Consider the following 144,179-nt stretch of genomic DNA (forward strand, 5'->3'; position numbering starts at 1 on the left):
CCTCTATTCCTATTCTCTTATCCAAATGTATTGATTTGTTGGATAGTATTTCAGGAGTAGAATGAAGGGGAGATTTCACTTAATGATCTCCAATAAATTCAGTAATCTTTCGAGAACAAAAACACAACAACACTATGTGCTTTTCTTTTTTTTGGTACTCAATATCCTACTGCCCCCCTCCTCTGTGGCCTGTCGGTCCAGCTTTAGGAAGAAGCCTATCCCCTGCGGGAGGGGCACGCAGCATCCGATGTGCTCCTCTGAGCATTAATAAAAGCCCTCCGTTTGCTTCATCTCATTACTCCACTACGAGTATTGACTTTGGCCTGCAGTCATGTATAGATGAAATGAAGATGGCTTGTCCTAAGTGATTACTCAGAATTACAAATCATTTCGTGAGTAACTCTACACCATAGCTAGGCACCCTACTCCTACAGAAGCCCCCCTCCTTTCTCCTCCCTACAGTCTTCTCTAGGAATAGATAAATAAATAAGGCTCATGATTACACCATAAGGTTCATCAGCGTCACTACTAAATTCCATTTCAATTCAGCAGGTGGAACTGTGTTTAAGAAATGAATCATTTTAGCTGTGAGTTTTGTGTGACGAAGGAAGGTAGTTGCATCCCTAGAAACAGGCGTTCTTTGTTACACATAAGGGAAGCTGTTTAAGAGAATGATCAAAATCACAGTGACATTGAATATATACTGTACATAAAGAATTTATAGATCATTGATAACAAATGGAAAACAATTATTCCATGAGAAGTGCCCAAGAAACTGTGCACTACATGAGTTGTGTTACCAGCACAGACAACAAATACAATAAAAAATACATGATGGGGTAGGTGCTTCCAAATAAGTGCTGAATGCTATATAGTTCAGTTCTTGGTTGGACTCCATCACCCACGACACACACTCCCCTAAAATATTTCTCTTTGTACTCAACAAAAATAGGGAACATTCATAATGGGACACATCCAAGGTTAAACGTATCTCATTCAGGGTCGGACTGAGCTGGTGGAACACGGGGAAAATACCCAGTGGGCCCAAGTGTTTGTGGGCCCTATTGACCCAGGCCCCCTCAACTGTTGGAACATCTTCTCCTGCGATTGCAGCCGCAGTTAATGGCGAAAGCAGTTAGCGACGTAGTGCACACTTGCAGGAGGGCAGCTAGTGTTACGAGTATGTGATGAGAGTCCTTAGGTTTGCAAGGAAGGCCCCTGAAGTTGGAGCCTGGGGGGCACCAACCCTGATCTTATTACTTGTCTGCTTTTTCTTTGTAATAATGACAGTTCCTTGTACTTAAAGTTAATAACGCTAGCATATTGCATTTTGATGTATATGAATAAACTAGGGCTCATTTACTATGGGCAGGGGGTAAGTACCAGAGCTATAAAAATAGTGGTACATAGATTCATTACACAAAACACTTGCCTCCCTACCCTCAGCAAGTGCACGCTGCTCTTGCATTTTGGAGGCACAAAGAGGGGGGGGCAAGGAGCTTTAGGGCAAAAAAATGACAAATTATACCTGTCTTTTACAATTTGCACCTTCTTCTCTCTTATAAATAAACCCTATTGTCATTTTACACTGTTCTTATTTTAATAAATAACTAAGTACACTTGTGGGCTTTATAACTGTTGTAAGTGGACACCTTGGTTTATTGCACTGCATGTCAGAGCTAGTCTACACTATCGTTCATCAGAGTGAAATTTCACAGCTTGTGTAGTCATTTTTGGGGGATTAATAATCATAGGGTGAAACTAGAGCTCTATTTGATGTACAGAGCTGCATTTATGCTCCGACTGGGTTGAAAAACTCGGTGGGTCCTTGGCCCTCCTCCCAGCGGTTGCTGCGCTCCCGGACCTCCTTCCTCCCTGACTGATAACAGCATTGGAGGGGGCAGAGGTGGTTTGTGGCCTGTGAGAAAAAGTTATCTCATGATTTATCAAGTGAAAACTCACGGACAAGATTCAATTAGAGGAGAAAAAAACTTCTCCGCATTCAGCTCCAGATTTTTTCCCATAGACAAGAGAGTTTTCACATGATAAAGAGTGAGATAAGTTTTTTTTCTGAATTGAATTGCGTCTCAAATTGAATCACGTCCATGGGGCAAATTCACTAAAGCGCGAAATGCGCAACGTTAGCGCCAGCGAAGTGGACCTACTCTAGAGCTACTTCACACCCTTAAGTCAGGCGAAGTTGCGCTATGGCGAAGGGTCAACATAACTACGCTAATTCACTAACTTGCAAATTTTACTGAACGTTACCTCTTGCGCCAGACTTGCCTTCACCAGCTCAGACCAGGCGAAGTGCAATAGAGTAGATAGGACTTGCTTCAAAAAAAGTTGAAATTGAAAAAACGCTGGCATCTTTTCCTTTTTTAAGGGTGATAGGCTGAAAAAGATCGTAAATTTTCTTGGGAGCAAAACAAAAAAACATTTCCTAATATATGGCACCTAAACTATACAGTGGGCACATGTATAGGGCAAAATAATAACTCTATTTTATTTTATGAAGCTTTCCCAGGCTTGTGTAGTGTAATGTATTTGCTGCTACATATACGTCCATTGTACTTTAACTTGTCGCCGTATGCAAATTAGACATCGCTAGCGTAACTTCGCTTTGCTTGACGAATTAATGCTAGCCAACTTCCCTACCGTTCGCCTCCCTGAGCGCAACTTCGGATTTTAGTGAATTAGTGGCGCCCTGGCGAAGGCGTCGCACATTTTCTGCCCCCAGTTCTCACGTGATAAACCCTTTTCTCACTGAATTGAATCTGACCCAGTGCTGCTCTCCAGGACATAATGTGCAACATAGGGCCAGATTCAATTCAGTTAAAAAAGTTCTCATGGTTTATCATGTGAAAACTCATGAACGAGAATCAATTCCTAATCCAGTTCCAGTTTCTTCCCATCAACTGCAATAGAGTTTTCACGTGATAAAACGTGAGATGTTTTTCTTAATTGAATTGCACCTCATATCGTGCACGAGTTTTCACGTGATAAAGCTTTTTCTCACTGAATTGAATCTGGCCCTTAATCTCTTAACATGCATTCAAATTCAAACTCACAACGGGTTTCCTCTAATCTTTTGGTACCTCCCAGATGAAAGGGACTCTCATAAAATCATAAATGATGGCCTGCCAATAACCGAGCTAAGCTTTCTAAGTACTTAGGGGGTGAATTCCATCAGGTCCAAGAACCTTCTTTACCTCAACTGTGCATAAATGTGTAAGAAATGTGTTCTTTATCAGCCACTGTTTGGGTGAAGCCTTCTGTACAACTACACCATGGGTCCTGTAACAGTGACACACCTGTTGTATATACTAAGAAAATAAATTATTAACCACATTTGCACTTTCCAAGGCTCCTGTAACCGAAATATTTATATATTTATTTTTTTAATGATGATAATTGACCCACACTATCATGACCTGGATAATTAAAAATCTTCATAGACATCTCAACCTTTGTCTTTTACTGCTATACTTAGCCTATACTGCTTTTAAACACTTGTTGAAATATATATATGTCCTAAAACATGTGTATGTTCCCTCTAACGTCTTCCTTACTGTTAACTTACATCTGCTTTAGGACCAGAACTTGTCCTTAACATTTTTATATTTTTTCCCAAGATATGAACAGAAATGGCTTAATATCAATTTAAAGAAGTAATTCACATATGGCAATTTTGCCTGCATTCGCACCCAGTTATGATTCATATGGGAAAGGTTTTTTTGTCTTTTACCTGTTAACATGCTATGAAAAAGGTTTGAACATTAATATATTAAATAAGCTAATATCTTAACATTATTTAGTGTAAAACAGTCATAAAGTAAGGATGCTGGCACAGTACTAACTCACTTCATTGTCTGAGAAGCTGAGAGATGATAGAGATACAGGTATTGATGTGGTGTTGAATGTGCTAGGGAGCAGGCCAAGTGATGGAGTGCTCAGATATTTCTCTATTGATCCTATAAAAGTGGTATTAACCAGGCCCAGAAATAGCTTTGGAAGTGATTTCCCTGATAAGAAGCCACTGATGGGCAGTGTGTGCAGCACAGGGGACTTGAGGGCAGGATACATGGCAGGACAGATAAGCATCTCTAGACCTCAGAGTGAGGGACTTGTAGACTGAATGAAAATATTCATAGTTAATTCATAAAGGAGACAGCCCAAGTGAACACAAGCAGTATGTATCCACCATCAGTTTAGATTCCCCTCACTTCACTTGGATATAAAGGGAAAATTGTAGAGGGATATACTTTATATTTTTCTAAAGGTTCAGTTAAACATAATCTCACATAATATTCTAAAAGGGGAAACTAATTTATATGAATAGTTGTGCTTACAGACTCATTGTAGAGGTATATCTTAAACAGACTCAAATGAATAGCACACCAGGGAATAGTTGAAATTATTACGAGCAATAACATTCAAATATCTAGTAACAGGGAACCCTTGTTTGTACTGGTTAGTATATATAAAGTTGACATTTAAAACATTTAACAAACCCTTAGTTGGCCTGGTAGCAACAAAGCAAATGAGACTGACCATAGCATTTCATCTTTTGGTCATGGAACCCATTAGGTCATGAAATAAGTACAAATATAGTAATATAGTAATGCAGATTCTGCCATGCCTAAAAGATGTCTAAATGATCCCCAATCAAGTATCAGTAAAGAAGGAGACAAGTGTCGTCCCATACATAGGCCCATGGCTGCCATTTCAATCAAGAGTGACTCAACTGGCTCCAAATATCTCCCCATATATAGGCACTTTTTAATAATGATAATTTGCACTCTTAATCCACAATAGATAATCTATCAAATGAAAACTATATTTAAACTCAGAGACACTGTGGAAGCCAGATATGCCTACAGCCTTGGAGTTACTCTATTAATCGGCAGTGTTACTGAGTGTCACTTAACATCGGCAAGATTGTGGCAGTGGTTAGACTTTTTGTGAGCCAGCAGCTGTGTTATTTCTTTTGAAACACTACACTCATGTCCAAGCTCTACTCATATTAGGTTAAATATTGTCCTATACCAAAAACCCTACATCCTATGACTCTATTTTCTGGTACCTCAAAATGATTTATTTACAATGGTGCTAAACAAACAAACTCAATTGCAACAATAAACAGACAATCACACAATAACATGTGGTACCAGAAGTTACAGCTTTACTAAACACCAATAGTCACCTATATCATTTAGTATACTGCAAAGAGGGCCAAAAAACCCTGCCCTTTCTAGCTTCTGTCCGGGTCCATACAACAGGTTTTTGCAAGCCTGACCATGAAATAATAGCCACCTGCTAGCCTGAAGAATAATCCCACCCTCTGGTACTTTCCTTGTCCTGACCATTTTTTCGAGTTCTGTTCAATAACTCCCAAGCTTTGGCTTCTTAATGGGGAAAGTAAACCTCGTATGAAAACTATATCTGGAGATTCGGGCCGTTTGATAAATAAATAACTCAAAGAAAAGACTGCCTCTTCCCTCCTGAACCCTGGATTTAAAGAGATCATTTCACTTTTACCCCAAAGCCAGGGTATGGGGGAGGAGCCAGCACCCTAGTAACTCCCATTCCAGCAAGAGCAATTGCCACAAGAACCTTCCCTTGAACATTGTAGCCTGCTGGTTTGCTCTATGCCAGCGATTCCCAACCAGACCAGTAACTCATGAGCAACATGTTGCTCACCAGCCCCTTGGATGTTACTCCCAGTGGCCTTAAAGCAGTGCTTAGTTTTGAATTCCTGACTTGGAGGTTGCATAAAGACTATTTGTACTGCCTAACGGAGCCTTCTGTAGTCTGTAAGTTCACATAGAGGCTACCAAATAGCCAATTGCAACCCTTATTGGGCACCCCAGGGACTTTTCATGATTGTGTTGCTCCTCAACTATTTTTACATTTGTCTTTCCCAATTATGTTGATCATTTTTAAGATAAACAGTATGACAAGCATTGTCAAAACAATAAAATTGCACCAAAGGTCTGCCAGCTTACATAATAAAAAGACAATTACATTGCAGTCCAGTGTAAAATAAAACTACAGAACAGATATCTGTAAGTGCTGATGAAATTTAAACACCAACAATGAACAATTATTCAAAAAAGAACAAGAGTTTCCTCTCTAACATTGACAAGAGCAGAAAAAACAAAAAATCAATTAATCAAGGAAAATCAAAGGGTATGAGAACAGGAGAGCTCCTCAGAATTGTACATATGATCACTTTTTACATTTGAATGTGGCTCATGGGTAAAAAAGGTTGGTTGGAGATCCCTGCTCTATGCAAACATTCCACCTCCATCTGCTTTAAATACGCTGCAAGCTTGACCTCGAAAGTGCTGTCACCACATGGCCTCAGAGATGGATAGGAACAAGGCCATTGCAAAGGACGTTTCTATTGCTTTAGGGCAGGATCAGATATCAGAAAAGTGAAATGCTGCCTTTTGATTTGATATGAGTTACTAAATATTTTGCAGACTTTGACACTTGAGGCTCTTCTGTGTTGGAAGTTGCATTTCTACTGGAGATGGAGGGTGACAGGTTGCCTGTCCCTGAATACATTACCTAAAATCAACTTTAGCCCCATAATCCAGCCAAAGTGCTACACCTCTGATATAACACACACAATAATATTCAGATCATAATCAGGGAAAGTTGTGTCATCACTTTTTTCCAAAGTCCTCATTGATATGAATGCATACCCCCCCATCTGAACCTGCATCTTCTTCTTTTTTCAGCGCCCCCTTCATTACAAAATGCCCCCACTACTTTAATTAAGCCCCCGTGGTTTGCAGAGATGTGCCTTGTCTGGTGTCATTATTCTCCCAGGGGAACTTTATAATTACCCACATCCATCGCTGGATGCCTGCAAGCTGCTGCATCCTTATTACCAGCCCGCTAATCGTTGCGCCTTCAGGAACAGCTGCTCTGCAAGCTCAGTGCATCAGTATGGGAGGGGGCTCGGAGCTGTCACATCTTCCTGTTTCAGTTCACTGATTTCCTTATTTTAATGGGGACATGGCCATTGTCCTTTGCATTGTCTATAGTTTATGCCAATGAACAGTCCAATGTCAACAACCAGATACTGAGGATGTGAAAACACACAAAGGATATCGCAATATATTGATTTCAGTAATACCAATGTTACCTGTTTTTAGCATTCCATAAATGTATTATCAGTTTTATTTTGCAGTGTATGAAATGCAAGGGGATGAAACAACACAAGTTTCTTATGTCTTGTGACCAGGGGCGTTTTTTGGCATTTTGTGCCCTGAGGCAACAGACCTGATGCTGCAGGGCATGATCACTAGTGTTCAGAGGGCAATTGCACTCTCCCACACTAAAAGAGCAGAATTCTTGGTGAAATAAATAGGAATGCTGTTCTTATAGTGGTAAAATGCTGCCTGAGGCAAGGTAGGAAACCATACTGGCCACATCCCTGCCTGTGAGACTCAAGCCAGTGCCATGAGATCATTGGTTTTCAGTGTTTTTGGGACCATGTCTACTTGTGTAAGCCGATGTTTGAGTCCCACAGGGGGACAGCTTCAAAGACAAAGCATTAAAAGCAGACCAATCCTGGTATCCACCATGATTCCACCAAGGTATTAGAATGGATCAGTTCAGCCCAGCTACTTTCCTTGTAGCAGCATGGTTGTCTCTTGTTTCCTAAGTTGCAGTAGTAGTTACAAAGCTGGGCATCGTATTGGAGAATAATGCTTTACTGAGCATTATCAACATGAGCAAAACAATTAGGGGTGTAGATTCTTGTACTAGTAAGGCATAACACTCTAGCTGTAACTAGGGTTGCCACCTGGCCGGTATTTGACGGTAAAAATAATGGTTCATCCCAATGTTATTAATAGGGAAAAAAAGATAAATATATAGGAAGGTCGGTATTATTTTCCACAAAAGGTGGCAAACCTAGCTGTAACCCAACTGACATCATTAAATAAAAGACATATTACATTTTAGGGTTTGGTTTTAGGTTAGAGAGGGGTATTACCCTGGGACCCATTTAGAACTAACAAGATTAGCATATGCTTCCTCACTTTATGTGACTAAAATATTGGATTTTCAATAAAATACTTTTGTTTTTATGGTGCTAAGACCTGTGAATTCAATATATTTTGTTAATTTGTTCACATTTTTAAACAAAAACCAATGTGCCACACACTACAAGAGGACACTTGGAGACTTTTATTATTGATGTTGAGTCTGAAAATCTTCAGCTGTTGTTAAACTACCAGGATACAGATCCACTGGGTGGATATCCTAAATGTCTGTGATTTTCTCCTCTTGAATGAAAGTCCCAATCCTCTTTAAATCCAGTAGTGGTCAGTACTTGGTATAGTGGTACCCATATTACCACATTATGAATACTCTATGTCAGGAGCACTCCTGTGCACTCCTCGTTGAACTGAAGAATCCAAGATTGTGGTGCCCATTCACATGACTTAACACCATGTCATAATGTGTTGCATGACATCAGCATGCCCGTGGTTTGGAGCGAAAATTTTAAATATAGACACCAGAGACTCAGGGTCAATTCCCTAGTATATGTTCTACTCCTATTAGTGTTACTATCTGTGCTATAATTCTTTATTGACTGAATACTGGTTCCTGACCTTCTTGCTGGATCCTGCCCTGATCTTTTGCCTGCATACTTTGGATACCGCAAATTGGACTTTTGATATACAGCTTCCTCCTTGATCCCAACTCCAACCTTACAAAAGTGCTAGGTTCTGACACTCTACTTCTCAAAGAGCTATGAAGACAGGGTAGGGAAACTGGCAGGAAAAAGTGGAAAAGAGTAGAATGAAAAATGGAGGCACAGAGAGAAAAATAATGAAATAAATTGGGAAGAGAAACATAAGAAGAGAAGAAAAGAGAATGCAGGCATAGGAAGTAGAGAGACACATGGAGAGGTGGTCACAAATATAATAGACATGGGAACAGGTGGCATGAGGGAATGCATGACTACATTTTGAGAAGAAGAGAAAAGACAGGAGAAAAGAAGAAGGGAGGGGAATAATAAGTGATTTATTCATTTGAGATTTCTTTGCAGTCGCTACCACACTAGTCATGTGCAAACATCATAGCAAAAAAAACACAACTCAAACCACTGGATTTCTTCTTTACTAATGTCATACAAATACCCCATTTATCCTTTATTCTTTCATTATACAGGCTTATTTTTCTTCCTAGAAATTCAGATTTTTGTTAGTGTAACCTCCATCCTGTCATAAACAAACTAAAATAGAGTGGGCCATTCCTTTAATGTAGACTTTAAGGACCTTACTAATGAACACGGCATATCATTTGGGAACATGGAAAAGGTACAAAGTACAAGAAGCCTACAGGCTAAGCAGTCAGTCCTATAGATGTTTAGGATCTCTGCAGAGATGCTGCCTTTGAAATGCAAGGATTTTAGCCAGTCGGCATTTTCTTCTTTAATGAGGTGCTGCTATTCACCATGTGCCAAGTAATTCACTGTAGGAATGTGGTTGCGCCATATTACAGCATATTCACAGTTACGCCACATTTCACAATGCACAACCAGGCACTCTGGTGGTGCAAGATATAGTTCAACACAGTGTTCTCAGGATCACCTTTAGAGCTAGACGGCTAAAGGTGGCCATAGACGCAAAGATCCTCTCGTTTGGCGACATCGCCAAATGAGCGGATCTTTCCCCGATATGCTGTTAACGAGCATGGCTATATCGGGGGTAATCTGAACGTTCGGCCGTACGGCCAACGCAATGGGCTCCGGCGGGATCGGTCGGGTCAAAATCAAACCTGTCCGATCAACCAAACGACCGATCTCCGCCGGACGAAAGATGTTGGCAGTCTCCACACACGATCCTAAAATCGTAGGAATCCTTGATTCGTACAATAGGATCTGTGCATCTATGGCCAGCTTAAGAGTGACTCCCTGGATAATGACACCATAGAGCCAAATGCAAGGTCCTTCCAAAGGGACAAGAGGCATCTGTAGGGTCAGGGTGGAGTGGTGGCTCAAACACTACTACTCCCCTATACAAAAATGGGGCTCAGTTTAAAAACAAGCTTCCTACAAGTTTAGACTGCATAACCACCACTGGAACATCTGTACTGTAGAAAAAACCGCTCTAGCACATCAGGCAGCTGGACAACAGTGCATGGGTGCCGTGCAGTTTCATGGGTGCCTGTTGTGGGACTGCTCATGGCTGCACACTGGAACGGGAGGCGGTTGAAAGGTAACCAGCTTGTGAACAATAAGTTAAGCAATAGGCAGAAGAGAACCAGAAATCAACAAATAGTTTGGGAAGCAAATGTATTTTCTCATGCAGTAAGAGAGAAGTATTACAAATCTGATTGCATAGATTTTTATTTCAGAAAATACTTTTTTACTTTTTCTCCTTACAGCAGAGACGGGAAATCAAGGGTGTTATTTATTAAAATCCAAATGTAACAATCTCGAAATATTCAAATTCTTTTCATTAGAAAACGGAATTTTTAGAGGGGGAAAAAAAACTAGAATTTTGCGAGATTTATTATACCCCGATGCTGCTAAAAGCCCAAATCTGAAAATCCGCCATCTCAGACTTGTTGAGGTCCTGTATAAGTCAATAGGAGAGGCACCTATCTCAATTTGAAGTTATCGTGGTCTGTGCTGGGTTTAGCCCGAAAACCCAACTTTTTCAGTGTTTTCTGTCAAAAACGCAAAAAAAAAAAAATCTGAGCAATTCAGGTTTCCGGACGTTTTTATTGAGTTTTTCCGCAATCCAATTAAATTTTGTTTTTATATTAATAAATAAGCTAAAATCGGGCATGGCAGTTTGTTTTTTCTTAAATAAAATATGAGATAGATTTGGATTTTAGTAAATAACCCCCCAAATGTTTTGCAGTGGCTGTCTGGGTACAGTTAATGCACAGCTGCAGCCAATCAGGTGTCCATCTACAGTGTCCCATCTTGGGGAGATTTCCCCGCAGCATCACTTCCGTGAAAAACAAGCAATTATTTGCCCAAACCTAACCTCAACTGGTCTTCCATACAGACATCCAGAAAGAGCTAGGACACAAAGGTGCAGATCACAGGCAGTAGTGCTCCCTGCATGCATTACTCTTATGCCTCTTAGTTCTCTTGCAGGTCTGCAGTGGGTGGTTAGTAAAAGACCCCTCATATGTGCTGCTGTACAGCGCTATGATCCTGAGTTCAGTTATGAACTGGTAACATCTGCAAGGTCTTTCTATGTTCATGGGTTTCCTCTGGGTACTACAGTTTCCCCCCTCACCTTGGTGGTCTAGTGGGCCGGCACCCTCTGCATGGTGCTGCCTCCTCTCTTGGTGCCGGGGTTCCTAAGGCGCTCGCGACACGCACTTCCACAATTTACGCGTTGGCGTGATGACGTCATCGTGCTTTGGTGTGAAATTCAAACTATTTAAAGGGGCTTCAGGTTTGAATTTGTTGTCCGTTGTTAGGTCTAACTTGTTATTATCCTGGGTGCTATATCTGTTTGTCTGATTCCGGATTTGATCATTGCCTGCCTGACTATTCTGAACTATGCCAATCCTGACCCTTGCCTGCCTGACAATTCTGAACTCTGCTGATATTGACCCTTGCCTGCCTGACAACTCCTTGAACTCTGCCTTTACTGATCACTGCCTGTCTGAACCGACCCTGTTTGAACCATGCCTGTACTGACCCCGGCCTGTACTGACTATGCTTTTCGTCTATTCCCTTAACTGTTGCCTTCCGTCCAAAACATTGTAAACGCACGTGCCCATTTGCTTGTTCAAAACATCTGCTTTGCTCCTCTCAAGTTAAGACCTTTCGGCATCTGAGTAGCTGAGGGCTCCTCCCAAGGCCAAAGGCAGCTGCTACAGGCAGAAGATTGAGCTGTGACCAGGGAGCTTAGCACTTCTGAATTTAGGGAGCCATACGTGACACCCCCATACTAGTTTGCAAGTTCAGCTAATGTTATAGGGAACAAAGATACATTACAGGCACCAATAAACATCTATGGCACAGTGCTAGAGTATATAATGCAATTGCAAGTGCTGGGAGACCCATGACACTTCCAGAAATATAGAAAGGCAGGTTCCACTGGAAGATCCAAGGCGCCTGCCAATGACGTGAAGGGGGTGCATTCCAGAGCAAGTAACTGTATTTTCATTGTTGCCACAAGTAGCGGCAATAAAATTTGCCCATAACCTTCATTATTAGAAATGTAAGTCCAAGCCTTCAATAAAGCATATTTAAAGCAAATAGTAAAATGTTTATTTCTCTATTTTAGCAAATGTTATAGGCCATGAACCTATTTAATAACCAATATAGTGAACCTCGTGGGAGAGGCAGTCCACAACAACTGAAGGGCAGAATGCCTGCCATTCCTTCTGCTGTACTTTAGGATAACCCCCTCATAATAAAGCAGATCCAAGCTGTTGAAGAGGCTGAGCATCGCTGCTTTATAACACAAATATCCAAAAGCAGCAACCTTGGATATAGTGCTATACCACCTGTTAATGCACCTGTTAATACCAATAGCTTGTTCCTGAGCTCTCCCAGCCTGGACTTCTGTATGCAGAGTACAGAGACTCTGCTGGATATTAAGGAACAGAACCCCCCCCCCCCCCCCCTTTGCCAATGGCTGTTTTTCAATTCCAGAAAGTGCATTTTTGACAACAGTAATATAAATATCCATAATTCTCGCACATAAGAATGAGTGAAGTTTACAGCTTCCTTTATAGAAGTATATTTTATTTATAGGTGCTCTGAGATCAGCTGGTACTGTAAAAATCAATGCGGCTTCTGCACACAGGAGATGTTGGAGTCATAAGAGGGAGCTAGGGGACCACAAAGGGGTCCAAAGCAGACCTGAAAGGGCAAGTAGGCCATTTACTGTTGGACAGCCTAGTGTGCAATTGTGCAGAACTAGTACGCTGCACAAAATAGGGCTCCCGGGGAATAGCCTTTAGTTAGGGTTGCCACACTGGTCAATTTGTTTCAATCCCAGGCAATATAAATTATACCTGATGCCAGTTTTATTAACAGTGTAGAAGGATAGCAATTGCATGAAATGTGCCCACCTTGTTACCTGTTGGGCTCTCCTATTTTGTTTTGTTATTGTGAGACCCCTGTTTGTTATACGAAATTGCAGGTGCTATATAAATAAATGATTATAATGATGATCTAGATTCATTTTTATTATTAAACCTTTCATCATCAAAACTGCAAAAAAAAGCTGAGAATTTATGTTTGGGGGGGGGGGAAGAACAGAAGCTATAACCTTTTAGGGCTAATGAGCATCCCATAAAGCTGGGAAACCTGTGCAGCAGATGGGAGTAGCTTTGTATACATAGTTATAGATCGCTTTTTTTTTCAATTTATAAAGGTAGAAAAAAAGAATAAAAAAGGGAATATTGTGCTTCTGTGATCCACACTGAGGCTACAGGGTGTTATTCCAAGTGGCTTCTCTCCTCCTCTCCGCTTTATTGTACGACCCAGGGATTTAGCTGCTAGCAACTCAAATGAAAATTTGCACCCTACTGGTTTGCATCAGACGATAACACAGTATGAAAATTATTGACTAATAATGCAGAATAAAAAGAATCTTATCCCTAATACTCTCTTTGCTTCAGCAGCACGTGCTGTTGAAAGAGAAAACAGGCGCCGCTTGAAAGCAGGGATATCAAATTGAGCCCTGCAGCAGTGGTGAAGTGCATCTCCCAGCATTCACAGCTGGATGACCATGTATTTATTAACAGATTGTTGTTTGTACAGTCCCAGATATTTTCCAGTAGTGCTGTAGTATTGTGGTAAAATACAAGCAAGAGACAAACAGGCTGGCAAAAATGGTATTAAATATCCTAGCACTGAGAGCTTGCAATCTAAATATTCCTGCTCTTCTGCCTAGTCTCTCTGGGTGATTGATGTGAGCTCACACTTCAGAGGTCAAAAACAATGAACTCAGTAAAATAACCAGTTATATAGTTTTGCAATTTATAACTGTTAACATGGTATAATAATGATGCTAGCATATTAGGCATTCACATCAGTCCCTGTAAAGCTTACAATCTAAGGCTCCTATCACATTAGAAGAAGTTTAACCAGGAACCAATACACCTGCCTCTATGCTGGCGGAGTGGATCTATCTAATCGGCTGCTGCTATATATATATATATATATATATATATATATATATATATATATATATATATATATATATATATATATATATATATATATACACACACACACACATTGGAAATGTTCCATTTTAATCGAGTCAAATTAAACTGGGGTATATTCCTTTTCTCTATCGACTGCTGCAGGGTGCTTTGAGGAATAACAATCAATTATTGGGGACTTATAGGAAACAGGAAATGTCTCAGACTACTAAATAATTGCCTTTGACTATTCCAGAAACAGAAATGATGCCTGTATCCGACTCCTTCCTGCACATACAATGTTGGGAGAACAGATCTGTAAGTCACATGGACACAAGAGAATCCAGGAAATCGCCAGGCTCTACCACTATAAAACTGGTGTGCCTTTTTATCCTCAATTTGTATTTGTAAGAGGGCTGAAAAATCTGAGTAAAAATGTAATTTGAACCGACTGCTCTTCTGAGCACTTTTTCACAGGACCAGTAAGAAAATTATGTTGCACGGGGTCCTTGGTGTAAATTATCTGCAAGGGGTTTTAGGTTCTCACTGAGCTTTCGTTAGTACCTATAGGAAGGTTAATTGGCTACTGATATGATTGACCATAGTATGTGTGAAGGTGATAGAAACCTTAGATTGTTAGTTTCAGTGGGACAGGGACTGATGTGAATGATGCATAATCTCTATAAAGTACCATGGAATATGTATATGATAATAAAGGATTGGAATATTAATATATAGTGAATAAAGTACCCCCTCTTGTAAAATGTAAGGATATTATAAGTTACCAAGGAGTTTCATGACCATATAAAAACACGAGGCCGAGTGTTTTTATACAGGTCATGGAACTCCGAGGTAACTTCTAATATCCTCATATTTTACAACTGGGGGTACTTTATTTATTATAATACACAAATTTTAGTGAGTCATGTGACAGAAATGACATCACTACTCACCGTTTATAACTGATGACATCACTACTCACCGTTTATAAGGATATAATTTACACGATATTCATGGCTTTTGTGTATTATATATATATATATATATATATATATAGGAGGTTTCTCAAGTTAGAAGCACCCATGCCTTCCTTCCCTCTGCTCTTTTGTGTTGTAGAGATGGAGCACCTGCCATTGATCCTGCAGACCGGATCCAGCAGAACAGGTGATACTTTAGCCCTGACCCAATTATATCTACATAAAGAGAGACCTGCTAATGCGAGATGAGCTAGAGACTGGGGCCACATGATGACAATTACACAACCTTTTTTCAGTACTTGCCATATCAATTAGCTTCAGCCATAGGCTAAAATTCAGGAACCAAAGAAAAAAAGCAGTTTGACGCTAACATCTGGATGATTTGGATGTTGCTCCCAGTCCCAGTGGCCTCAAAACAGGTGCTTATTATTGAATTCCAGGCTTAGAGACAAGTTTTGGTTGCAGAAAAAAACAGCTGTACCGCCAAACAGAGCCTCCTGTAGGCTGCCAGTCCATATGGGGGCTATCTAATGGCCAATCAAAGCACTTGTGTGTTGCTCTCCAAAGCTTTTCATATCTGAATGTGGCTCATGGGTAAAAAAGGTTGTCGACCCCTGCCTTAGAGTTTCGTCAATGGCAAAAATCCAAGCCCAAAGTTGTCAAGATTTTGCCCGGAATGTCAGACCCAAGTTTCCTCTCCCTTTCTGTTATTCTACGAAATGATCCAGTTTGACCATGGAAATTCTTGCCAGACAGGACAGACTACCGGCACCTTTCAATTTCCATATCAGAGAATATTTTAGTTTATAAAGAACGTATTTTGGGACAGGTCCTAGAACTGCAGTTTTCTGCCTGTTCTTCCAACCATTTTTCTAAAGCTGTATGCTGTATTTTGATCCCCTGGCAGAGCCTTGATAGGATTAACAACTCCATTACATACTGGTTAGATTTACATTGCAGCAATAAGCCTATTGATGTAGATACAATGGTACAAGCCAGAAGGGAATAGTCTAAAAAAATTTCCATATTCGCTCTGGTATATATTATGTTGAGATGTTTTATAGCTAAGAGTAGAATCTAACCAAAAAAAATATATATATAAGAGTATATCTAAATATATAACACCCAGAGCTAAGAAGCTGTTCCGTCTTCCAGCATCTGATATATTGTGATCCATGAATTCGAGGCCCCAGCAGCACGGCCATAAATTACTTTTGCAAATGAGGCCACCAGCTAAAATGTTGCTGAAGGCTAGAATCGTGTATTGCGAGAGTAATCAGGGAAAACATGAGAACAAACACTCGTGCCTGTGCCCAGACACACATGGGTTAGAGAGAAGCCTGTGTGATGTTTGTCTGTTTTACCATAGCATCTCTACATGACATCTATGCTGGGGACATAATTGTGGCGTCAAGAAGAAAGGGAATCCATGGCACTCGCTGCTGGCTGAATGTAAGGCTCCTAAATGAAAGAGACACAGACAAACAGCAGAAGAAAATGGATCAAACACTGTAAAATAGAGTTTATCTGCTCAAAAGGGAAGCCTGTGGTTGGACAAACCCTGGCTATACCCAGAGACACTTGACAACAGTGGTCTTGTAAAGAAGGTAGGCCATGTACACAGCCATGAATGATTTATGTGCAAACCAGACACTACAGAGCCCTGTGTCAACACAATAATCTGCCGAGTGTCAGCTCTTTGACACATTGTGCACATCATTTTAGTTAATTCAAGTACGATCAATTGGTAGTGAGTACTATAGGCAGTAGACACAGTTAGGGAAACAAGGGGCACTGTAGGGACTGTTAACTATTTGCAGACTTAAGGTGGCCATACATGGGCCCGAGAAAAGCTTCCAACAGACAAATTTACTAAAGGGCGAATCTTCACTTCGGAAAATCTTTGCCATACCTCATGCAACTTCGTCAGACATTATTTTGCAGCGAATTTTCAAAATGCAAAGTAGCAGGCTGCCAAAGTTTTACTGGTGAAACTTCATCAGAGCAAACATTTCTAGCGAAACTTCATTAACATACTTACGCTTATGTCAATTTAAATATGGCGGGTATGTCTTTATTAGTGATGTTGGTGAAATTGCTGGAAGTGGCCACTTATTGTTAAAAATGGCCTAGAAAGCAAAATAAATACAAAAGAGATCCTCTATTGTCCTAGGCCATTTTTACCTTTTAAATAATTGGAGACGAGCGATTCGTGTTGGTGTTCAGGAGTGCGCGGCCTACTAATCTTCTGCTTGATCCTAGGCCATGAGCCCATGCTAAACCAAATGTGGCATGAGCTTCAAATGGTTAAAAAAAACTTTAAAAACATATATTTAAAAGTTACAACTTTTAAACATAATCCCACATTAAAATATAAAAAAAAAAGTTTTGTCTTTTTTTATGGCTTTTTTGGCATATAGGATATGATGTCACTCACATAATAATGTTGAGGATGTAGCTTCACCTTACCAATTAACCAGGCAAATGGCGAAACAGACTCTGGAGAAAAGGATAACGAATTGGAATTTTCGCACTTTGATAAATTTGAAAATTCGCCTGGCAAAACAGCACCAGACTTTGATAGCGCTGATTTTTTTTTTGCTAGCGAATTTTCTGCTTTGCCTTTAAGTAAACTGGCGATGTCCCCGTGAATGGTGATTTTGGTAAATTTTTGCTAAAAAGTCCTCTTCACCCTTTAGAAAATATGCCCCAAAAGCTTATTGACCAGTATATGAGGCCCTCCAACGGGTTTCCGCAATTGATATCTTGTCAAAAGAAACGGGCAGCCATCAATCGGTCAGACTTAAAATTCCCTTTGCATCAAGGACCACATCGGTTCTTTAATTAGCTCCTCGGTCCCACCACCTGCATACCTGGCCTTGTGGTCCATTCATTGGGCCCAAGATTGGATCAGCCTGATATAGCCCACTCAATTTATGGCCACCTTTAGTAGATGTGTGGAAAATTGATAATCTGCCCAAACCTTTGGGCTAGGTTTTTTTTTTTTATTATGATACATAGATTGTAAGCTCTGTGAGCTATATTCCCTTTGGTAATGATGAACAGAGGTGATAAATGAGGCATTATATGGCCATGAGAACACTAGGTAGATTTGCATTGTGCATCCATCACGCTGTATTGATATTGTACAAGTGATTCTCAATTGCTTCAGGAAACCACATTAAAATGGAAGGCATGCGTATATTCATCTATGTATTAGGAACATTACTTCACTGATGCATTTATATACTTCATCTGAGCTAATTCATATCTAAAGATTTTTTTTTTCTGCCCAGGGCCATTTGAGTGAATCTGAGGCTTGATTATTCTGACTCAGCCATCAGTGCATCAGGGACATTTGCAAATTGAATCTAGCTGCCACCCATATTAGCAGGAATGTTTCTGGGCTGAAAACCACTGGTCACGAGCACTGTCCATTTATGTCAATGACAGGAGGGAGGGTTTGGGGCATTTATATGCTGGTTACACTTGCCATTAGTCTAGAGAAGGATTCTGAGTTGGGATGAACTCACTGGTTAAGTGGTGACACTTACCTCTAGGAGAAGATTAATGGGAACCAACTGATGAAGCCTAATGTGGATAGGTGATATAGCGATATGGATTTTTGCAGGGGTGACAGAGTTGGGAACACTGTGGGGCTCATTTACTAATACTGGGCACATTTGCACAAGTGCATCAACCCATAATAACCATTATTTAACACAGTGGAGGGTGATAAAAGTTAATTATTGATTGGTTACTATGGATTACTGCAAATTTGCCCAATATTAGTACAGGAGACATAGTAACAGTGCTACTCTTGCATTGAGACAAGGTGGAAACCCTTCTTCAGAGTAACAGTGCTAACATTGGGGGTGGGTAAGCCTGAATATCAGGCAACCTAGGGAAAATATAACCCGTGTAAACTAAGGCAGTGCCTGATGTAGAAAGCTATGGAACTTAAGCCTGGGGGAGAATGTTAAATAAACTGCTTTACATGCAAGGTGGCCTGGGAAAGACCTGCTTCTATTTCACCCCCAACTCACCTTACCTTGAGTCTCATATTTGGTTTATCATGATCTCAGATCTGAGCCCATTAGGTCATTGTCACATTAATTCCATGTATTTAAGGGAAACAGCAATGTGTTACACCATTACCAAATATATGACACAAAGGGAAGATCTGTCTTAATAGCAAACTTGAGTGCCTATCTCTATAAAGTTGCTCATGTATGCAGGATTTCATTACAGTATTTATAATATAAATTAGAGAGTCCTTGCTGTTTTGTTCCTGAGTAAAAACAGACAGAATGGTCACTTGTGCCATCTCGATTATCAAAAATAATCAAACTGTGATTTGTATGTTCACATATAATAATTTATATGTCCCACTATTGGACTGATTTTTGGAAGATACACATGCCCACATATATATATATATATATAAACCTATTTACAGCACTGCTTAAGCTAATTTTAGCTTCAGGTCTGTGTTAGACATATAGACATATGAGATAATAGCGCCTGTTTCAGACAGACAATGCCCAGGCAGAGTGAGTGGACTCATCGGATGATTGATGTTTTTCTTCCCTCAATTGTTCCAGATTCAATATATAAAACAAAAACAATGGCACAATGTAGCATTATACCCCGAACATATTTCCTTTTTTGAAATATAGGCTAGGCAGAGACAATAAAGTAGCATTTACATATCAGCACAGCACATGGTTTTTGACAATAAACTGCTGTTTTTAATGTGCAACTGGGAAGCACCAGTTCATTCTTAGTTTCTGGCTGTCTCTGTTATCTGTGTTGTTCTGGATACTTAATTGGTTAGAAAGCTGTGCAAGTAATGTTAATGTACTCTAATATCAGAAAGCCTTGTGCTCCATTTATTTATAAGTGACCTTCTTATAAAGCACTAGGTGCAAACTTATAGTACCAAGGGTAATGTAGAAGGATCAGCGCCGGATTTCAATGAGGGGCGCCCCTAGGCCGCGTGGTCCGACCAGGTGGCCGCGCGGCCCTAGCGCCCACCTCACCTCCCCTTCCCAGCGCACCGGCGAAAAAACGCCAGCGCAGCTGCTGTAATTGAATGGGGATGCACGCGTCCCCATAGTGCGGCTGGGCGGCATGCCGCCCCTATTTTTTTGCCGCCCTAGGCCCAGGCCTATGCGGCCTTGCCACAAATCCGGGCCTGAGAAGGAAAAAGGTTTGTTTGAAGGGTAAAGTTTGGGAAAGGGATTACATTTGCAGGTCAAGGCATGTCATGGGCATTACTTAGTGGCCAAGAGTGTCAGGGGTTCATCCTAGTGGTCCCTTGTCTTCAAAAGAGAATGAGCATTAGGCCCTTTGTTTTTGGAACCCACTTGCTGGAGGGTGGGATGTGAGGAGTAGAAAGTAGAGCTGCTAGACCAAGTTTGGGTATGTTCATAAACTGGATGTACTGTAAATTGCAGGTAATGTTCACATCATTTCCAGTGCTGGGGGTTAAAATGGCATTAGCATCAAATTTAAATACATGCATAATTCATCAGAAGGATTGGCACTATATGAAAATGGAACATATTGTGAAGCAAGAACCTTTAATAAATGGTGCAAAATGTGCAATATTTGCATCCATTTCAGAGAGACTGAACTCGCTCTGCATGGCGGTCATAAATGACCCTTTTAATGGTGCCTTAAGACAGACAGACAGTCTTTATATTATAACCCAGTCTCTCTACGCTCCTGTAACCCCACAGAGCTGCAGGATAAAAGATCTGGATCACTCCGGTGGTAGAGGAATGACTGTAGGTATATTGGCAGGAACATGTAGCATTTGTAAGTACCAAAAGCCGTCCCCGGCAATGCTAAAGTTTATCTATCCTAATGGAATTACACTGAATCGCTGCATGAACTGTCACTGGAAATCCAATTTCATTTTAAGCAGGGTTTTGATGATGATGCATGGCTCTGCCAGGGCTGACACATCTGCTTAAGTCCTGGGTGATTTTCCCTTCACTGGACAGGAGCACAATAAGAAGATGCAGAATCCGAATTATTTACCATCTGTGAGGCGGCAGCATCCGCAGAATGACGGCCAAGGAGAAAATAATGAATGCAGAGAAAAAAAGAAATAATGAAACAAAATACATAACAGGTTTTCTAAGGTTTCCTAGTTTTGGAGTGGAGAGAATGTTTGCATTCAGAGAGGAACATCTCAAGAGAGTACAACTAAAGGGGACTAAACACTTGCTTTGAGCATTTATTTTTTGCTTCCTATAAACACTATGAAAAAAGTGCTATCATAATTTGCATATATTAGGGCTCATTTACTAATGGTGGAGGTGTAAGCACTAAGGAGCAAAATTGCACCTCCTAGGGGCGATCCATAAATCACTTGCAGCAGATGTGACCCTTACATTTGCACATATTATATATGGTATAACTATAATACCCCTAAGTGAGTTCCATGATATGTGTTTAATACTGTAACCCCAGCTCATCACTCCTCTGTGCAGAATTTCAGCCATTACAAATCACCCATTCAACATGATAAAAAAATATTTTGACTCAGAAAGAAAGAACACTTCCAAATTCTGGGTTTTCCTTTCCAACAAAGTCCCAAATCCAGGCCAAACTATAATCAGCACTCACAAATAGGATTCAATGTTACATTTGATTACTTGTAGAGTTGTACACACATATTCTTGCACTAGCTCTATTCCTTAACTAACAATTCCTTTAATGGCTTATAGGCAAAACCACGTGAATGTCAAAAGCTTTGGCTTTGCACTCTTGCACACAAAATTCTAGCCATCATTCTATTTATCTGTCAACAAGTGAGTGATATGTCATACTGTATGTTCTCAAGCTGTCAGGCTGGTTGCACAATGTGGATACTGGGTTTGGCCTGGCTGAGGTCTGGTGGTAATATTTTGCTACTGCCCTTGATACTAATGGAGGTCTAGTAGTGTGACATTATTATTTATATTAATAAGTACAGGCTTTGAAAGCTCCAATGCTCAGAATTATGGAATGGCCATCTCCCACAGACTTCATTTTATCCAAATAATCATTTTTAAAAATTATTTCCTTTTTCTCTGTAATAATAAAACAGTACCTTGTACATGATCCAAACTAAGATATAATTAATCCTTATTAGAGGCAAAGCCATCCTATTGAGTTTATTTAATGTTTACATGATTTACTAAATGTCCCTGGGATGACAAATAAGTGCTGTGATTGGCTTATTAGCCCCTATGTGGACTGGCACACTACTGGAGGCTCTAGTTGACAGTTGTCACAGGTAAAGAGTGATTTGCCAAATACTTGAAGATAAGTTTAGAAACATAGGATGAGATGTGACTGATTTTAACAACAGGGTTGGTAGTTTGAATTCTAACTTGAGTGGTAACCAAAGCAATTGTGAGGATTGGCAAAGTGGCATGGTAGAAGAAGAGAAATTGGTGAGTTTTATAAGTAGCAGTATTTATTAAGGGGTAACATTCTCTGGAGGACAGAGATTTGTTGTGGTCAATATGTGACTTGATGAGAAAAGAATTTGGTGGAGTCATAGGTGAAAGTGACATGATTTAGTTATTGATTTGATATGAGACAACAGGCCTGGGGATAGTGATTAATTGGCTATGTTAGTGGAGTCATTAACTTTAGGGTGTTGAAAAGGGAAAGAGGAACATTTCTGCCATAGATGATTTTACTTTAAAGTATTGCCTGGTTACCAAAGTAGAAATGGATGACAAACATATTTTTCTTATTACTAACCAAATGTTGGGAGATCAGACTACTGGCACAATTCTTTTGATGGCCACTTGCCAGACATAGCAGGGGCATTAAAGCAATTAAAGCAGTTAGTGGCTGTGTACATGCCCAGTGTGCTCTGGGAATGTAAGCTTTGGGGTCATCAAATATTGTTTAATTAATTCAGAATACACTGGTTTCTGGGCTGAAATTTGAGAAGAATCTTGTTCAAATTCTGTGCAAGCAAAGAATCTTAGGAAATTTGAGTTTGAATGAATCAATATTTAGTCTATATGATGATTTTTGTATACTTTGTAGTGGGAGTGAGTCCCTAATCATGGGTAACTGACAGTAGCCCAGAGCATGTGCTGGGAATCAGAGGTAGGGTACTAGTGGGGGCATCTTCAGAGGCAACTGATCCTCGTTGGCTGGTACAGATGACTAAACTATATGGTGTAGTCACATTTCTAGCTGCATTCTTTGATGAGCTTTAGTCAGTGTCGGACTGGAATGCCAGGGGCCACCAAAACACTTTAGATGGTGAGCCCATTGGTAAACCGTGACCATGGGTTCACTTTGCAAACTATTATTCCTCGTCTCTGAAGTCAACCTCTTTATTCTCCTAGTCTTTTATATCTACTTACTATATTTCATTATTATTATTACTATACTATACTTTCATTAGTAAGCCTCTTTTTTACCATAAAGGAATGGGGAATGACCATGAAATAGGCCAAATGGTTAGAAGCAAGAAGGGCCCACTGACACCTGGGCCCACCGGGAGTTTTCCTGGTATCCCGGTGGGCCAATCCGACACTGGCTTTAGTTCTTGTTTAAGTAGCACAGCTACACATAACTTTTAATGATTATGGAGGATCTGCGCACCTCCCAACTGACGATGTGACTAGCCCCACTTGTTAAATCACCCATTAGGGAGAGTGAGGCTATATTGTATTCTAACTAAACTTTTCGAGCAGAAATAATTTCCTTTTTGATTCATTTCTTGATTACTGGAAGTTCCTTGCTGTAGAGAAGAATTTACAAAGTGACTGATGGGGAATGAATCCGACTGATCAGGTATCCCACAGGAGCCAACTCTTTCCCTGAAGCTCAATATCACCCAAGCCTGTAGTGTTGTCTCAATGAGAGCTATCACCTCTTCCACAATAACTTGGCAGCTTGCTAAGGCGCGCTGGTGTTTCTGCATAGCAAATTGGAACTGGCCTTCCATGTTTTTTGATTTGAGACCTTTGTGAATTTTACTTTCACTATTCATTTTGCATCCATTGTTGTGATTCCTCCGGACACATGCAGGTCTGCTTTCTCATTCATTCTCAACTTGGCTTCTTGCTTTAGGCCATATTGTTATAGTGAGAGAGGGATTGATTTTTTTTTCCTGTTAACTTCCATGTTAATAGGTAATACAGGGATGCAGTCTCATTTCCTTTTCATCTGAAAGGTATCTCAGGCCAACCTGTAGCCCTGTTGTGCTTGTTGCAATTCAGGCCTAAGGATCTACAATCATTCCATCATTCATATTGACTTTTTGGCCCCGTGAAGACATTGGCATACCTTTGTGAGAATACATCCACACCTCATTAATAGAGCTCTGCTGCTTGAATGCCTCAATGGAATGTACAAGGCAAGATCTCATTCTAGCCCATACCTCTCACTCTGAAATCAGCAGCAACTGGTTTATAGCCAATGCCAAGTCACATTGATTGGGCATCATTCTAACCAAAAGTACAATAAGGTCTTTTTGTTTAAAGAAAATGACCTAAAAACTCTGTGAACAAATAGCTGGAATTCTTCCGAAATTCTTCAACATACCAGTTAAAAGAACAAACAAACAAAAAACAAGAAAATGATTTCTAGTTGTTCATATCTGAGCATGAATAAATGATTTCTAAAACCATCCTTATATATAAGGTTCGATTGGTATGGGACCTGTTATCCAGAATGTTTGGGATATGGTGTTTTCTGGATAAGGGATAAGGGATCTTTCCATGATTTGGATCTCTATATCTTGTCTACTAAAAAAAATCATTTAAACATTGATTAAACCCAATAGGATATTTTTTCCACCCATAAGGATGAATTATATCTTAGTTTAGATCAAGTACAAGGTACTTTTTTATTAATTTAGAGAAAAAGTTTTAAAAAATATTTTTTAAAAAATTGAATAATTTGATTCAAATAGAGTCTATGGAAGATGCTGAACTTTCTGGATAACGGGTTTCCGGATAATGGATACCTGTATTTTAGGTGATACATATTTTTGACAAGATATAAATCCTTTACTTAATGGATACCTGTATTTTAGGTGATACATATTTTTGACAAGATATAAATCCTTTACTTAATCCATATACAAAGAGTTGCATATAATTGAAGCAGATATAAACATTTCTTCTAATTGCACAGTATGATAAAGGAATAGGTGATCCTGGATATAGGGATAGACCCTTGTCACAAAAGCTTACAATAAAAAAAGAGAGGGAGTGAGATGAGTGAGATATAAGGTGACCAGAGTGGTTGTAGACTATATTATCTATTGCAGGCATGGGATCCCTTATCTGGAACCTGTTATCCATGAAGCTCCATCAATTATGTATAAAACAACCTATTGGTTTTATGTAATATTCTAGCAGGCTTTTAGTATGGTGATTAAGATTACGGAAAGATCCCTTATCTGGAAAACCCAGGTTCCAAGGATTTCAAATAACAGATCTTATAACTGTTTAATTATTATTATCCTTTATTTCTAGGAAATGACATTGCTTTCTGGATATTCTTTGCCATTAACATTCATCCCTGCACCACAGAAGCTTACAACCTAAGGTCCCATATCACAAACGGTCAAGCTAGGTTAATTTTTAGCCAATCGCACTAAAACTCAAATTCAAATCTGAGTTTCCGAAATTTGACTGTTCGAGATTTATTAAGTGCACAAGTAAGTTTGAATGTAAAAATTTGGCATCTAAATGCTGGCATGCTCATGTAGAACTCAATGGGAATTATCCTTTTTTTCTTCAATTGATGTTTTTTAAATTTTTTGGAATGTTGGTAGACTCATTAAAAATTATGGAAGTTAACTTTTAGGGGTTATTTATTAAAGTTCGAGTTGTGTTTTCCACAAAAATTTGAGTTTTTGGTCAAGACTCACAATTTCAGGTTAAAAAAAACTATAATTAGTTTTATAATTAGTATAAAACTATAAGTTCTGTTGAAATTTTTATTCCCCGAGATTTATTATACACCTTGGCCCTGGAAATAGCTTGAATAAGAAAATATACTACAGGTATGGGACCTGTTATCCAGAATGCTCGGGACCTGGGGTTTTCCGGATAACGGATCTTTCTGTAATTTGGGTCTTCATGCCTTTTGTCTATTAGAAATGAATTTAATAAAATAAATTAATAAATTAAATAAACCCAATAGGCTGGTTTTGCTTCCAATAAGGATTAATTATATTTTAGTTGGGATCTAGTACAAGCTACTGTTGTATTATTACAGAGAAAAAGGAAATCTTTTTTAAAAATTCGGATTATTTGGATAAAATTGAGTCTATGGGAGACAGTCATTCCGTAATTCGGAGCTTTCTGGATATTGGGCTTCCGGAGGGTTTAACCTGAAACTCGATCAATTTGAGCTATTCGAGTTTTTTTTTATCTGAGTTTTCAGGTTTCACAACTCGAACTCGCTGAATCAAGTTTTTTCTATTCAAGTTTTTTCTTAAATAAGATACCATTCGAATTGTGAGTTCATTCGAGTTATAAAAAAACTCCTTAGGGCTATTCCACACGGGGAGATAGCGACGCGTTTGCGGTCGCGGCGACAAAGCGCCGCGACAGTCGCCGCGACCGGCGCAGGCGACAGTTTTGTATGGGCGCCTATGTAAAAACGCCTGTGCTAACCACACGAGGCGATGCGCTTTTCAACAGTCGCCTGAAAAAGCTCAGGCATTTTCAGGCGACTGTTGAAAAGCGCATCGCCTCGTGTGGTTAGCACAGGCGTTTTTACATAGGCGCCCATACAAAACTGTCGCCTGCGCCGGTCGCGGCGACTGTCGCGGCGCTTTGTCGCGGCGACCGCAAACGCGTCGCTATCTCCCCGTGTGGACTAGCCCTTAGTTTGTTATAGAATGGCTAATTCTAAGCAACTTTTCAATTGGCCTTCATTTTTTTATAGTTTTTGGATTATTTGCCTTCTTCTTCTGACTTTTTCCAGCTTTCAAATAGGGGTCACTGATCCCATCTAAAAACAAATGCTCTGTAAGACTACAAGTTATTGTTACTTTTTATTACTTATCTTTCTATTCAGACCTCTCCTATTCATATTCCAGTCTCTTATTGAACTCAGTGCATGGTTGCTAGGGTAATTTGGACCCTAGCCACCAGATTTCTAAAATTGCAAACTGGAGAGCTGTTGAATAAAAAGCTAAATAACAAAATAAAAAATAAAAAATGAAAATCAATTGCAAATTGTCTCAAAATATCACTCTCTACATCAGGGGTGTCCAAACTTTTGGCTCGCCGGGCCACATTGGAAAAATAAAAATTGTCTGGGGCCACACGTGAAATACACAAACACGTTTGATTTGTAAAAGTAAAGGAAATACACAGAAAAGAACTACAATGCCAGTTGGATAACCAGATGGAACTATACACTGGAATATGGGACACCTGGATATTAAATAGACCTTATTATTATTACTAACTGGGCAATGGGCAGAGTCCCCCCTCATCCTATTTCCAAGCATTTCAAACTGGGCCGCATTCATATGCATCCTGGGCCGCATGTGGCCCTCGGGCCGCAGTTTGGACACCCCTGCTCTACATAATACTAAGGGGCCGATTCACAGACTTGAATTCTTCACTCGAAGTTAGTGAATCGGCCCCTAAATGTTAATTTAAAGGTGAACACCCCTAAAGCTTTCTATTGGGTGTATGCGAAAGGGATCTTAGACTGTAAGCTCTACTGGTGCAGCAACTGATGTGAATGATGTATAAGCTCTGTAAAGAGTTACAGAGTACAGTTGTACTATACAAATAAAGGATAATAATAATTGTAAGCTGTTTATGGTGGAATGGCTAAAGTACTCCTGCTTTAACATTGTATATGTGTATAAATGAGTGAAGCAGTATATTTAGTAGGGTGACAACAAAGGAAACAAAGAGTTGTTGGTAAGGGCTTGTTCCTTGTGTGTGCTGGCTCCTCCCAACCTCTGTGTAAATAAACAGATATATTTCTGTTTCTCTTTCCCCCCCAGTCCCTTGGCCTTTAATCAGAGTCCAGTACAAGCAATAGATCTTATCAGTGGCAGGTCTGGTCCTGCACTGTCAGTTCCTATTTTCTAGTTCTGCTTCAGCACAGCTCTGACTGTTCCTTCACATTTAGGGTTTTCCCCTGATATAGGGTTGCCACCTTTTGCTCTGATCAAAACCAAACACACGTGTATCCATATGTGAGCAGATGTCAGGTAGATCATTAAATGATTTTTTTTTTTCTTTGTCAAAAATAAAAATGCGATATTAAAATTGATTTTGTGTTCTTTGTAAAATGGAGCAGTATAATCAGTCTCTGCAGGACTGACTCGGCCAGGGGAGGGATTAAAGAGAAAATAATCCTCAATCCAACAACACTATTATCTATTATATAAGAGAAATATTGAACTGTATCTTTTTTTCTTTTTTTTACCTGTGGGAAGTTATTATGGGATACAGAAGATTCTTGGAAGAAGGAGCCATGACAGCATGTGTAAAAAAAACTGCCGTTCGCCTACATATAAAATCACCCCTTCTGACCTATTATAGTATGTACCATTCACCTTGACCTCTGCCTGGGCAGCTCACATCTCTGCTTACTCATTCGGGTGACTGGCATGTTCATGAGCATGCACTTTTACTTCATTTGTCAGTTTGCAGTCAGTGGCTCCAATTAGAGAAATGTCCTAAATAATCCAAGAAATCTGTTTACAAGAAGAAAATAAGTTGAAAATTCTTTTTATTGGTGTTTTTAATGTCTATAAAAGATATAAAACATTTGCTAGGGCTCATTTACAAGTGCAAGAGTCTTATGGATCTCATAATTGTGTAATGTAGGACCCATTCCTTGAGAACTTGCACCCATGCACCCTACATCTTGCATTGTATGACAAATCTAGCTGAAGGTGCTCTCTGACACAGGGGAGTCCTGTAAATAGCAGTAAAGAAATGGGACCTGTTATCCAGCTTGGTACCTGGGGTTTTCCGGATAAGGGATGTTTCCGTAATTAGGATCTTCATACATTACGTCCACTAGAAAGTCATGTAAACATTAAATAAACCCAATAGGCTGGTTCTGCTTCCAATAAGGATTAATTATATCTTAGTTGGGATCAAGTACAAGTTACTGTTTTACTATAACAGAGAAAAAGGAAATAATTTTTAACAATTTGGGTTATTTAGATAAAACGGAGATGGCCTTTCCATAATTCAGAGCTTTTTGGAAAACAGGTTTCCAGATAACAGATCCCATATCTGTACAAGGTTGTTCAAATTGCCTGGTTCTGCTTCCAATAAGGATTAATTATATCTTAGTTGGGATCAAGTACAAGTTACTGTTTTACTATAACAGAGAAAAAGAAAATAATTTTTAACAATTTGGGTTATTTAGATAAAACGGAGATGGCCTTTCCATAATTCAGAGCTTTCTGGAAAACAGGGGGAAATGAGTAAATGTTATACTGTATTTAAATGGTTTGAAGACACTTTCCTGGATTTATTGGCTCTAGAAAAAACATCAGGGGGAAAATGCATACCTCCCAACTGTCCCGTTTTTAGAGGGACAGTCCCTCTTTTGACAGCTCAACCTGCAGTACCTTGTTTGCACTGGAAGGTCCCAGTTTTTCTCTGCACTGAACAGCCAGAAAAAGAAACAAAGTTTCTAACTTAATTGGTTGTGGCAGAGAGCCCAGAACAGCCACAGCAGCAGATAAGATACTTTTGTAACAACTTCGAGATAAGTAAATAAGTAAATGCAACAATATAAGATACCAGGTCCCTTGTTAGGGAGCCCTTTAAGACTCACAGCTTAAAGGGCAATTCATCTTCATTAGCAAAATTGTAATAACTGAAAAAAAAACACAAAAATGTTCAAACTTTCATAACCTGCCAAATTTTGTAAAATGAACATAATAATTAGGGGGTGTGGCCACAAAATGGGCGTGGTGTATAAATTGTGCCTCCAACTTTTTCGGCCCTCTTTTTCAAATGTTGGGAGGCATGTAAATGCATTGAATTGTGGTAACATTAAAACTGCAAGAGAATCTATTTAACAATTTCTATTATTTGTGATACGTTTTCCCTAGTAAGGTTTGGAACCACTTCGAGTTTTTGGATTATTGTGATTTTTCAGACCAGTGAAATCAACTAAGTGGTCCATCTAAACTTTGAAACACATTTTCTGTGGGTTCTGGCAAATGCCAGAGGGGCTGCTGTAAGATGCCATAGAAAATGCCTATTAAGAGGGCTGCTGGGGGCTGTTTGGGCCTCTCTGTCCTGCAGGGGCCCCTTTATACCTGCATAAAATCATTTAGAGGAGTTTTCATTAACTTTTCATCTGGTCTTCATTATTTATTCTTTGTCGTTTTTTAATTGTTTGCCTTCTTCTTCTGACAAAAAAGAATGGTTGTGGGTGCACACCTGAGGCCAATTTCAAAAAGTCTAATTCCCTGTCTCAATGATTCAAGTAAAAATGCTAGTGCATATAGTTTTGAAACAGGGTTTTTTAGTTACAAAGTTATGATCATAAAATTGATAAGCCACCATACCACGTCAAGGTAAACCCCATACGGTGGTCCCTAACTTGTTTACCTTTAATCATAGTAAAATAGGTATCTTACCTCTCTTCTTAATAGCATTACTTTTTGTGAACAACTCCTATGCCTTGGTTTTAAACTGTGTGCTAAATCCTCCCCCGCCAACTGCTATGCGGCTTTTAAATGGGAGAGACTGCCTTCAGGCTAGATCCTCCCATGCCGCTAGCATTTTCGGCTTTTAAGGGAGAGTGATTGCACAAATCAAAGCAAATAATTAAAGGGACAATAGGACCACCAAAAATCTAAAAGGGTGGGTATGAGGGTGCAACAAACCACATGGAGCTTAGCCATAGCTCCCAGCAAATACAAATACAAAAAAGAATGGTTGTGGGTGCACACCTGAGGCCAATTTCAAAAAGTCTTCTTCTTCTGACCCTTTACACCTTTCAGATGGGGTTCAATTTTTTTGTGGAGAAAAAACAAACCTCAAATTTTTTGAGATTTATTATACCCCAAAGTTGCTAAAATTCCAAAAATACTTGATCTCAAACCTGTTCATGTAGAAGTCAATGGCAGATGTCCATGAAGTCGCTTCTTGACATTGTGATATGTGCCGGATAATCCGATAAAGTTGGGATTTTCTTCTGATAACCCAAAAAAGTCAAAATTTCCCAGTGAAAATTCGATAAAATCGAGTTTCCGGAGCGTCAATTGTACGATACGAATTGCCCCTTGATTTTGTTGCAACGTTTTGTCGCTCCGATTTCTCCGAGTAAAGTTTGTGGAAGGGAGTTTGGTCGACTTTGTTTTCATAAAAAACTGAGCTTCTTAATATTGTGTTAGTGCCTGCTAACGGGATTTTATATCTTGTACCAGACCCTCATGAATAAGACTGAAGCGCCATTCCTTTCTCTATCAGTTCACTGGTACATTAAACTAAAGCAACTAAGTAGATTTTAATCCTGAGCCTCATAAATATGCCTACAATTTGGCACTTTGCCACTGTAGGTTGGCAGCGACAGTCGACAGTGATGCACTTTTTATTAATAACCCATTAACCCTTGCACTGCTTTTAAGATCCATCAAAGGGGCCCAGGAGAGGTATGGCTCCCATGAGAATAGTGTGAAGGGGGTTAAATACATTACCGGTCCTTTTGTTTCCCAGCAGGGATTTCAAGGGGAAGTAGAACCATAATGGTACCTTTTCATCAAGGGCTGATGACCTAATTAGGAGCCAGTTCTGCCTGAAACTGGATACAGTGTTTATTTTATTTACAGAGTGGGGTCCTCCACTGACCTTCACTTGGGAAAAGTTGCTTAACCCACTCCAGTCCTGACCTTGTACTCCTCCAGAGCAGTTTGAAACACTTAAAAAATATTATAAATGTGCCTAGAGTATATCTTTTTGAGATAACTAATAAAAGTTTATGGATCGGCTCAGTAATAACTCGGCGCAGTAATAACTATTTTTTAAAGGAAGAAAAAAAAGTTTTAAATTTGGATGCAAAATATTCGTTTTATCCTCGTTTTGGTTCCTGCAAGCTTTACAGAGTAAGAAACAAACGACATTGTCGTTTTGCATTTGGTCGTTCTATGGACAGTGATTAAACTGTGCCCATTCAGTCTGAGCCCCCGGCATAGATAGGGATTCAGTAAATATTCTTACGCTTGCCAGGCTGAAGAGAGAATCAATGCAGAATATGATATTTACATGATTTAGGACAATGGTTCCATGTTAAAATAGGTAATATTTGTGGATTTCTGCCTTATCTACAAACCATAGAAAGACTGTTTTGCCAGACCCTCCTGCCATTCGGATGTCATTTGGTCTGTTGAAGCATCCCATTGGATAAATCTACATAACTGGAAGTAACAGGGACTATACACATTCTTCCTTTTTCCATTGGCATCCACTTGCTTGGTGCAGCAATACAATTTGCCATATCCTTAAAGGGGTGGTTCACCTTTAAATTAACTTTAAGCATGTTTTAGAATGACCAATTCTAATATTTTTAACTGGTCTTAATTTTTTCTTTTTTTATAGTTTTACATTATTTGCCTTCTGAGTCTTACCAGCTTTCAAATAGGGGTCACTGACCCCATCTAAAAACAAATGCTCTGTATGGTAATTTATAGTTATTGCTGCTTTTTATTACTCATCTTTCTATTCAGGCCCTCTCCCATTCATATTCCAGTCTCTTATTCAAATCAACACACGGCTGCTAGGGTAATTCGGATCCTAGCATCCGGATGATTGAAACTGCAAACTGGAGAGCTGCTGAATAAAAAGCTAAGTAACCACAAATAATAAAAAAAAATGAAAACCAATTGCAAATTGTCTCAAAATATCACGCTCTACATCATACTAAAAGTTATCTCCAAGGCCCTTTAATCAATCAAATTTGTCTGTGTGTGGGGGGGGGGTGTAGTCACCATAAGTGTTCAAATCTACAAATTATGAATAAAAACTAGTGCCTGGAAATGTAGAATGTATTAAATCTATAGAATAATGTTTCCTGTTTGTGTATGACACGATCCTTCCTAAAATCAGCTCAGTGCTGTACAGACTGTTTTTGCCCGGTTTAAATTGCGCTGCTGGGGAGACGAGAAGACCCACATTCAAACCCCACCCTCTATTTGCTCTTGGTTTCCTAATAATTGCATGTTTTCCCTTTAGGCCAACTAAAGTATTTTACTCTTTAATTGCAATTAAACTCATTTACATAGCAGATGAGGCTAATTGCTGGTATTAGTTACCAAGTGTAGGCCCACACTGGGAGGAAATATAGTGCCTACAGGTAAGAATGTGATCTCGGCTCTAATTGAGACTTGCCGGGAATGGAGTGGAAGATTTGGCTGCAAGAGAAGTGCAGGAAGGAATAGCATCTGTATCATCATAACATAATTATCCCTAGCGGAGCATATGTCATTCTTAACCCATCTGCAGCCAAGGGACAACAACTTGTTGGAGGATTAATTTAGGGATATGCTGGCGAGCAATGAAAAGTGATCATGTATGGGAAAAATAAACAATAAAAACCATTTACCATTTACATATGGTCCATATTTGGTAAGTCATTTTTGGCTAATATATTTATGCATAATGATGGAGTCACTCTTCCACAACTGGGTACCATATTCTGTCCAAACTGGTGCAAGGTGCAGAGAACAGCTTATACATGCACAAAGGGAACCATGCAGTTAAATACTTTGACCGGCTTAAAATCCATCTAGCATTCTCTGGTGCTCCTACCTTCTTCTAGATTGTAAGCTCTTTTGAGCAGGGCCCTCCTGACCTTTTGTATCGGTTACTGATAGCTATGTATGTAATTCTGTATGTTCTTTGTATAAACCTATTTATTTTACAGCGCTGTGTGATATGTTGGTGCTAAAAATACGTTATTATTAATTATTATTATTACCTTGGAATGATAAGTAAAGGATGGCCGTGCCAATGGATGTCCACATCCCATCTATTTCCTGCCCATATCAATGCCTTTACAGCAAACACAGATAGATTCGACTTATCATTCTCATTTTGAGTGCCTATAGGTGCCAATAGGGCAAATATCAGAGAGGCAAAGTGCAAATTGAAAAAAACATGGTGAGGCAGTTTTGCTGATTAAATAGTAATAATAATAATAATAATATATTTTACATAATTTTTAAGTGCTGATGAAATAATAATAATAATAATATATTTTATATAATTTTTAAGTGGCATCAACATCTGTTCTTAAATTATATAAACATGCATAGAATTCATATTATATACTATAGTTCTGTGCATTTTAAGTGTGCAAAAAGTGCCATTGACTTATTTAATGCTGATTAAGGCAAAGAGGGTTTTTTTTGTTGGGAAAACAATGATGTGCATCTGGAGTACCACTTATAATTCATAGAATTTTCTTTCCTTTTAAATGCTGATTAAGCGGAACTTTTTTTTTTTGAGTAGCTTTTTCCCTTCAGGACATCTGGTTTGTTCCTTTTTTTAACTTGTGCTTGTATAGATGCAATCAAGGCTTTGGCTCCAGGGAGCAGCATTATTGCTTCAGCATTAAAATTGCTTTATACCACACAAACATCTTATTTAGCCTTCTGACTATTCCAGCATGCACATAGTGATTCCCAATACGGAGCATATTATTGGCTGATCACTGTGCTGGGACATTGGCAGTTATTTTACTGAAATCTAGCGCTGATTAGTGTTATAATCCAGGGGAATACAACAAAGGTCTCCAGGGGCACAACAACAGGATCAATAAGCCCAGAGGGGCACAAAGGGATTCTTATGTGCAAAATAATGATGATTTTCCCCATTTTTTGGTGGGTGGCCCTACAAAGGATTTTATTGTAGGGCCCAGTAACTTAAACTGATCAGTTATCCCTTGGATGAAGAATAATGATACATATAGGCTAGAGCAGATTCCTATGATGCTAAGTGGAATATCAATAACAGAAATGTCTGCTCGAGTCTCATATATCATATTCATCATTGAAAGCACGTGAGTACAAAACTTAAATTTCAGGCCTCGGGCACACACATGGTTAAGTAACTCCATGTATTATATAAACAGGAATTCCTCACAAAAACTCTGCATCAGGAAGAAATATTGAAGGATGGATTTGAATTGAGTACTCGGAGCTGGAAAGATTCCTGCCCTGATACCTCCTGTGGGACCTGTGCCTCCTCAATCCCAGCCGCATATATTTCCGATATTTGTGCAGCCCCAGGTCCAAGGTCACTCCCTCTCAGCTCTGCCCTAAATTACTCACACTCACTTACACGCCATTTGCATATGGAACGGATGTGAGAATCCCAGTTGTTTTCATGTTGCACGTATAGTTCAGATTTCAGGAGTCAGGATTAACGTAACTAAGGGGCAGACACGTGTACTTTGGGGAGCTTTATCCTCAGGTGGTGTTTGCAGCCAGAGAAGCAGACGCGGCAATAACAGAATATGAGACGGATAAGATGACTTAGCATTCCTTCCTTGGTTTTCTGTTGTGATAGATCATTCTTTTCTGGGTTTCCTGCAACTTATAATACTTGTGGTTCATGCAAAGTAATGACTGTCAAATCCCTGTGTTATTACAGTATACAGAAAAGAATATGGATGTGGTTCTCCAGAGTAGAGATGTCGCGAACTGTTCGCCGGCGAACTTGTTCGCGCGAACATCGGGTGTTCGCGCTCGCCGGAAGTTCGCGAACGTCGCGCGACGTTCGCCATTTTGGGTTCGCCATTGTTGGCGCTTTTTTTTGCCCTCTCACCCCAGACCAGCAGGTACATGGCAGCCAATCAGGAAGCTCTCCCCTGGACCACTCCCCTTCCCTATAAAAACCGAAGCCCTGCAGCGTTTTTTCACTCTGCCTGTGTGTGCTGAAGAGATAGTGTAGGGAGAGAGCTGCTGCCTGTTAGTGATTTCAGGGACAGTTGAAAGTTTGCTGGCTAGTAATCGTTTTGATACTGCTCTGTTATTGGAGGGACAGAAGTCTGCAGGGGTTTGAGGGACATTTAAGCTTAGGTAGCTTTGCTGGCTAGTAATCTACCTTCTACTGCAGTGCTCTGTATGTAGCTGCAGTGGGCAGCTGTCCTGCTTCTGATCTCATCTGCTGACTGCTGCAATAACAGTAGTCCTTGTAAGGACTGCTTTTATTTTTTTTTTTGTTGTTTTACTACTACTACTACTACTACTATAAGAGCCCAGTGCTATTAGTCTAGCAGTGTTGGGGAGTGGGACTGGTGTGCTAATCTGCTGCTCCTAGTAGTTCAGCAGCACCAACTTTAATTTTTTTTTTAATATTCATTTTTTTTTATTTTACTTTTTTTTATTTTACTACCGCTGTAGTAGTGTATAAATTGACCTTTTAGGCATTATTTGCCCTGTAGGCATTATTTGCACACTGTTTTCTTCAACCCGCCATCTAGCTGTGTGACCTTGTTCACATTCTGTCTAAATATCCATAATATTACCGTCTCCAGAAAAACCACTTGAGTTACTTTTTTTCAAGCAGCATTCATATATTTTACGTAATCCGTATCCACCGCTGTAGTAGTGTATACGTTGACCTTGTAGGCATTATTTGCACACTGTTTTCTTCAACCCGCCATCTAGCTGTGTGACCTTGTTCACATTCTGTCTAAATATCCATAATATTACCGTCTCCAGAAAAAACACCGGAGTGACTTTTTTCAAGCAGCCATAATATATTTTACGTAATCCGTATCCACCGCTGTAGTAGTGTATACGTTGACCTTGTAGGCATTGTTTGCCCAGTTTTTTTGGCCGCAGCCACTGAAGCACAGAGGCCAGAAAAAATATGCCATATAAATGCTGAAAATAGTCATTTTTTGCCATACGTTGACTCAACGTATATGGCAAAAAATTACTATTTTCAGCATTTATATGGCATATTTTTTCTGGCAACTGTGCTTCAGTGGCTGCGACCAAAAAAACTGGGCAAACAATGCCTACAAGGTCAACGTATGGCAAAAAATTACTATTTTCAGCATTTATATGGCATATTTTTTCTGGCAACTGTGCTTCAGTGGCTGCAACCAAAAAAACTGGGCAAACAATGTCTACAAGGTCAACGTATGGCGAAAAATTACTATTTTCAGCATTTATATGGCATATTTTTTATGGCAACTGTGCTTCAGTGGCTGCGTCCAAAAAAACTGGGCAAACAATGCCTACAAGGTCAACGTATGGCAGTTGTTTAAAGAGAACAGTAGATTACTAGCCAGCAAAGCTACCTAAGCTAAAATGTCCCTCAAATCCCTGCAGACTTCTGTCCCTCCAATACAGAGCAGTATCAAGCAGATTACTAGCCAGCAAACTTACTATCATCTGTCCCTGAAATCACTAACAGCTCTCCCCCTACACTATCTCTTCCAAGCACACACAGGCAGATTTTTCAGATACATTTTTGCCCTTGATCCCCCTCTGGCATGCCACTGTCCAGGTCGTTGCACCCTTTAAACAACTTTAAAATCATTTTTCTGGCCAGAAATGTCTTTTCTAGATGTTACAGTTCGCCTTCCCATTGAAGTCTATGGGGTTCGCGAACCGTTCGCGAACCGCTCGCGTTTTTGCGCAAGTTCGCGAATATGTTCGCGAACTTTTTTTCCGACGTTCGCTACATCCCTACTCCAGAGATTAAATATCAGAACAACTGCCATCCTTCCATGCAGCTTAACATTTTAAGGACATAATACATAGATACAGTAAACAACTTATAGAACCATGAAAAGTTTTGGATCTGCAAATGATAATGAAGGCTCCGGTGGAATAAGAACGTGAGAGGCCCCCATACAGACAAGTCCCACTTGTCAGAAAACAAAATATTCTTCTGACCACGAGGCCTAGTGGGCCCCTAAAGCTTCTAAGCTGCAGGGTCACTGCAATGTAAGTAGTTCAAGCCATGAATAAAGGCATTGATCCATCATATCATGTTGTGATTGGAGCTGCTGAAATACAGTTTTGTCCTGTCTAGGGTTGCCATATTTGCTAGTAAATACAAGGTGGAGAATTGTTATGTATTATGGGACATGGGATTGAACTTAAAACACTGGAACTCAGACAGATAATATTGAGCCAGGCATCCACATGGAATAAATTAATTTCTGTTTAAAAAACAAAAAACGGAGCGGTTTAACGCTAGACTTATCCCTGTCCTTCTACTCTAGGTGACAGGTTTAATTAAACTAAAATCATTCAATCATCTTTCTCTGAAGGTCACAACACTTTTCATCTTTAGGGCCCCATACACGGACATATATAAGCCACTGACAGATTAAGTCTACAGCTCATTGGGCAATATATGGGGCCCTCCGATAGGCCCCATATATATCTGGCAGAAAGTCCTTGATCTGACTGCCCTAGTGCCCGATGATTGGATCATCCCAATATGCCCACCTCAAGGTGGATTTCCCTATGTATGTGCGATTGATCCACTGTACACCTATGTTTCACATACACTGCACTGGTGGTGCTGGTTAACCGTTGACCAGGCTTGGTCCCTTAGCAACTGTAGAATATATACAGATCTGCACACACTCAAATTATGCAGTTGGGGAGCTTACCCTATTTATTACATCACCAAAAGTATCAATGTTTCTGGGGGGTACACCCTCCCTTCATCAGGAACAGCATAAAGTGCACAGTCACCTGTATACCAATAGATCCCGCCTCCCTTACCCATAGTCCTTAATTGTACAATTATTCCTTAGTTGTGGTGCCGATTTCCAGAGCCCTAACAATGAAAAGTCCAATCTAATAGTAATGAAAGAGCCATGCTCAATAAGAAAATGTTCACATAAAAATGCAAAACCTCTGAATATAGCAATATAACGCATACTCACTGTGAAACCTTGATACTTTTGGTGATGTAATAAATGGGGTAAGCTCCCAAACTGCATAATTTGAGTGTGTGTGGATCCCTATATATTCTCCCTATGTATGGCCAGATTAAGTTACATAAATATTAAGGATTTGGCTCTGTTATCAATGTATTTGCCTACATCTGCCATTGTTTAATTGAATATAAAGTGTTCTTTAGCTTTGAGCAGGGAAAAACATTCAACAAAAAAGTCTACTCCTAATTCTATGGGGTAGATTCTCTAACGGGTGAATTTTCGCCAGTGTCAGCTTCACACAGCTCCCACCAGTTCACCAGGCGCAAATGCACTATGACTACGCCAATTCGCTAATATGCAGATTTTCATCTGGGTGCCAAACGCTGGCAACTTTTTGCTAGCATTACTTTGGCAGTGCGAGCATTTCTTACCGAGGATGCGATATCGTTTGTTTGCGCCTACTGAAAATTCGCTAGTGATCTTGTGCTTAGGTCAATTTGCGTAGGGTGGGTAATTTAAAGTTATATAAATGTTGGTGTAAATGCTTTAAGTTACTACTTTTTCTTACAAATGTCCAGAAAACCTTAATAAAGACAAGAGAGTTAATATAATGCCCTACACATGAGCCCACTGTAAAATGAATGTTCCATATTTTATGAAATGTCTGGAGAAAACCGGTTACCCAAAAAAAGTTTGTTAGGACTTTTGCAGGCAATCCCGCTTCACAAAAAGTAAAAGTCGCCAGAGTTTTTAGAACTTTAATGCACAGCACACAGGATATGATGTAATTAACAGAAGAATGAGGAAGATCTGGCTTTTTTTTAGCACTTCGCTTGGTCTGAGGTGGTGAAGTCAACTCTGGCGAAAGAGGTAACATTCAGTAAAATCCACACTTTACTGAATTTGCGGAGTAATGACCTTTCTCCACAGCAAAAAGTCATTTTGCAAAAGAGTGCGAACAAACGTTAACGACGGTATCTTTCGCTAGCAAATTGGAGCCTGCACCTGTTGGTGAATTGGCGATGTCCCTGCGGGTAGTCACTAGTGTCAGCCACTTCGTCCTTTAGTGAATCTACCCCGTCCCCTATATATCAATTAACCAATGTGGAAAGTCATGTACAGTAATTAATGTACCACTTTCTGTCACTGGCGAGATTAAGGTGGATAAATGCTGGGAAATTGAAATGTTTTTTACCGACCACTTGATTTTTTTCCCATTGGTAATAAAAAAGTGAAAAAAAGTTTTCCTTTTGATGAATCTACCCCTAAAGCTACTATTAAAAAGATATGGGACATTTTTACAATATCAAACATTTTATACTCCCCAATATAGAGGAAAAGTCTGATATATCGAAGGAAAACCTCCATGTCCTACACATGATGCTTCAACCAAATATATGAGATTATTTAATTCAAAACAAACCTAAAAGACAAATGTAGTCAGCGCACATTCATTAAACCATATCCCAATGCCACCTGTTCAACAATATATCAAATGTCTTAAGTTCAGCAAGGGCTGAAATAAATATTTATGAAGGTTGCAATAATTGTTTCATAAAGGTGCAAGATGTCCTATGGCTGTAGTTTTCATTAAAGTCCCCCCTAATGAGTATAATCTGTCTCTTCTGCTCCTCTCCCCCACCTGCCCCAAGGCAGATATACACAAGTGAGATGCACAACTCTGTTTTGGGTAGGAAGTGAAATGTACTGGATCTGCTTTTCGGCTGCTTGGAGGGTGAATGGAAATTTTAATTTAGGCTGTTTTTTTTCATGGCTAATTATGTATTTTAATTTTCACAGATAATCTGATGCTGGTCGGGGATTCACAGTAACACTGGATATAAAGTAAGTGTTGTATCCCAAAGTAAAGGCAATGGAGCCTGCAGGAAGGCTGGGGGGGGGGGGCTACATTTACTCAGCAAAATTTGTGCTTAATTTAATAATAGGGTGCAAAGTGCCAAAATTGGCTTAATTTGCCATGTTTTTTAACCCCATAACGCAGCATTTCCCCCCCAAATTCCAGCATTTTTAGAGCTTTCTGCTAGTCACTGCAACTAGGTGAAAACCTTACTAGAATACAGGTGTACATGTTACAGGTATGGGATCTGTTATCCTGGAACCCATTATCCAGAAAGCTTCAAACTACAGAGAAATAATTTCCTTTTTTCTCTGTAATAATAAAACAATACCTTGTACTTGAACCAAAGTAAGATATAATGAATCCTTATTGACAAAACCAGCCTATTGGGTTTATTTAATGTTTATGTGATTTTCTAGTAGACTTAAGGTATGATGATTTCAATTATGGAAACATCCGTTATCTGGAAAACCCCAGCGTTCTCAATAACAGGTCCCATACTTTTAGATGAAAAAGAGCGTTGCTCGAAACATGTAGTGTGTTATTAAAAGCACCCTGAATTTGCAGCATTAAGTCTGCGTTTGACCTCTTCTTACAATTACTCTGACTGAATTGATTTTTACTTACAAAGACACAGTAGTACAGGTATGGGATCCATTATTTGGAAACCTGTTATGCAGAAAGCTCTGAAGCAGTCTCCCATAGTCTCATTTTTATCCAAATAATCCAGATTTTTAAAAAGGGTTTTCTTTTTTCTCTGTAATAATAAAACAGTAGCTTCAACTTGGTCCAAACTAAGATATACAGTAAAACCCTCATTTTACATCCCCTGATTTTAAGTTTCCCCGCATTTTACATTGTCGTTTTGTTGTCCCATCTATATTTTATGCATAATACATTTCCCTGATTTTACATTTTCCTGGATTTAACATATTTTTTTTCTGGTCCCATGAATAACGTAAAATGGGAGTTCTACTGTAAATAAATCCTTATTGGAAGCAAAACCAGTCTTTTGTGTTTATTTAATGTTTATATGATTTTCTAGTAAGGCTTAGATTTGTGGCATATGTAAATTATGGATTGGAAAAGTAAAAAGTGGAAAAACATTTTTACTTTCTTCTTTTGTGTTGAAAAGTCATGTGGTTTCCCTTCCCGGACCCTAATTTGCATATCATTTACATATGCAAATTGGGATTCCGATTCTGTTTAGCACAGACCGAATCCTGTATTCGGTGCATCTCTAGTCCAAATTACCCTAGCAAGCATGCAATTATTATAATGAGAAACTGGAATATAAATCGGAGAGGGGCCTGAATAGAAATATGAGTAATAAAAAGTAGCAATAGCAATAGATTTGTAGCCTTACTGAGCATTTGTTTTTAGATGGGGTCAGTGACCCCCATATAAAAGGCAAATAATTAAAAAACTATAGAAAATAAATCATGAAGACCAATTGAAACGTTGCTTAGAATTGGCCATTCTATAACATACTAAAAGTTAACTTAAAGGTCAACCACCCCTTTAAGGTATGGAGAACCAAATTATGGAAAGATCTCTTATCTGGAAAACCCCAGGCCCGAGCGTTCTGGATAACAGGTTCTATACCTGTATAAAGTAATAGCTTCTAGTGTACACATTTGCACACATAGATAAGGCTGCGAGCTGCCATAGCGTTTATGTAGGCCCAAAAACATCTATATTTGATTCACATCATATTTAATCAATAGGAGACATACCAGTTAAACAAATGCACATTAAATAAGACAATAGTCAACATAACTATAATTTTAGCTAACAGGACACTGTTATTGAGTTTACAACATTTTTTAAAAGGTGATAATAGTTTTCTTTAAAAAAAACAAAAAAAAAACTACCCTCATTTTGAACTAATTTTGGTCATAATTCCCAAAGAAATACTTGGAGTACTGGTCCTGTATCTACAATGCCCTTTAGAATCCTGTTTCGACATCATTCTAGATGTATATACACGTGACTATAAACCCTGATCTGTGGGAAATGCCATTCCGGCTTTGATGTGCCACTTCACAGGCCAGTCTTTTATTCCTTGGCACCAAGCACCTGGGAATTGTGTACGTCACAGGAGGTGTGAGTTTGAGATTTCGTATTGTGAATCCCACCCTTTCCTTCTGTTCCCAGTCTGTTGGCCTTGTGGGAGAGGGAGGGAGTTTTCTGTAGAGAATACAGACCATTGCATGCAAGGCTCATATCCTCCTTCCTTTTGGGGGCCTTCCTGACACAGATCTGCCACTCACTTCCCAACTAATCGTAATTCTTTCATGTAATGCGACAGGAAACTGGCAGCTTACTGTAAAGCTATACATAAGATATGAATATTTTAGCTACTGCATAAACAATGGGCCCTGTGTTTATATTCACTGATATATATATATATGTTTGTGTGTGTGTGTATGTATAACACATTCCTGAATTGCTTGTAATCATGTTTATTTATTTTTTAAAATATTGCTTTATAAAAACATATTCTACAAATTATGATGCAAGGAGGCAACTTTTACATACATACTTCTACGTTGCAAACTCTATCTACTTAGATAGTAAGCTCTACAGGGCAGGGACCTCTTCCTCTTGTACAGGAATGGGATCCATTATCTGGAAGCCCCAAAATTACAGAAATTGCAGCCTTCAAATAATTTGCATTTAAAACAATTACTTTCTTTTTCCATGTAATAATAAAACAGTACCTTGTACTTGATCCAAACTAAGATATAATTAATCCTTACTGGAGGAGAAACAATCCTGTTGGGTTTATTTAATGTTTAAATTATATTTAGCAGGTACAGAGATCCAAAATACAGAAAGACCCCTTATGTCGATTATCCCAGGTCCCAAGCCTGGATAACCGTATTTATTCGTACTTATTATTGGTATGACCCCTGTCTGTTCTGTTAATGTATTGCTCTACTGTACAGTGCTGCGTACATAAGTAGCAATATACAGTATAAATAGGAATATAAATACATACATCTCTCTATAGTCCACTTACTGCTCTATTCTTTGTAAATGGTCTGTTAAGCAGTGTTAACATTGCCTTCTTATTTTAGACAATTGTGGAATATGGAGGTGTTATAGAAATATATATATATATATGATTATAATTGTTGTCCACACCAGGCAAAGGATTCGTTTACACTAAAGCTTCTCCATTCAGGCCATCCTTCACTATGTTGGAGATTGGAAACCCACATAATATTGTCTAGGTGCCAGTTTCACAAACTAGGTTCCAGAGATCTTTAACTTTTTATTCTTTCTAACAATAGCCCTCACATGTATCAAAGAAGGGATTGCCAGCCTGTCGCCTATATTGCAGTGTAGGTTAAGATTGCTAACTACATTAAAATCTGCACCTGTCTGTCTAATCAGTCCAAATAATCATTTATATTTATTTCAATCAGATTTCTAGCAAGTGTCTACCATGCACTAACCTCTGGTGTCTGCCATGTACTCATAATTCTGGGGGTTGCCAATTAGCAACAGATACAGAAACGAAATTAATATTTAATCGTATTTTAAAATGACATAACCTTGCACAGGTGCCAGCATTTCATAAGTAAAAGTTTGTCCAAAAACCTGTGTTAAGTAATTTTCAAGGTTTCAGGAACCCAAACATTCTCCCACATATTACACTGATTTGAGTTAAAAAGATGAAAATCCTAAGCTATAATGTGGGAAACAAACTCTGAATGGATGTATCTAAGTTGTGATACCAGCAATTATTTACAGTATGTGAAGTTAAGAGGATAGGCAAGGAATACATATGATCAGGAATCACCTTTAAGCCATGAAGATATCTGTGCTTCAATAGCAGTTATATATTTTGAGAGCTGGGTTTAGAATTTTACTGCCTGGCGACTAGTCTCCCCGAATCTGCTGGTGTGGCCAGACCCTTAGTAGGAGAAATGACAGCCTGCCAGAAAGTAGTTCCACCCTTAAAGGAGAAGGAAACCCTTTCTGCACAAAACCCCTCCCCCTGAGCCCCCCCCCGGGCAAATGCCCCTAAGTTTCTACTTACCCCTTGGCGCAGGTCCTCTCCTGTGGCGTTTGCAGGCGCCATCTTCTCCCATGCGGTCTTTTTCCTGGATTCCCCGGCGTTTGTCGGCGCATGCGCAGTAGGAGCATTTGCCGGTTGGAATCTACTGCGCATACGCCGAAAGTCACGATATTGCCGAAAAAAGAAATTGGAAAACATTGTGACTTTCGGCACATGCGCAGTAGAGCTGAACCGGCAAATGCTCCTACTGCGCCGGGTAATCCAGGAAAAAGACCGCACGGGAGAAGATGGTGCCTGCGAACTCCACGGGAGAGGACCTGCGCTGAGGGGAAAGTAGCAACTTAGGGGCATTTGCCCGGGGGGGGGGGTTAGGCCAGGGGGAAGGAAGGGTTTCATTCTCCTTTAAGTGCAGGCACAAAGTCAAATGACGGGGGCAGCTGGGAAACTGACAACATGTCTAACCCCATGTCAGATTTCAAAATTAAATATAAAAAAATCTGTTTGCTCTTTTGAGAAATAGATTTCAGTGCAGAATTCTGCTGGAGCAGCACTATTAACTGATGTGTTTTGGAAAAAAACATGTTTTTCCATGACAGTATCCCTTTAAAATAATAGGGGCCTAGCTATAGAGGAAGCACACCCGGCATCTGCTGGGGGGAACTAGGGGGTATAGGGGAGCTCAGTGGGGCAATGGCTATTAGGAAGTTTCATGAAATTTTGAGGGGGGGTACATACCTCCCAACATTTTGGAAGTAAAAAGAGGGACAAAAAATATTTTTGCATGTAGCGCACCAAAATTTTTTGACCACACCCATTTATGTGGCCACACCCCTAATTACCATGTTCGTTTTACCAAATTTGGCAGGTTATGAAAATTTGAAAATATTTCTCCTTATCTAAACTGTTTTTTTGTGTCTCAAAATTGTTACAAAGTATCTTATTTGCACCTGTTAGCGGTTCTGTGCTCTCTGCCAAAAGCCAATTAAGTTAGAAACTTTGTTTCTTTTTCTGGCTGTTCAGTGCAGAGAAAATAGGGACTTTCCAGTACAAATGAGGGACTGCAGGATGAGCTGTCAAAAGAGGGACTGTCCCTCCGAAAAAGGGACAGTTGGGAGGTATGGACGAGGTGTGGCCAGGTAATGTCTAGTTAGTGCACAAAAAAGTTTAAAAGAAATCACATGTGGTAGGCAATTTTGTTTTCATAATAATTACATATTAAATATTCATTATAAAATATTTATATCCATCGTTAACTACATTCTGTACAAGGCCGTCTTGTTTTATGAATAACTTTGGTCGGACATTCCTAAGCCACGTTACTTGACTACCATTATAAAGCCGCTATAGCTGCCCTGCAGATGCCAGCACAGGCAATTGAATGGCCGCCTCTCTCTTACTGGGTCCTGAAAGCACGGGCAGCTGTGCGCCTGCGCAGAGGTACACGTGCTAGTACTTCCGTGTGTAGGAATAGCTGGATGCAAAGGAGGCGTGTGTGCGATCCGGTGACAGCATGAGGGTGGTAGCGCTAATCAGGTGACCGATTTGAATGAAAGCAGTGATAGTAATTGTGGCTGATACATTAGGGAGCCAGGAAAAAGTACGCTGTGTGTTATGTACAATGACATATAGTGTACAGTGTGTGTGGTTCATCTGCAGCGCTGCAGTAACCTATAGATCCCTGTTACTATTAAGCCCACTGTAACATGTTACTGCCATTACTGCCAAATAACAAGTTTTCATTTTAATTTAGAGAGAGGCAGGGAGTTTTTCATTGATGAATAGTCTTTGAGGGAACATTCATAAAATATTTGTTTTTGCCAAAACTACCCTGAGACCCTGCTGGTACTCTTGTCAGCTGAAAACTGCCCCAACCCAGGGCTAGAACCCCACCACCATCCTTTTCTTCTTCCTGGATCCTCTCTAATGTGTGTCTGGTGTGCCCATACACAGTACAGCCAAAATTGGAAGCATCACGCTGGCTTTTCACTCTACTGTGCATAAACACCTGGTCCAGGTCTAAAAATAGAATCCAAGATATATGCAGTTTTTAGCAAACAGGAACACTGGTCTGGGGTAAGCAATTATAATCAATTGAGATGGGGGGGGGGGGTGCGTAGCGTAATATTTGTCATGCCCTGGGGATTTCACCTTTTCTTCTTTAAAAAATATGGCACATGGTACAGTAGCGTGAGTTTTGCTGCCAATGTGGTTTTTCCAGCCTGGCAGACCGTAAAACACTTGCAGTTTCCCCTCAATGCTCTGACCCTGCCAGTGCAATAATTTTTGCCGAAACTACCATGAGACCCTGCTGGTGCTCTTGTTGCTGAAAACTGCCCCAACCCAGGACGAGAAACCCACCACCATCCTCTTCTTCTTCCTGGATCCTCTCTAATGTGTGTCTGGTGTGCCCATACACAGTAGAGCCAAAATTGGAAGCATCACACTGGCTCTTCACTCTACTGTGCATAAACACCTGGTCTGGGACCAGAACATAAAAATATAATCTAATATATATGCAGTTTTTAGTAGGGATGCACCAAATTCAGGATTCGGCAGGATTCTGCCTTTTTCAGCAGGATTCGGCCGAATTCTTGTTTCCAGCTGAACCGAATCCTTATTTGCATATGCTAATTGGGGCAGGGAGGGAAATCTCGTGACTTGTTGTCACAAAAGTAAAAACCATTGAGGGGGGAAAAAAACAGACCAATAATATAGTGTAGTACTTATGAGTAAAATGTCCACGTATACTCTAAAAGTTGTGCTAAGTCCATGTCCAAATTTTTTGTTTCATGCCACCTTAATACATATGCATTCTGTGGCATACAATCACCTATAAACAAAGGGTATTGAAAAGTAGAAATTGCACCCGTGGTGTCTAGTTTTAGTACCACAAAAGGCCACAATCCGATTTCCTAGTGAGTTTAGCAGGTGATCATACTTACAAGAAGTAAGTTAAAGAAAGGCTTTCAGATTGGTAGGTGTCCTGGTTCGCTTATAATCGTCTTGTATCAAACATTTCTTCTTTAAAATTGCTTTAAAAATCTGCTGCTGCTTCCACACTCCTATTTAACCGCTGACATGTTTCGCCGTCTGGCTTCTTCCCGACTCTTTGGAAGAAGCCAGACAGTGAAAATTTAGGTGTGAACTTAGCACTTAGAAAACTTTTAGAGTATATGTGGACATTTTACCTATAAGTACTACACTATATTATTTGTCTTTTTTTTTTTCCCCTCAATGGTTTTTACCTTTGAGTTATATTGCCATCCTATCTTGAAAAGTCTCTTTTAATGGTTGAGGAGAGCCCTCTTTGACTGCTGGACTGGGGAGACACCATTCATTTTAGAGGATTAATTATCTGTATTTAAGTATTGTTGTCACAAAATAAAGAAGTAAAAAATGTTTTCCCCTTCCCGCCCCCAATTTGCATATGCAAATTAGAATTTGTTTCGGTATTCGGCCGAATCTTTCGCAAAGGATTGGGGGTTTCGGCCGAATCCAAAATAGTGGATTCGGTGCTTCCCTAGTTTTTAGCAAACCGGAGTACTGGTCTGGTGTAAGCAGTTATAATCAATTGGGGGGAGGGGTGCGTAATATTTGTCATGCCCTGGGGGATTTCACCTTTTCTTCTTTAAAAATGATGGCACGTGGTACAGTAGTGTCATTTTTGCTGCCGATGTGGTTTTTTCAGTTTGGCGGACAGTAAAACACTTGCAATTTCCCCTCAATGCTCTGACCCTGCCAGTGCAATCCTGGGTCTGGTGATTTAATCTGATGTAAGGTGTAGAACATAACCTGCTGAGTCTGTTGGCAATGGTGCAAGGCTTTTGCACTTGTGTTTGGGGAAATAGTAAGTAATCCCTATAGTCTCCCTTTTCAGTATGTAAATTGAGCAGCCCATCACTAACAGCCTCCCAGAGCTTCATTGTTCTGGTGCTACCCTAAAACTTTCCTGCTAGGGTAAAAACTGCTTCTTAGTAACAGAAAGGAGTTGTAAAAAGGAATAAATATTTTCCTTAGGCATTCATCCTTTGTGGTCATCTGTAAGAAAATTCACATAGTATTTCACTTCTTTTCACCAGAAACGCATACAGTGTTTGTAAAGGGTTGATATGCCTTTAAAACTAGTGATTTTCTTGATGCTGATGATCTTGGAGCTGTAGATGACACAAAGTTGAAATTTCATTTTAGGGTATCTTCCTCCATTCTATTTGCAGTCTTATTCCTTCATTGTTTTTTTTTTATTGTGTCAAAGGTGAGTTAATGTTCCCATTCTTCAACCATTATTGGTTTGTCTTCTAGTGGCGGGAAGGACAGCTGCTATAACATGATGCAGTGTGTTTCTGCTGGCCACCAGATTGTCGCCCTGGCAAACCTGAAACCTCCAGAGAGCACAGGTAAGCAGCATGAGCGCAATAAAATGAAAGAGCAACAGTACATATAATAGAGCAGTATCTACAGTCTTTGCAGGGATTGTGTATGACTGTGAACCTAGGCACGTTGAACTTGAATGCTGCAAAAAAAAGGCAATACTGAATAAGCAATGATAATTTATGCAGTTATAATGTGCATAATCCACAGATTTTTTTAAACCGTGTTGGTTATGCACTTTTCTGTTCTTGCTTTGCAGGTGATGAGTTAGACAGTTATATGTACCAGACTGTTGGGCATCAGGCATTAGGGCTATATGCAGAAGCCATGGGACTGCCTCTCTATCGTGCCACTCTGCAGGGCACCAGCTTGGATACAGGCAGAGCTTATGCCCCACAGGAAGGGGACGAGGTTGAGGATCTGTATCGACTACTGAAGTTGGTGAAGGTACTATTACTATACTAAGTGATAATATTTCCCAAGTCACCCATGGCAGACAATTCACCAACATGGGTTAATCCCGCCTATCAGGTCACTGGACAGGAAAGAGTTAACGATCGGTATAAATACCTTGCTCCTCCCAGCAATCCTCGTCTTTTTTCCTGTCCAGGTCACGACAGGCTGCTACAGACTGCTACAGGCTGCTACAGATGGCTAAAAGGCTGCTAAGCTTACCATACCAGAGTGGGTCTCTCTCTCTCTCTCTCTCTCCCCTCTGATGCCTCCAAGTGCACCCTATACGGGTTGTGGTGAGAAGAACCCGTTGGGCAGGGTTGTGTGCTGGAGCTGCTGTAAGAATTCCCTCCTAAAGGTAGAGAGGAGGATGAAGCAGTCCAGAGGATCAGCCGTTTCAGATGGATTCGAGGCTGGGTAAAGTGTTTTGTTCCATGGAAGAGCACACGCGCCAATACTGACGCGGACGCGCGTCGAGTACGGACGCGGAAGCGCGTGTAAGACGCGCGCCTGAGTTGACGCGAACGGAGTGACGCGTGCCGGAAGTGACGCACGCGGAAGACGCGCGCCCGGAAATGGACGCGCGCGCCCGGAAGTGACGCGCGACCGGACCGACGCGCGGGAAAACGGCGTCAGGAAGTGACGCAATAAGAAGACGCTGGCAGTGTGTGCAAGGCTGGCGTTTTGGCTGGATGTGATAGTACACTTCGCCGGAAGTTGGAGAGCGTTGGTTCACTCGGCTACAGACTGTGAGTGCCTTTCCAGTGGAATCTTGCTTTTGTAATTGAATTTATGCTTATGGAATAATGTGTTACAGGTTACTATGGATCAGCCTGGCTCTGGAAAAGGATCTCAGCCCAAAGGTCCTAGGTAAGCTGGCTGTGGATATATGGATGTAATGAGAGAGAACGATAATTAGTGGCTGATGGTTGTCTTTTCCATTTTCAGCCTACATATGTCAACTGAATTGCAGAAAGGGGAGCCTACTCTCTCAAAGAAAGCGGCTTCAGCTACGGACCCAGTAGCGTCTGCAGACCCTCAGCCTTCAGGAGCCCCACAATTGGATGCTCTGGTCTCCATCATCAAGCAAGCTGTAGTACAAGGCATGCAAGAGGCTACTGCTTCTACCTCTGGGGTACAGAGGAAAGCTAAGAGGGTCAGAGATTTGCCATATGAGTCTCTATCGGATGTGTCAGATGAAGAATTGTATTCTCCAGGGGACGCACATTCAGAACTCTCAGAGGAGGGAGAAGTGTTTTCTGAGGAAGAGATTGCATTTGATCCTACAGCGATAGAGAATCTGGTAAAGGCAGTAAGGAAGACGCTATGTCTTTCGGAAGAGCTACCTAAGTCTAGTTCAGCAGATAAATTCTTCCCATCGGTCAGGAAAAGACAGGTGTCTTTCCCGGTGCATGATTCAATTAAGGAAATCATCAGCTCTGAATGGAAGAGAACAGAGAAAAAGTTTGTTATCCAGGGGAAGTTTGCAAAAAAGTATCCGGTGGAGGAGTCTTTCTCTAAATTGTGGGACAATCCGCCTAAAGTCGACGCTGCGGTGGTAAGGTTGGCAAGAAAGACGACGCTGCCAGTGGATGATGCAGCAGCTTTCCGTGATCCAATGGAGAAACGGATCGAAACCAACCTCAAGAAGACGTTTATAGCGGCAGGAGCAACTTGTAGACCGGCAGTAGCTATGACCTCCACATCAAGAGCTATGAAGGTGTGGTTGAATAACCTGGAAGATGCTATTTCTTCTAATGTCAAAAGGTCTGGGTTACGTGAAATGTTGTCTGAATTGAAACTAGCGGTGGATTTCATGACAGATACCTCTCTAGATCTGGTACATCTAGCTTCAAGAACTATGGCACTTTCGGTGTCCTCAAGAAGGGCTTTGTGGTTGAAGCCATGGCTGGCGGATTCAGCCTCTAAGGGGAATTTATGTCAGTTGCCGTTTGAGGGAGAGATGCTCTTCGGTGAGAAACTCGATTCCATCATTAAGAAAGCTTCCGGGGGCAAGAGTGTATTTTTGCCGCAGGAGAAGAGATTCAGGCGTCAAGGGGGGAGGCCTAGTTCCCCCATTAACAGGTCCTTTCGGGGTTCAAGACAGCCTAGATATGGAAGGACTGCCGGAAGACAGACGAATTGGAAGCCCACAAGGGGGAAAGTAGGCCTCCCAATAGGAGAAGTTCTACTTTCAGCTCAAGCCATACGGAGAAGAAGCAATGAGATCAGGCCGGCTCAGACCAGCAGAGTGGGGGCACGTCTAACATCCTTTTATGCGGTCTGGGCCTCAAAATCAGAGACCAATGGGTCCTGAGGGTGATTCAGGAAGGATATCAGTTGGAGTTCCACAGGGTGCCGTCTCGCAATGTGTTCAAGATGTCTTCAGTCCCGCAGGTACCAGGTTCGGACCAAGTGTTACAGGAGTATGTAGATCAACTCCTGAACTCGGGGGCAGTGGAATGGGTTCCGAAGTCCCAACAGGGCTTAGGTTTCTATTCGAAGCTCTTTCTAGTCCGGAAGGCCTCGGGGGCATTCAGACCGGTACTGGATTTACGCCCTCTGAATCAGTTTGTCAACTGCAGGCGCTTCAAAATGGAATCACTGACGTCCATCCTACAAGCAGTTCTTCCACAATCATGGCTAATAAATCTGGACTTGAAGGACGCATATTTCCATGTACCAGTGAACAAGACACACCGGAAGTATCTTCGATTTGCTTTCAGAGGTCAACATGTCCAGTTTACCTGCCTTCCCTTTGGCCTCTCAACGTCCCCAAGAACGTTTACGAAAGTCCTGGTCACGGTCGTGGCTTTTCTAAGAGTAGAAGGTGTGCCTATATTTCATTACCTGGACGACATTCTGTTGGTGGCTTCATCAAGAGAAGAAGCTCTGAAATTCAGGGACAGAACAATCCTGGTACTCCAACAGTTCGGTTGGGTAATAAACTGGGAGAAGAGCAGCTTACTTCCGTCACAAAGGATGGTCTTCTTGGGTGCACACCTGGATACGCAGGAAGGAATAGTTTCACTTCCTCAAGAAAAGATACAGCATATATTGAGACAAATAAGACAGTTCAAAGAACAACAAAGAGTCTCAGTAAGATCATGCATGTCGGTCCTAGGTCTCATGGCATCTACGATCCAGATGGTGAAGTGGGCCAGGTGGCACATGAGGCCTCTCCAACAATTCTTCCTGAGGGAGAATGCTTCAAGACAGTTGAAACTAAATTCACGAATTGTAGTTTCAGAGGACGCCAAAGACAGTTTAAGTTGGTGGCTGGTTGTAGGAAATTTGACTCAGGGGATGGTCCTCGCAAACCCCCCGTATGTGGTGATCACGACAGACGCTTCAGAGAGAGGCTGGGGTGCAGTACTGGAAGGCCGCAGTGTTCAAGGTCATTGGAACCTGCAGGGTGTCTCCTCAAACATTCTGGAACTACGGGCCGTGAAAGAGGCATTGCTGGCCTTTTCAGAAAAGATTCTACATGCCTGGGTAAAGATTCAGTCAGACAATGTTACAACTGTGTCTTATGTGCAGAAGCAAGGTGGCACCAGAAGCGTCCGACTGCTAAAAGAACTGGCCCCAATAATGACGTGGGCAGAGGAAAATCTAGAAGGGCTGACAGCCTTACATATTCCAGGCAGTCAGAATACGGAGGCAGACTTTCTCAGTCGCAACACCTTGCAACCAGGAGAATGGAGTTTATGTCTGCTAACCTTTCAAGGCGTAGTACAGAGGTTCGGAAGGCCAGAAATCGATCTTATGGCCACGGACAAAAACCACAAGTGCAGCAGGTTCTTCTCCAGGGCACCATGTCCTCTGGCAGAAGCAGTGGATGCACTCCTCCAGGATTGGAGCAGGATATTTGGTTATGTTTTTCCGCCCTTTCCAATGATTTGGAGGGTGTTGAAAAAGGTGGATGTCGAAAAAGCCTTGGTCATAGCCATAATTCCGTATTGGCCGAGACGCCCTTGGTTTCCGCTCCTGCAGAGTTTGGCAGTGGAGCCACCTCTGAGACTGCCTCTTCAGCCGGATTTGTTATCCCAGGGCCCAGTGGTCTACGAGGGAGTGGATTCCCTGTCACTGACGGCATGGAAATTGAAAGGCAGAGGCTAGCAGAATATGGTTTCCAGGAAGATCTGGTGAATTTCTTATTGAAGGCTCGGAGGGCTTCTACCTCGGCTCAATATTACAGGGTCTGGAAGTGTTTCGCAGAATTTGCAGTACAACACAAGTTTGACCCAAAAGATCCTACTGTCCAACAGGTGATTCAGTTCCTGTTTGTGGGTTTCCAGAGAAAACTTAGCACAAGCACCCTGCGAGGTCAAGTCTCTGCATTATCTGCATTGTGTGGTCATTCCTGGGCGGAGGAGCCTCTGGTTAACCGGTTCTTCAACGCAATGAGAAGGGTGTGTCCTTTCAAGAAATCCAGAGTTCCACCTTGGGACCTTACGATTGTCTTACAAGCCTTAATGTCTTCACCTTTTGAGCCTTTGCGGAAAGCCTCGGACTGGCATGCGACGTTGAAAGTCTTGTTTCTGGTCGCTATTACCTCAGCTTGCAGGGTTGGTGAGATTTCTGCTTTGTCAGCAAAAGAGCCAGACACAGTTGTCTATCCGGACAAAGTGATTATGAGACCATCTTTTGAGTTTCTTCCAAAAGTAATCTCCCAATTTCATGCCGATTTGGAAATTACACTACCTTCTTTCTGCCCGTCTCCAAAGTCTAACAAGGAGCGAGAATGGCATACTTTGGACTTGGTGAGGGCCGTTTCGCATTATCTGACGCGAACGAAGGATTGGCGAAAATCTGACAAGTTATTCCTGATTCCGAGGGGCCCTAGAAAGGGTATGGCACCAGCTAAATCTACGATTGCCCGCTGGATTGTCTCCTGCATTGCTCTAGCTTATCGGTTGACAGGCAATGAGATTCCTAAGGACCTGAGGGCTCACTCTACAAGAGCCATGGCTACTTCCTGGGCGGCGGAAGCCAAGGCCCCGCCAGACCTCATCTGCAAGGCTGCGAGGTGGACATCTTCTTGTACCTTCATTCGTCATTACAGACTGAATGTGATGTTGTCTCAAGATGCAAAGTTTGGAAGAAAGATTTTGCAATCTGTTGTTCATGCTAAATAAAGTTTTTTGGTTGATCGATAATGGTCCCTCCCTTCTTTAAGCTTGGGGAAATCCCATGTTGGTGAATTGTCTGCCATGGGTGACTTGGGAAATATAGAAATTTTTTCATGCTCACCGTAATTTCTATTTCCAAGTCACTTCCATGGCAGCATTCACCAACTTCCCTCCCTTCTTCTGGAGCTTGTTACTAGACGAGGATTGCTGGGAGGAGCAAGGTATTTATACCGATCGTTAACTCTTTCCTGTCCAGTGACCTGATAGGCGGGATTAACCCATGTTGGTGAATGCTGCCATGGAAGTGACTTGGAAATAGAAATTACGGTGAGCATGAAAAAATTTCTATATTTTCTATGGTAACATATGGACGAAGGCAGATAAAAAGGGAAATATTTGAATCCTGAAGGTGTGAGGGACTAATGAAGCTATTTAAAAGATTAAGGAATCAGTGAAAAATGGGATATGTGAGGTATGTTCATTACATCCATACTTTGTGTGTGTATGTGTGTGCCTCTTTAAATCTCGGCTTTCTGGAAGAATATATATATATATATATATATATAAAAAAAAATCAAACCTATTTGGATCCCCAAAACTGAAGGCTAAATACATACAGACCTAAAATAAATTAAATAATTAAGGTCTTCAGGACAGAGGGGGCCGCCAAACTCAACTTCCCCTCTCAAAGCCAATGGTGGGGGCACAGAATACAATGGGTCCATCTATAAACAAGAATACATCCAAGATAGTGACCCTGTAATATTACTTTATTTATTTCTGACTAATCTAAAATTAAATTACACCTATACACATATGAGCAGGCACACGTTTGGCCAAAGGTTTCCAGACAACCCTACAAGTGCATAGTTGGACCAATAATAACAGACTTGCGTTGTAAGCAAGAAGAGGACAAGAACTGTCTCTCAGGAAAGTGGGACTTTTATGGTCTAGCAGCCTCACAGAAGCCTCACATTACCTTGGGCAATTTCAAGCATCGGCTGGAGTGGTGCCATTGGACTCTGAAAACACGTTCACTCTAGTGGTGAATCATGCTTTTCCAGCTGGCAGACAGACAAGTTAGTCTGGGTTTAATGGATGCTTGTTTGATTGAATTATGGAACAAGAAGGTATAAGGGCCTTATGCTTTTTTTCATTGACTGTGAGGGTCCATAGTTTCAGTGAAAGCGACATTGTTGAAAATGTATCCTTTTTATTTTGTGGCATCCATTTGGGGATTGCCTTTTCCTGTTTTAGCATGATAATGCTGCCATGGGAAAAGTAAGGCCTGTACAGAATTGGTTTCCAGAGACAGATGTTGAACAACCTGACTGGCTTGCGCAGAACCTACAACCCAACTGAATTTGAATATATTGCAAAGCTAGCTGCGAGCCAGGTCTGATATCCAACAACTGTGCCCAACCTCACTAATGCTCCTGTGGCTGAATGAAAACAAATGGAACGAAGAAAACAGGTACCGGCACACAGGTGCAATTCAAGTTGGGGACTATCCCCTTACGTGTTTATTAAGTCGACACAACGTTTCGGGGGCAATTCCCCCGAAACGTTGTGTCGACTTAATAAACACGTGCCGGTACCTGTTTTCTTCGTTCTTGCTGTGTTGCGGAAGTGCCGGGTGTGCACGTGAGTGTGTTTGAATGAAAACAAATACCACTGACAAATATTCTGACATGTATTCAAAAGCCTTCTCAGAAGAGCAGAAGACGTTAAAGCCACAACAGTTAAACCAAACTTGCATTAAAAATACACACACACACACACACACACACACACACACACACACACACACACACACACACACACACACACACACACACACACACACACACACACACACACACACACACACACACACACACACGTTGTGACCACAAAATTCACATAGACCAATATAAAAGGTCCTCTGCACTCAACCCATTATCAATATATTAAGGACATTGAAACATTTTGTGCCCTAAGATACTAAAAATACCTTACCCTTTAAACAAAACAGGGATTGTTTGTCCGTATATTGCAATATATTTAAGCTGGCCAATGACGTCAAAGTCATCCCCGGTATGATCAGTTCCTACACTCAACTTGCGTCTGATTCATTAAGAATTCTATTGCTTCATTATACATATTACAAAGGGACTAAGTTTTACCCGCAACTTACTTGCTGCTTTCATCCACATGTCCAGAATCCATAACCATTCAGTTTACATGGCAGGCTTACTGAAGAGAGAAAAAGGGGTAAAGAAACACAAAAAAGAAGAAAATAAAAAAGAACCAAAACTTATATGAACATTTTTATCCATTGAACTGTATGTTTTAAGCACCAATTACACATAAACCTTCGTGGATCAAGGTAATCTAGATATTGTCAGGCATAACCCGATCATTTTGGTCCTATGTCTGTATTTTATATACTTACTGAACCAGCCTGAAAATTCAGCATCTTTGGGAGCTTCTGGGGACAACTCTGTATTTACAGATCTTCTCTGCTAAAAGGCTGTGGACTCCTTTAGCTGGTCCAGAACCACAAAATATAATGTGCAACTAGCCAAGTTGTTTGTTGAGCTTTAGTTTGACATGGCACTCCTGTGCACTACAGTGTATATGCATAGGAATACTGGGATGATCATGATATAGCACATGCTGTAGAGTAAACAAAGATTTATTTGACTGGGATTGGATCCATAAATCTACATGTCACAAATGGTATGCTAAAATATTTGTATTGCCTGTGTCTATTTGCAGAGCTGTTTGCGTTTTATCTTTTCATTGATCTTCTTTTCAGGGGCTTTTTGGTTCTAAAGAGGCACAGGTTGGAAAAGAGTAGTCACTTACACATGGTCGCTTATACAGTCTCGCTGATTTTATCCTTTACTCCTTGCTCAGAGGCCAAGCGATGCATTCCATTAATTGCGATTAGTTGTCAAGGCAGTTTTCATCTCACCATTTATAACGGCAGCTTTTTTGGATTTTTTTGTTCATGTTTGCTTCAAATTGACTGGTTCTTGACAATTGTGGATAGTTGTACAAAAACTGTGTAATTATTTCCTTTTTCTTTATCTCTGAATTAATATTGTACTTGATGGTAACTAAATTTATATAAATGTATTTACTTATTTGTTTTTAGATATAAATACATATAAAATTTATTTATTAAATCTGGAATATAAGATATAGACAAAAAATTTGTATAAAAAAAAATGGAGACTGCAGAAGCTGGTGTGAATGTGGTACATGTCCGGTTATATAGGGGCCATTATAGAGTCGGTGACCTATAAAATAAGTAGGCTCTAAATACTGCAAATGGGGTGGGCAATACAGGTATGGAATCCTTTATCCAGAAAGTGCTGAATTATAGGAAGACTATCTCCAAAAGGCTCCATTCTAATTTTTAAAAATGATTGCCTTTTTCTCTCTATTATAATAAAACAGTACCTTGTACTTTATCCCAACTAAGATATAATGAATTCTTATTGGAAGTAAAACAAGCCTATTGGGTTTAATTCATGTTTCAATTATTTTTTTAACGGTATGGAGATCCAAATTACAGAAAGATCCCTTATCCGGAAAACCCCAGGAAGACGGTGTTAATAAGGAACAGTATGATGAACTATTGTTGTCTTTCTGTCCAGCATGGGGATGATAGAGTTACTAGCTGTGCCAGCCACAGACATTATGTCATGAACAGGAATGGCACAGAGGCAGCGTTCATTCATGCATAGTGTTCCCAACACTGGGACAATAGAACTCAGGCAGTAACCACAAATTAAAAGAAGTAGCAGATGAACAGGTCTTAAAAATGTAGGCACAAACCCAAGATTTTCTTGTAGCTTATGCATGGTATAATCTAATATTCCCCTGTATTAAAGTGTTAATAAAGATCCTGTACTTGTATTAATTATATCTTAGTAATGATTAAGTACAACATTCTGTTTCTTTACTATAGAGAAAAAGGACATTTTAAAAATTTAATTATTTGAATAAAATGGCGGTTATGGGAGATGGCCTTCCCGTAATTTGGATATTTCTGTATAATTGGTTTCCAGATAATGGATCTCATACCTGTAATACATAGTACTGTATATACTCGTGTATAAGCCGACCCGTGTATAAGCCGAGGTACCTAATTTACCTAAGAAAACTGGAAAAATGTATTGACTCGTGTATAAGCCTAGGGGCCCCATGTCAGATTTCAAAATGTGAATGTGACCCGGCCGCAACAATTGGGGGACACTGGGCAGGTACCTGTTAAAGGGTCCTCTGTCTACCCCTATTTCATGTTTGCTTCCCTCTGCCACTTCCCCCCCCCTGCCCTCCCCATCTGTCGCTCTCCCCACCCCGGCCCTCACGTCTGCTGCTCTTCCCTCTGTCACAGTAAAACGTGACCCGGCCCCAGCAGGACTGTCTGTGACTGACTGTGTCGCCGCCCGGAGCAGGTCCAGGAGCTCCGGGCGGCGCGTCCTTCCCTGCCGGAAGGAGGTATGACCCGCGTATAAGCCGAGTTTGAGTTTTTCAGCACATTTTGGGTGCTGAAAAACTCGGCTTATACGCGAGTATATACGGTAAGTTAGGTTGAAAGAAGACGCACTTCCATCAAGGCAAAAAAAAAAAACCAAAAAACATTTGAAGCCTCTTCAATTTGCCTCAGAGGGGGAAAAATTCCTTCCTGACTCCAAAATGGACTAGTCCCTGGATCAACTTGTACTATGAGCTATCTTCCATAACCCTGTATTCCCTCACTTGCCAAAACATAATCACTAAATACAAGGAGTATATAGTGGGCCTTTAAAGGAACAGTTTATTGTAAAAATAAGAACTGGATAGATAGGCTGTGCAAAATAAAAAATGTTTCTAATATAGTTAGTTAGGCAAAAATGAAATGTATAAAGACTGGAGTGACTGGATGTCTAACATAATAGCCAGAACACTACTTCCTGTTTTCAGCTCTCTAACTCTCAGTTAGAGACTTGAAGGGGGGCCACATGGGACATAACTGTTCAGTGAGTTTGCAATTGATACTCCACATTCAGGTCAGATTCAAAAGCAAAATTTCTGACCCATGTGCCACCCCCCCCTTAAGTCACTGAACTAACGGTTTTAGAAACATTTTTTATTTTGCACAGCCTATCTATTTATACAGTTTTTATTATTATACTGAACATTTTCTTTAAAGCTCCTTTACATTAAATGCTGAGTGCTGATGTGTGTACCACAAACATGATTTGCTAGTGTTTGGATCCTTCTGGCCCTTTTCTCAACATTGAGTATTTTGACGTTTATTTCTTTGCATTGTTTCCCTTCTTTTATACTTGCCACCTCCACCAGGTATAGACTTAGCCCAAAGAGGGTCATGTGACTTCCCCAGCATAGTTTGTTTTTAGACATTATAAACACTGTGTTTGAAAAAGCACCATGAAAAGCACCTGCACATATAACCTCACTGCATCCTAATGGTGTAGTTCTTTTCCTTAGCCATGCTTTTAGCCTTTCTTTGTATCTCGTCTTTCAGTCTTTCAAACATGATGCAACAGTGCCCCCTGCTGCCTCTGCCCATTTACTACTACCACAGTTTTGACTCCCAATTGTGTTCAGTTGTTATGGAAGAAAGGGTAGATGTCAGCAGAGTGGGCAGATTCTTTTTTTTAAAATTTGTTAATCAGATTATTTTGTACCCAGAGATGATCTGGACACATCCCCTTTAGCATATGGTCTGCTTGACTTTTTGTTTTCTTTTTTCCATTAAATAGCAGCACTGTACTGTCTTTTTGTTTTCTTCCAGTATGCCTCAATGATCTCTTTCTTGTCTTAGATTAGAAGCCAGGTTCCTGGTCTTTTGCCTTTTGCACCTTACTGAGATAATTGTGAGCTAATTTCCTTGTACCATAATGGGAATTGACTGTTAAGATGGCCATACAAATGGAGATCCACTTGTTTGGCGAGGTTGCTAAACGAGAGGATCTGTCCCTTATATGCCCACCTTGAGATGGGCGATATCGGGCTGATCCGATTGTAGGCCCTACTGCCCAATGATTGATCATAACGAGGAGAAAACTGGCTATCGGATCAAGGACCGCATCAACTCAACAATGAGGTCCTCGATCCAACGGGATTTTTAAGCCCGGCGATGGCAAAGTCGGCCAGATATCTTATCGGGGAGTGCCCCATACACTGGGCAATAAACTGCCGACTTAATCTGTTGGCAGCTTATATCTGCCCATGCATAGGGGCCTTAAGTATCCACAGTTAACAAATGTACTATGATTATCAATAGAAAATGCTTTAAATTCACTGTTGGTGTGTCTTCAATAGACCGTGACCTATGGAGATTTTTTGGCAGCTTCATAGCCCAGGAGAAGATGCAGCAGGCACAAGGTCCAGGAATCTCCTGCGTAGCATTTTCCTTTTGCTGTCGCCCCTCGCTCCATTCCCTCTAGCTTCTCTCTGGTTCTCTCACTCCCCTCTACTGCTCTTTGGGATGAAACCACTAAATTAAAGCCTGGTTTAATTAAAATAGTGATGAATGCAGATTACATTAAGAAGAGACGGTAAAATACAGCCACTCTGGCTGGGGACAGACTGGATAATTGCTGGATTGAGCAGCAGCCCATGGACACTTACAGGAAATGCTCTGTTTCATTTTTCAGCTTCCTTTAAGGAAAGGAAAAGTTTTCAATCAAATCTTAAACAAGTCCATGCCCCGAGCCCTAGAAAAACAAAAGATAAAGCTATAATAGGACAGTAGTTGGGAAAATGCTTACTATGCTTTATATAAAAGCATTACACCGTATGGGAAGTGGGTTGCCTGTGGCACATCATAGCAAGTAGCCCATTAGGATATCGGCATTAAAGAACCATTGTACCTTTGTTTTATCCTTCCTTTTGTATACGTCTAATGGGAACATTAATAGAAGACCGTACAGTTTTCTCTCCATTGTTTTTGTTTTCCTGGCTTCTCTCAAATTATTCCAGCTACAGGTATGGGATCCATTATCCGGAAACCCCTTATCCAGAAAGCTCCAAATTATGGAAAGACCATCTCCCATAGACTCCATTGTAATTTCATAATTACAAATTTTGAAAATGATTTCCTTTTTCTCTGTAATAATAAAACTGTTGTACTTGATCCAAAGCAAGATATAATTAATCCTTGTTGGAGGCAAAATAATTCTATTTGGTTTAATGTTTAAATTATTTTTTAGTAGACTTAAGGTATAGATATTCAAATTAGTGAGAGATCCCTTATCTGGAAACCTCAGGTCCCGAGCATTCTGGATAACATGTCCCATAGCTTTATATACAGCCATGGTATCAGGGCATTTAGAATGATATTATTATGCCGTGAGCAAGCTTGAACTGATGAAAAGTAGAATTATTTTATGCCTAGATATTGCATTTAAAAATAAAAAAATCACATAGACCACGATAAATAGTAAATAAAGCTTGATTGAAAGGCCCATCTATATACATTGTAGACAAAGAACAGTAAAAAGAAAAAAGTTCCTTTTTGCCATTATAAAACATTGGAAGTTTTTTTTTTTCTTGTGTTGTCTTCTCCCCCTCCTCCCCAAAAAAAGGGTATATTGTTAAATGTTAAAATAGTGAGGTCTATATAAATAGGCTAATGCCACACAAGGGCTGAGCTCAGCCTGCAGAAAAAAACAGCCCCTGAATTCAACCCCACAATGGCATCTGCTTCCTTCATCGTATGCACCCGTAAACCATTGCGTCAGCCCGGAGTGCAGACCCAAGCGGTGGATTTTGGAGCTTATGAGCGTACGTTTGGAAACTGGAATGCGTATTTAAAAACCATAAAAATATAAGAAACTTCTTTGAATTAAACTATGAAAAATGCATCAAATTTGTATTGTACTCGTCATTTTCTGTGGGTCTACAACCTCTAAAACATATTAATGCGTTCTATATTTTTGCTAAAATTTTGGCTGGGACAACTCCCATTCACTTTTACATAAACTCAAAAGTTTTTAGATGCCGTTTTTTCATCTGAGATTCTTTAGTTTAATAAATATTGAAATCTAATGAAGGTAAACATCTTAATTAATGCTGATGTATTCTCTTTCAAATTCAGACAATTGGCAGCAGATGTGTGGACACAATCCCTATTAATTTTTTGTGAAATTTAGTTGACTTCTATTGTTACCTTTAAAGGTGAACTAAACCCTAAACATGATTATGGCTAAAATTACATATTGTATTTACAGTATTGCAATTATTGCACCAGCCTAAAGTTTCAGCTTGTCAATAGCAGCAATGATCCAAGATTTCAAACTTGTCACAGGGGGTGACCATCTTGGAAAGTGTCTGTGACACTCACATGCTCAGTGGGCTCTGAGCAGCTGTTGAGAACCTAAGCTTAGGGGTTGTCGAAAATTATCCAGCAGAAAATGAGGTTGGCCTGTAATATAAGCTGATGCTACAGGGCTGATTACTAAATTCTGATGCTAGTTGTTCTGGTTTCTGTGCTGCCATGTAGTAATTATCTGTATTAATTACTAATCAGCCTTAGATTGTGACATTTCTGTTCTATGTGTACTGTATATTGTGAGTGGGTCCCTAAGCTCAGTAAGTGACAGCAGCACAGCGCATCAGCAGAAAAAAGATGGGGAGCTACATGGGCATCTTTCGAGACACCGATCTTTACTGCTAAAGGGCTGTGGTTGCCTTGGGCGGGTACAGGAGCCCAAACCAAAATGTACAGCATGTCTGGCTTCTTTAGTTAGGCTTTAGTTCTCCTTTAAATTTTTCAGTTTTAGAGCTTACCAATATCGTGTTTGTGTTACAGAGAAGTGGTGGTGTTAGTGGCCTCACACAGGGAACAATTTGCTACAGTTCCCTGTCAGGTCCACCTAACTGCTGGCATGTCTAAAAAATTGGACTGTAGGATGCCAGCAAATTCTCTGAGAGCTGAGTGTAGCCAATGAAAGTGGAATGGCTAGTTCTGCTAATAAGATTTTTTGAGATAAAAAAAATGCTGCTTTTCTTTTATTTGTAGAGGTATAATGGTATGATAATTATTATTGCTCTGGGGGTCATTTCTTAAAGTCCAAATGCCAAAAACTCCAAAAGTGTTTTGTTTTGTTTTTCACTATATGCAAATTTGTAGGAGGGAAAATTTTTCAAGATTTATTATACCCAGAGGATGGAAAAAGTCTGAATCCGGCATCTCAGACCTGCCAAGGTTGTATATAAGATTGGGAAGAGGTCCCTATCCTAATTTGGAAGTTTCTTTGGTCTGTGGTGGAATTAGCCCGAAAATCCGACTAATTTGGAGTTTTCAGACGCAAATTTAAAAAATTCTAACATTTTGGGAAAAAGCCTGAAAAATCGAGCGAATCGGGGGGGGGGACTCTGAAAAAATCAGTTTTATCGGGTTTTTACCTGAACCGTGAATCGTGCAGTCTGATTTGGTCAGACTATTTTAATTTAAATTATCAGATACATTTAGATTTTAGTAAATAATCCTTTGTTTGTTTTTGTTTTTTTGTTGTAAATAGAAATGCATTGTAGGAATTTTATAATGAATAAAGACTTGTTTGCTTTGTTATTTATTTTGTTTGTTCTAGTGTAATACGTGCCTCAGACCCACGGGCTATGCAGTATACTGTACAAAAGCTGCCCACACAGTACTGTTCCAAAAAGCTCCTTTTTTCCTCCGTGTTCTCCTTCTACAGTACCAATATTCCACTGCAGGCTCGACTCACTGTAATTGCTCTGACTGTCCCTGGCAGACGAAGGCCTTAAATATCGGGCTCTTTGCTGTGTGAGCTTCTCCCTGCTGTTTTATGTCTTTTTAATGTGGTTATAATGCAAGCATTAGGAAAGGCTCAGAGCTGACGGATTCTGTAATGACGCGCTCGCATCTCTGCCTCTTTTACTGAGCATGTCACAGATCCTGAGGAATTCTCAGGTTTTCCAGCTTGCCCTGGGAACTTGATTCCGGAACTTGTGTAGTTGGAGGTTGGACCCCATTATTTATATTAACTGGACTGTTCAGTTTACAGTCCTCTATCTGTTGCTGAAGCACATTTCCCAGCAATGTCTATCTTCTAGTGGGTACTGTGAGTGGTATAGATGTGGTATCTGTTATCCAGAAAGTTCAGGATTAAGTGAAGGCTATCTTCTATAGACTCCATTGTAATAAATTAATTGTAATGTTTGAAAATGAACAAAAACAGAAATGTGTACTTCCAACTAAGTTATAATTAATCCTTGTTGGAGAAAAAAACAATACTTTTGGGTTTCTTGGGTTTCTTTTATGTTTAAATGATTTCTTTAGTAGACTTAAGGTATATAGGTTAAAATTACTTAAAGACCCCTTATTCAGAAAAGCCCAGGTCCTTCGCATTCTGGATACCAGGTGCCATACCTGTACCTCAAAAACAACAAACATTAATATATAATGTCTACTATGTCTACTAACTCCCACTCTTACTGCTTAAAAATTCTGCTGTGTAGTGCCCTGTTGTATTATTAGTCAAGGTTGGTTCCACATATTCACTCCTGACTCATTGCAGAAAGGGTTGCCACCTGACCGATATTACAAATTTACCATCAATTTATTGTAATTTATTGCCAATTTATTTATTGTCATAACACCACCCCATCATTCTCTTACCTCATCATGTCACTTCTCAGCCCCCTTGTGGTCCAACCCCTGCCCTTCTTGCCTCGGGCTGGAATTTTTCTAAATCGGCAATCCAAGTTGAAGAGCTGCTATGTGGATATTCAAAAAAACTTGCAAGTTGGTTACTTATATGTTCACAATAACAAATGCCAATTTCTACATAGTATTTTTATTTGCACTTTTCAATTGGCCTTCATTTTGTTTAATAGTTTTGTAATGATTTGCCTTCTTCTTCTGACTCTTTCCAGCTTTCAAATGGGAGTCACTGACCCCATCTAACAGACAAATGCTTTCTAAGGCTACAAATGTATTGTTGTTGCTACTTTTTAGTACTCAACTTACTGTTTAGACCCTCTCCTATTCATATTCCATTCCTTTATTCAAATCAATGGTTGCTAGGGTAATTTCGACCCTAGCAACCAGATTGCTGAAAATGCAAACTGGTGAGCTGCTGAATAAAAAGCTAATTACAAAAAAGTGATAAAAAAATGAAAACCAATTGTCTCTGAGTCTCTGAAAAGTTAATTCAAGGGTTAGTCCACACTGGGCGTTTTGGGTCATTTTTGCGGCGACCAATCTCCCCCAATGCCTTCCCTGACCTTGCGCCGGCTAAAATAAAACCGCCGGCTCTAATCACACGTGGTGGTTCGTTTTCCTGAGATTGGTCGCCTCAAAAACGAAGCAATTAGTCGCCAGGCGACCAAATCTCCCAAAAACGCCCAGTGTGAACTAACCGTAAAGGTGAACAACTCCTTTAAGATTCTACGCTGTGCTACAGAATCCAGTGTTTAACTTCTTTGTCTGTAATCCTCCTTATCCCCTATTGAAGTCCTGCTATCAGTCATAGTCATGTGTAATTACTGTAAATCAAAAGGTATATTTTTGGTGTGACATAGTGGCCATGGCTGTAGTCTAAAATCACAATGAGTGTGGGCAATACATATAATTTTGCTTTTAGATTTTAGTGGGGCTCACTGATTCTGCAGACCTTATTCACATTGGACTTTCCTACATTGATCCAATACTATAAGCAATATCAAGTGGGTTCATCCTAGCAGATTAAGAATTCATTATACTAAGTAATATCATTCAGTGGTTTGAAGTTGTTAAAAGTAAACCCGTCTCTGAGATTCACTGTGGTTTTTATCTGGAGGGCTGACCTTGCATGTTACTACCGGTCTACAGAGAGCTGCTGAGCATCTCTTTAAATGTATATGACTTGGGATATTGTTAAAGGAAAACTATACCCCCAGAATGAATACTTCACCAACAGATGTTATCATATTTAGTGGCATATTAAAGAATCTTACCATACTGGAGCAAAGATATAAGTAATCATTGCCCTTTTACATTTTTTCCCCTACAACCACCATTTTATGATGTTCTGTATGATCCCTCAGAGATCACCTGACAGGGAACACTGCAGCTCTAACTGTAACAGGAAGAAGCAAAAGACAAAACTTTGTCCAGTAATTGGCTCATGTGACCTCACATACATGTGTGTCCTTGGTTTGTTTGTCTGCCCTATGAATTGTACGATCCCAGGGGGCGGGCCTTAGTACTTAAAATGGCAATTTTCTATTAGGATAACCCAATGGCACATACTACTAAAAAAAGTATATTATTATGAAAATGGTTTATTTAAATGAAGCAGGGTTTTACATATGAGCTGTTTTATGCAATGTATTTTTACAGAGACCTACATTGTTTGTGGGTATAGTTTTCCTTTAAAAGCAGCCATATGCAGACAGACTAGCTATCTGGTCCACTGGTCTGCAGGACAACATGTTCGATATTGTCCAGTTTAGAGATACATGGTCGCCTGAAAATCTTATAATTATAATTTTGTACAGATCAGATGTGATGGTTCCTATGTTTGTGCATAACAGGGTGATCTGTATTTAGTTTGTGGTTTCGGTGCTAAATCCTTGCTTGCCAGTCATGTTGTGTTGCAGACCCCTCTGGCTAGGAAGGGTTAATAGCTGTGCTGGTTTGATCCCCAGCCGAATGGTAACCTTTACACATGCTGTAACATCATCCGGATGTCTTATTTTGTTTGCTGTGTCTAAACCTTAATAACTGCTCCCGCCCCCCGCCTCCCTCAGGCTGGTTTGTGCTTCTGACTTGACGATTATTTCATTTATTTATTTCTTTATCTGATTAACTGACACATTGAGATCAAGTCAGACAGAGGCCCCCCGAGGCAGTGCAGCGATTTCATTTAAAGGGAGAAAAAGCCCCAGAAAGGTTTGTAACACGCGCCCCTTTTAATGGCTGTGTTTATGAGGCCGAGAAATATTACCGTCTCTGCGGGGGTGGGGGGTGCTTGTTACGATTTTATCCCAAGGACCCTCCGTTTAACAAAATTGATAATAGCTGCAAGGTAATTTTAAAGTTTGTCTTCTCATTAATATTACATTTCCACCTATAATTACAGCCTGTTTCATCTGCCAATTAAAAATGTGAAATGTTATTACAAATTTCTTCTCTTGGTTGGTGGAGGAGCGGTTGAACTGGGTTATTTTTCCTTTAATGCGGGCATATTGTACACAATTCTTGGGTACTTTGCCTAAGCAAATAGTCAACATTTAATATTCTTAGAGCTTTAAACCAGGGATATAAAATGAACTTCAGTTCCCAGCATCCACAGCAGCTTTTGGTTAGGATGCTTCGCAGCTTGTAGGATAAAGTTCCAACAATACTATCAAAGGAGCATTTATCTAGACAAAAAGTCCTATTACTACAAAACACAGGGAAAAAAAAAACACAGGATATTTAATCAAGAATGCTCGGGACATGGGATTTTTTGTATAAGGGATCTTTGCATAATTTGGATCTCTTAATCAGTTCTTTAATCATTTTAATCAGTTCTTTTTTAGTGAATCCCATAACCATGTAGTTCTTTTCTAGTGAATCCCATAAAGATGTAGAGAGGGTGTTAGGCATCTTTAGGTGTATCATTTTAAATTGGGGGCTTTTCTTTGTTTCCTTGAAAATGCTATGTTTTATTGTTATATTTCTGTTTACTTCCCCTTGTGCTGATGGAATGCAAAAGTTATTTTTCCAACCTGCTCCAAGGTTAATAGTTCCTGGTAGAAAATGGAACATGTAAGAACAAAGCTATACTGCCTTTTTACCGGTAGGATAGAGAACTCGCAGCAGGGATGAGCTTGGGGGGGGGGGTGACAGACTGAAGCCTGGGATATTTCGTATAGGTCATATACTTGGGCCAGGCTATGAGCATTAAATTTAAACACTACAATGAATTTAAGAGAATTCTTTACAGACAAGCATAGTATATTATGGGACACCTTGGCATTCCATAGTACTCCATACTGCCTGAGGCCTTGGTCTGTGGAATCCCTGTTTGTCATGTAATTACCTCAAAGTTACTCTAGGGAATTGTATTATCTTTCCCCTGAACACAGTAAACAGAAACAAAAACCTAAGTAGAGATTATGAAAATGTCTTCTGTTCTTTGAAAGCAGCTGCTATGTCCAGTCAATGACTACTGTTGCAGCTTGTGGATATCATGAGACATTAGGTTGAGGGAGCATGGTAATAAAACATTCATTATCTCAGCCTCCATGTATAATAAAGGACACAAATATATCTATTATACGATATGTGAATGAGAGTTCTTATATCATAACTTGCCATTTTACCTGGTGGGAGATGAATGGGAATGTCCCTAAACTTTACTTTACTTTTCAGGAAAAGGAGGCTGTGGACTCTGTTTCGGTTGGAGCAATCCTGTCTGATTACCAGCGTGTCCGCGTGGAGAATGTGTAAGCCCATTGTGTGTTTGAATTCATTTATATAACCGCACGGATTGACCACAGAACCTACATGTACAAAAACATTTTAAGAAGGGAAATGAATATAAAACTTTTTGCCACGGTTTGGTCACTGGGGTGTAACTACAGAGCGGGGTCCCAGGAGGTATAGGGATCCCACAAGGCCCTAATTTATATACATTAATATAGAAAGTCCAAACGTACCCGCACTCTTACGATGGGTGCTTGGTCAAAGAAATTTTATGTAATATTCAAAATGGACCAGCACTCCCAATATTGTTCAAAATATGTGTTTATCATAAAGGCCCCAATGAGGGCCGAAACGTTGGTTTCACGAGTGATGACTCAATAAACACATCTTTTGAAGAATATTGGAGTGCTGGTCCATTTTGAATACTATAGATATATATAGATATATATAGATATATATAGATATATATATAGATATGGGCCCCACTTATCTGTGTAGCAATCTGAATTTCCAGTGTTTTACACTCAGTCTTGGAGACAGTTCAGCTTTGAGGTAAAGGGATTTTCAAGGGTTCGTTGTATTGACTTGGGTCTGTGCATTCTGATGCATATGATTCAGGGGCAGGTAAGGCACAGAGACAGCAGTTAGCTAGACAAGGGTCTGCAGCATGCATAAGTAATAGAGTAAGAATTTTCAAGCTTTCAGTGGGCCTATTTTTTCCCATACTGGGAGCAATGTTAATTGACTACCATTTTTGGGGTCACTATGCACTTTGTACATTATTTATGTCTTTTTTTTATTTTTTTTTATTTACTACATTTCCTTCAAAATGCCTGCAAACATGTAACTAGAACTGATGGATTGAGGAATGCCATACCTGCAGTATAGTAGACCTGTGTTTGGAGCTGAGAACCTTATACATCAGACAGTAGTATAGGCAATATTGTTTATTTTTTTACTGTGCATCAGGTGTCAGAGACTCGGCCTCCAGCCTTTAGCTTTCCTTTGGCGTAGGAAGCAGGAAGAACTCCTGGATGAAATGATCTCCTCGGGTCTGATGGCCATTCTCATCAAGGTAGCTGCTTTTGGTAAGGACCTTTTTAGACAACAGCCCTGTTAAGGATGGACCTCCTCTAGTAAGCTGCTTGCTCTAACTTGGTGCTGGAAGCTTTTTTCTTTATTTTTTTTTTTTTAAGATGGTAAATCATGGCAGGGAGATAATAATTCAACATTACCTTGTGCATATGAGTAATTGCGAGAGTGCACTAAAGGGCTTAAATATAACAAAATGACTGAAGGCACACGGCCAGATTCAAACATTTTATTGTTTCATCCCAACCTTGGCAAAAGCTTCTCTGGCAACTGAAAATGTAGTAGGATGAAAATAAAATATCTGAATTTGGAGGAGAGCCTTCAGTCATTTTGTTATGTATGAGTGTGCGAGCCACTTTGTAGCAAAGCAGCCGTCACATCTGTGGTTTATAAACTTGGAAGCAGTTAACACAGCTACAGGGGTGCAGTTTGGATTCCCCTGTATGTTTGGAGCAACAAACCTTTGGTGTTCACTGATTTTGTTTCATTTTTCTCCATTACAAGTATTGATAGTTTCTCTTTAAAGCCAAAACGCATTGTCCTATGTGTGTTAAGTACTTTAGACTGCGATTTACTTTCTTGTGCACAGCAGCACCATTTGGCAATAAGCCTGGCCCTCCACACCTCTTTGTTTGCCCTTCAGGCCTTCTGATATGATTGTTAAGCAACGCTCCCTTAATTGATCATATCATCTATTCTATACAGATACCTTTTTGGCACTAGATAGTGTCAGGAGAGGCTGACTCACTGATGGTATTCTGGATACATGACACTGGCTGTACTGGCACCAACTGAAACATAAACTTTCTCAGAACCCATTTACAAAGTGTAGCACAGGGTGCAAATGCAAAAAAATAGGAGCCAGGCCCCAATGTTTTTGCAGCTTGGGTACAGGGCTTTGTACCCCAAAATGGAGCTCAAAGCTGCCATAGAAAGTGACTAATAAGTGGGCTGTTTGGGCCTCTGTGTATTAGGAATGGCAAGGCCTATTTTGAATCCCAGTCCAGTCCTGAGAGTCTCAGCCCCCTACCTGCCTCCTAACTTGCACGTCAGGTACAGAATGTAAAGAAGCCCTTTCCTATGACAGATGCAAAGACTGTCAACGCTAAGGTACAGGGCACAGCTATTTCCCAGATGCAAGTGGTTGTTGAATGGGCTCTAATGGCTGTGATTTGAATGTGAAAACATCCCTAAATAAAATGCACAGGTACTGATATATTACCCTGCTTTCTCTGTCCCTTTCTACTCAAGAATCCTCCTTGGCCCCATTAAATTCCATGGTAGTGTTAAATAAAGGTGTCCATTACCTTCATAAGAATTACAACTTTTAACTTTGTAATGGATTCCCTGTGCTGAATTCAAAAATGGTGATGGACAATATCAACGCTTGATAAATAGCAGTTCTATTTCACACCACCTTTTTTCAATGTTTGGTATAAAAAATGTTTGTGTTGCTTAATAAATAGGCCCATTTGCACAATATCTTACCCTTTCCTTGCAACTAAAGGTTTGTCTTTGTTTATAAATGTAACCACCCTTGTCAGTGTCTATACCACGTTAAATGTTCAATGAAACAACTGGAACAAAACCTTGTGAGTTTTATTTGACCTGGCACATAAAGGGTATTGGTGCTTTAATGCTGTGGCTACACATCTGCATACATTTCAGGCTTTGTTTGGAAAAGTGACAGATCAGGATATGATGCTTCTGGTCTGTTTGCAGGGTTAGATCCAGGCAAGCACCTTGGGAAGACACTGGAAGAGATGAGGCCTCACCTTAAGCAGGTCAGTCATTGTTATATAAGGACACTATAGGTCACATTAATTACTAAAGGTCAAGTTGTTTTCAGAGTAACCCTTTGATTTACGTTCCGCAAACCACAAGCACCAATGTTCTACTGTCCATTTTAGTAGCTAATTAGAGTAGCACATAATATTAGAATTAGCTCAACACCAAATTATAGGGGATCCAAAATGTAATTTTCGCTCTTAATGCTATCCGGCACATTATCAGTTTTAGAACGCTAAAACGGGTATAGGATCCGTTAACCAGAAACCCGTTATTCAGAAAGCTCTGAATGATGGAAAGGCCATTTCCCATAGACCCCATTTTATCCAAATAATCCAAATGTTAAAAAATGATTTCCCTTTTCTCTGTAGTATTAAAACAGTACCTTGTATGTGATCACAATTCCAAATTACGGAAAAATTTGTTTTCCGGAAAGCCCCAGGTCCTGAATATTCTGGATAACGGGTCCCATACCTGTACCAGGTTTTGGCTCTGCAGCCTTCTTACAGAGTCAGAGGGGCTCATTTATGTGTGTAAACTACAGCGACCAGTCATTGTCTTGCTTTTTTTATTTTTATTTTTTCAACCAGCTCTAAGCAGAACAATGAAAGCAAAACTTTGATTGGTTGCCTTGAGTTACTGCCCAGGTACAAATTTGTTAGTGTAAGTAACCCTAACTTCCTAGGAACTGCCTGCATAATTTGTTAACCTAAGGGTTGCCAACAATCAGACTCTGCAATGCAGAAAGCCTGGAATTAACATTCTAAAACTGCCAATATCATAAATGAACTAGACTGCATAGGCTTAATCCAGACATACTTATCTGCACCTGACTGGTTCTAACTTGATTCTTTTCAGCTGTCTGACAAGTATGGTGTCCATGTTTGCGGAGAAGGAGGAGAGTATGAGACGCTGACTTTAGACTGTCCTCTCTTCAAGAAAAGAATTATTGTGTAAGGATCACATTTATTTCTTGCAAACTAGACATAAATGGGAAATGAAATACCCGAGACATACATGAATTGATGTATGTAAGAAGACTGGGAGTAGTCTGTGTGGAGAGGGGGCAGTGAGATAGACTGGGAACGCATCAAGAAGACCCTAATGAGAATAGGCACATGTAAGATTTTATGTTTTGCATATTTTACACACAATACCTTAATTTTTTTCTTGTCTACCCAGACGTGATAAGTGTCTGCTTTAGGACACCCTCTTTATCGCTTGTTCTGCTTAATCTATGCTTTTCCGAATTTCATCAGTGTAATTTTACTAAGTGTAGTGGCTGGGCATGAGTATCACGGTCTGTTTTTTTATACAGTTCATGCTCAATTGAGACAAACCAGATGCAAATTGAAGGTCCCTGCAATTTCATCAAACTCTCAGTGGGACACTCCAGCACTGATGCCATTTAGTGCAACTTTCCTGTGTCAGAGACTCTTTTTTTTTTTTTTAGCTATGGGCATTTGGCTTGTGACCGTAGTATCAGTATCCTTTTTGGAGGAAGCAAAAGTACTGGGGATATTTTCCGTAAATATGCATCAGTCACGCCCATTCTGTAGCTGCTGCTACTTGAGCTGCATGTGATATATCCATTCTTTATATATTTGTCTCACACTAGAAAAGCCCCTTCTCTAACTGCCACCTGTTTTATGTGCTATGCACTTTCTAATGCTACATTGGTACCCAGCTGTTGCTCATATGATTGTGCAGTTACTGGTGTGAGTTTGTATTTTGCACTTTACCACCTTGTTTTGAGCATCATAAACAATTATGGTTGTTCTATTATACTGCAAGGTCATTATTAGTTATTAAGTGGGCTGTGAATATATTGTCTAGTATGAGTAGGTAAGAGCTGCATATTGGGATTAGGTGGGGTGCTAGTCTGTAAAACCTGTACGATTTCTGTGGACCTGAAGCTAATTAAAGGATTGCATTCCTGAGCTTCTTTTCCCCTCTCTCTCCTGGTCTGTAATTATAGCTGTGCAGAGCTAACAAGCTCCCATCATAGCTGCAGGCGACAGCTCTGTGAGGTCACTCTTGGTTCCAGACCCATCATATATCTAACATCTACCCTCTTGTCTCTCTCTACTGTATGTCTATGGAATCACTGGCACATTGTCTGACAGTTAAAATTGACCAGGAACAGTGTGTCTGGATTACATTTTGTACATGTACACACGGCATCATACATTCATGCAGAGAGGATGCATTCACTCTGCATTCAAATAAAGAATTGGGTGCGCGTACCAAATATATCAATCCCATAAATAAGTATCTCTATGAACCCTTATTAGACACCTTCACCCCCTAAATACTTGGTTTGTAAAAAATGTATACTTTTACGATTGTTCTAGTCCTGTTATGGTATGGTCTCTCCTTTCTTTCACAATGCAGGGATTGTGCAGAGGTGATGATGCATTCTAACGATGCCTTCGCTCCTGTAGCTTACCTACGATTATCAAAGCTTCACCTTCAAGATAAAGTAAGTGGCACATGATTTAATCTCCATTTAAAATTATATCCACAAACCGCAAAAAAAAAAAGTTGAGATCATAGGTAATGTATTCTTGCACTGTCTCCCATCACTTTCTCCTGTATGCTCTAGTGTTGCGCAATACCTAATGCAAGTTTATTCCTTTTAAATAAATGGAATGCAAAAATGTTGTTGGTACTAACTTTATTTTGCCAGCAACATGGCTTCTACATTGCTAGTAGCTAAAATAATGCAAGTAAGTAGTTGATCTGGCACCTCCATGACAAAACTACTTTATTTGAATTGTATCAGAATTGCGCTAATTATGCCTTTAATTGTTGATTTAATTTCCCTTTTATTTTTCTTTAATCCAAGCTTACAAACCCAGCACTTCCGTTGCAAAGAGAGTGTACCTGTAGTGCTGAATTCCCTAGAGATCCACTTTCCTGTGCCACAGAGGAATGTGAGGATACTGAGAAACGACCATTGATCTGGATACCCAGCAGTCTCCCTTCAGTGCCTGTGTGTATGTATCTCTAGCAGGGATGATGCATCCTAAAGGAACAGTTCAGTGTAAAAATAAAAACTAGCTTAATAGGTTGTGCAAAATAAAAATGTTTTCTAATATAGTTAGGCAAAAATGTCATCTATAAAGGCTCTATAACAGAACAGGACACTACTTCCTGCTTTTCAGCTCTCTAACACTGAGTTAGTCAGCGACTTGAAGTGGGGCCACATGGGACATAACTGTTCAGTGAGTTTGCTTTGAATCCGATCTGCGTTCTAAGGGTCAATTGGTAACAGTTACGACCCATGTGCCCCCCCCCATCAAGTCACTGATTGGTTACCTGGTAACCAATCAGTGGAAATCAAGAGAGCTGAAAAGCAGGAAGTAGTGTTCTGGCTATTATGTTAGACACCCAGTCACTCCAGCCTTTATACATTACATTTCTGGCTAATTAACTATATTGAAAACATTTTTTATTTTGCACAGCCTATCTATTTACCCAGTTTTTATTTTTATACTGGATAAATAATAATCCTTTAAGCAGACCTATTTCCCAATGCTGGCATTCATTTCACATGAAAATCATTGGGGGAGGTTTAGGCTTCTGTTCACTGCCAGGTGCCTTTGCCCTTAAAGGACCAGTAACAAAAAAAAAATGAAAAAATAAATTTGTTAGTATACCACGCAATTAAACTTTAAAATTGCACTGCCTTTATAACCAATAACTTACGAAACTCCACTTGTGCTCCTCTTCAGAAAAGGTGATTCATCGTGCGGCACTTGATTTCTCCTCCCTGCCTTCCTAATAGGAGCTAGGCAGGGAGGAGAAATCGAGCACCACGAGATGGATCGTTGCCGTATTGTCTTTCCTGAAGAGGAGCGCAAGCGGAGTTCGCTAAGTTTTAATAAAGGCTGTGTGATTTTAAAGTTTAATTAGTCTTGGTGTTTTTTGTTGTGGTATACTAACGATTTTTTTTTTAAAAAAAAAAAAAAAAAAAGTTTTGATGTTACTGGTCCTTTAATGTTAATATCTCTAAAGTAGCAGATTGCAGTTGTCTCTCACAACATGGAATTCCAGTTACTGCTACTTAGTTCTTCCCCTGGAGATATTTTTTCACTCCTTCTGACCAAAAATGTCACAATCCCCAAAAATTGGGCTGAAGTGCCTCCCGAGTGTGGTAACTCTGAATATATTTCTTTTTGGCCAGGGAAGCTGCGGAGAAAATGGAAGACCAAAGTCCTATACACTCCTACTATTTTGGGCATTGCTCATAATTAATTGTATCCTCTCTTTTTGGACAGTGGTTAGGGCTGTATCACAGAGGCTTTGGCACCTGATTGTTAGGATTATTGAAAGTGAACAAATGTCCTACAGAATCTGGCCTTATAGCAACAATATGGGTGTGGTTTACGTTGACTTGTGTTTTTAGACTTTTTTTTTTTGTAGGTGAAACATGGGCAAGCTCAGCTCGATCTCCGAGTGGATTCCAGTGGATCAGTGAAATTAATACCAATGGTGGAAATGTCTTGGAGGCTTCTCACATGGGCCTCTCTTCACTAAAAGGTAAAGTCTAGGTTGTTGGAAGTAGCAAGTTTTTTTTCTCCAGATATGTATTTTTCTTACTTCATACATAATTTTTCTTTGAAAATCCATTATTTTTTTCTACCACTGCATTTATACTAAGGCACATTTTATATTTGATCTGTAGTTCCAATGCTTCAGCTGGTAATACAAAAAAAACCTACAAAATATTACATAGACACTTGAAGGATGGTGTGCCCACCCCTATTGGTTCTGTTTAGGCAATTGTGTTGGGATGCAGCCATGACTTTGCTTCTCCATGAGAGAAAGTGTTTTTAAAAGCTTAGGGCAATGTTCCCTTGCATTCCACAGATATAGATGCACACAAGGTATGTGGGGGAGGAGGGAGAGCTGATGCCTATATTACAATATTTTGATAGTAGAGGGGTAAACTGGGAAGGATGTTGCAGTAGTGTTTTCATCACGTTAGAGTCCCTTGACTTGCTTCCTAACATGTTCTAAGTTTTAAGGATACACACAAACAAGTCCCTTTTTTTCTCCCACTCTTCATAACCTTTCTTTCCCATAATTCCACTTTACACTAACAGGCTAAATTCATGGAAGTACACCTTTTAGCCAGGGCCCAGACTAAGCCAGGTCTTGTGTTTAGGTGTTTCACGTTACTTTTATTTCTTCAGAGATGACTTAACAGTATTACACTATACCACAGAAAGGGGTTCCAAAAACACCGTAGGCTATGGGAAGCATCACATGATCCCTCTAAAAAAGAATGGATGGCTGCAATTACTAATGGTTTTTACGTTGTTTTAACACGTCCTTAGGGCAGACCAATGGCAGAAATACTGAACCTTTTGAAAAGACCTTGAGCACTAAAGCATCAATGCACCTATAGTGCTTTTTAGAGCTACAGCCCACTTCAATGTGTCAAGAAGATGGGTACATTTTAGCTTTTTTTGCAGGTGCAAGGGAGACAGTTAAGCCAGTTATACACTGACTCACAGGTTTTTATGCAACTACCTGTTTCAAAGACCAGATGTCAAAGTTTAACCTTTCACACCTCGTATAGTACTGACCTGTTTGTTCAGTCAACGAGATGTCACCAATGGAACCACCACTAGAGCCCCGCAACCATCACAGTTGAAGATGTGGGGAGGCAGGGTTTAGTGATTTGCGTACCCCCTCCCCAAACCGGAAAGTTGCTGAGTAAGCCACAGTGCTCATTTTTTTATAGACCTAGAAAAAAAATGATTTGCGAAATACCAATAAGATCAGCAAATAATTGGAGTCTTTTATGGGAATGGGAGTAATCAAGAAATCATTTTATTGGAGATGAGCTTGATGAGAGATGTAATGGGAGTAAAGTTAGATAGGCAGCCCAGGCAACAGTCACTACTATGGATTGTGGAGAGTATTGCAGTACTAGAGGAATCAAACCAAAGGACTATAGACTATAAAAAATGGTCAGTTGAAAATGGCTCATATGATCAAACACACAAAGTGCAGCAGCACATACAGGTATGCAGGTGTGGTAGAACCCAGCCTATGTGGCCAAAAACTTGTAATGGGACCCAAGTTACATGGGGGGTATTGTAGCATTCATACACTTCAACTGTAAGTATAGATTATGTCTTAACATTATCATACTTGGTAGAAAATTGTTAGTGATAAAAAGTGCCACGTCAGAGTTGTACAGCAAATTAGACATAATTATAATTGGATACTAATGATATAGGTGTGTTCTTTACTGATCAAGATGGCAAGAACATTAGGAACACAGTGCACTTCTAATAAGCCTTTAATTAACAAAGCAGCTTCTAATAAGCTGTTTATTAACAAAGCAGCTGTTTATATTTGGAAAATAAAATGACTGTTTGTAACAACCTGCATGACTTAACTGTCTGTGGGTGTTTTATACGTCTGGGTTTTTTGGGGTGGGGATGGGGCAGAGACTGTGACTTTCATACGTGTTTCTTAGCTTAATTTTATGAACTACCCGTAATCAACCCTTTCTTATGTTACTGCTGTCATTGAAAGCTTATGTGGTCACAGTGATCTTTAGAGAGAGCCTATATTGTGAGAATAGAGTAATGTGAAGGTTCCACAAAGAAATAAATTAAAGGGAAGTATACCATGAGTTCAGTGAATAAGGCTTGGGTTACACATGGGTTGTTATTTCTTGTACTAAACAAGGACACTGGAGCTCCTCCATATTTGGTCCTTGCAAGGAAGGTAATTTAGATTACCAATGCACAGATAAGCAGAAATCCATTGTGCACTGGTAATCTAAATCACCTACCTTGCAAGGACCAAACATGTAGGAGCTATTGTAGATAATATTTTGAGATAATATATTTCTCATTTCAGACCAAGCACAAGAGTTGGGCCTGCAGATGAGTGATGCTGTGCTTGTACATCTATATGTCAAGAGCATGGAGGACTTTGCCGAGATAAATACAGTATATGGGACACACTTCCTATCTGCTCCCCCGGCTCGGTGAGTTATCCTCTTATCAGTAGGAATAGATGGGGTATTAGACCTAAATTAAGTTTCACCTTCACAACAGCACTCCATGCCTGGCTAGTACCCACCTATTGAAGTATAAGATAAGGACTAATAGTATAGGAAGGGTTGGAGTCATGGTATATAGGGAAATGGGACCTATTTGTAGCCAGATATCCACACTGAGGGACATATTCCACAACAAAGAAAAGGGCACATTAGATCTCACACACACACACAAGCACTCCATCTGCAAACGCTTTGATGCCGGCACAGAAATACTTATAAACAAAGAAATTTACTGCATTTGCGGGGCTTAAAAATACAAAAATGTTTATTAAAAAGAATTCAACGTTTTACTGCAACCTTCCCTGTGGACCTAATCCGTGGCCTTTTTGATTATTTACAGATTATTTAAAGAGCTTTAACTTGATTTGTCACGCAGGCTTTATAAGGTCTGTAGTGTATAACCTGCCTCCTGTCACCTGCTCCCTGCCAGTTAGGATAAGTAAATCATTAGCTAATTCTGAAAGGAGGGCCAACCCAGGGACTCTAACTCTTATGATACTATATTTTATAATAGAAACCCCACCATGAGAAAAGATGAGCCTACTCGCTGACAAGTTTATCTCTATGGCTGTAGGGTGGTGGTCACTGCATACATTGTATCATCTCAGTGTGATTTTAGGCTTTCCTCCTTTTCTTTATATTTATTATGCTGTTCACTGTGGTTTGAAAGTTATTGATTTGGTGAGGGCTAAATTTGTTCCCTCCCAGTTGAAAAACTGATGTTAAGGGCTCTTACTGACGAGCGGTTGAAGCTGCGCTCCCCTGTGTTCCGTTTTTCTGCGTTCAGCCGCAGGGGAGCACAGGAATAGACACATTACATTTTTTCCAATGGGGCTGTACTCACACAGGCGCGTGTAGGCGCCGAAAGCAGATTGAGACGCAACATGCTGCATTTTTCCTGCGTTCGGCGCCTACACAAGCATGTGTGAGTAGAGCACCATTGGAAAAAACGTAATGCGTCTATTCCTGCGGATGAACGCAGAAAAACAGAATGCAGGGGAGCGCAGCTACAACCGCTCGTCCGTAAGAGCCCTAAGTGTGATAGGTGTACTCTGCAACTTCTCTGCTTTCTGAATTAAGTAAAGCAGCTGAGCCTATATGAGCCCTCTCTTACCTAACAAGTGTAGTCTCATCTGCTCTTGTGGTTTTTCCCCACTGAAGCCCAGTGAATATTAGAATGGCCCACTATCCACGCCTGAATGCCACTCTTGACACACTGTATGTAAATAGTTTGTAGTACTTCTAGTGTTGCCAAGGCCAGCTTGTAAAACTGCCCTTTTACTGTTGACCTGAACTGAAAAAATAGTTGATTGGTCCTAATGTATTAACAAAAGGCTCGGACCCTTTGTCCTGCTCATTAAGTAGTCGACATGTTACTTTGCATGGCTTGTAAGCTACTCCAACGCCCTGTACTGCAGCTGACAAGTTTTATTTTTTTTTCACTCTAAAATATACTACCACAGATAGTGACAGTCTGATTTGGCCAACCTGCAATCCAGAAGATAATGCTGATTTGTTGCACACCAATAGCTCGCTAATGCATAGTGCCCAATGATACATTATGCAAAAAAGGCAACTTTGAAAAGGGTCACTACAACCTGTAACCCGAACGGGCAACTTCGGAAAACGAATTGCAGCATGTGATTATCGCCGGCGTTTTTTTCATTTTAGCCGGCGCAGAGTGAGGGAAGGCGTTTGGGGAGATTGGTCGCCGCAAAGATGAGGCGATTAGTCGCCAGGAGACCAAATCTCCCCAAAATGCCCAGTGAGGCCTTACACTAACAAGGATACAACCAGAGTTATTGATTGCCAAAACAACACTCCTGTTATCTAACCAAAATACTATGCACTTGCTTCCCAGCCCTGCTCCATATCGCTGTTGCCCCTACTGTTAGGAAAAGCTAAAGCAATGCCATGTTTTTCATGTAATTAGGGGACGCTCCGTTCTCTGCTCACTTTCTGAATACTGCTGACCATCAAAGTAGGCTCCAAAACCACATCCTTCAGCAGAGTAGACTCATTTGCCTAACTATAACCCCATTAAATAAACTCTCATACCCTGAGATCACAATTAACTGTGTGAGTAAGCCTAATTTTATAGTATGAAGCGATCTCTCCCACTAACAATACCTCAAACCTGTGATTAAAAATCCTCCCCACTGGTATAACATTGCAGGCAAAGTTAAAAAAAAACCTAGTGCTGAATGAACTTCCTTAAGGATAGCCTTGATTTTTTTTTTTTGTTGTTTGCATATTGCTTACCTCCCTTAGCTTTTCTTCTGGCACCTATACAAACCAAAATTCCAAATCTATTTCTATTCCTAGAAATGCTAGCTTGTTAATGGGTAGCCCTACGTCATGCTCTGCCATTGGCACTCCCAGCCCCTAAAGGAGCTTAGATAGAATGCTTAAATGCTTAACACAAGTGCTTGATTTGCTAGGTCAGCACAAGCAAATCATCCAGCTATTGGGCACTATCCCCAATTGATGCTGTTTCGCCAGACACAGATGTTTAAAACAACTGAATTTCTCAAAAATGTGCGCGGTAGAACATCCCATTGGTGAACATTTAACAATCTATTAACACCAATTGAATTTACAGCCCACGAGGTAATAACTAAAATGCTAACTCCATGCCCAACTTTGCCATGAGTTCTGCCTAACCACTTTTTTTTTTTTAACTTGTTCAACTGGCTCAATTTATCTAAAATTATATTTTGTGAATAGCCCAAGGGGTGAGCATATACCTTTGATTGACAGGGTAGCAAGTGGACTCTGTTGCTTACCAAAAGCAGCCTCGTTGTCCAATTTTTTTTAAGGGCTCTTACAGACGAGCGTTTTTACCTGTGCTCCCCTGCGTTCCGTTTTTCTGCGTTCAGCCGCAGGGAAGCGCAGGAATAGATGCATTACATTTTTTCCAATGGGGCTGTACTCACATAGGCGCGTGTAGGCGCCGAACGCAGGAAAAATGCAGCATGTTGTGTCTCAACCTGCGTTCGGCGCCTACACGCGCCTGTGTGAGTACAGACCCATTGGAAAAAATGTAATGCGTCTATTCCTGCGCTCCCCGATCGTCTGTAAGAGCCCTAAAGGACCAGGACAGGTGAACTGATAGGCTGATTTAAGGTTCCTAATTCAGAGTGAACCTTTGATATACCTAGTAAATGGTCTGGATTAAACCAAATGAAAAATGAGCAACAGTTACTGATCTATTCATCCAGGTTCCTCCATAGCAATTTTAGCAAATTCAGAAGTGGGTTCCTTTGAAGGAATGAAAGAATTGTTTGCCACCAGCTCCTTGACCTATACTCTTATGCATGCAAAGCCCTATTGTATTTTACTTTTTTTTAACTCCTAGCACTTCTTGTGTTTTCCTCCAAAATTTGTCATAGTTAGCTATGGATCAGATAGCATTTTGCTTCTGCATACCATGTCATATATAAAACAACCATTTCCAATAGGCCTCAAGCATTAGATGAATGTATTTCAGTGTGACAAGACACTGCTCTGGGTTTTTCTTAAATAGCAGTTAGCATATACTAGAAAAACTTGCGGTGCTTCGATTTCCGAAGTTGAGGCTTCGGAAATCGAAGCCCCGTTAGTGCATTGGCGCTGGCGTTTTCTCATTATTACAGGCAGAAGGCAGAGATTGTCGCCCCGCAGAAGAGGCGATTAGTCGCCAGGCGACTAAATCTCCCCGAATCTGCCCATTTGCTAGCTCTCTCAATTCTCATACACCTTCCGATTGGACAGAGCAATTTCAATAAATCCCATATTCAACTCACCCTTTTAATGGGTCCCTCTATATACTCTGCTGCTCTGCCTGATTGTGGTCATTCGGAGCAGTTACTGAAGGTTTTTCATAGCTTGTCCTGCTGTTTTGTGACTATTGCTCCTGCTGAAGACTCAGGATTTTGCTTGTACTTGCCACTGTTTCTCTGTCGATGCTGCAGCTTGCTGTTCTAATAAACTGCTTGCGATATACTTTTAGGGATTGAACCTGAAACCAGATAGCACCCTAAGTTGCAAAGCCTGTCTGCCTTGACTCTTTTTATAAGGGCAACATCCCCCATTGATATCCCTGCTTTGGTCAGCAACCCAGGGAGTTGGCAAATAACAGGGAGTCCTCCTTGGCTGTTAACTAAATCACTTATGATGCCTCTCCGTTTACTACCACTCTAAGGGGCAAATTTACTAAAGGGCGAAGTGGCTAACGCTAGTGAAAATTCACCAGCGTGACGGACGTCATTTTGCCACTTCACTGATTTACAACGGGTGCTGGACTTATTCTAGCGCTACTTCGCACCCTTACGCCAGGCGAAGTTGCGATATAGTGAAGGGACGTAACTACGCTAATTCACTAACTTGCGCATTTTACTGAACGTTACCTCTTGCGCCAGACTTGCCTTCGCCACCTCAGACCAGGCGAAGTGCAACAATAGGGCTTGCTTCAAAAAAAGTTTACTAAGTCCCAAAAAACGCTGGTGTCTTTTACTTTTTTTAAGGGTGATAGGCTGAAAAAGATTGTCATTTTTTTTGGGGGTACCCTCCTTCTCCCCTACATTTCCTAACATATGGCACCTAAACTATACAGTCGCCACATGTATAGGGCAAAATAACAACTCTGTTTTAAGAGTTGAAGTATTAAACTGTCTGCCATTTTTATTAATTTGTCTCCCCTCTTGTGGGTTTCCAGGGTGTGTGTGCAGTGTTGTCTCCCCGACAATGCCTCTCTCAAGATGGATGCCCTATTCTGCCGTCCTTCACGTGCCGACCCTAGCAGTGACTGTGTGCCGGAGAAGACAGCAATGCATGTGCAGAGCATCTCTCACTGGGCCCCTGCTAACATCGGGCCCTACAGCCAGGCCGTGCGGGTGAGCATCACTCTGTATGACTGAAACTGGGAAAGGCGCTGTTGGAGGGCATTAGGAAAGATTTATTACATGCAGTCCATGTGCAGTCTGATGTTGGGGCAGAATAGTTTAATTTGACACATTTCCTCTCCGTCCCCTCAGGGATTTCTCTGCTAACCTCCTGGGCTTGTCGGAATGTGACACACTGATTTTTGCAGATTATTAAAATCTCCTGTCCGGTGTCTAGGGGCTGCTGTGGTTCATGTATAAGACATTAGATTTTAAGGTCACTACCATCATTCAGCCTGTCATTAAGAAACAGACGAGGCAGCCAAGCAGCCACTAAATATCTACCTGCTGTTAGGAATAAAATGTAATCTACAAACAGATCTAGTAACAAGTGAGGGGCTTAGTCCCTTCTAACTCCTGACCCACCGGATCTGTATTGTTGTACGATCAATCCACTCTCGTATTCTCTTTTGTATAAACGATCTGGCAGTGTGTTGTGATCAGATGATGATCGAGAATGACTGTTGCATGTATGTCGAGACGTCCATTAGAAGCAGCTGAGGGTGTTCCCTCATTATAAGCTTACCCCTTTTATTATATAAAACGGGTAAGCTCCCCACCTGCAACACCTATGGTGTCTGTGCGACTCTCTTAAAAATGTACCCTCGTTATAACCCATGGGTGAGGTCCTAGGGATTAACAGCATTAAACACGGGCTTTAACTGTCAGTTTATGACTTGCACAAACACCTACAAATGTGTGAGGTCAGGATAGATGCAGAGCCTGGTCCTGTCCTGCCATCCAGTGGTCAAGTTTAAGTATTACCACTCCTGTTGTTCCTACAAATGGTTTATATAAACTGGGAGGGGGCCTGTAGGATGTGACAGCCGAGGGTAGAGACTTTCCCTTCAGCATCACTCATTCAGACATTGTGCCCTTTAGCTGATGCTCTCGAGACTGCATAGAATTAGGGGGATTAAAGTGAGGGGCTTAATGCGGGGTGATGGGGTTTGTCACTATTTCCAGTGTCCTGGAAAAAAACCCATGTCCCCAGCGGGCAGGTCACAGGAGGCACCTTGGCAGAAGTAATGCCCCCACAAGGCCCCCACCCCATAGTAGCTTTCAAGACACAAGTAGCAGTAAATACATTGTTCAATTTAACTTGTGCCGTTTCACAAAAGAGACCGTAAAGTAGAAAGTAGTCAGAGTGCATGGGGTAACATTATGCATTGATATTAGATTGTCAGCCTTCTAGTGCCACGGCTCCCTGTACCCTAAAATGAATTTGGTACATCAATAGAACCTATGGATGTTTGTCTCAGATTCATTATAAAAGGCCTTTCTGGGTGACTTAAATGTAAATTATATGTCACTTCTTCCCACACCACTACTTTATATTTTTGAACTTCAAAAAGTCTTTTCAGCCATTGAATTATGCTCTGCTTTGTAGCAAATACCAGTTTTGTTGACAGTTGTCTGCTTTTAATAGTAGTAGTAGTATGTCCCAAGCTGTCCTGCTTCACTATCTTCCAGTACAAACTGAATTAGTGCAGCTTTTCCTCTCTAGTGGAAAGAACGACATGAATATTCCAGATATCGTGTGTAGAGAGATCATGTATATTATTAGGATATTTTTAGGCTTTTGTTTACTATTCTAGAAAGAGAATGGAAATATTAACACTGCATCAATAGCCAGGATGCACTTTCTACGTAGGCCGCAGTTTGGCGAGTTGAAACACTTAAGCAGCTAAGCAAGGAAAGTTGTCCCTTTTATATATTTACTGCTACTTATATTTATTAGTCTGTGCATGAGCCAGTGAGAGAATTCTGTCTTATTAATTCGTGCCGTATAAATGATTGCCCTTGAATAGGTCTCTTCTAATGCCATGTAGATTGCAAGCCCTCCAGGGCAAGAATCCTTGTCTATCTTTGTCCTGTGAATTCATAACAAGATTGGTCCTTGGAGATGGCACCCAGGGAAGCACTGCAGGGGTGGGAGGGGGAGGCATATCCCAGATTTGAGCAGTTGGACACCAGGGGAGGGGAGAGTGGGGGGCTATATATTTTTTTCTGAGCGGCTGACTCTGACCTTGATAGCATTTGCAAAGCGAAGCTTGGGCAGAAAAAGAGGGAAATCAGCGCGGCGTGGACAAAACGGAGGTGACAGTGCTGCCTGCCCTGCACGGCACATCCAGCACAGGGGCATACAGCATTCAGACAGGCAAACATAGCAGGACTGAGCACCACCCAGCAGCCCACGCACTGCCAGCTTTACTTCCACCTGAGCAGCTGGTCACATTCACAAGTGAACAGACATTTCTATGCCAAATGGGAACCAGTATTATACGACTGCATCTTTTAATAAATGACATTCCTTTGTGTAGCTTATGTGTGCTTACATCAACATACATTCAGATATGTAGTCTGCCAATCCCTGTTCTGGTATAGGAATAGTGATATTTGCTTGTTCATAACATAAAGTGATATATATATATATATATATATATGAGTGGGAAGAAAGAGTCCCCCTCGCACACCCTGGCACTCTGAAGTAGAGACTCTTCGGAGCACAGTGGAAGAGGAATCGGTTACCGCAAAACCAACATGGAAAGGAAAAGCAATTCACTGGCATACAAAGATAATGCTAGCAGGACAAGCCCTTGCTCATTAATTGCGGGATGCAACGTTTCGGGGAGAACACCCCCTTTGTCAAGAACCTTTGCTCTCCCCGTAACGTTGCCTTACGCAATAAATGAGCATGGGCTTGCCCTGCTAGCATTAAACAAAAAAGTTCTGCACTCACAGGGCTTTGGCAAATAAAAAAATGTTTTTAATCATAAATATAAATAAATGACCGCACCAACCAGGACTTTATCAAAAAGGTTTTATTCAACATTTCGGCTCGTCTACTAGAGTCCTGAAGACGGCTCAAGTAGACGAGTAAATTATATCCTTATAAACGGTTCTTAGTAATGTCATCTGTTATAATTAGAGTTTAGTAATGTCATTTCTGTCACATGACTCTATAAAAACTTGTTTATTATAATAAATAAAGTACCCCCATTGCAAAATATGAGGATATCAGAGGTCACCTCTGGGTTCCATGACCTGTATAAAAACACTCCGCCTCATGCTTTTTATATGGTCAAGGAACTCCTCTGTAACTTACAATAGCCTTATATTTTACAATAGGGGTACTTTATTCAATATATATATTATCCAGAAAACTGAAATACAGCAATGCTGTTTACCATATTGTCTTATTTAGACAAACCGTTGGCATTTTGACTGATTTGCCTTTTCTATGTAATAATAAAACAGTAACCTGGACTTGTTGGGGGGCTGATTCACAAAAGTTTGTTATTCCATAACGCATAGTTTTATGTGTCAAACTATTGTTTTTTGGAACGGTTCATCAAAGTATTTTTGCATGCGCTAATAGAAATACCCCATTTGGTAATTCTACATTACCGCAAAGTTCTACTTGCATTGTGATACTTCTAGAATAGAATGAATTAATTGAGGAAGATGTAGTGAGGTGCTACCAATTAAGTAGCGCAGCAATTAAAGGCCTTAATGATTAGCTGGAGCCTTACCTACAGCCACTAACACACAGAAGCTATGCTGTCCCTGGCATGGTCAAACTCATGTGCTCCATTCATTCATTGGCAAGCGGTAGTTTCCGAAAAGTTGCAGGGATATATGGTGGAGTGTTGCAGCCCACATTTTTACGGTCCCAAGGGCAGGTCCTGAATCCAACATGCTACCCCAGTCGATATCTGTCCGACTTTCTACCAGATGTCGATCAGGGAAGCCCGTCGGCCCAATACACCGGCCAATAAGCTGCCGACTCGATCTGTCCACAGCTTTTATCTGCCTATGTATGGCCACCTTTACAGTTGTCTAGGGGATGAGATGTGATATCCGTTTGACCAATATCCATTAGTGAGACTAATTGGGAAAACATGATATACAATGAGCGGATTTCACCATGTACAGCCATCTTTAGCCTCGGCACTATCTGCCCCATGCTCATTTATGTGTTACAAGTGCAGAGTGCTTCCCAGTGTTTGGCTGCAATGGGGACTCCCTGCGGGTCCTGCCTCTATTAGACTAATTACTGACAGGATTATTACATGCTGTGCGATGAGTGGGCCTCTAATCCCGTTAGGGACCTGGTGAAGCAGGTCAAAGTCTTCATTGATTTTGGGGTCAGGTGTTATGTCCCCGGAGAGCAAACCATTTACACATATCCCAAACACACTTTATGGCTACTTATTCCTGTTCACTTGTTCTGTGATTATTTATAGATGTGTGTGTGTGTAAGATAGATAGATAGATAGATAGATACATGATAGATAGATACATGATAGATAGATACATGATAGATAGATACATGATAGATAGATAGATATATCTTCAGTATCCGCACTCCAATCGAGCAATCTCAGGGGTGCACGGCCAATTCTCAATCATATAATCAAAGTTTGGAATAACGTTACGCAATTTGTAACCAATAGTGTTCCATCTAATTTACATACAATCAATTAGTGCATGTGTTAAAAATTGCAGTAAGAATTCTTTAAAATTTTACTAAATATTTAAGTAAAATTTTAAAGAATTTTTACTGCAATTTTTAACACATGCACTAATTGATTGTATGTAAATTAGATGGAACACTATTGGTTACAAATTGTTAAACCCTATGAGGTCACTTTGGCGCCATTTTGTTTTGTGATCACTATATAAAGTTTTATTGCGCATTGTATACTATCCTTGAGAAAGGTCCCAAGAGGGACCGAAACGTTGGAGCACTGATGTGTGTAAAATAAAAAGACACTTGTTTCACTAAGGGAAGTTCTGACCCAGGAATGCTTTATTCCAAACTTTGATTATATATATATGTGTGTGGGTAGGTGCGTTAGAGACAGTAGGTACATTTAACACCATGCCTGTACGCACCACGTGATAAATAGTTTAGAATTTGTAGCTAATTGTGATTGTACACTCATCATATAGTAAAGATTTCACCCTGAAATACTGTAGCTAGTTCCCTTTCGGACTATAACCCCTGGACCAGCAGCACAAAAAAAAGTTTCATGGCACGAGATAATTTCCCTATCAGCACTTTGGCATTTTGTTCCTTGTCACTGTCCTCCTCTGTCCTTCTCCTAATCTCTGCATGAATGTGGAACCCTGCAGGGAGAGCTGTCTCTGTGTCACTCAGTATGCAGAACGATGTACGCCAGGGCCTGCAGTGAGAGCCGCAGTCAAATGAAAGGGAAATGCTGGTTCTTTTATTGAATATTGGGTGCCCTTTGACCCTGGATAAGGGCAGTAGCCTCAGGCGCCGTGCTGCATTCATAAGGTGGATTCAGGTTATTGGCTATTGATGTGGATCAAGGCTAGTTACGGACAGCTGATCCATGCAGGGCCTGCATTCAGGGACGAGATGAGAAAATGAGAGGATTTCTGTCCAGCCGGCTGTTTGTTAGTGACATGTTCTAATCCCTATGCAAGGCACTAGCAAGCCCCCAGTCGCATACTGATGGGAGATGCCCAAAGTTCAGGTTTGGGGTCTTTGACTGTTTGTGCGAGATTAAAAGCTGCAACAATGGCAGAGTTTCCAGTCTCCCCACAAATGCAGCAGAAAAATTGGTATTTAGCACACCTTCTGCAGTTCTAATCTATAGGGTCCACCGCAAACTCAACAGATCTGTTTCTAAATTAAAACATACACATAAAACATAATCGCATAAGTGTGTGTGTGTGCGTATATATATATATATATATATATATATATATATATATATATATATATATATACAACTTAACTTGCTGCTTTCAAAGTAAACCTCCATACTTGGCTGCAAGTTAATTTGCAGGTAAAACCAAGTCCCTTTGTAAAATGTATAATGAAGCAACAGAATTCTTAATGAATCAGATAAAATTGAGCATAGGACTGGCCAGATATGGGATGACTTTGACGTAGTTGGTCAGCTTAAATATATTGCAATATATGGACAAACAATCCCTGTTTTGTTTAAAGGGTAAGGCATTTTTTAGTAGCAGTATGCACAAAATGTCGCTGTCTTAAATATATTGATAATGGGTTGAGTGCAGAGGACTCTTGTATTTGACTATATATATATATATATATATATATATATATATATATATATATATATATATATATATATATATATATATATATATATATATATATATATATATATATAAAAAAAAACTGAGGAATATATAGTGAATAAAGTACCCCCTCTTGTAAAATATAAGGATATTATAAGTTACTGAGAAGTTTCATGACCATATAAAAACACGAGGCCGAAAAAATATCCTTTTGCAACTGGGGGTACTTTATTTATTATAATACACAAGTTTCAGTGAGTCATGTGACAGAAATGACATCAGAACTCACCGTTTATAACTGATGACATCAGAACTCACCGTTTATAAGGATATAATTTACAAGATATTCATGGCTTTTGTGTATTATATTAATATATAGTACAAAAATATATAAACCTGATAAACCCCTGGGTTCCTTTGTCCAACAAACTATCAAACCGGAATGGTGCATGTCTTAGCCCTGCGTAATGTTTCCCCACCACTTCCTAAACTGTCTGAGATATACCATTGGAGAAATCCTGCGTGTGGCATATGCCTTAGAACAGGGGTCCCCTGTTGTGAGCAACATTCAGATGTAAAAACAGTTGGGGAGCAATGCAAGCATGAAAAATGTTCTTGGGTGGTGCAGAATAAAGCCTGTGGTTGGCTGTTTGGTAGCCCCTATGTGGACTTTCAGTCTACAGGAGGCTCTGTTTGGTAGTACTCATGGATTCTATGTAAATAAAACTTGCCACAAATCCAAATGAAAAATAAGCTCCTGCTTTGAGGCCACTGGGAGCAACATCCATGTGGTTGGCGAGCAACATTTTGCTCATGAGCCACAAATTGGGGATAAACTGCCTTAGAGACTGCAGGAAGAAGGGGTGAGACTTAATTGTGGCATAGATTGAAGGAATAAATGGCAAGACTTATGCCACCTATAAGTATGTAGTTATAGTTGCATGGTTACTTGCAACAGTAGAAATGCATTCGTCCCAACACTTACCCTTTTTAATGCTCAGATTAACAAAGATTTTGGGGGACAAGGTGATGAAATGAGTGGCTCTGGGGGAGCAAGAAGGGGCAGGTTGGTACTACAGTGAGAAAAGGTAAATAGACTTATATAAAAGCTATATAGAGCTATAAGAATGAAAGAAGGGGTATTGGGGTCTGGGAGAGGGACAAACTTAAATATAAAGAGATACTGTAAACTAATGTGTGTAGAAGAAGGGCAGAGAGCTATTTTTTATATTAAAAAAAGGGGTACCTGAGAGCAGGATATCCTGAAATATAGAGATCTAAGATGGGGTATTTGAGAACGATACTGACTACTATAATTTGGAAGTCAAATATTCCTGAAAGTTGGATAGACTAAGATTTAGAGATAAAGAGGGGTACTGGATATGGGGGAAAGACAGAGTGATTGAGAATTAAGAAGTAGTTTCTTGGAGATAAAAAATGGTGGATCAGAATGAGGTGCTGTTACTAAGTTAGAGATAAAAGGTGCCTGGGAAGTGTATAGAGGGATATCTATGGATAATAGGAGTTATGGAAAGGGAAGGATACTTGGGGGGGGGGGGTTCCAGGCTCATTAGAAACCATTTCTGTGGCTTGACTGATTGAGACTGATTTGCATCTTTTTTTTGTCCCCCCTCTTCTGTAAAGGTTGGTCCTGGTTTATTCTGTGCGGGACAAATTGCACTGAAACCTTGTACCATGCAGCTGGTATCTGGGGGGGCTACAGTGGAAGCGCAGGTCTCCCTGCTCCATGTGGAACGTGTCCTGGATGCCATCAACCCCGGAACCACCTTGGCCCACGTGCTGCTTGTTCAATGCTATGTAACCAATCGCTCCTACATACCTATCGCCTTAGCTGCTTGGGCTGGCAAAAACGAACATGAGGTAAGGATGTGTGGCTTTATTGAGCTCATTCATTCTAGCACTGCCTATGGTTAGTGAAGTGCTTCTCTCATCTTGTTTCTAATACAATCCGATCCCTATTTTCAACCACTTTGTTTCTCCCTCCTTTCTGCTTCCTTCCATTATACAGCCATGGCTAAAATATGATTCTCTCCCAGCTTTCCAGCTGCACCCCCTATTTTATCGGCTGGCTCTGCTGATTTAAATTTTTTTTTTCTTTACCCTTTCATGCCTTTGACAGCCTATGCTTAGAGCATGTTATGTGTTAGGCAAGATGGTAAAATAAAAATCAGTAAATTGAAGTAAAAAAAATAAAAAAGATCAGAAAGCTTCTTTTATTTGAAGTGTTTAAGGAACTGCACATTAAAATGAATACCTTGTTGTGCCTGGAAGGTGTAGTCCTTGCCAGTGCCTTGCTGCCTGTCTCAGTCACGCTGCCTGTAATTATCCCCTGTCTCTCTGCACTGTGCATATGAGGAGAAAATTGAGCACTGCTGATTGAGAAGCCGTCATTACAGCCCGGAACTGACGGCCGACCTGCCGACCTGTCAATTCTCCTGTCACTGCAGTTATTAGATCACCTGACTGCAGGGGACAAGCCTGTCCCTACGGCTTTTATCCAGCTTGCAGCGGGTTAAGCCTTCTACTCTTTAACACATTATTGAACGCCCTTCACTGTGCAACATTTTGCATGGAATATCAGAATATCCGATCAAGAGCGTTTATGGAAATGATATATGTCATACCTAAAATTCAAGTACAGGTATGGGACCTTTTATCCAGAATGCTCGGGACCTGGGGTTTTCCAGATAACCGATGTTTCCCTCATTTAAATCATCATACCTTAAGTCTACTAGAAAATCGCGTAAACATGAAATAAACCAAATAGGCGTGTTTTGCTTCCAATAAGGATTAAGTATATCTTAGTTGGGATCAAGTACAAGCCACTGTTTTATTATTACAAAGGAAAAGGAAATAATGAAAAAAAAAAATTGGATAAAATGGAGTCTGTGGCAGTCGCTTTCCAGGTTAACGGGTTTCCGGATAATGGATCCCATACCTGTGTATTAAGGCAGGCAATAGTACATTTGACATATGTATACAGCTACATACTGATAATTCTACTACATACTCTACATTTTGATCAACTTCCAACCAAACTGTACACACGGTACATTAGAATGGTTGATTGTTGTCATTTCTCCTTTGGCACAAGCTCGTCAGAGTTGATGGGCCATAACAGACCAGCCAGTGACCCGATTTAGTGCATCTCAGGGGTCATCAAAAAATGGGGCTCCACTCGTACCTACTGATACAGCCAGTCATCCTGCAAACTGCCGAGAGTCGGCCAGATGTCGATGGGACAGGACTAGAAATCCCATCAGATCGCGGTCCCGCCACCTGACCGCCCGTTTACCTTCTGTTAAGCTTAAGGTGAGCATATCGGGGAGAGATTTTGGCAACATCGCCATAGGAGCAAATCTCTACGTGTATGGCCACCTTTAGGCTTAGCTTAGTATTTATCTTAGTAGATAAAAGCTTGCATGTAAATGTAAGACTCTGGGGCTCATTTATCAACACTGGGCAAATTTGCCCATGGGCAGTTACCTATAGCAACCAATCAGCGATTAGCTTTCTAAAGCCAGCTGGAAGTAGAACAATGAATGCAGCAATTCGATTGGTGACCATGGGTTACTGCCCATGGGCAAATTTGCCCAGTGTTGATAAATGACCCCCACTGTCATTAAAAACCATTGAATTGGCTGATAAGTTATTCTTGTATCTAGATGTTATTCCATTGCAGTCCTATATTCTGTTTCATACCTACAGGCTGATCTTGCCCCTGTTACAGTGGCGATAGTACCAATGCTCCCACGTGGCGCTTCAGTAGAGTGGCATGTCATAGCTGCTGTGAGTGACCCAGAGGAGAGGAGACACTTTGCAATTTGCCAGGAAAATCTGCCCTACCAGGTGATGCTTCATGGGGTGATATCGAGCTGTCTCTCCTGTGCCGCCCTCTCACTGTCTCTAAGCTTAGCCCCAATCAGAGCTGCCCACGAGGTGCGGGACTGGCATGAAGTCAGCAACCTTATAGAAAAAGCCCTCCGCAGAGCTACAGATGAACTTCCCATGGCCCCCCATCAACTTGCAGCCCTGTGCTGCAGAGTCTTCTATAGGGGGGAAGAACCAGACTCACAGAGGCTGCAGGAAGGTGAGTCTCAATCAAGAGGGCAAATTACTTTTGAACTATAATGGTGATGACTATATGGCGTATTTCATATTTGAAACTGCTTTTGGAGTGTGTTAAACTTGATAGCACAAGGGCTGATTTTCAGCCATCTAAACAACACCCAAAATACCACCTGGCACCCTCCTTTTTGATTAGAAAGGGAAACAAATGTTTTTTGTTTTTTTTTTTTAAATTCATCAGTTAATAGTGTTGCAGCATCCGACTTCTGCACCGAAATCCGTTTCTCAAAAGAGCAATTTTTGAAATCTGACATGAGGCTAGACATATTGTCAGTTTCCCAGCTGCCCCCAGTCATGTGACTTGTCTCTGATACACTTCAGTCAGTCTTTACTGCTGTGCTGCAAGTTGGAGTGATATCACCCCCGACTCCTACATTTACATTGAGTAAGAGAAACAACAGCCTGCCAGAAAGCAGTTCCATCCTAAAGTGCTGGCTCTTTCTGAAAGCACATGACCAGGCAAATTGACCTGAGATGGCTGCCTTCACACCAATATTATAAATAAAAAGAAATACACTTGATGGTTCAGGAATTCAATTTTATATTGTAGAGTGAATTATTTGCAGTGTAATTTAGAAATAAAAACTACACCATAACAGTAATGACAGAATCCCTTGAAAGTGTTTACTCTAGCCATCAGCCATGTCCTATTTATGTCAGTGGGAGGCAGAAGAGCGTGTTTTTCAGCCATGTGCCATTAGCTTTACACTGGCCATACACATAGCAATATGTCATACCCAAAAAACTGGTATACGTGCAGGGTTGCCTGTACTAATAATTTGAGTTTAGGAGCATAACCACGTTTCACAGAAGATTTGAAACCTAATGCCTGAAACCCACTGATGGGTGATACAATCCACCATGCCCTGTAATGTTGCCTATGGGTATGATCCAGTCTGGGTATTTGATGTTCATATAACATGTAATAAGGTTTTAAATACATAGCAGAGCTGGCTCCTTGCATGCCATGTGAGAATGAGCTGGTTCATGCTACTGGTATCCTGCCTTAGGACTGATGCCATTGATAGGAGTCACCGCAGCAGGATTAGTAAGGAGAAATACCTTGCTTTGTGCTTTTGCTGTGCCGTGAGAGTCTTCTGTCTGGTGCCGGGCAGGCTAATATGGGCGTTGGTTTTTGGACTTCCTACTCATGTCATTCTCGTGGTGCCGGCATTGTCATTGTTTTTAACCACAGACAGGAGCCGTCATTAGCAGAGCTTTCAGCAGCAGTTCATATTCGCTGGAAGTAAAATGCTAATTAGGCTCCGCTTGCTAATGAGGTGCCTCCCTTTACCTGTCCTGACGAGGTGCAGTCTCAAAGAAAGAATGTCAGCTTGTCTTTTTAACCTGTTCGCTGCCAGAACACAGCAAGAGGAAGGGAAGCGTGTGGGTGGGCTTTGGTGACTGTTGGGGGGTAAAGCAAGAAGTGTAGGTTAGTTTATGGTTACTACAGACTGAGTTAGTGGGAGTGAGAGACCATGTTGATCTAGATGACACCATGCTTGTGTAAGTGCTATATTTTCACTCAAGCATACATGTTGTACATTTTTCTTTTCTCCTGCCTCCCTCCCTCCTCTGTCTGGTACAGCTGGGATAGTTGTAATGAATGACTGCTTGATTTAATAAAGCCCAATTATTGCTGCTGTTTATCTGCTCGTTTTAAGCATTTTGGGATTCAGCAAATTACAATGCTCCCGGCCTTTCCAATTTCAGGAGCCACTAATATCCCCATCAGGCCCTGAATTAATAAACCACAACAAAACAATCCTTGTTCAGAGATTATCATTACCCAGCGAGTGTCTTCTGCCCCTCAAGCCCTGCACAAGTTACAGTGTTGGGGGGGGGATGCTGGGAGGCCGTAGAGCCTAATCACACCTGACAACACCGAATCCCTGGGGGGGGCAGTGACACCAGGGTCCAGAGACGCAGCATTTGTTTTGTTACTCTTAAACTAAAGATGCTTTCTTAACCCCCAGTCACGTAGAACAGTGCCAAGTGTGTGAACCTTCACTACCATATTTTTGTATATTTGTGTTAAACTCAGTTTTTCCTCTTTCCAAGGGCTTCGGACGATTCTGAAAGATGTCTGGGCTGAGAAACCTCCAGCGCTGGTACTGGTGCCTGTATTGGACTTGCCTCGCAATGAAATCCTACACTTGACCTTCTGGCTTAGTCTGTAATGCCATGAAACATAAACTGGACTTTCACAAGGATTCCTTTGGACTCGTTACTTTCTGTTTGGAAGTCACAAGGAAGCTACAGATGGTTTACACGAATGGTGTCAAACCTATGGGCGTCCAGCTGCCATTGTCTTTGTGGCTGTTGGTTACAGTGTGTTGTGACAGCTCTTAGCCCAGAGGAAAGGCCCTCTTTACTACTTCCAACTGTTGCAGAACTCCCAGCATGCCTTTGTCAGATGAGCTGACAGAACGACGGTTGGAATTTGTTTTATAGTTGACGATCGGGAGGACTGGAAATGGTGTCTTTATGTATTATTTTTATTATATTACACAATATCTTGCAACTTATATCCTTCTAAATGTGACTAGTGATGTCATCAGTTATAAACGTTGAGTAGTGATGTCATTTTTGTCTCATAACTCACTAAAACTTGTGTATTATAATAAATAAAGTACCCCATTGTTGGAAAATTTGAGGATATAAAAAGTAGCCTCGGAGTTCCATGACCTGTTAATATGGTCATGGAACTCCTCGGTGACTTATAAATATCCTTATATTTTACAATAGGGGTACTTTATTCACTATATATTTTATACACATGGGCTTATAACTATAGTCTAACTGGACCAAACCCTTAAGGCAACAATCCCAGACCTGTGGCACTAAAGCTGAGTAACCGCAGTAACTTTCTTTCCTTTTCTTTTAAGAAAACATCAGCCACAGTCTCTCTTCACATCCTCTCGCTCAGGGGTCCCCAACCTTTTTTACTCATGAGCCACTTTTAAATGTACAAAGAGTTGGAGAGCAACATAAGCATGCAAAAAGTTCCTGGGTGTGCCAAATAAGGGCTATGATTGGCTATTGGTAGCCCCTATGTGAACTGGAAGCCCGTAGGAGGCTCTGTTTGGCAGTGCACCTGGTTTTTATGCAACTAAAACTTGCCTTCTTGTCTGGAATTCAAAAATAGGCACCTGCTTTGAGACCACTGAGAGCAACATCCAAGAAGTCACTGAGCAACAAGTTGCTCATGAGCAACTGGTTGGGGATTGCTGGTCTAGCTCAATCATTAGGGCCTATACAAATAAAACCATAGAAAGGTAACCATTCACTGTATGTACCTGTAGGCCAAAGGCTGTCAACCAATGTATGACCACCTTAACTAATTCTTAGTAAATTAGTGAATGATTTCCATCATGGGAATGTGATAGTAGTATAGAGTAGAATAGTATAGTAAAACTGTGCTATTGCTACACTCCCCCGAGGTGCATTTTAATATATATGCTGATGTAAAAAAATATTTTATACTCCGTCAAATAAAAGCCTTTAATTAAAGATGTTAAATGTGTAGTATGGCTTGCTTGTGGATGGCGGGAGTCGTATGATATAAATGATAGATGGGTATGTGGTTTCTACATGTTCTCTGTGATTAAAAAACTCATACAGGTATGGAATCCATTATCCAGAAATCCATTATCCAGAAAGTTCCGAATTATGGAAAGGCCATCTCTCTTAGACTCCATTTTATCAAAATAATCCAATTTTTTTTAACTTTTTTTTTCTCTGTAATAATAAAACAGTACCTTGTACTTGATCCCAAATAAGATATAATTAATCCTTATTGGAAGCAAAACCAGCCTATTGGGTTTATCTCATGTTTATATGAGTTTGTAGTAGACTTAAAAGATCCAAATTAAAGAAAGATCCGTTATCCAGAAAGCCCCAGGTCCTGAACTTTCTGGATAGCAGGTCTCTGTACTAGTCTTGCAAAAGGATGTCAAGTTTTCCAGAATAGAATTGTAAAGTCTTATTGAATAAATTTTGAGTGTTATGTTCTGGAAGAATTGGCTCTTGATCCTTAGGTCATTATGCCCTAAAAGTCTGATGTATGTCCTGCTCTTTAGGCCTGGATTACAGAGGGTTATTTTTCACATGTTATGGGCAACAAAGTGGCCTCTAGTATGGGCAGCACCTAAAATACTCAGACTGCTGGCAAGTATTCTTCTATACCAGGATCCAAACTGCCCCCAAAACGTTGGGAACACCTTTCCGTTGGATCGTGGCCGCATGTGTGCTTGTATGTGGTCCTGCGATCTGACCACCCATATCGGATGCATTATGATCCGATCATTGGGCCCTACGGCCCACAATTGGATCAGCCCGATATCGCCCACCTCAATATGAGAGCGATGTTGCCAAATGATCGGATCTCTTCGTCTATGGCCACCTTCAGGCACCTGGTTAGTCAGTTACTAGGAACCACTTCAAACTTGCACTTCCACAAACCAGAGGCCAGTGGTGAATTAAAAAGTGACTTTATTTCGCCATTTCTCCTCCTAACGCGTTTCGTGTGTTAACACGCATAATCATGCACTCGAGCCAGAGTCGTTGAGCGGTGAGTAACCTGATTTGAATGCCTATGAGAGTAACAACTAAAGTGACCTGACATTTGCACCTGGACCCACCCAGTTATAGGGTAATATTGGCTGAGGGGTTAGAATACATCCCAAAAAGTTTGTTCACAAATAAATATGGTACTAGGAACCAACCCGGTGAGGCCAAGTACAAAGTATTAGCTGGCACTTTACAGACACGTATCTGGGCCCTGTCATAGATACAATTAACTTTTATAAAAGTTTTAATCAACAGCACACACACACACATGCATGCAATAAAATAAAAGGGTGGGTATTATCTACAGACTTAGAGCTACATGTAGAAGTGAAATGTGGCACCAAAAAGACTGATGTTTATGGTTAAGTGACACCTAAACTTGCACAGACCGTTTACAAAGTCTGAGGGTTATAAAGAGCTGAAGTCCACCCCTTTAGCCTATAAGGGCAAACCAGGGCCTAGTAAAGCCCCATTAGCAGGGCCTGGCACATTACACCTCCAGCCATTTACCTTCCCACATTGAAACAATAGCCAATAGTGAGTGTCAGGCGCAATTATTAGATCCTTTCTTTTATTCTAATTGTTTTTAAAGTGGACCTGTCACCCAGACACAAAAATCTGTATAATAATATTCCTTTTCAAATTAAACATGAAATCCAATCCAAATCTCAGCTGTCAATCAAATATTGTCTGCCCCTCCTCTATGCCCTGGGCAGACAATTACTTTCACTTCCCATTCAGCACTTCCTACATGTCACTGCTCTTCACATATTCCCCCGTTCTCTTCACCATTTAATTGTGTAGCCAGGGCATGGGGATGGACATAGGGCCCCCCATTCTGGTGCACAAACAAGATTCTGAGATAATGCAAGACTTGTCTTAATAACACTGTCCACAAAATGGCTCCTGCCTGCTTGCTATAATTATGAATTCCCAGACTGAAGGAAACAAGATTCAAATAATTTATATTGTGTAATTAAAGTTAATTTTGCTTGACTAATGTGATAAAATAGAATTTTGAATATTTATTTTGGGTGACGGGTCCCCTTTAATGTTATAATAAGCATGTTGTTCATTTTAATTTGTCAGCTGTTCTTTTTATAGTAGGACAGCCTAGATTTATAATGGTAAGTCGGGTGGTATACAGTGGTGCAGTGCTGGGTTTCTAGGTTCGGTTCCAGCCAGGGAACTGCAATATATCATTGGCACCAGGCTGGCAATCTCAAGGTTCTGACACATGCCAGAGGGGCTGCTCTAAGAAGCCATAGACAATCATTATTTATTGGGCTGGTGGGGGGGGGTGTTTGGTCCTCTGTGTACTTGAAATGGCAGGGCCTATTTTGTAGCCAAGTCCTGATTGGCACAGTACTACAAGGCATCTGTATGTTCTCCCGTGCTTGTGTGGTTTTCCTCTGGTACTCCAGTTGCTCCCACACTGCAAAAACAAGACAGGTTAACTGGCTCCTGATAACATGGACCCTACTGTGTGTGAATGTAATCGGGACCTTTAATTGTAATCTCCCCTATGGCAGGGACGGATGTAAATGTATAATCTCTATAAAGTGCTACAGAATATGTTGGTGCTATATGAATAATAATACACCTTCCAGCTCTCTTTATTTGGCAGTTTCTGTGAACTCCATTATGTCTGACCTTTTTTCTTCTGAAATCATTGTCGCACGGATACTTGGGCAATCTGTCTTACGGTGCCGTCTTATCGTTAACTGTTTAATAAAGGTTATGCTTTAATATCATTTCTCCCAGGTACTTCTTTTTGAGAACACAATTAGAACCCGGCGGGCGGTGCGACTAATAAGCCGCTCTTTCTATCAATTGATTTCTTTAGTGAGCCAGCCCATTTTCTTTGCTTAAAGGAGAAGGGTCCCGATTATAAAAATACACGTAACTGTAGTGTGTTTGGGTGCAAATTTTATTTAACCATCCTGTTATTATAATCAGCTATCGCCCAACAATGTATCATCACACCAGTGTCACTTTTGTGGTTGGCCATTTCTCCCAGTTCTTAAAATCATAGGGGTCGTAGTTGGCAAGGTGTACAAAGGACACAGGTTCTTAACCTGTCATTTCCCCTTTTATAATAGGTACCTTTTAATAATTAAAAATAAAGATTTACCCCCATAGTGTGCAGCAATTGTTACTTCTGTCTTATGGGACTTGCGTAAGATTAAAACACAAAATAGAATCTATGAACATAAAGTAATTGTGGCGATGCAGCTTCACATTCATTTTATTCTAGGATGGGTTTTATCAAAATGTTAGCTAATACTGCCCTCATGTGGCCACAGTATAAACAGGTTCATTTCAGTTTATCTAAAAATGCAATGTATTATTTATAGGCTGCTACACATTCATTTACTCTAATATCTGATTTTTATTTCTAATCAGGTTCATCTGGCTTAGATTCTAATTTAAAACATTGTATAAAGTTTGCTGGTGTTCCTCCTCTACCCAAATGTATTCAATTTTTACAGCAAATAAAAGCTGCCCCATTGTTTATGAATAAGGCATACACATTATGGCAAAGCACGGACTGTTTACGCACACAACTATTTATGGAGAAACTAGGAAAGTGTTCCTGTGTACAAGGCCCTAGCCTGGTCAAAGCTGACATTGTCTTCCATGTAGGCTGTCCACAATCTCTCCTACCATTGCCCATTATCCTCCTACTGTGTTACTACTCACTAAGAAGAGAAGCAGGTGTTAACACGTAAATGGACAATTATATAGGAGATACAAATATAGTAACCTTGACCCCATTGAAATACATGATGCAATGAAGAGCAGATGAGTGCTTTGCCTATATTATTTATACCATTTGCTTGATTCATTAATATAGTTATTGATATGGTACAAAAAAGCATAAGTAACCCAGGGAACTGACACACTCAAAGGCAATAGATAAGGAGACACAGGTCACACTGTTGCAGAGATCAAGCCGGGAGTGCACATTTGCCATTGTTCAGGTGGGATTTAGTGCCAAGTTCCTTGTCTTGTTTCTACAGTGTTTATTTTAAAAGATAAACTTGCCTGGCAAACCCAGTGCTGGCTGAGCTTCACTCTGTAATATGCTGCATTTTTGTTCTGGATAGACAACTGCGCTGAAGGATTTAGATAAGGCAAGTTAAGCACCCAAGTATGAATGCAGAGATGCAAAGAACATTGGGTACCTAATGGTGCTACTGACAAAACAGAAGCTGCAAGCTTTTTAATGATTCCACAGCATTAACTGCTAAACTTAAAGGAAAACTGAATCCTAAAAATGAATATGGCTAAAAATGACATTTTATATACTGAACTTATTGCACCAGCCTAAAGTTTCAGCTTGTCAATAGCAGCAATGATCCAGGACTTGTCACACGGGGTCACCATCTTGGAAAGTGTCTACGACACTGACATGCTCAGTGGGCTCTGAGCAGCTGTTGAGAAACTAAGCTTAGGGGTTGTGGCAAATTATCAAGCAGAAAATGAGATTGTTCTGTAATATGCTACAGGGCTGATTATTAAATTCTGATACTAATTGCACTAGTTTATGTCCTGCCATGTAGTCATTATTTGTATTAATTCCTAATCAGCCTTATATTGTGACATATATTTATATGACTGTGTGTCAGTCCCTAAGCAGCACAGCAGCACAGAGCATGTGCAGTGAATCAGCAGAAAAGAAGATGGGGAGCTACTGGGGCATCTTTGGAGGGACAAATGTTTACTGCTAAAGGGCTGTGGTTGCCTTGGGCTGGCACAGAAGCCAAAAAAATGTACAACATTTATAGCTTAATTCTTTAGTTATGCTTTAGTTCTCCTTTAAAGGGATACACCTAGCTTACATATGACCATGTCCCCACAGATGATAGATTCAGTGATTTGTCCCACAGAGCTGAGCCATGCCTCCATGCTGGTTTCATATAAAGGTTATGACCAAGAGGGATATATATATATATATATATATATATATATATATATATATATATATATATATATATATATATATATATATATATATATATATATAAAAGAGTCCAAACTGGTGCACTCCACAATAAATAGTTGAAAGCCTTGGTGCTGGTAGAACTTACGTGTATTCAATGAAACAAAAAGACCGCACTCACACTCATGATAAGTCCTGCGGGTGCGGTCTTTTTTGTTTCATTATATATATATATATATATATATATATATATATATATATATATATATATATATATATATATATATATATATATATATATATATATATATATATATACAGGAAACAGATGCTTACTTTAACTATGGGGTCTCAACACCGTTGTGCATTTTATTGAGTAGGTTTGCACCTTGTACTAAATTCAGTGCAAAGTACAGGTATGGGATCTGTTATCCGTAGTACTCGGGACCTGGGGTTTTCCAGATAAGGGGTCATTCTGTAATTTTGATCTTAAGTCTACTAAAAAAACATAGAAACATTGATTAAACCCAATAGGCTGGCTTTGCCTCTAATAAGGATTAATTATATCTTATTTGGGATCAAGTACAAGGTATTGGTTTATTATTACAGAGAAATGGAAATCATTTTTAAAAAATTTAACTATTTCATTATTATGGAGTCTATGGGGTATATTTATCAATGACTGACGTTAATAGTGAAGTTCCGCCACTAGAGTGAAATTCCGCCACTCTCCATTAATTTCTATGGGATTTTTATATGCGTATTTATCAAAGGGTGAACTTTCACTTTCACCCATTGATAAATACGCCTTTCAAAATCCCATAGAAACGAATTGAGAGCTGCGGAATTTCACTCTAGTGGCGGATCTTCACTCTTTGATAAATTTACCCCTATGGGAGACGGCCTTCCCATAATTCAGATTTTTCTGGATAACGGGTTTCCAAATAACAAATCCGATACCTGTACAGCACTGTTGACTCAATGCAGGTTGAAGTTGATCTGAAAGCAATTATCCTTGGTGTAACCAAATGCCATGTGACAAGATAGACTGGGACACCAGGGAATGTCACACAGACTCATCTCTACTCAACTGAGGAGCCGCTGATTCAGGTTAAGCAAAAGACCTGGCATGTGATTGGCTGAGATACATTTTTAAACAAAACAAACGATGAAAGATGATTGGCTATAAGAAAATATGTGTTATTCAATTTCACATTAGCAACCCCTGGTAAAGGTATGGTTATAGGATGCATTATCCAGAAAATTCTGAATTACAGGAAGATCATCACCCATAGATTCCATTTTAATTGAATGATTAAAATATTTAAAAATGAATTCCTTTTTCTCTGTAATAATAAAAATATAATCAATCCTTATTGCTGGTAAAACAATCCTTTTGGATTTAATCAATAAAGTATTTTAGTAGACAATGTATTGAGATTCAAATTAAGGAAAGACCCCTTATCTGGAAAACACCAGGTCCCAAGCATGCTGGATACCTGTACAAGCTGTACTGTTAGTTGATTTTTGTTTGTCACTCGCCCAGCCCATCCTTTTCTGAAAGTGCATCAAAATCCTAGCCAGATTACATTCCCCAGAATTCCATTTTTCTGGAGCCTTGCCTTCTCTGACCTGGCTGAAACCAAAGAGAAGCTTCATTTATAAATAACATTAGCATACCATTCAATGGATATATGTGAGTTGCTCATGAAGGTGCAAAAGACAAAGGGAGCCTACACAGATCCCTGACCTCTACCTAACTGAACCATAGGATAAACTTGAGCACCATGTTCCCTAATCCCAAACATCTCCACCAAACCTCAATATCTTTCTTGTGGCTGGTTTGGAAGAAAATCCTAACAACAAAATTCCAACATATAACAGAGAACATTCTCAGAAGAGTAGAGGTTGTTATAGCATCAAAGGGAGAAGCAACTTCATGTTATCATCCTTGGTTTGGACAGGCAGGAGTTCTGGATATTTTTTTGGCCATGTACTGTATTGCTCTATGAAAGCTATGACAACCTAGGGAGCAGACCCTGCTATGGGGCGTTCCATTGGCTGGCCACATCATGCTGTGCCCATTGGACATACCCCTAATGTATTCTCTGCAGCAGGGTTCCTAAATTGTGGCTGGTGCCCCTAGAGGTGCCAAGAGAAGTGGCTAGGGGAGCATTTCAAGCAAGATGTGGTAAGAATGCTAACTTGGTATTCTAAATACTTCCATTTTAAAGGAGACATTTTGTGTTAAAAATAAGAACGTACCAGTTTGTTATACTCATTTAGATATAGAAGAATTGTGCTTAAAATGTAGTGTTTCAGGCTGATTTATTGAATATTTCTGCATAACCCCTAATAATCCCTCCCTTCACTTCCATTTCCTGCTCCCTGAATTTCCAGGCTGTACAGGGGAGCTGGCGGCTCTTCGCTCACTGCACTGTAGGACAGGAACCAATCAGCAGCTAGCAGGACCTGATAGGGAACTGTCTGCGTTTGTGTGACTACGGGCTGTGATTGGCTGTCCCCCTCCTACTGTCCGTCGCAGGGACCACTAGGACTCACCCACCGCTCATTTGAAACAGGGACCAGTGAACATCTATAGGAAGCTCCAATAAAGGGGCTATTTTTAAAGATAATATTAATTTTTAGCACCATGTAACAGCAACACCATATATTACTTATAATTGCCTACAAAATTAGGGTTCTTTCATTTATCCTATATGTCTCCTTTAAAGGTAATTTTGAGATTTGATCTGGATACTTGTATTATATGTATTATTCATGTTATACATGTATGTATTATACCTCTTGAATAATTGTTTTCCTAGATTTTCTAGGTATTATAGTGGAATGGCTGATACAGGTATGGGATCTGTTATCCGGAAACCCATTATCCAGAAAGCTCCGAATTATAGAACCGCCATCTCCCATAAACTCCATTTTAGCCAAATAATCCAAATTTTTAAAAATGATTTCCTTATTCTCTGTAATAATAAACCAATACCTTGTATTTGATCCCAAATGAGATATAATTAATCCTTATTGGAAGCAAAACTAGCCTATTGGGTATATTTATTTTTTACATGATTTTCTAGTAGACTTAAGGTATGTGGAAAACCCCAGGTCCCCCAGCATTCTGGATAACAGGTCTGTACATCAATTTCTTTCCTTATAACTTTCACCTTGTTTACGTGAATAACGATGGCCCTAACCAACTGTTGGACCTGAACTTGAGCTTGTGCTCAACCAGCCAACCAGCTTTATAGACAGTAGCTGTATAAACAGGGCTTACATTGCCAGATGAGCCAGTAACATTTCAAGCTGGGTGTAAAGGGGAAGTATACATTCTGCTTTTAATACAGTATTAACACTTAAAATATCTAGTTACACTCGGAGTCCTGGCTAGAGGGGTGGTTCACCTTTAAGTTAACTTTTAGCATGTTATAGAATGGCCCATTCTAAGCAAATTTTAAATTAGTCTTCATTATTTATTTTTTATAGTGTTTTAATTATTTGACCTTTTCTTCTGGCTCTTTCCAGCTTTCAAATGCTCTGTAAGACTGCAAATGTATTGTTATTGCTACTTTTTATAACTCATATTTCTATTCAGTCTCTCTCCTATTCATATTCCAGTCTTTTATGCAAATCAATGCATTGCTGCTACGGTAATTTGGACCCTAGCAACCAGATTGCAAACTGGAGAAGTACTGAATAAAATGCTAAATAACTCAAAAAACACAAACAATAAAAAAAAATTAAAACCAAGTGCAAATTATCTCAGAATTGTACTCTCTACGTCATACTAAAAGTGAATTTAAAGGTGAACAACCCCTTTAAGGCTCCCCCTCAAATTACCCTGGAATGAACCCACATTTCAAGCTAAAAAATGATTCATAGACACACCAAAACTAGGGGCAGGCGCTCCTACTAATTAATAATTGTTATAAGTTGTTTTCTCTTTGTTATTTAACAGTGAATTCCACCTACAGACCCATGTCCGGTTGCTTTACAGGAATTGAAGAAGACCTTGGCAGATGCACTGCCATTATGTTGGTGGGAAGGACTGATATTTTACCTTGGCTAGGAGATTAAATGTGGTTGTTCTGTTCCGAGTCCCTCATCAATCTCTCAGCAGTGTAGCTGGAGGGTGCTATGAAATGATGATGGGTGTGAGCACCTTGGCAAAGGCAGTCCATTGTACAATAAGCAAGGGAATCGTAATATTTGATCCAGAGCAAGGCACCATGGGACATCAGGGAAAGAGCAGTCATTTTTATGTAGCAACCTGGAGAACAAAAGTAACCACCCAATAATAATAATAATATCTACAGTGTACTAAAAATGTTTACCAAATCCTCATAGCAGAGAAAGAAACAAGCCAGTCCTGGAAGACATATATGATTATTTGTAATTTGTTGAAGCTCTGATCTGCCCTCCAGCTGACATTAAACTACACCTCCTAGCATTCCTCAGCAGCCTTTGGGAATTCTGGAAGTTGTATCCCGCAGCTGGAGGGCCATGAACCTATTAGCAGTGTTCTCATTGTTGGAAATTGTGGTACTGGTTGGTTATTATGGTACAGCCCGGCTGAAGGTCATTGCATTTGCACAGACATTGCTCTCCTTACGGTGCAGTATGAAGGTCATTCTGCAGGAATGTGATTCCATCGAAAACAAAGCAGAAGGGTGCTGCTTTGTTTGGTGAATTCCATGCATGCATGGTTAAAAAAATGGCTGGGGAAACAGCAAAATTGCATGTAGCCAATTGTATCCATCCAGTAGCACGAGCTATGTCACCACTATGAATTTTTGTCAGGGGGCAGGTAGGAAAGGCAACTGCCTTGGGTGGAGGACTGGACATTGTGCATTTATTTCCTGATGTGTCAGATGCTCACAAATAATGTGTGTAGAGTTATCAACATGCTGTCCCATGCAAAGGCAGAAAAGGAGTGGTTTATGTGTGTCAACTCCTTCCCCAGATAGACTAGTAACAGCACATTTTGCATGATTGGCACCAAGCAGCTGTAGGATTACCCGTGGGTTGAAATTTTGGCAACCATTGTGGGTTCAGGTTAGGTGCAGGTACAGCTGGGGAAATACACTTCTCCTCTTGGAACCAGAAGAATGCAAAGAAGTAGTGCACAGCGCGGGAAGACATGGGTATGGGTTGAGTGCGGGTTAGTGATGTGTGGGTTGACCCAAAATCCATGGTGACCAGTGGATTGAGCATTGGTTGGATGGGTTTGGGTTGAAATTTGTACAACCATTGCAGGATAGGTTGGTGTTGGTCAGACGCAAGTACCGGTTGGGTCCGAGTCCTACAATGGCAACCTTTTACGGGTTAGGATCGGGTGCATGTTAAGGTTTTGCAGGTTAGGGTCAGGTGCAGGTTGAGTTTTTCCTGATTAGCACATGACTAGTGAGGGCCCTACCATGGCAACAATTTGAGTGTGGTTTAAGTTTCTCCTGACACTCACATCACTACTGTAGAGAGTGCAGCAGTGTGTTTGGACTAACAATTAATTCTGAATTAAATAAATAATGAAATAATTAATCAATTCATCTCCTGCCTCTGATGCTGAAACCCACACTTGTATCCCCCAAATGGAGAGAGGTGCAATGGTCTACAAACAGATTGGGCACAAAGGGGGACATTGGAACAAGAAGGAAAGGCACAGTGGGGGGGGGGGGATGTGGGGACACAAGGGTAGCGGGGAAGGAGGAGGAAATAGCACAATGGAAAGAGAGAAAAATGGGGAAAAAGATAGAATGGAAGAACTGGAGAAAGAGAAGGGAAATGGCACATGGGTGGAAAGAACAGATATTTCACATATGGTCATGTTTATATATGCTTAAAGGAGTGGTTCACTTTTAAGTTAACTTTTAGTATGTTATAGAATGGTTAATTCTATGCAACACTTCATTTGGTCATTTTTTTATTTATTCTCATAGTTTTTTAATTATTTGCCTTTTCTTCTGGGGTCACTGGCCCCATCTGAAAACAAATGCTCTGTAAGGCTACACATTTATTGTTATTGGAACTTTACTATCTTTCTATTGAGGCCTCTCCATATTCCAGTCTCTTTTTTAAATAAATGCATGGTTGCTAAGGTAATTTGGACCCTAGCAACAAGATTGCTGAAACTGCAAACTGGAGAGCTGCTAAATTAATAGCTAAGTAACTCAAGAACTACAAATAATAAAACATGAAAACCAATTGCAAATTGTCTCAGAATATCACTATATCTACATCAGCCCATTATAGTGAAAGTAACGTGTGTCCTCTAAATGGAGAGAGGGTGCAAAGGGCTACAAACAGTCAAATTGGGCACAGACAGAGAAGTTGGAACAAGATAAAATGGTACTCTGGGGTCGGGGAGAAAGAGCAGAGGAAAATAGAGGGAAATGGGACATGGGGTATAAAGAAAATGTACATATGGTCATGTTTATAAATGCTTAATAAAAATGCGGGGATAGGAACCTAAGGTAAGGGGGTCACCATCCGTAGCATCTGATCACACTCGCCTCAGGCAGCAGCGCCAGAGAGGATTCCAGGGGCGGCAAAAAGCCACTCCTGCACCTTTAAGAGCCAAATTGACGGTTTTTAAACCAGAAATTCGGCTGTACTATTGCGAGAGAGCGCAATTGCGCTCTCCGCAATAGTGTTCCTGCCTCCCCTCCCGCCAGGTAAGCCGGCAAGGGGGGCGGCATTGCAGGAGCCGTCTCAGGCAGCTCCTTCTATAAAATCGGCGCTGTTTATTCTAGACGTTTTTCCTTTTAATAACATTGGCACCAAGCATAATTTTTACCGGGTAGGCCAGTAAAATACCGGGCAGCTGGCAACCCTACTCTGAAGGTGGCCATAGATGCACAGATAATATTGTACAAAACAAATTTTCTTATGATATTCGTTGCGTGTAGGGTGGGAAATGAGCCGATCAATATCAGCAGAAGACTTGGCTATCGGTCGGCTCGTCAATTGGGCTGGATGGAAAATTTTGATTGGGTGCCTTTGAAGGCCATTGTTAGTGCTGAATCTTCAGATAAAGGTAGAATTCTATTGTTTCTATCTGTATAGCTGACAATTCAGCTCTACACGTGTGTATTGAAACGATCGATCTTTCTTGGAAAGATCTTTTCCAAGAAAGAACATAATTGTTATGTCTGTGGCCAGCTTTACTAAGCACACTTTCTGCGGCTTCTCTGCTTGTATAGCCCATCCCCTAAAGCTCTTATTCCCTTTCTGCTTCCACCATTGCTTCAGTAGGGATTGTGGGATGCCAAGGAACCAAGGGAGGGTGGTTTCGATTACCGAGGTCAGACGCATGAGAACAAGGAACCCTGGAGCTGTATCTCTGCCCATCATTGAGGGGAGAATGATCAGATATTGTTGTGACCCACACATGACAAAATGCTGCTGTTGCATCAAGTTGCAGTAGGAGATTTTGTGAGAAAGAAAAGACTGTCTGTCCCTGTGTCACCTGTAGTTCCTGGCCGAAGAGGCAACTGCACCCCTTCTGGCTACCCCAATTATAACCTCACTTGTTTACTGATCCTGTTGCTAGGCTCTTTGTGCTATAGTAACTGTGCCATCAAGGCAACTTTATTACATTTATGAGAAACATGGAATTGTGCTATTCAAGCACCTCATTTCTAGTTTGCAGTGTGTTTACAGCTATTGTTTACTGATCCTGTTGCTGGGCTCTTTGTTCCATAGTAACTGAGCCATCAAGGCAACCAATGTTCTGTTCCTACTTTATTACATGTATTAGAAACATGGAATTGTGCTATATAAGCAACTCACTTTCTAGTTTGCATTGTATTTACAACTATTAATGCTACAAATCCTCTGTAATAAGAACTACTCCTCCCAGCATCCTCCGAGAGCAAAATGATAGTGCAACATAAGACTACAGCTTCACACATTTGCACAAAAGATCAAGTGGCTCTATTTATTTCTAAACTGAGCACTCGTCCCGTCCTAAACAGCGGCCGGGGAAGTTTGCGTGCCCAATCTCAAAATGGCTGCCGAAGCTGTAGGCGCTTTCCTAATTACGTCACGGTTTAAGACGCTGACAAAGCTAGTAGGGCAAAAGGGATTTCCGCATACAGATTATGGCTGCTGTCCTTACCTTACCCTGAAGAGGAAGACACACTCCTAATTGTGAACGAGCAAGGCGGAAGGAGCAGCCAAGACCCCATTAACAAATATCTAGCGGTTCCCAATGAGAGAGCGCGGAGTTAGGGGTTTGGTTCAAGTGGCTTCTGAGAGGGGAACGTGAGAAAGAGACGCTTTTCGGTGTGGCGAGCCGGTTTATGTACCTGGTGCAATCATGAAAACTACATTGCAAACCCAGAAATGCAGAGAGATAAACGGAGCCTTCAGTAGCAAGCCATATACGTGTGATATCTGCCCCAAGTTATTTGATACCCCTTCCAAACTTGCCAGGCATTACCTAACCCATACTGGGCAAAAGCCATTCCAGTGCCAGGATTGCCCAAAGAGTTTTCGGCAATTGGTCCACCTAGAGAGACACAAGAGGACTCACATCCGACCGTTTCAGTGTAAAATTTGCCACTTGAACTTTAAGAAGCACGAGACTCTTTCAAAGCACCAGCAGAGACATCATGGCTTTCCTTCAAGCGAAGTAAAAACGGGCAAGAAGCCATCAGTCGCCCATCAGAAGAATTACGCTTCTGCCTACTGTACCGGGTGTCATGTGGTGTTTGCCACTGAAGAGAGTAGGCTACTCCACGAATGTGACTTTGAGGATGCTGTCCCCAATAAAAAATTATCACATTGCGATATATGTGAGAAAGTCTTTGCGTCTAGGTCTAAGTTAGAGAGGCACATTCTAATTCACACAGGCCAGAAGCCGTTCACATGTCTTATATGTGGTAAAGCTTTTAGACAAAAAGCTCACCTCAAAATCCACCAGGTAACCCATTCTCAGGAGAGGCCCTTTCAGTGCAACCATTGCTTTAAATCATTTAAGACCTCAGGGAAACTCCACAAGCATGAAGAGGTACACACTCAACAAGTGCATTTTCACAATATTCTAAACAAGCCTAGGACTTCAAGGACTGTAGTACCAGATGAGAGTAATGTTTTGCAGACGGTGAAGGAAGAGTGTGATGTTTTCTCTGTGTACGTGGTTCCTTATCAGTGTCCCACTTGTGACCAGTGCTTTGAAACCCAACAATTCCTAGACAAGCACTCCTGTTTTATAACAGAGGATGGAAAGCCATTAAAAAGAAAGTTTTTCAAAACGACAGCAAAGCAGAGAAACAGAGCTCAAATTGCACCAAGCAAAAAAGAATCATCTGTGCCTGTTGGAAGAGTTATGAAAACAAATCAGTTTGGGGAGACAAGGTCCTTGGAGCTAAGTGGCTCTGTTTGTCAGAAGAGCGAGGCCCATCTAGATTCACACAAACAGCATCTTCAACGGAAAGCATTCAAGCGCAACACAGGACAATCTCAGATCCTACAAGGGCACCTTGAGAGTCAAGAATTAGGTTTCTGTTTTCAGGAATATCAGGTAAATGGAGACAACGATTACAATTCGGAAAAAACATTTATCTCTGCCAGGAGGGAGTCTGTGGAGGAGCGTGATACACTTCACCATTTTCTGCGGGGTGCCAAAGGTGTACTGATCCAGAGGTACATCAATAAATGTGATCAGTGCGAGAAAGCTTTTCCCTCCTTATCCAAGCTGCGCAGGCATTATCTTATTCACACAGGACTGAAGCCTTTTGCATGTTCTGAATGTGGAAAGAAATTCCGTCAGTCTGCCCACCTAAAAAGACATCAAGTTACTCATAAAAGAAGGGTTACTCTTCAAAGGGCGAAGGAGACATTTGATGATTATCACCAAGTGCTTGTTAAAGGCACACAGGTGGGTTATCGTTATTCACAAAAAATGGATTATGCTACAGACATTATGGACAACATTCAAGCATGTGACGCCTCAGTGCAATATGACATCCCAGAGATTAAGGTAGAAATAGACTCCCCATGTGAATCTACAAGCATCCAGAAATTCCAAGGTGCGGGCCAACAAAAATCCAGGACATTTGGGTCAAGTGATCGTGCGGCAAAGTCCCGTTCAGGGCAGACACAACGCTCAAGGAAATGTACTGTCCGTAAAAGCTATAAATGTAGTGTGTGCACCAAAGTATTTCTTTCTCCTTCCAAACTGGAGCGACACTACCTAATACATGCAGGACAGAAACCATTCCACTGCTTTGAATGTGGCAAGAGCTTTAGGCAGGATCCCCACCTGAAGCGACACCAACTCACACACATTCGAGTCAAAGTTTAAGCCTTAGGCACTAATTTCTTACTTTCCTCACTATAAATGCTTTTTAAATATAGAAGAAAAGTTATTTGTAATCAAATCAATGTTATTTTGAATATATGATTGTGTTCAGTACTAATCAAAACTATTATTAATTTATTTGAAGTTCAGCTCTGAAAAGGACACAGGGCCTTATTTTTCCTATTGATGTCTGAACAGGTTTGATTTATAGTTTAATTTGTATTTGGTGCATTACTGCAATCGTTGTCCATTTAACATCCCTATCAAAGTAAGGCACTGGGGTGCATTATCCTTTCTCTGAATCAGCCAAGTAATGAATTCTCTTCAGTTACAGACACTTTTCATTGATTGCTTTCAATTGTTTTGTGGATATTTTCCCGTCAAAGATTTCTGTGAGTCTGTAGTGCTAAATGCAATTATGGGAAACGTATGTTCTGATGAATTATGTTCTGTGTCATGCGTTGCATGCTGGATATTTGTAAAACCATGTATTTAAAGCTGCTTTGGTTAGGATTGCACCCCTTTACTGCCAAGTTATTGCAGGCCAACTAACCGAACTTTACATGACATAGGGGCCTATTTATCATGCTGTGTAAAAAGCGGAGTGAAGCATTACCGGTGATGTTGCCCACAGCAACCAATCAGCAAATATATTTCAACAGTTAGAACACAAATACCTGATTGGTTGCTATGAGTAACATCATTGGTAATGTTTCATTCCACTTTTTTACATAGCATGATAAATAGAGAAAGGAGAAACGGAAGGGTGTTAATGGTCAAAATATGGAGTATGGAAAGACTATTTCACATCACTGGGTGTCTAAATTATTCTTGAAACAAAGCCTTTAAGTGATGCCTGGTTCGGCTTATATAACATAGAAAGAAATATAACTTATTTCTAGGGCAGTATATTCTCTCTAGATCCTGGTCACAGATACTTAGAAGAAGACTATAGGCTTAATTCCCCTATTTAGAACTTGCTGAAAGAGGGGCATATACAGGATTTTCCAGTTGAGCTGGCTGCATTTGAATATTTTTCACAGTGCTATCAGAGACATCATTTGTTTAAATCTTATTTTATACTTCCTTTGTCTATGTTGGAACCTGTTTTTGGGGGCTTTCTAATAATGTACGTGTCAAAGTATACAATGAAAACTATCTGTTTTCATAAAGGTTAAATATATACTATTTTTTTGATAATGGTATCTTTCTGTTTTTCTATCTTTTAGGTGATGATAAATTAAAGGCATATCATATTGTGTGCAATTGACATTCCTTCCCTGTGTATTTTTACATCAGCGTGGAAGCTAAACAATGTCTTGCCTTGACTGTGTATTCTTTACTAAGGTATTGCTATGTTTAAATGCTTGATGATTCAGAGATTTTAGATTGACTGAATAAATAATTCTGAAATGTAGCCAAATATTAAAGCCTCCATAAAAGATTTGTAAGCTCTGCACTGGATGTGAATCCTAATTTCTTTAGTCCATTTTAAGAGAGTAAAATTCCTAAATTGTGAACAAAAAAATTGCATTCAGTTGTCCAGATCTTTAAAGTCACGTGATTTTAAGGGTTTGGATTTGTTTTGTCTAAGATTTGACTGACTCTTAAACTAAATTCTGGATTTACTGCATCCATGCTTGAAGAGATAATTCCCAGTGACTAGTCTGAAAATGCAGCAACTTTTACTTGCTGTGTTTTTATGCAAATTTCTGGTGTTTTTTTCTTTAATAAATCACAACTATCCTAGCTTTAAACAATGTTTTTTCTTCTATTCATTTCTTGAAAAAAGCACAATTTCCAATAATTCTGTCCCCATGTCATGTGATTTTAAATGTGTGGACAACAGAAAGCAGCACTTTGGTAACAGATTTTTTTCTTATTTAGAATACGCAAATTAGGGCTCAGTGTTCAGTCAAACATGTTGTGGAGGCTTCAGTATTCACCCAATTCAAAAAATTTGAGTAGGGTACATCTCTATATATACTTCAAGTAACATAGTGAATTAGGTTGAAAAAAGACACGCGTCCATCAAATTCAACCTTTTAACTCTATTGTAAACTGCCTAACTGCTAGTTGAATATATAAGTTTGGCAGCTCCTACTATACTTAAAGGAATACTGTCATGGGGAAAAATTTTTTTTTCAAAATGAATCTAATATTAATTTTATAGTTAATATTGCTGCTCCAGCAGAATTCTGCATTGAAATCCATTTCTCAAAAGAGCAAACAGATTTTTTTATATTCAATTTTGAAATTTGACATGGGGCTAGACATATTGTCAATTTCCCAGCTGCCCCAAGTCATGTGACTTGTGCTCTGATAAACTTCAATCACTCTTTACTGCTGTACTGCAAGTTGGAGTGATATCACCCCCTCTCTTTTTCCCCTCAGCAGCCAAACAAAAGAACAATGGGTAGGTAACCAGTTAACAGCTCCCTAACACAAGATAACAGCTGCCTGGAACATCTGAGAACAACACTCAATAGTAAAAACCCATGTCCCACTGAGACACATTGAGTTACATTGAGAAGGAAAAACAGCAGCCTGCCAGAAAGCATTTCTCTCCTAAAGTGCAGGCACAAGTCACATGACCAGGGGCAGCTGGGAAATTAACAAAATGTCTAGCCCCATGTCAGATTTCAAAATTGAATATAAAAAAATCTGTTTGCTCTTTTAAGAAATGGATTTCAGTGCAGAATTTAATTCTGCTGGAGTAGCACTATTAACTGATGTGTTTTGAAAAAAACATGTTTTCCTATGACAGGATCCCTTTAAGTGTAAAATATGGGAGTGGAATAGTTCTGGGTCAGACCAATATTTTCCCATATGCAGTGGTTTAAAATTTGGGTAATTCCTTTTAGGCAGCTGTAACATCAGTAGATATATATAATCAATGGCTAAATGGATTTGGTTAGGTGTCTGCCCAAAGGATAAGATCAGAGTTATATTGCCTACTTTTGCTACTATTGTATGAACTAATTTAGCCAATAATTTTCCCTTTGGTCGAAGAAGCATTTTGGCCTGTATACAGTATGCAGAGAAACAATGTTCATTACGCATAATAATCTTAATAATGTCAATGAAAGCTAAATAGAGTAACAGCTTACTAGCTTGTTGGATCAGTGGTGGTAAAAAACACTGGTCTGCTAATTGGTATTTTGTGTGCATGGCCCCTACTCTCCAATGAAACTTAAATGTATGCAGATGTGTTTTTTTCTGTTCTTTTTTTCTTCTTTCAAAAAAACGAATTAGTCCCTACAAACAAGGGTTTGTTATTTTGTGTGTTGTTCCAAGAACACATCAAAAACAGATGGGAAAATGCTAATTTAATTGAACTCTTACACTCATTAATTTACTTTATAGAAGAAGCAATGCTAAAAATGTAAAATGTTAACATGTAGAATGACATCAAAGTATAAGACTGGCATAAATAGGAACAATGAGATGTTACAGTGAGCAGTTGCTGCACAGATGGCTTCCCTTGAGTTGTTTTTTTTCATACTAGAAGTAAGTATATGTTGTGAAACTTTGATACCAGGGTTAAAAATAAAAGAGGCATATTTACTTTCAATTTAACTTTCAGAAATATATGCGTTTTCTTTAATTGTAAGAAAAACTATAGGCTGGAGGCATAATAGGGAACCTGTAATAAAAAAAAAACCCAAATCATTTTACAATAAAAGATGTTCTATGTTACAAAACCAGTCTAATTTTGTATAGTGCATATGATTAAAAAATAGCAGTCACAGAGGTTTTTATTCATTAGTTCTTTCCCCTGAAAATGTTACAGATATTATTGATGTTACAAACATGTGCATGTATTTATATCTAAATGATATCTAAATGATGATTTGGTACATTACTATGCAGTTTCCATCTCTTAAAATAAGGTAAGTTGGCAACTTTTATCAACCCATGTATGGGCAGGTTTAGGCAGGGTGTACCTGAAAAGGAGCCATGGCCAAACCAGAGAACACCATCAACATTGAAGTAGGCATAGTGTCTGTATTAAATGTAGACTCATACATAGGGCGCAATTGTATTTGAAAGAAAAGAAAAATGAAATAATTGAACTGTGATATGCACAGACACTTGTATTTATTTACCCATAGTATCTACAGATGTTCTGAACAGAATGCACTTCCGGAGACGAGATACCAGAGGGACAAGCTTTATAAAGAGAACCCTATACAGATGTCATAAACTGGACTAATTGCCATTTTGTATGCTACCAGGCACTAGCAGAGATCTGCTCCCCCCAGCCACCTTATAACTGAAAATTTTCTAGCCCACCTCATTGGGCAGGTGAGGAGGGGGGACAGGGTAGCTGTGCACATCGTGCCACTCTGAATATTTTTTGTGAGTGGGGGTGGCAATTAATTACATCACTAGGTGCTACACCAAATGCTTTGGCACTCCAGGTGCTGCAGGGATACAACTTGCAAGCATCATGCCTACAGCTGTCCATTTTTCAAAAACAGTCACAGAGTTTTGAGTCGCAGAGCAGGTGAGGGGTATTGGTTGGTTTTAGGGATGCACCGAATCCAGGATTCGGACTTTTTCAGCAGGTTTCGGTTTCGGCCGAATCCTTCTGTACAGCCAAACCGAATCCAAATCCTAATTTGCATTTGCAAATTAGATACAGGGAGGGAAATCATGTGACTTTTTGTCACAAAACAAGGAAGTAAAAAATGTTTTCCCCTTCCCACCCCTAATTTGCATATGCAAATTAGGATTTGGTTCGGTATTTGGCCGAATCCTTCGTGAAGGATTCGGGGGTCCGGCCGAATCCAAAATAGTGGATTAGGTGCATCCCTAGTTGGTTTGAGGAATATGATGGAAGATTAGTTTCTTAGCTGGGAATACTGGCAGACCAGTATCTGCTACTACTGGCTGTCTTTTATTTTCTAGAACTACCCCTGTTATTACATAAACCCCCATGTTTACATGGTTGCAAATAGTATGTATGTTGAGAAACAACTTTTCATACTTTAATCATACTGTAATCAAATAATCTGGATCTTTAATTGTGGCTTTCAAGCTGTTGTTGAACTATGCTCAGAACATGCTTTCATCTGATAACAGCTGCATGGTTGTAGAGAATATGTGCGCTTTGCTGCTGTTATACAAGTCAGAAAATAAAACGCTGTTTATCAGAACATTTTATAATTAGATTTCTAACCAGTACTGTGTGTTCAGCAATAAAGTTTGTAACTTGCAATACATTTGTTTTTTTTCTCATCACCAGCTGATATGGCTCTTACATGTTCTATTATTGGCTGTGTATTTCTATGTATTATTTCCCATTTTCTATTTAAGGTTTGGGGCATAGAAAGATTTAAATGAAGGCTGTTGGGCAGGCTAAGTCCATCTAAATGAAACCTAGTGGATTTCTTACAAACACAGGCAGAGATATTATACATTAATAGGCACTTTTTGTAACTTTACTCTGCCATGTGTTGTGGGAAATAATGTATTATAGGAAATACTGCACCCCCTATAGTAAAATATAGGGGTATTATAAGCCGCTGACAAGCTTGTACTTTACTGCATCTTGTCAACATATGCCATTAGGTATGGAAATAAAGGGTTTTCCGAACAATTTCAAGCCCAATATGCATAGTATTTGTTATATAGAGATAATGGTGCATATGAACTGTCAGAGCAGTCAGTTCACTTCTGCAAAATCAACAGAATGCCTGCCGTCTGTGTGTGGTGAAACCCACAAAAAGTATGTTAACCCCATAAAACCCTGTATTTTTTGGAAAGTTGCCTGCAGCGAAATAGGTTTCTTTTAGTCATAAGAGCACCAAGTGTAAGATGACTCCAGAAAAGCAAATAATGTTGGAAGATACATATTCTGAATAATGGGTAAATGGTTTTCTACCCCAAACTGTAAAGCTTTGCAAAAGTTACTCTTGTTTTGTAAATTTTCAGAAAATCAAGTTGCACTTAACAGTGTCTTAATTCCCACATATCTTTATGTACAAAATTAAAATATGCTAAATATGAACTACACATGTAGTTACCACCAGATATTTTTCTCCCCCACCCCCCTAACACTTAGATGTAGACCTCAAAATGTAATAGGTGTTATACAGACCTATTGTGAAAATAAGAAAGGGCTGATGGAAATTGTACCCACCCACCAGGAAATCCTCTACTATTGTGGTAGGCCCCTGAATATGTATAGGATTAGAAAACGTGATGGCCTTCACAGGATCCAGTATGAACATATTTTGCACAATTTTTTTCAGCAACACAAGAAGAAATAAAAATGCAACAAAAATTCTAAAACCTAATAAAAGTGTAAAATTTGTATGCAGGTGTATGAGCTGAATTCAGGTGTATGTTTGCTGAATTCTATGCTGTGAGTGTGACGTAAAGTCTGTTTGCACATCCCAAGGGTCCATGCGTTGGGAGTTGTGTAGAGAAGATATAAATCCACTCCCTTCAATATAATATGGCAGTCCTAAACAACTAATTGGTATAAAGTTCAAAATGAAAAAAAAAAGTCTAGTAAGGTTTGGAACAAGAGTCCAGGAAGAGAGAAACTAGTTATGTCTGTGCTATCAGATATCCGTGTAAGCCCAAATGAGGCATCATAGGAAATATCTGCATGACATAGAAGGAAAAAAACAAGACAAACAGTGATGAGTAGATAAATGACAATGGCATTACTTGGTTGTATGTCATATTGCAAGCTCATCTACCTATTTTGGGTCTCATAGACACTTTTATTCCGGTCAATTTCATGACTGAGGCAGTTGATATATACCAAAAGCTATAGTCATGCAGCAGACATACAATCAACAGAAGCAATTTGCTGTGTTAAAAAAAAAAAATATATACTGTATCCATATTCCTATTGCAACGTTGTTTGTTGTCCACAAGGAGATCACTTGTGGGCAGGCCCGGACTGGCAATCTGTGGGTTCTGGCAAATGCCAGAAGGGCTGCTGTATGGTTCCGAAGAAAGTTACCATAGAGTGGGCTGGTAGGGGGCTGTTTGGGCCTCTGCGTACTTGGAATGGCAGGGCCTATTTTGACTCCCAGTCCAGGCCTGCTTGTGGGGTTGACACGTGCCGCCACAGGACCTTCAATGCTCCGTTTGAGGGATTCTATTTGCTGACTGTTCCGGGATCTTCCAGTCTTGGTTGCAGATTGAAGGTGCTTTGCTCTTATACTCATTCGGTAATGTATATCTTCTTCATTCTATGTATGTAATAAACCTTTGCTTATACCTAGCTGGTGTGTTTGTTTTAATTATGGTTCTATGAGTCTCTCAGAAGTAATTCAGTCAGTTACAGAGCTGTCAACGTCAGGGAACAAGGCACCGGGGGAATTAGCGATGCACATCAATGCAGCGCCGAAATTTTCCAGGTCGTGACGTCAGCTGAAATGGTCTGCGCATGCACACATTGCTTTGCTGATGTGACTGTAATACTCAGATTACTGGCTATGTCTGGACAGCCTTTTTGAAGGGGTTGTTCACCTTTGAGTTAACTTTTAATATGACTTAGAGAGTGATATACTGAGAACATTTGCAATTGGTTTTCACTCTTTATGGGGTTTTTTCAGTTACTTAGCTTTTTTATCCAGTAGCTCTCCAGCTTGGAAAAGGAAAGGCCTGAATAGAAAGATGAGTAATAAATAGTAGCAACAATACATTTGTAGTCTTATAGAATCTTTGTTTTTTTTCGATGGGGTCAGTGACCCCCAATTGAACGCAGGAAAGAGTCAGACAAAAAAGGCAAATAATTAAAAAAACTATTAAAAATAAAATAATGAAAGACCAATTGAAAAGTTGTATAGCATTGGCCATTCAATAACATACTAACTGAAAGGCGAACCACATACAGTCTTAAACGCACCATAAACCTGAGGTTTATACTCTGGGCAGAGACCACACTGGGTTTATATAACAGAATTTATATTTTATATAAACATAATTTCCTGTTGAATAAGAAGAGCACAGCCTGAGTTTACCAGAGAAAATATAGGATTAGCCAGCTGGTTACTTAAAACACTTATTTATACATTTATTTGCTGTCAATCTCCTAGTGGGCAGCGCTCTCTGAAAACCCAGAATGGACTTCTGCAGTATATACTGTCTCTGTCTGGAACCTAAAATTGCCCAGAATTGTACACGGCATGCAGTTCTCTTAACCACTAGGAACTAGAAACGGAAACCTGATAATCCGGGGGAATGCTTTTCTGTTTGCGCTTTTAGCAACAGGAAGTAGCGTCGTTCGAACGCCGGGCGCCACTTCCTTACATGCCTCCAGAGTCAGTGTGAATAGGCTTGGAGGGCTAACATCGGCATTGGGCAGTGAAACTTGAGTCTGAAAAGTAACGGGACTTGGATTTGGAGTGCGATCCTTCAAGATGGGGAAGGGACTCCCTGCTCAGTCGCTGGTAAGATGTGGGAAGTACGGCAAAGGGTGCGCTCTGGCCAGTCACCTGCTCACCCTGGTTATTATTATGATCATATAGTTTCTAATGAATGCATTAGACATAGGCTAACCTTTTTATTTCTGTTACCCTTCAGCTGGCCAATACATATTGGGCCCCCCATTCAAAGAAGAAGCTGCCGTTTGAATATAAGGTGAGGGGAGAGAATGTGCGGTAGTGATTTACAAATTCCAATGAGACCACGAGTGCTTACTACATTCGTTTTTACTAGGGCTGCTGCTAATTTTACTACAGCTGCTGGTAAATATTTTTTGCCTGATAAAAGAAAACATAATTCTAAGCAACTTTGCAATATACACTAACTCCACATTTTCTATGGTTATTTGTATATTAGTGATGTCCCGCCCCTTACCCACCCCCTCTGCTCTGTGCCGCCCCTTACCCACCCCCTCTGCTCTGTCCCGCCCTTACCCACCCCCTCTGCTCTGTCCCGCCCCTTACCCACCCCCTCCGCTCTCTGTCCCGACCCTAACCCACCCCCTCCGCTCTCTGTCCCGACCCTAACCCACCCCCTCCGCTCTCTGTCCCGACCCTAACCCACCCCCTCCGCTCTCTGTCCCGACCCTAACCCACCCCCTCCGCTCTCTGTCCCGACCCTAACCCACCCCCTCCGCTCTCTGTCCCGACCCTAACCCACCCCCTCCGCTCTCTGTCCCGACCCTAACCCACCCCCTCCGCTCTCTGTCCCGACCCTAACCCACCCCCTCCGCTCTCTGTCCCGACCCTAACCCACCCCCTCCGCTCTCTGTCCCGACCCTAACCCACCCCCTCCGCTCTCTGTCCCGACCCTAACCCACCCCCTCCGCTCTCTGTCCCGACCCTAACCCACCCCCTCCGCTCTCTGTCCCGACCCTAACCCACCCCCTCCGCTCTCTGTCCCGACCCTAACCCACCCCCTCCGCTCTCTGTCTCGACCCTAACCCACCCCTTCCGCTCTCTGTCCCGACCCTAACCCACCCCTTCTGCTCTGCCCCCTCTATTTATAGACCTGCCCCTGCGGTCGTTATGAAAGGGGCAGCCAGGCGCGAGTCTATAAATTCAGGGAACATAAACTGGCAGTGCAAGATTGCAGAAGGGAGTGATCGACCCGCCCGCGACCCGAAGATTTTTTTTGCAGTAGCCAGCACAAACCACCCAACCCACGGTTTTCAGTCCAGCCCACGCATCACTTTTGTATATGTATTGGTATTGAAAGCAGTGATTTTCTGTCCTTTTCTACCCACTGCCCTGTTGGCTCAGACTGTTGATACAATGTAATAAGCAGCTTATTAACAGATCTCTTTGCTGGGGAACTTAGACATTTGCAACATTGTTTAAAAAGTAACAACCAGGAGTTAATCAAATGCTGCTACCAATAACACTTAGGTTTCTATTATGTATTCTGCACTTGGCAGGTCTAAGATAACTGCTGATTGGTGGCTGCTGGTTATGCATCTGTCCGAATTGCTGTTTTAGTTAATGGGAGACATCCTGGGATCAATTATGAGTTGTTTGCAGCCTTCCTGACACTCGTCAAATTTGATTTGAATTCGATTCAAATTTTTGGGTCAACGCTATTTTAGGAAATTCGATTTTTTAACAAATATCAGTTGAATTTCGAGTTGTAAAAACTTTTTTTTGCAAGTTTTTAAAAACTGGCATGAATTTGAAATTCGACCTTTGATAAATGTTCCTCCCCATCTTTTGTTTTTGCACATTTGTTTCTCTTTATGATCAAGTTAATTGAAGCTTTTGTTTAGGGATGCACCAAATCCGGCCTTTGTGAAATATTAGGCTGAATACTGTACCAATTCCAAACCCTTATTTGCATACGCAAATTCAGGAAATGAGGGGGAAAGTAAAAAGAGTAAAACATTTTTTGACTTCCTTGTTTGTGTGACGAAAAGTCACATGATTATTTGTATTGGGATTCAGTTCGACCAGGCACTTGGCTTCGTCCATGTCCACATCCTGCTGAAAAAGGGCCAAACCTTGGCCGAATCCTGCATTTGGTGCATCCCTGCTTTTGTTATATGACTCCATTTTAGAAATTTTAAGCCCGTATTAAAGGTGAGGTTAAGGCAAAATCATTCCAGGGAGTCCATTGATTTCAGTTGCTTAGCTGCTACCCTAAACTGGCGCTACTCTTCATAAAAAGGCACGAGTCTGGGTAGTGTTTGAGAAGCACCATCATCTTTTGTACTATTAATTCACACATCTTCAGTAGGTGTAAGGATGCCTAAGAACAGAATGGCAGCACAATGTTCCTCAAACAGTATGTGCAAGTGCTTTAACATCATGTCAGTAATAAAGTTCTGTGATGTTGAACGCTCATTTCTCTTTTTTACCTGACACAAAATGTGTGCAGCAATGCATGTGTTAAATCAAATGCTTTTGTCCCATAGTGCTTAAAGGGATACTGTCATGGGGAAAAAAAGAATTTTCAAAATGAATCAGTTAATAGTGCTGCTCCAGCAGAATTCTGAAACTGAAATCCATTTCTCAAAAGAGCAAACAGATTTTTTTATATTCAATTTTGAAATCTGACATGGGGCTAGACATATTGTCAATTTCCCAGCTGCCCCAAGTCATGTGACTTGTGCTCTGATAAACTTCAATCACTCTTTACTGCTGTACTGCAAGTTGGAGTGATATCACCCCCCTTCCTATCCCTTCCAGCAGCCAAACAAAAGAACAATGGGAAGGTAACCAGGTAGCAGCTCCCTAACACAAGATAACAGCTGCCTGGTAGATCTAAGAACAACACTCAAAAGTAAAAACCCATGTCTCACTGAGACACATTCAGTTACATTCTGAAGGAAAAACAGCAGCCTACCAGAAAGCATTTCTCTCCTAAAGTGCAGGCACAAGTCACATGACATGGGGCAGCTGGAAAATTGGCAAAATGTCTAGCCCCATGTCAGATTTCAAAATTGAATATAAAAAAAATCTGTTTGCTCTTTTGAGAAATGGATTTCAATGCAGAATTCTGCTGGAGCGGCACTATTAACTGATTCATTTTTAAAAAAAAAAAATTTTCTCATGACAGTATCCCTTTAAGCCTCGCTGTCTTTTTACATGGCCTGGTATTCTGGTTACATACGCTTTGGGCTTATATAAAAAGGGAAAGGCCAGAATATGTTTGATGTTAGAATGTATGCTTATCTTACATCTCCGGGAACGGGCAAGTAATTCAATCCTATTGTTAATGTGAACATTTTGTACTATGTTCTATAGGTGATTGAAGATATATATGTAAAGGAAATTGCAGCATCAAGGTAAGATTTATTTGCTCAAGTTTGAATGTCCCAGGTTCTTCTTCACTGAATATTCCATAAATGGGAGTAGTCCTAACTAAAACATTTATACATTGTTATGAAAGTGCAAGACAAATTTTGTTTTGTTTTTTTTACGACATTTTAAAAGAAAGCTATACCCCCCCCCAAACAATTATGAGTTATGTATTTTGCTTCTTCCTGTTAGTTAGCGTTGTAGTATTTCTGGTCAGGTGATCTCTGAGGCAGCACACAGACCATCACGAAATGGTGGTTCAAGGCAAGAGATGTAAAAGGGCAATATTCACTTAAATATATATATACCAGTTTGGTAAGATTTTTTAATATGCCGCTTAATATGATATAAACTTTCTGTTGCTTAACTATAAATTTTGGGGGTATAGTTTTCCTTTAAAATCTCAGCAACAGCTCTTGTATCCAATTAATTTGACTGCTGGAAGCTCACTAGGATTCCTAGTTTGAAGTTTAATACATATTTCCCTAAAACTTTTTCACAATAGCTTTAAGTATTTTTATCATTATTATTGTTCTGAGTTATTATTATTGATTTAGTGGATCCTTATTAATAATGCCCTTTTAAAGGGGTGGTTCACCTTTAAGTTAAACTTTTATTAGGCCTATGATTAAGGGATTGAATCCTGAAACGCTTATTGCGTAAAATCCTTGCAGGAGTATGCAATAAACCTGCTTTCTGTTTGATCAGAGTGCCGTCCATCTTTTTGGCTTCTGATATTAACTTTTAGTATGTTGCTAATTCTAGTATGGATAATTTTACAACTTTTCAGTTGGCCTTAATTTTTATTTGTTTTTATAGTTTTTCAATTATTTGCCTTCTGACTCTTTCCAGCTTTCAAATAGGCCCCATCAAATGGGCCCCATCTAAAAAATAAATGCTCTCTAAGGCTACAAATATTGTTATTGCTACTTTTTATTATTCATCTTTCTATTCAGAAACTCTCTGATGCATATTCCATTCTCTTATTTAAATCAATGCTTGGTTGCTAGGGTAATTTGAAGCCTAGCAACCAGATTGCTGAAATTGCAAACTGAAGAGCTGCTGAATGAAAAGCTAAATAACTACACAAATGATAAAAAATGAAAGCCAATTACAAATTGTCTCAGAATATCACTCTCTGCATCATAGTAGAAGTTCATTTTAAGGTGAACAACCCCTTACGATTTTTGCTTTAGATTTTTTGGTCAGTGCTTCACTTTAACCTCATTGGCAGAAGTGTGTCTGCAGTAAAGGGATTTTTTTTCATTGCAATCTCCCTTTATTATTTTGCAGGTTTTCCATTAGAAAGATTATGCTCTTAGAATTCAGGTAAGTTTATATCATTTAGATACTGCAAAGTACAATTGTGTTCCTACTTACTGCACTATTTATAGCACTGCTCTAATTGTTCATTAACAGTCAGTACCTTGAGAACTACTTATGGGTCAATTACTCACCGAAGGTGTCCAGTAAACCCTATCTGATGTCCATATGTTGCATGGTGAATGAGAAATTCAGGGAAAATGTGCCAGCCTGGGAGGTAAGAATCACAAATATTAATTATGTCTAACCTACTATTTTCTTTTATTGAAGTAATAATTTCTAGATATTAGGATTACCAGGAAATATGACCTGATTTCTCTGCCAGCAAAGCTGTGATTCTTCTATAGACTTGCTTCAATGTACATTTTGTATTTTATTAAATTTAATTAATATAATTAAACTTGAAATAGTAGATGTTGCGGATATTTGGAACATCTATAGGCACATTTTGTGATGAATACAAAAAACTGCTCAAATGCTAAATAATTTTTTTGTCATTTTGGATGCTGATCTTCCAAGAACAGTATGGTAATGAGCAGTCCTGAAGTCCCTTATTTTATTTTATTTTTTTTCTATTTGCAGACCTTCAAGAAGCAACCGGAACATTTCCCTTTCTTTTTCAAGAGTATAATGGAGGCATCTGTAACTGTGGAGACAGAAAATGACTTCTCCTTGCAGGAGCTCACCATCCTGCTTATTTTCTTAGATCACTGCTTCAACAGCCTGGTACTTGTCTTCTGTGTGATCCTGTTTGCATGAGTGTCTGTTACTGAGCTGTCCTTAATGTAATTGGAAAGCTAGAACTCATTGCTCTGCTCAGTGTTCCTCTAGGTGTCATGCAGTTATAAGGGGACGTAAAGGCAAAACAATAAAATCCAATTTTTACTTTCTTTAATGAAAAAGAAACCTATCTCCAATATATTTTAATTAAAAAGTGTACCATTTTTATAAGAAACCTGACTGTATGCAGTGTTATTCTCCCTTCATTGACTTGCTCTGACGGCTGCAGATAGGAAACTAAACAGCGGCCCAGACCACACTGAACATGTGCACAGTCTTGATCTTGCAAAGATGTTTTAACAAAGTTACAAGATGATGCTGACCCCCTGTGGCTAACTTTGAAAGCATAAATTATTTGTTTAATTAGGCTTCATGTTATATAAAATACAGCATTTCTAGCGTTATTCTATTTTAGACTTTAGTTTAAAGTCTAAGTTCTGAAATTCTATTATGAAGTGTTATAGGTATTGCTAAAATTGTCCCAAATATTCGAGGAGGTACTAGAATTTCAGACCATCTAAAAAAAGAAGCCAAATGCATTATTCACCTAGGAACTAGACAACCATTGGGGTTAAATTATGAATAAATTATGTTATCTTTTGCTTTATCTAAACGAAACCTTTTTTATTTATACCTTTTTTTTATACCTATTTATATCTATTTATGCATTGTATTTACATATCTATATAATAATATTGACTTAAAAAACTTTTTAAATTGTGTATATATAGTTTGTCATACTAAACAACTATTAAGGCAAATCTTGATATTCTGTACCTTGAATAATGAAATCGTACTATCGTTGAAATGCCATTTTATAATTTAGTGATATATTGTGTATTCTACAAATGAGCCACTAGAGGCAACTTAGAACAAGGTGAAGCTGTGCACACTCTTAACTTTCCTTCCTTAAGGTAGCCTGGTGCACAATGCAGGAGGGTACGGCAATAGGTCAAAAGTATAGGAATACACTGGCACTCGAGGCAGTTAAAATGCATGGTTACCCCTTGCTATTTATTTCCTCCGAATGTCGAGTGCCACTGTATTCCTATACTATTGACCCACTAAAGGAAACGACATATGGAAATGCATAAGGTAATTTTACAAACTCCGCCTAAGTCATTTTCTATTGGCTCTTTTTCCTTTTAAATATCTGGTCTGTACCAAAAGAAAGTAAGCATATGATTAACTGTCCTTAGATGACCCGAAATGTGTAAGGCTTTTGTGTTTTTATACATTTTTAAGCATTTCCTATAATCCAACAGATTCATGCTCCTCATAGTTTTTGGATATGTGTATTTTAAAACCTTCAGTCACCAGAAATGCCAGCAGGTTTCCATGAAATTAAATATCAGGCATTGTTTGTAAATTAATATTTTTTCCTTTGCAGGAGGTTGATTTAATTCGTGGACAGATTCAGCAACTCATCTCCCTACCCATGTGGATCTGCCTACAGCCAGTAATGTTTGTTTAGTATTTCTATGCTTTTTCAGGTCATTTAATGTCTGCTACTGGTAATAATTGCATAGCCTATTTATTTATGTACAACTTCAGAATGTTTAGAAGATCACAGCCTTCTGTATTAAATTGGGTATGGGGCAATAGAAGAGAGAGAGAGCTGAGACTCTGGGACTAGGGATTGCAGGGATAGCCATGTGCCAGAAAGATATGGTGGAATGCAGAGGTTGGGATATGGAAGGTGAAAGAAATTATGAGATGGTGGGATTATAACATTGGAAAGCATATTCACTGGAATTAAGTGCGGTTGAAGGGAGAGGAGAGACATAAGAATGGGATTAAATGGAGAATCCGAATTTGGCGAGGGAGCCCAGACTCAAAGGGCAAATCTAATCTCCTATTCAGACCAATTACCTAGGCCTTTGTATTTTCATTCACTTATGGTACCTTTACAAACACATATTACTATTCCTTGTTGACAGAAATAATGAAAATGTTTCTGTACTTTTTTTTCTTAAACACTTTCACTGAGTAAAAAAATATCACTAGGAAATTAATTACTTTAATCAAGTAGAGGAATCTTCCTATGTCTAATTTACTTTGTACTGAGCCCATGTCTTTATTTCAGAGTCGTCTGGAAAAGGAGCTGAAGAAAACGCCAAAACTGAGGAAATTCTGGAATCTCATTAAGAAAGCAGATGAGAAGATGGACAGTAATGCATGTGCACAGTAAGTAACCCTGCAATTCCTGTAACCAGATGGATTTTAGTGAGTCAAAGATCTGGATGGATCAATGTCTGCATTATCAGTGTCTGTTAGAAATTGCTTTAACATTCTGAACAAAACACATGTAATTCCTCACTTTGCCAGCTGGTGTCACCCTGTGATTCTAAAAGAACTTTTAACTTCTTGGCTTAGGATGTAAAGTAACCCTGAGGCAGCTTTTTGCTGCTGCCATTTTGCTACAGTGTATTATTTAGGTGCATAATTAGTGGGGATATTATGATAATGACTGTTGTGTGCATACACATGTATTAATAAAAAATTATAACAATAGTATAGTTTATTTTAAAATAATACCCAAATCATAATCATGGGTACCCACATTCAGATCAATGAACTGTAATGGTGTGCGCGTGTTTATAGAATAGAGTGTTAGCTGGTCTTGCAGTCTCTGCCCATCGGGTGCATGTGTCAAGCTAACAAACTAGTCAAATAAAATTACTAGAGCCCTCTTTGTACAATACCCATTTAGTATCCACTAGCATTGGCCATATTTTGCATCTGCTTCCTTTACATTTCATCAAAAGGTGCCGATTTCAGTGAAGTTGCAGCTAAATTTGTCCTCATTTTTTTCCTTTTTTTTTTTTTTTTTGCAACCTTAGGGCAATGCAGGAGAGGACATTCCTAAAGCAACTTATCCAGAATTTCCTGTCAGTTCTCCAGTCCATTCCAGCTTCTGGTAAGTGCCATTCCTTATGTCAAAGTTGTGTCTAAATCTGTTGTCTACCAGTTTCATATTTTTTTTCTATATGGAGATGCTCCCGTACGACTCATGAACTGATACTGAAAGGATATAACCCAAACTCCGCTTGTTTATAAAAAAATATATATATTTGAGATGCTGAATAACATCTGTCGTAGTATATAAATAAATATCCATATTACATTTGAACTTTTTTTTTTTTTTAGGTACAGTCAGCATGGACAGAGTACATTACTGTGAGCGATTTATAGAGCTTATGATTGACCTGGAGGTACAAACTGGATCATTATTTCTTTGGATTTTGGGAGATCAGAGTTGCTGTCTTATGACTTTTCTTATAGTGGTTGTTCACTTTTTCAGTTGTCTTGGTTACAGATGGTACACCACAAATGAAGACTTTTTTTCAGTTGCTTTAACTTTTTTATTTAATATTGAAGTTGAAAGTTTTTCGCCTTCTTGTGTCCTCCTGCAGCAGCTCTGGGAGGAGTGTCAACAACTCTGTAAACTGTTTGATACATTAGTTGATACATTTCTTATCCACAAATGTTGCTGATAAATGTATCGACTAATGTAGCAAATAACAGTCAGGCATTAATCCAGTCACCTGAATTACTGAGCTGCCATATTGAAACATCAGAGAGAGGAACATTTAAAATGCACAATTCAGTTAAAAAAAAAAAACAAACAAAAAAAAAAGGTTAAACGTATAAAAAAAAAAAGAGCGAAATTGAAAAAAAAAAACCTTTTATTTCTGGTGTACAATCAACTAAACTGAAAAGTGGTGGAAAAGGGGACAACCCCTTTATTCTGTAACGATTGTGTTTAGTCAGTACATGCAAAAACACACATTATCTGCGTGTCTAAGCGACGGATGAGGTTTAGTGTAGATAAGTGTATGTGGTTATGTTAGAATTAAAATTATGAAGGCTGCCTATACCCTTAATGGTAAGGTAAATCCTTGATCAGATCAAGAAGTATATAATAAACTTGCCTGTAGCAAACACTGCCGATTAGCAACTGTATGGACCAGCAAGTTATCGTCTTAAAAAGAGTATAGCTACACAGTAGTGTGAGGTCATTGGTCCACTTTACAAACACAAGTAGGACCCAATCTAGAATGTGCAGTGCAATTTTGGTCTCCAGGATTTTCAGTTTCCTGGATTCAGGTATACTTTAGCCAAGGTATAATATGGCAGCTACTGATATTGTGAATCAAATCTTTGTAAAAGATTGCCATTGTTTTTAAACAGGCTATGTAGAGTCATCCTGTATACACTCATACTCATCTTTCCTTTGTTCTCTCCTAGGCCTTGCTACCCACCCGCCGTTGGTTTAACACTGTACTAGATGATTCCCATCTGGTTGTTCATTGCTACCTTTCCAGCCTGTTCCAGCGAGAACAAGAGGGACACCTCTTCTCACAGGTATGTGTATGTGTGTATAAAGATAGATCGAGGTATATAGATATAAATGTTTTTTTTTAACGAGTTATACGTTTCTAAGCTGTACATCTTCTATTAGCTTCTAGACATGCTGAAGTTTTATGCTGGGTTTGAAATAAATGACCAGACGGGAAATGCTCTAACAGAGAATGAGATGACCACAATACACTATGATCGCATTACTTCCTTGCAGGTGGGTACAAACTAGGGAGGCACCCAATCCAGGACTATGCTTGGGATACAGCAGAATCTGAGCCTTTTTCAGCAGGATTCGTATTCAGTTGAATCCAATTGCCTAGCTGAACCCTTTAAAAAATGTCTAAATAGGCAACAATTTTTGGCCCACAAAACACACACCTTTCTTAATGAAAAATAAAAGGTGGGGGAGTTCAGGAAATGGCTGAATCCCCTCCAATAAAGTATTCAGTGAATGCCTAGTACAAACCCGTATCTTCCATATTTATTCTTCTTCTGTATACTGAGCTTGCCATTTAATCATGTAATTAATTTTTTCATTTATGTGCACCTGTAGAGAGCTGCTTTTGCTCACTTTCCTGAGCTCTACAACTTTGCACTTTCAAATGTGGCAGCTGTGGACATGCGAGAATCCCTTGTGAAATTCTTTGGTCCTCTAAAGTAAGTATATGGCATTTACTAATAGTCTGTGCACAAGAAATTCCAATTTGTAGGAATACTGTGTGTGTGACATAATTGTAGTAAGTAATGTAACTGTGTATAATACGTATAAATGCATATATTTACAGTTTTATTTAGTCTGTATGCTGCTTAATTGAGTTAAAGTGCTTGTAATAAATGAAAGCACAAGTGTTGTTTTTTCATATCCTGTTGGGAACTTGTAGTTTCAGTACCTGCTGGAAGGTTCATAGGTAAACATCACTGCTGTTTAATGTTCGGTAGTTCTGCTAGTTTCTCTGTGACATTTGCATACAGTCAACTGAACCAGATAAGCTCTGACCTATGACGGCTAGAACAGCGCCAAACCTAGTTTAACCCAATGGAGCCACCTGATGAGAGAGCCTAGATGTGGCAATTCATTTGAATATGAATGTAAAAGTTTATAATATATTTAATAAATGTCAGTCTAATGTTACAAAAAAGCATAGGTACTCCATACTGCCATTTTCTGTTGCAGTCCAAACACACTCCACGGGGTAGCCTCGTACCTCTGTCTGTTACCGGCTCTAGCTGAAGGAGAAGACACAAAATATGAAAAAGATGTTCTCTTGGAATTACTGGTAGGTTTCAACTGACTTCATATAGCCCCTACTATCATTGCCTAAAGCAGCCTCCAGGGTTGTAGTAATATTTCAGGTATTTGTCTATTTATAAGCACTTGGCACCGAATTTAGTACACTAGAGAGAATTGTTACAACTATAGTAACATCATCTGTGTTCTGCTGTCTCCAAGTGGGAAAAGAGCTAACAAGTGAGAAAGAGGACATCAAGTATGCAGCCCCTGAATGTATGTTGCCAGTTTTCTATTTGTCAGACCATGGGACAGAAGCATACAGTGCTGTCCTTATGTAGCTATCAACAAGAACTTAAAAAAATGATTATAGAATAAAGCAGGGCTTTAGTATCAAGATATTAAAAGAATCTAGGCAGATCGGAGGAGCAGGATAGCGCACCTATTATTGTGGCTTGCTACATCGGAAAACATGGATCCTGTTGCCTAGTGATGGAAGGTGATATTGGGGTTTACACAGATACTTGATGAGTACCGCTACCCTGGTGGCAGCACAGTGACAAAAACTCTTACCATTTAGTGTACAATAGTTATGTAAGGGCTCTGTGATATATTGCACTCCCTTTACTGATAAGAATTGCCACCTTCTCTGAGGCACGCTACAAATTTTACATATTTTTTTTTATACTATGTATATATGCCTTGCACATACAGTTGCAGAATAACATAAACTATAGCCTCCCAGTCTGTGGGATTGTGTGTCTGTATTGAAGATGATGATATTCTGTAGCAATTTTACACAACCCTACAAACTGCAGTTCTTAACTCATTTGCTGCTCTCGTGCCCCTTTAGTTGCAGGGAAATGTGTTGGGTGTGTCCCTTAAGGGCAATAGCACACTAGACAATTTTACGTGCATTGACAAGCATGCTGTGATCAGTGGCTAAGGGAATTGCCAGCAATTTCTAGCCTGGTGAAAATGCAGCAGTCTAGGTTTTTAGGCAACAATCTTCTGAGAACTGCTTGCAGGTGATTCCCATAGAAGTAAACTGGGGAGATTTGGTAGTACATGTTTAGGTTACTTAAAAACGTGTGCCTGAAGTCGCCTCTTGTCATAGTCATTACAATTACTATTTTTTCTCTTTGAGCTGACTATAGGGGGTTATTTATTAAAGGCCGAGTTGTGTTTTCCTAAAAAAAAAATGTGTTTCAAGGGTAGTTTCACTAAAAACTAAAATCTTTCAAGGTTAAAAAAAATTAAAAACACAATTTTTTTCAATATCTATTATGCCTTGAAGCTGCTAAAAGCCCAAATCCGAAAATACTCCAGCTAAAACACGAAGTCAATGTCAGACATCCCTTTAACCATTTGAAGATGTTTTTGGTCTTCATGATTTTCAGGTTTTTTTTTTTACAGTGGTTTGCTTTCAAAAACTTTTTTTTTTTTTAGCCTAGAATTTGAAAAATTTAAGGTATTCAAGTTTTCCCCCCGATTGCATTCAATTGAGTTTTTATATTTGGGTTTTTTAATAAATGAGCCAACATTCGAGTTTATTCTAGAAGGTAGAAAAAAACCTCACAAACTCGATCTTTGATGAATAAACCCGTTATGTCACATTCCCACTTTTCAGTTTATATAATTGTGTTAATACCATGCAGCTATAATTTCCTTATTCCAGAGACTTGCTAGAGACAGTTCTATGGTATGGGCACAAAAACTGCCTAAGGATGATGTGCTGAACAGCAAGAGCAACTTTTAGACTTCCTAAAAAGCCTTGCAGTAGCATTGTGTACAGTTAAAATTACAGAGGCTCTAACAGAGAAACTTAATCTTCCTTTGTGTCATAAGGTCTCTCGGCATGAACGTCGCATTTCTCAAATTCAGCAGCTGAACCAAATGCCCTTGTACCCCACAGAGAAGATTGTATGGGATGAGAACATTGTGCCCACAGAGTACTATTCCGGGGAAGGTGAGAGGCTGTAAACTGATATTGCAGCTTTTGAGAGTCTGACTGAGATGTAATACAGATAAACACCTGCCAAGCGCATCTGACTTAATACCATTGTGCCCAAGCGGCCTTTTGCTTGTTAAATGTCTCTTTGTTGGTGTTTCAGCAACATTTTGTGGTTTTTATGGTTTGTTCCTAGATATTTGAGAGTCAGAACACAGCTGTAGCTGACGTTTTGTCTGTTTTTATCGACATACTTAGTCTGTGATATGCGGAACATTATATTACACTGTTATGCATTGAGAAAACTATACAGCAGTGAAACCCGTGAATTTCCTTATCAAAGCGGTTATGGTTGGCTCCCACTGAAAAAAAAACTAAACATAAATATGCAGAATTATTGCCCACAGTTTTTAGTACTTTAGAAGGTGGCAGTCAGTTGTCACTTGGAATAGAGACGGCCATGTTTCAGGTGATTGCCATTGTGGACAGAGGATAATTTGGTGCCACCTTCTAAAATTCAGTGCTAAAGCTCCTAAAATCGCAATGTGTTTCACAGCCCTAAATTGAGCCGTTGATTTGTTCGGTTTCATGTGGGAAAAGTTATCGCATGCTTCAACATAAAAACCACAAATCTGGTTTTAAAGACGAGATAAGCTTGATTCGTTATGGATGTTTCCCAGTGATCCCCAACCAGTAGCTCGTGAGCAACATGTTGCTCTGCAACCCCTTGGATTTTGCTCCCAGTGGCCTCAAAGCAGGTGCTTATTTTCCATTCTTGGATGCACTGCCAAACAGAGCCTCAATGTAGGTTGACAATCCACATAGGGGCTACCAAATGGCCAATAATAAGCACTTATTTGGCATCTAAGAACATTTTTCATGCTAGTGTTGCTCCCCAACTCCTTTTACTTCTGAATGTTGCTCACGGGTTCAAACCCTGCTTGCCCATTGCACCTTTTAAGAACCATTGTTTTTTGAAGTGTAAATAGCATAGAACTTTTGAGGCTTATTAAAATGGAGTTAGTATTTTAGGATACCTTTATTAAATACATGTCCCTTGTTTTAGGGTGCCTTGCACTACCGAAATTAAACCTGCAGTTCCTTACTCTACATGATTATCTGTTGCGCAATTTTAACCTCTTCCGTCTGGAGTCAACGTATGAGATCCGTCAGGACATTGAGGATGTGGTTTGTCGTATGAAGCCTTGGTAAGTACAACTGGGCTGTTCCTGACATACAAGATAATGGGCTTCTCAATATATAGGCTAATTTGTAGACTCATCATGCTTAAAGGGGACTGTGCCATTAACAGCTGTGATTGGCTCCTGTTGCACTTGATTGGGAAACCCACTTACTTTACTTTTAGATGCAATACTTGCGTCATTAATGCACTATTTTTTTCTCAACAATGTCCTTAGCGCAGCATGGTCATGCCATAGGACAATTATCTGTTTCACATGTTTTGAGGTTGGATACTGTCCTGTATTTTCTGTACAGTGGGCCAGGTTACCACTATTTCAAATGTTTTGGAGCCAGATTATAATAAAACTGAAGCATTCTGTACAGAGGTCTTTAATCCTTTTGTGGGGCATATTTGACTTGCAGGTTATCAGATGGGCAGAGTACTTTTACACTATCAGCCTTTTTGTTTTTATCTGTATCACAAGTTTAACTATGGCAGTTCATAGACACTTACACACTATCTTGCTAATCTCGGTACATAGCAACAGTTCCTAGCCCCCATATGTAATTTAAAGGGGATGTAAAGGCAAAAATATAAAATCCCATTTTTACTTTCTTTAATGAAAAAGAAATCTATCTCCAATATACTTTAATTAAAAAATGTCTACTGTTTTTATAATAAACCTGACTGTATGCAGTGAAATTCCCCCTTCTTTTACTGCTGTGGATAGGAATTGTCAGATGGTCCCTAACTGCTTTGCAAGTAAACGATCATACTTTCAAATGGCAGGGGGAGCACCCCACCTTACTTCCCAGAACTCGAGTAGCATTGTTGGATTCCCTGTAGAAATTTGTATCCAGAGACTCAGTGCAGTCTTTAAATTCTGATTATTAATCAGTCTTGCTGTATTGGCTTCTATGGCAGATAATATTTGACTAGCGCTGTTTTGATAATTTATGACTATCCCTAAGCTTAACATCCCAACTGAAGCCCAGACTACACTGAGCATGTGCGAGTCTTGATAATGCAGAAATGTCTAACAAAGTTACAAGATGACAGCCCCCTGCGCCAACTTTGAAAGCATAAATCATTTGTCTTATTAGGCTGCTGGTGCAGTAAGTTCATGTTTATATTTAGTATACAAAATACAGCATTTCTAACATTATTCTATTTTAGACTTTAGTTGCCCTTTAAGGCACTAAGTTTGCCCATTAGCAGTAACCAATAGCAACCAATAAGATTGGTTGACCACTATATTCTACTTGCTGATTGGTTGTTATAGGTTACTGCACCTGGGTAGGCAAACTTAGTGCCTTTTAATTTATAACCCCACTAGATTTTTTAGGTCACTGTTAAACCAGGAGTCTGGCAGCATTTTAAAAGAACAAATAGAGGAGGCACAAAAAAGCAGCAACAAAATCCTTGGAGTGTAATATGGCATAGAGGAGGCACATTAAAATAGCAGCAACAAAATTATTACAGTGTCTAGTAGAATTAAGTCAAAGGCAACTAAACATTTTATAGTTTTTCTTGAAACTGTTTCACCACTAATCTGAGTGACTTCTTCAAAATGAAGAAGCCACTAGGATGAGTGGTGAAACGGTTATTTGACAAACTTAATTCTACTAGATACTGCATATCATGACCTGAATAAATGAAAATCTTCACAGACAAAAAATGATTAGAGTGTAATATGGCATAAGCCTTGTGTGTTTCTATGCGGGTAATTTAATAAAAGACACTAAGTTTGGCCAGGAACAGAACCCATAGCAACCAATCAGCAGGTAGAATTTACTGGTAATCTGTAATGCAAACATCTTATTGGTTGCTATAGGTTACTGCTCCTGGGCAAACTTTGTGTCTTATAACATATGGGGCTATGCATGTGGATAATGTTGCAGGGTTACAGCATTCATGAAAGGATTTGCAAAGCACTTTGGAAAATAAGCTTGAAAGGACTAATTTAATAAAGCAAGTGCAAAGCAATAAAATGGAGGCAGAAATAGGCACATTTAAATGCTATAAACAGAGGCAACTATACATACTTCTTGATACCTTTCTGCAAGTTGTACCACATGCAACTTAATGTTCTATTTACTCTCTCACAGGTAGACGATTAACTGTAGTCTCCTACCAAACTTGTATCCCAATTTTCCTCATACCCTTATAGCAAGGTCAGCTTTGTAACATGATTATTATTTTGCTCAACCAAGCTCTGTTTAAACACCCGCATCCAACCTGCCATACATTAATATTACAATATTAAGTCCTGATTTTAAAGTTCTTTAGCCAAGCACATTCTGCATGATTTGTACTACGTTTATTCTGTGATCTGCTGTGACTCCAGCTGTGCTGCATTGACTGGCCAGCCATACTGGGGGGGTTCAGGCCCGGGTGCACAAGATGGTCCCCTTGTAATTACGCCAATACCCATTCAGTGACCCATACCAGGATGTCAACAGTTAAAGGAACAGTAGCATCAAAAAATAAGTGTTATAAAGTAATACAAATATAATGCAGTGTTGCCTTGCACTGGTAAAACTGCTGTTTGCTTCAGAAGCACTACTATTGTTTATATAAATAAGCAGCAATGGGGGCAGCCATTCATAGGAGAAAAGGCTCAGATTACACAGCAGATAGGAGATAATCTCTGTAGAACATAATGGTGTTATCTGTTATCCACTATTTAACCTGTGCCATGTAGCCTTTTTTTCAATTTCCAACATTCTACACAGCAGCTTGTTTATGTGAACTAGTAGTGTTTCTGAAGCAAACAGATCCGTTTTACCAGTGCAGGGCAAAACTACTTCATATTTTTATTACATTAAAACACTTTCATGTTTTGGTTTTACTGTTCTTTAAACAGTTTTAACTCATTACCGCCTTAGTTGCCTTTATTCTACTTGTTCCTAAATCCACCATTGGTTCTGTCCCTATACAGAAGACTTCCCTGTTGCAACACAATATTTATTTTATGTTAATTTGTTATTTGTGATTGCACACAAATATTACACATATTGAATCAAGTGGGCAAGTGAAATCCACACCCAGCAGCCACTGTCCTGGATGTTTATGTTCATGTTCTTCCAGTATCAGTATATCCCTCTGGTATTTCACACAAATCCCCTCCGCAGGCACAGGCTATGAGGTGTGAGATAAGTGGAACTTGAGCTCTCCCCGTTTCTCATTGCATGCCTATTTCAGTTTGCTGAGCCAGCTTGGCTTTGATGTTGAACCCTGTCACCGCTCTGCTTTTACTCTTGCACACATTGAAATACTTTCTCCACCCCCTTGTATTCAGTACATCCTCCTTTCTTTACTGTACACTTATACCAGATTGTTTTCTGCTTAGAAATTGCCTAGTTTAGTTTCCCTTTGAACCTTTTAAAGACGCATGCTTTTATTTCCTTTAATTTCAAAGAATTTAATGCTCTTATCGGATGTCATTTGTGTGAATCAAGAGGACTTTTTATATGGCGGGCCATAGATCTGTAATTCATATCTAATAAATATATATATATATATATATATATATATATATATATATATATATATATATATATATATAAATTGTTTTTTTTTTTTTTTTTTGCAAATTCATTAGATTGTGTTTGTTAAATTTACCATGTTTTTATTAAAAGGGTTTTTGCTCCTCCTTAGAATTTTTTCATCACAAAACAAGTAAAAACATTTTTCCCACTTTTTCCCTTTCCCGTCATTAATTTACATATGCCAATTAGGATTTGGTTTGGTATTCAGTTGAATCTTTCACAATGGATTCGGCCGAATCCAAAATAGTGGCTTTGGTGCATCCCTAATAATATATATGTATAATAGATCAGATTGAGAGGAACCAATAATAGCCTAGTCACATGGGCATTTCTCTACCCTCCTTAGGCAAGCAGTGTCTCTCATCTTGTTCCATGTTGGATTCTGGGAATAGATGTCTGTCTGCTTTCCATTCTGGACAATGCACAGCTTCTTTGGAAATGAGAGGGACTTCAAGTCCAAGAATAGTTATGTTTTCCCTTTAAAGTGATACTGACCATAAAAAAACTCTTCAAAATATTAATGTACCGATAGGTCAGCTTTTGTAAGTGATTGTTACTTGAAGTTCCTAAACCTGACATCCTGATTGGCCCCTTTCAACCTGTCAGTTTCTAGTTCTATATGATTCCTGCTGCACAAATATAGCAGCCCCCTCACAGAGGAACATGAGGAATCAGGTAATGTAAAAGCATCAGGCAAATCATTTTATGGCAAACTTATAAATATCATGTAAAGACAAAGTTATGATAAACGTTATAAAAAGCTTTCATTTCTGGTCTCCGTATCTCTTCCAGTCTAATGAAGAATTTCACTGGAATGTTATTAAGCCTTTAAGCAATAAGTATTTGTTGTTGCATTTGGTTGAGGTTATTTACATTTAATAAACATCAAAACTGCTTCTTTATCTCCAACACAGGCAGTCTGAATATGGAGGTGTTGTTTTTGGGGGTTGGGCTCGTATGGCTCAGCCTATTGTGGCCTTCACGGTAGTAGAAGTGGCCAAGCCGAATATTGGTGAGAACTGGCCAACTCGTGTCAGAGCCGACGTCACAATCAACCTGAATGTCCAAAAACACATCAAACAAGAATGGGAAGGTATGGAAATCCACTAAAAAATGTATGATCGTACAGCCTGTCAATTGTTTTAATGATGTGTTCTCTGATACATATTCTGTTTGCTGAACTAACTGTAGGTAGTACCTAAGAACAACTTGCTCAGACAGATATAGTAAAGCTGTTTGAACTTCATTCTAGTAACACACAGCAGTTTAAAGCCCAGTTTGTGTAAAACCCATTGGCCTAATGACTTTGTCTGAGTGGCTAGAAATCCTGGTTGTTGTTTTTTTTTCAATGGGCTAGGTGAGCGATTTTCTGTTAATGTTACATTTCCCCCTGTTATAGCACAAAATATTGCACTACAAATAAGGTGGGTTTAGCTCTAGGGGGCAGAATGGCCAAGTGGTTGATAAAGGAGAATGTAATAAAAATATATCTGAATAGTACTGTGAGTAGTTTTCCAGTGACTGCCAGCTGGCAATTGACAGCACAACATACCCTTATTGGGTTTCCGGCTCACATATCGTACTCCTAATAACCTCTGTTGGCACTGCACGAGAACCCGGTGTTTGATCAGAAATCCTGAGCTCTGCCAAGTACCCACTCAGCACTAGGGCCTCAGCTCTGATTTCAAGGCACATTTTTCTTTAATCATATTTGTTGCCTCAGCCGTTTGGAACTAAATATACAAAAGTGGCCCTGATTTATGAATAGGCTGGAAATGCCAGTCTGCCTGCTGTACACTGTTACTACTCTTGTGCAAATCTATGTGATTTAAGTACTTTATCCCTAAACACTGGGTTACCTCCAGCATTAACCCACCAGACCTTGGAGCAAGCAGTATTAAAAATGTGAACGTCCTCTTCACAAAAAAAAAGTTACATCTATAAAATTGATATGACCTGGTATATCAAAAAGCAATGTTATCTGTCCCTTGGAGATACCAAGTATTAAATGGAAGATCTGCTATAATTCTTGTTAAAGGAAAACTATACCCCCCAAACAATGTAGGTCTCTATAAAAATATATTGCATAAAACAGCTCATATGTATAACCCTGCTTCATGTAAATAAAGCATTTTCATAATATACTTTTTTAGTAGTATGTGCCATTGGGTAATCATAAATAGAAAATTGTCATTTCAAAAAATAAGGGCCGCCCCCTGGGATCGTAGGATTCACAGTGCACACAAACATACCAAACAAACCACATGTAAGGTCACATGAGCCAATTAACAGACAGAGTTGTGTCTTTTGCTTCCACACTTCTTCCTGTTACAGTTAGTGTTGTAGTATTTCTGGTCAGGTGATCTCTGAGGCAGCACAGAGACCATCACGAAATGGTGGTTCAAGGCAAGAGCTGTAAAAGGGCAATAATTACTTATATACCAGTTTGGTAAGATTCTTTATTATGTCACTTAATATGATATAAACTATGTGTTGCTAAAATATTTATTTTTTAAGTTTTAATTTAATCAGTACAGGCTACTACTTAAACTGGGATAGTTTTATTGTGTCTGCAAATTTGGACTATGACTGAGCAGAGTTCCATATAGAGCCTCAGTTGTCTAGCCATTTGTCTCTACCCACAATTCTCCAATTATTTTATAATTCCACAACAAGAAGCCGAAAGGGGGGAAGAGAGCCTTTTGGTCTCCCAGCCATCAATGGCATGGCTACAAAACTGCTGATCCAGTAAAACCAGATACTAGGGAAAAAAAGGCCAATGGCCCCCAAAAAAACAGTTGCTATTGTCTGAATTCAAATCCAGTTTTCCCATTTTAACCTTTGCCTATAAATACATAACTCCGTTGTCATCTAATATGAGTGCAGGTTGCAGACTAATGCTCACTCACATTATATACATTGTTTCCCGTTGATGATTACAGAATAGTAGATTGAATTTTGCTCTCCCATTCAGGTCTCCGTAAGCACGACGTCTGCTTCCTGATCACCTTGCGGCCCTCCCTTCCCTATGGTACAAAAATCGATCGCCGACAACCAATTGTAGAGCAGACTGGCCTCATGTATGTACGTGGGTGTGAGATCCAAGGCATGTTGGATGAGAAGGGACGAGTCATTGAGGAAGGTAATACCTTATATAACCAGTTATCTTTGCATTAAAACTAGGGTGTGTGGTTGCTTTGTACCACAGTTGTGTATGCAAGTAATGTGATGTTCTGTATGATTTTAGTTATATAAGTATATCTCTGCAAAGCATGATTTTGGTATTTTAAGGGGAACTATTGTGAAAAAAAAATATTTTTTTTTATATAAGTTTCATCATACTGAAATAAGAAACTTTGTAAATACAATCAATTAAATATTCTGCATCTTTTCTGAAATAACTAAATTTATGTTCACTGTCCCTCTCTCAGCATCTGTTTCTCCTTATTCTGTCTTCATGCAGCAGTTGGATGTCAGATAGTAATTGACAGTTAGATCCAATATCTTATAAGGGGGGGGGGGCTCCCTTTCCTACTAGATGTATTAGAGCTCATTTGTGTACATACAAAATCTTACAAAATAACTGCCTTTTGCACAAATTCTGCATGTCGAGAGACATGTCTGGTGATTTTAATAGAATGAGCTCTAATACACCATCTAGGCAAGATATATTGGATCGAACTGTCAATGATTATCTGACACCCAACATCTGCATGAAGAGAGAATGAGGAGAAACAGATGCTGAGAGAGGAATAGGGAAATTGAACTTGATTATTTCAGAAACAGTACACAATGTTTAATGTATTGCATTTAGAAAGTTTCTTAGTTCAGTATGCTGGAGCTAATGTTAAAATTATATTTTTGCAATAGATCCCTTTTACCATGGTTCACTTATCTATAATGCTAAGTGTGTCTAGAGTAGGAATGAACAAGCTGAAGCCCTCCAGCTATCAAATCGCCACTACCAGTTTTCTCAGACAACTCAAGCTGGGAGGGAAGTGCAGCAGATTTGATATCCCTGTACTAGGCAAGTTCTGTTAATCTCAGAAGCAGTGACATTTTTTTCTTACTGGTTTCATAGGTCCAGAGCCCAAACCCATACTTAAAGGAGACTCAAGAACATTAAGGGTATTCCTTGACGCCAACCAGTACCAGCAGGACATGACTAACACCATCCAGACAGGGGCAGAGGATGTTTATGAAACTTTCAACTTGATTATGAGGCGGAAACCCAAAGAGAATAACTTCAAGGTCATTATCAACACAATATCTATCTGCTTGTGTTAGCATGAGTATGGGGTACATTCTCGTTGGCCAGATATGCACAGATGATTGCCCATATCAAATCTTTGAAAAATATAGCCTTTATAGGTCTGCTTCCAAGGAGAAAAATCCCACCTGCTAAGGACTCCGTTGGATAAACCTGGGCAAGATTCTATTCAGGAGTGTCATGGACATAGTTAAAAAACGATGCCAGTATAGGGGTTATATGATTAAATGGCTGAATGCACCCAGTAAATTACAGCTGCGGACATTCCTTCTCCACTCACAGCACTCACAGAAGTAAATTACGCTGCGAACATTCCTTCCCTGCTTGTAGCACAGAAGTAAGTCCTGCAGAGGTCTGTAAAATCCTCAGTACAGCAGCAAGAAATAGCTTCCGGTTCAGCAGTCTAGGCAGAGATGTGGAGCGCTGCACCTCGGATTTTGCAGAATCACCCTTTCGCCATTCAACAGTGTACATCTGGAAGCAGAGATTTAATATGTTTTTTGGACA

The 144,179-nt window shown here is 39.9% G+C and overlaps 3 protein-coding genes and 1 long non-coding RNA gene across 6 annotated transcripts in view; 3 read left to right on the forward strand and 1 right to left on the reverse strand.

Annotated features, from left to right (window-relative positions):
- Positions 1-20,703: 20,703 nt before the first annotated feature.
- On the reverse strand, positions 20,704-31,429 carry LOC121397142. The gene is made up of 2 exons (XR_005963496.1): positions 31,233-31,429; positions 20,704-21,188 (listed from the first exon to the last, which is right to left on the reverse strand). It is a non-coding gene; the product is annotated as an uncharacterized LOC121397142 (long non-coding RNA).
- Positions 31,430-33,574: 2,145 nt separating this feature from the next.
- On the forward strand, positions 33,575-97,951 carry dph6.L (diphthamine biosynthesis 6 L homeolog). 3 transcript variants are annotated; one of them, XM_018228880.2, is made up of 16 exons: positions 33,575-33,751; positions 40,842-40,886; positions 49,229-49,323; positions 49,557-49,744; positions 69,254-69,327; positions 70,277-70,395; positions 72,122-72,183; positions 73,046-73,140; positions 74,582-74,669; positions 75,036-75,186; positions 76,616-76,732; positions 79,076-79,205; positions 83,977-84,154; positions 91,934-92,170; positions 94,019-94,400; positions 96,500-97,951. In XM_018228880.2, the coding sequence occupies exons 3-16, from the start codon at positions 49,254-49,256 to the stop codon at positions 96,616-96,618; spliced, it is 2,010 nt and encodes a 669-aa protein (XP_018084369.1). In that variant the 5' UTR covers positions 33,575-33,751; positions 40,842-40,886; positions 49,229-49,253; the 3' UTR covers positions 96,619-97,951.
- A 13,038-nt stretch (positions 97,952-110,989) lies between these two features.
- znf770.L (zinc finger protein 770 L homeolog) lies at positions 110,990-115,031 on the forward strand. The gene has a single exon (XM_018231178.2). It carries the CDS (start codon positions 111,289-111,291, stop codon positions 113,275-113,277), a length of 1,989 nt encoding a protein of 662 aa, XP_018086667.1. The 5' UTR covers positions 110,990-111,288; the 3' UTR covers positions 113,278-115,031.
- A 6,452-nt stretch (positions 115,032-121,483) lies between these two features.
- Positions 121,484-144,179, forward strand: part of aqr.L (aquarius intron-binding spliceosomal factor L homeolog) — a 47,481-nt gene continuing 24,785 nt past the window's right edge. Inside the window, exons 1-19 of the mRNA XM_018231179.2 lie at positions 121,484-121,694; positions 121,828-121,884; positions 124,968-125,008; positions 126,315-126,350; positions 126,441-126,561; positions 126,927-127,070; positions 128,515-128,583; positions 129,211-129,311; positions 129,968-130,044; positions 130,275-130,339; positions 131,376-131,492; positions 131,590-131,703; positions 132,043-132,146; positions 132,664-132,766; positions 134,566-134,686; positions 135,735-135,876; positions 140,317-140,495; positions 142,377-142,544; positions 143,484-143,653. Of these exons, the coding sequence (XP_018086668.1) occupies positions 121,665-121,694; positions 121,828-121,884; positions 124,968-125,008; positions 126,315-126,350; positions 126,441-126,561; positions 126,927-127,070; positions 128,515-128,583; positions 129,211-129,311; positions 129,968-130,044; positions 130,275-130,339; positions 131,376-131,492; positions 131,590-131,703; positions 132,043-132,146; positions 132,664-132,766; positions 134,566-134,686; positions 135,735-135,876; positions 140,317-140,495; positions 142,377-142,544; positions 143,484-143,653 (1,959 nt within the window). The 5' untranslated portion in view covers positions 121,484-121,664. The remainder of the gene's footprint in view (positions 121,695-121,827; positions 121,885-124,967; positions 125,009-126,314; positions 126,351-126,440; positions 126,562-126,926; positions 127,071-128,514; positions 128,584-129,210; positions 129,312-129,967; positions 130,045-130,274; positions 130,340-131,375; positions 131,493-131,589; positions 131,704-132,042; positions 132,147-132,663; positions 132,767-134,565; positions 134,687-135,734; positions 135,877-140,316; positions 140,496-142,376; positions 142,545-143,483; positions 143,654-144,179) is intronic.

The sequence above is a fragment of the Xenopus laevis genome, chromosome 8L (genome assembly GCF_017654675.1).
Source record: "Xenopus laevis strain J_2021 chromosome 8L, Xenopus_laevis_v10.1, whole genome shotgun sequence".
Taxonomy (NCBI): domain Eukaryota; kingdom Metazoa; phylum Chordata; class Amphibia; order Anura; family Pipidae; genus Xenopus; species Xenopus laevis.

What these genes read in the sequence shown, in the direction of transcription:
- dph6.L (XM_041572007.1), top strand. Translation starts at nt 46,308, where the DNA reads ATGGCCGCCTCTCTCTTACTGGGTCCTGAAAGCACGGGCAGCTGTGCG. An exon ending in CGTGTCCGCGTGGAGAATGT is followed by an intron (nt 69,328 to 70,276) that starts GTAAGCCCATTG and finishes ACTGTGCATCAG; the next exon opens with GTGTCAGAGACTCGGCCTCC. An exon ending in TTCAAGAAAAGAATTATTGT is followed by an intron (nt 73,141 to 74,581) that starts GTAAGGATCACA and finishes TTCACAATGCAG; the next exon opens with GGATTGTGCAGAGGTGATGA.
- znf770.L (XM_018231178.2), top strand. Translation starts at nt 111,289, where the DNA reads ATGAAAACTACATTGCAAACCCAGAAATGCAGAGAGATAAACGGAGCC.